Below are 144,179 nucleotides of genomic sequence, written 5' to 3' on the forward strand. Positions count from 1 at the left end.
CTATTTTGTATTTGTGCCCTTTTTTTGTATACCTGATTGGCTAAACAGCCAGCAGCCAGATTACTACTGTTTTTGTTGGTTAAACTGCTAATTAACAATTTTAACAGCCTAGTAGGGGAGTTTCACATGTTTTTATGGTCCAAATGAATACTGGCAGGAGGGTTTGCTATATTAAATTGTGCCTAGGTGTGAATGATTGTGTAAATGTGGTGTGTATTGTGTGTATAATCAATTCTCAGCTCTTAATGTTTCCAGAATACGCTCCACTGCATAGAATAGATCCACTGCAAATATGCACAGTGCCCTCTATTAGACTGGTGCTATGGGTATTTCATGTAGTAGAATGTGTTGGGCTGACCTCCTATCTTTGGTGTATCCCGTAACCTATCTCTGTTGTATCAGAGATACAACAGAGGCATACGATCTGAGGCATAAGATCTGGATCTACAAAAATGTTAAGCTGGATAAAATTGGTAACTGTTTAATGGTTATAATGGGAGTTGTATTGGATTTTTTATAGAAACTGTAATTATCTCTGTGGGACTTTACTAGCAGTTGGTTGCCTTTTGTTAGTGGCATATGTCTAATGGTTACCATTGGAAGACCAATGTGTCACATGTTAGTGTCTTTAGGGCATTAATAGTGCCTATTATTGTGATTTAATTATTATCATTATAATGATTTAATGATGTTTCGCAAGTGCACTATTCAATGAAAAACATTTAGTAATTATTTTAAACATAGTAAGGTTTAATGGCTAATGATTTTTAATTGTAGTGGATCCTGAGATCTACTCATGTGATCACATGGGCTACTTTCCTCCAACTGACCAAATTGATGCTCATAGAATAATTTGATATGTGTCTGAGCGTGCATCTAGAAGGGATTCTCGTGCTTATCGCCCAGTGTTACTTAGTCAATTCTGACCCTGAAAAAATGAAGCCCATTATAACTGTCCACTTCCTCAGCTTGGTTCCTTGACCATCTGCCCAAACCGGACAGCAGACAGACTGAATTGAGCAGCGATTAGAAGCTGCTGTCTGAGGTGCTGAACACCCCCCCCCCACCACCACCGCCACCACCCTCTTAGCTGCCACTGTACACTGTAAAATCCCTAGAAATCTTTAAAACAATAACAAACAGTATGATCACAATGTCGAAATGTCAGACCTGCTATGACAAGCCTATATAGCTACAACAAACACAGTTCATAATTTTTTTCGTAATTAAATAACATGCAATGAATTGCCCCGAGTATTGGTTTAGGAAACATTCCAAGTAGACCCCTACCCCCGAACATCGCGCGTCAATACCTAGCGCCTAGTTATAATGTTCACGGGAATAATGTCGCTGTCATTGCGTATGTGTAAATGTGTGTGTGTGTGTGTGTGTGTGTGTGTGTGTGTGTGTGTGTGTGTGTGTGTGTGTGTGTGTGTGTGTGTGTGTGTGAGAGAGTGTGTGTGTGCGCAGGCGTGTGCGTTAACCCGGTCACAGCGTGCTGAAGTTGTTGAGATTTTTTTTCGGTTGCCATGGATTTCTAAAAAAAAAAAAGCCATTGACTGCAACTGATCTCTCTCAGAACAGAGCAAAGAGCAGAGCAAAGCTGTTGCGTTACTTTCTTTTCTTTAGCAGAGAGAGAGAGAGAGAGAGAGAGAGAGAGAGAGAGAGAGAGAGAGAGAGAGAGAGAGAATGAGAATGAGAGAATGAGAATCTCGCGCGAGAGGCATTTCCACGCCAGATTTCACTCAGCTATCGCTCGCTACACACACACTCCGACTCTCCGAAAGGTAGGCAAAATATTTATACTATTCACAGTTTTATTTGTCATTAATATTTTTTTTAATAAATCACACAAAAAAAGCACCTGTTTTTTTTTTTTATCCATCCACTCAGTATGTCGTCGTGACAGCGTAATGTGGTGATGGATAAGTCACTGATCCCTATGTGTTAAGTAATGATTTACTTTAAAAATAAAACTGTCCATAGTAAATTTCCTTAGCGCATTTCAAGCATCACGTTCGCTTTGCGTTATTTTGCAGCTTTACTACTGAACAGTATGAAGTTGTACGACTAGAAGGAGTTGCATATATTATTCTCCATTTCTTTTTATACAAATAACACACACACACACACACACACACACACACACACACACTTTTTTTTATTAATTGTTTGATTTTTTAATAGTTTGTTTTTACTTTCATTCCCTATGGTAATGTAAACTGTAGAGCCATCTCCAGAAAAATCACAGCATCAGAATACTAAAAAGCACACTTCATTCCATGCTGTGTTTCAGAAATTAAACAAATTTTTTATATACGTTCAGATATTTGTTACATTATATTTGGTGTGAGCTTTGCTTTGGTACTTACTTTGCTGTATTGTAATTGTCTAATGCTGATGCCGAACACAACAACTATTACTTACAGATACTGTTTTAAAAACTGATTGTTTGAAATGTAGGGAGTAGAGTAGGGTTTTGAAATTGAGATTAGAGTAGGTAATTGCTTCTCTCTAACATGCCTGTTGCTATTTCATTATTCTCACCCATTTACAAGCGTCTGAATCCTGAGTGCAATATGTATTACAGGATATCTGTAATGCATTGAAATCTCATTATCTTAAAAAAACAGCAACCCATTGCACACCATTTTCACCAACACTTTATGAGCATTCCCGTTTCCGATCTGTTGCGAAACCTGATCACTGCAGCTCGGCTTTAATGATATAAAATTAAATTATATCTCAGAGAGAAAGCGCCTGCGAGATGAGCTACACTGATTTAATGACAACAATTAAATTCGCATTAGAGACAGACAGTGGGCTGCTTTCAGAAGACTCCAGTGGACTGAGACATTGTAATTGAATTGGGTAGTGGATGATTGGTTACTGGTTCAGGAAGTCAAGAGTTGTGAAACAGACTGAACTGACACAGAGCAATGTAGCGTGCAAAAACGGGCTATATACACAGATCAGCCATAACATTAAAACTACTGATAGGTGAATATCTCATTACAGTGAAGCTAGTCATGTAGTAGGATATATTAATCAGTGAGTGAACTATAAGTTCTCAAAATTCATGTGCTAAAACCTGAAATCTACATTAAATACAGCATGTGAGCATCGGAATTGGACCATTAAAAGGTGGTCTGGTATGATATTGGTCTGTTTCTTCTTTCTTTTTTTTTTTTTTACATAATGTGTATGGCTAAGTGCATGTGCATTGCTTACCTGATGAGGAAATGGCCCCAGGATGCACTTCCGGAAGAAACTAAGCCTAACATTATTACAGATCAAACACAACCCTTAATAGCAGTAGTCTTTTTACCTGACACAATGCAAACAATTGTTAAGGAAAAGTTTTAGGAACATGACAAAGTTCATGGTGTCGACATGGCCTTTAAATTATCTTGATTCTAATTCAGCTGACCGTCTTTTTAAAGTATTGGACAAACAGTTTTGATCCATAGAGGCCCCAGAGTGCAACTTGCAGCACACACACAGAAATCACAGAACACCTCCAGAGGGCTTGTGATGTTCATGTCTAGAGGGATCAGAGCTGCTCCAATGTCACAAGGGGAAGTTACACAGTATATAGCAAGTTGTTTTAATGTTATTGCTGATTGTTGTTCATTACTAAACTGTTGTAAAAAACAAATCAGATGTGTGCCTTTAAATCCTAATTTATTATGCGATGATTAAAGGACTGTGAAGATCTCAATCATAGCTCCTTATGTTAATCAGATGATATCTCGGTTGAAATGCTCAAATACCAACCATATAAATGTAAAAATATATATTGCAAAAATTCCTCCAAATGTTTTTTTCAGCCAGTTTTCAAGCCTATTATAACAGACTCATCCATTCTAATGAACATTTATGTGCCAAGCCTTTCCTATTGAGGCCACTAACTCCTCACACAGAAAATTAGGGCAAATTCTTCTCTGCCTCTCCAAACTAATGAAAGGAATTAACTGATTGGATGAGCTACAACTCCACAAAATGCATAGCAGGTGCCAGGCAGTGGATTCATCACACAACACAGTGGGCAAGACTGGATTTTTTTTCACAATTTATAATCATAATTCCACATCATAATTTGGATTGATTATTAAAAAAATTCCTTTATGGTACCTTTCTTCTGATTAGATTGCAGGAAAAGGCTCTACCTACATCTATGGTGGAGAACAATTCTTTTTTTTTAAATGTGAAAGTAAAAATCCACATTGTCCCTGATGATATTCATTGAACCCTTTACTATTTATATCTAGCTATCACAGCCAGAGATCAAATCCAAAGCGGTGCTTCCATCTCCATATGCAACTCCCAATTCAGCCATATGAACTCACAACAAAAACACCTGCGCCCTTGCCAAAAAATGCGGTACGCCTTTTTGCACTCTTTTTCATGCCAAGTGGCAGTCTTCTGAGGCTATATGACATTTTACTTAGAAAAGAAGAAAAGGGTTGGGTTTAGGAAAAACCGCAGTAGGATGGGGAATATTTAAAAGAAAGAGTGAAGCAAATGTCAGAAAAATAGCATTACTGTGTTTACCATGTAGTTCACTAAAGGCATGATGGACAAAAAAATTGTTTTTTACTCAGCCTGTTTATATGAATTTAAAATTTGCACCTCAAACGTAAGGAGAAATGGGTCTCTTCAGAAATTGAAAATAACAGCAAAATCTATAACTGTTTTTATGGTTAATGAATTTGGTTTACAGTATCTTTATTAAGCAAATGACATAAAGGGTGGTGAAAATAAATATAATAAATAATGCAGTTTTTTAGCACATGCCTTTCTTGGTATTTATGTACAAGGTGCCTCATAGAGCACCAGTTGAGCTGAGGATAAAATATTCACATGCATTGATTATGTTGGCCCACTATCTTAAGACCTGCATACATATTTAATGTAAATTAGTTGTACAAATTGGGGCATTATGCACGCACGCATGCGCACACACACACACACACACACACACACACACACACACACACACACACACACACACACACACACACATATATATATATATATATATATATATATATATATATATATATATATATATATATATATATATATATATATAAGATAGTGGGCCAAAATAATCAATGCATGTGAATATTTTATCCTCAGCTCAACTGGTGTTCAATGAGGCATCTTGTACACGAATACATTTTGTTAAAATACACCTATTAGAAAGGCATGTGATACACAATTTTAAATAACGGTTGAATGTATATGTGCTACTAAATAAACATCTTAGTGACAATAAAATGCATTGTTTTCGGAATGTCTAGAGCATATAATTAAGGGAATTGTGAGCAGGAACTTACTACCATGCAGCTGATTCATTATTTGCTCTTAAATCATAAATGTTGTATATCAGTTTCAGGTTGCAATATGTACTGAAAGTAATATTACAGCTCTATACTTAATAAACTGTTTCTGCACTACATACTAAGTCAGAATGGTTGTAAACATACAGGTGGGCCTTCATCTGGCCAGTGGTTCCCCTGTTTTAGGTAAGGGTAAATACAGGAAGTATAAATGAAAGATATAATTAGAAATTAGACATATAATTTTAAACACCTGTTAGGTAATATGAAATGGACTATATTAAAAAAGTCTTTTCCACTCTGGAATAATGGGACATTTTGTTCACTATATCTGACAAGTTCTTCAATTGCACAGAGCAGAAAACAGTGATTTATTTCAATTTATGATACTCTTAGAGTACATTAACTGATAAAAGTGTATAAGAATATAAAGTTTTGCTTCATTTATAGTTGATTTGTTTTGTCTACAGCTTTTTTTACTTGCACAAACAATACGATCATATGTTAAGAACAATTAATTGAACTAAAAACAAGTACTGTAGTAAATAAACACCTATATATATATATATATATATATATATATATATATATATATATATATATATATATGTGTGTGTGTGTGTGTGTGTGTATGCTTTATTACAGCATTTAAGTTCACACTGTATACTGTACTGTAAATAAAGCATTGTCACTGTATTCATTTTGACTCTGCAAAAGGATAATGGTATTAATAAATAAGAAGCTATCATATTATGCAATAAGATAGATTCAAAGATTGGGAACTGAATGTGAATTTTTAACTAAGTTTCCAAATTAAACAATTGATTAAATTCCATTTATTTATAAATAATAACAAAAACAGTCGTTATCATGATTAATTGTACAGTCTTAGGTTAAACCCTATGTTGTCACTCATGAATTTCCTTGTAATCCAAAATAAGATGACTTTGGGGAGAGGTTGCCTTACAAGCATGAGTGCACATGAATGACACCCTTTGCTGTCCAGTGAGCACTGGGGGGAGGGCAGAAACACTAGGGGCGAGCACAGCAAAGAACATATCTTATTAAACAGGACCCTTGAGCTAGTGGATGGCCACAACCAATTAATCTGCTCAGGCCATTGAAGGACAAACTGGAAAGTGAGGTCAATGTTATCACACATGCTCAGGGACCGCTTTGCTCAGTAGACTTTCGATGGATGAATGGAAGAAAGGAAAGCCGGATGCTCTGGTTGCAAGATGATTTCCACCCAGTAAAAAAATAAATGCAATGGAAATTACCATACTTTATGTCAATTTTAAATAATGGCATATCAAAGAGAACTCTTGTGTGTTGTATATGAAAGGAAAATGTTTGATGGTGTTATTCAGAAAGACATAAGAAATACTGTACTGGATTTTTATTACACAGATTAGATTAGCACATTAATAACAATGAGATGTTGCAGAAACGTAACTGTTTTTAAATAAAGTATAAAAATAATGCTAATGTCCTAATAAACATAAACATAACATTTAAATACATGTTAATAAAATGTGTTATGATATTATAGGTTTACAGATTTTAATCAATACATTGTCCCTTATATACCAGTATTTTTTACAATGTAGCTATATCAGGTCACCATATCATGCATTATTATTTTAATGGTCAATTATAACACTCCTGTAAAATTACCCTATATGGTGTTATTTTACTAAAGATAACTCATTTAGTGTATATTATAGGAGTGTTATAATGGACCATGAAAAAAACAATGCATGATACATTGATATGAAATAGATATATTGTGAACGTTCTGATGTAGAGGAAAAAATAAGTTTTGTGTGGTGGACATGGGTGTGTGCAAAGCACCCACCAGCTGTTGGTGATTCCATTGCTGTTCTGTTGCAGCTCGTTTGCTTGCCTTGGTGTCTGTAGTAACAACACAGAACATTTTTTTAGTATTGAAGAAAGCAAACAAAGGGCAAACAGAAATCTACATTAACTGTGGTATATTGCGAAAGCCATAACAATCAGCATGTAAAGTAATGTTGTATTTTAATATTTAGTTAATAATTGCATTGTTGCAGTGCATTGCAGTTTAATAGAAGTGTTGTTTTTTTACTCATACAGTAGATTTAATATAAAGCAGTTACTGTATCTAAATATGTTATCCGATTCACACTAGGTTATCTGAATTTCTATAAACAAACATTGTCAGAAATGTATTTTGGTGTGAACCTTAAATCTACTCTGTGTGAAGAATATGTGACAAAAACTGGAGCTTAGCCCGTAGGAAGCTGAATATGCGTAAAAGGCAAGAACCATTAAAATGATGAATGTTCTCGTCTAGCAATGGAATAGCAACCTTTGTCCCCTGTACTCACCATTGAAGACAGTTAGGGGTATTCGCAAAGTTGTAGGAACTCCATGATTGCAGAAAGGGCAAATGGATGGGGGAAAGAAAAGATGAAGTAGGATAGATGTGACAGCCATGGGGACCTTAGCAGTGAAAAGGCTCATTGTGTTTATGGGACGTGATATGAAACATGCAGAGGTTTCCCATTCCTTTCAGCCATAGGTCTCTCTCTGTAACAGGAAGACACCATTTTAAATCTTGTATAAACATGGAAATGGGTAGCCTTTGTGTCTCACAGTATCCTTACTCAACATATCCTAACAACTGAGTACTAAATTGTGTAATAAAAAACTACAGTATTGGTAACAAATCTGTTTTAATCATGTTAATCACAGTTACTAGTTGCCTGCTTTGAGAAAGTCAGAATAGTGCACGTGTCCTATTTTCTACTGCATATTGTCTGCAGACTCTGAATGACTTGGTGTAAAACTGCATATCTCTGTTTAACGAGCCTGCAAAAAAATGGATGCCAGATGCTTGCTTACAACTGCCTGTGTGGGTAAACTGTTTGCTTTCATGCTCTGTCTAATGCATTTCTCCCTTTTTTGTATACCATGAGCTATGTTCTTAATAAACGCTCCAATTTGGCTCAGACCACAAAGCCTATCTGTCACACAGACCGGCAGACCCACACAAACTCTACCTCAATAGCATTCAGTCCATTTTCTATTGCTGTAATGGACACTGCATTTCAGGTCAGGATGCTTCAGTAACATTTATGGTGGAGACCAAACTGTATGCAACTTGTGCTCATGTGCTCTGAATTGCAAAATTTTGTTTACAGCCTTGAGCCCAACACTGTTATCCCCTAATTGAGCATCAGTGTGCTCATCATGAGCTTTCACTACAAACAAAATGAACGCACAGAGCATGCTAAGTAGTTGTGCTGTAGAAACAGTTTATGCAATATCTAGCTCTCAGAGTTTACATTTTTCAATGCTGCATTTGGCAGCAAGACTATAAGAAGAAAAGGATCAAGTTCTCTTGCCAAACCTTGAGTGTAATTTGCTTTATTGTGCCAAAGTGCATTGTGTGAATTACAAAAAAAGATATATAGATAAGCTCTTTATATAACATAATATTTACCCTAATTCACCTGTCCTATATATTTTGAAAGACTTTATGCCTCACTGCGAAGACTGTTTGGGAATTATATATTAGATAATGCAATGATAACCTGGTAGCCTTCTCTTTGTGACTGTCCTTGTGGAAAGAGGAAAAGATTTGTAATGAGCAACAAAAAAAGCAGTTATAGTGCAGATTTAAATGTTCTTTAATGGGCAACTGTTAAAGAAGACAATGCCAAACCATTCAAACTATTTATCAGTTGCGAGTTGTGATTAGGGACCACAATCCCCAGATTCATAATTACACATTTGACCTGGTATAACACCTGCAGAGAACCAGTAACTTTTATGATTTTTCTCCATGTGACTTTTTGTGTTTGCCAAATCCTATTTGTTTGACATATGCTTTTTAAAGGGAACTTGCTTTTTCTTTTATATTCTTACCCACATTATTCTCTTTTCCTTCATATACAGTATTACAGAATTTACAAAACTACAAGGGGTTGGGCTTAATGTCTTTTAGGATTTCCAAGTATACAGTGTAGAAAATGTAATCTTATAATATCTCAAAATCATTGCGACCTTTTGCATTTACAGTTCAGACTCAGACTCCAGACGTATGCTCCTTATCAGAAGATTAAAACAAATAAATCGTGTGAGATTTAATTCTTTTTTTTTTCCTTATTTTTTTTTAATGGCAGTTAATGCAATCATAAAGTGTTAATGGGAGTATGCTACATAGTAATTTCTGGAACATGGTTAATATTTAAATGTACCACAATTGAGGAATGCACCTATAGTAGCTAACATAAAGTACACATGAATAACACATTTTTGTGGATGGCAAAAACATAAACATCAAACAAACTCAATTATCATTTAATTTATGAAAACACTTGTAAACAATAACATATTTTGTGCTATTTTGTTTTAAAAATATTGCCTTCTGGAACAATAAGTCCTGCCAGAAATGTCATGCCATTTGCATTGGACTATTTTTAAAATACACTGTTCAACCATAACATTGAGACCAGTGAAAGGTGAAATGAATATTATTGGTTATCTTGTTACAGTGTCGTCTGTCAAGGAGTGGAATATATTATGCCGCATTAAGATATATTAGTTCAAAGTGCTGATTTGGCCTCATAGTTCACCCAGATCTCAATCCATTTGAGCATTTGTTAAATATGCTAGACAAATAAGTCAGTTTAATTGACGGCCAACCTCATAATTTACAGGATGTCTACTAATGTCTTAGTTCCAGCACATCAGTGCACTTTTAGAGGTTTTGTGGAGTTCATGACTTTTAATGTTGTTGTTTATTTTTGATGTTTATAATGGCTGATTGATGCACCAATTTCCTATATTTCCTGCATTTATTCCAACTGCCTGGGAGATTTCATGGTGAATTTAGCTTGTTTTGTGTTGTGTGTTTGTTACTATTCAGGTCTAGCTCAGACTATTGTAATATGTTATTGTAAGCTTCCTGGAACATCACTCACACTAAATTGGTTTCAGTTAAGCATCATTTATTGTACACATTGACATGCAGAGGAGTGATGCAAACAAAACAGGTTTTCAAAGCTTTTATTCCATTCCAGTTTTTTAAAGAACACCAGCAACAGTTCACCAGATAAGTAATTATATTTGTGGATAATAAAATCAAGGGTAAGAAAATGTATTGTTTATTCTTCTAATGAGTGATTGACTTATAGCCAGCTTTTCATGTGCATATATATATATATATATATATATATATATATATATATATATATATATATAAATGGATTCTCCTTAGGTCTGTAAAATATCTGAGATCTTGAATGTCAGCTTAAATGGCACATTGCCTGTGTTTCTGCCCTGTTAAAAGTGACCCTCACAGAGTGGAGCACCGCATGCTGGTAATTGGACTACAGGGCTGTCAGTCATACTAACAGAGTGGACAAATAAGGTCTGTCCACATTCGAAGATCACCAGCTGCGAATGACAGGCAGCTTACACTTGATTCGTCACAGACAGTAAGTGTATGTTCTCACATCTGGCGTGATTGAGGTGGCTGCAGCTCTTCTTTGTTTTAGTGTTGACTTGACCATAGAAAACACACTTACAGTAGGTAACTGGTAACACATGGGGCCCTTGGTGACACCTGGTCTTCTTTTACTTCAGCCCTGATATGTGTTACACAATCTCCAACATATGTACACACAGCTATCTCTGACATATGATTTTTCCTGTGGTCAAGATGTCCTTGTCCTTTTTATGTGTGTGGCTAGCCACAATGCAGAAATGGAGACAATGAGGTTAGAGAGAGAAAGAGAGAGAGAGAGCGAGTGAGAGAGAGAGAGAGAGAGAGAGAGAGAGAGAGAGAGAGAGTTTGCATTTGAGTGTGTTGAACTGAGAAACAGAGTTCATGGCAAACTCTTCTGTTCCTCTTCTTCTGTTCTGCATCTAATTTCATTATAGATGCTCAGACCAAATAATCTGTAGTTAATATTAAAAAAGAATATAAAAAAAACGCAACCCACTCTTCCTTTCCAGAATTTTTTACCCACCTGTTTTTTTCAGGCCCTCACAGTTTGAGCTTCACTGTGCCAATCCATCAATTTGACCCTGCATTCCTGTAGTTCAATTTTCGGCATTTATTGTCTTTCTATAAAACTCCCTGGTGGTCTAGTGGTTAGGCTGCGGCGCTCTCACTGCTGCCGCCCGGGTTCGATCCCCAGTCAGGGAACCAACCCCAGCCATTAGGGTTGCACAAGCCTTAGTGCCGGTCCCAAGCCCGGATAAATGGGGAGGGTTGCGTTAGGAATGGCATCCAGAGTAAAAACATGTGCCAAATCAAACATGCGGATGATCCGCTGTGGCAACCCCTAATGGGGGAAGCTGAAAGAAAGAAAGTTTATTGTCTTTCTATAAAACTACAGACATGATACAGGTCTTCATGGCTGTTCATGGAGAAAATGACTGCAAGAACTAACACCGCATTCCTTTACTTTGACTGTTAGATTCTGTTCTGTACCCTCATGCTTCAAAACCACTTTTACAATGATTACTTTAGTTGTTTTACAAAGTGTTACAGAAAGTACACAAATGTACAGCAGACAAAGTCACTTTATATATAATAGTGTCGTAATCTGGGCCTTCAAACTAACTTATCCACCGAAACTTAATGCAGACATAAGGCTTCATTACTACTGCGCAGAAGCTTTTTGTTGCCATAATGACTTTTTTCATCCTTACTGCTGTGTAAATAATAGAAAATGGATCGGTAGTAGCACTGCTGCCAGACGCTGCTGGGAGCATTAGCATTAGCAGTGGAGTCACGCCAGCCTGCTTTCATGCTCTGATGTGCGGATGGCAAAGCACAGCTAGCAGTGATTGCTAACGCAAGCATTTCATCACTCATGCTTAGAGTGAGACGTGTGCTACTAGTGCTTAAATGTAGCAAAAAAGAAAAAACATTTTTGTTTTCCTGTTAAATACAGAAAGCACATTTTCAACTCCCTATTGTGCAAAAAGAAGTGTGAGGAACCCTTACCTGCTATCGGCAATGACTGAAAGGTGGAGTGAGTAGATATGCCAGGAATTCATAAAGGGTTGTGGCTGGGAATGAATGATTGCACTTCACTCTGCCTGTAATAAACAATATGTCGGTTCCTCCCTCTTATTGGCAAGCATGAAAGGGCAAGCTTGAGTTGGAAATGAAAGTTAAGGGTTTTTGGCATTCATCTTAATGGGAGGTATAAATGGTGTACGTACGTATATGTGTGTGTGTGTGTGTGTGTGTGTGTGTGTGTGTGTGTGTGTGTGTGTGTGTGTGTGTGTGTGTGTGCTGTGCACAGATAGATAGAACTAATTTTGCATTCAGTGGAATCAAAGCTGTATCATCCCTCACAATGAGCCAAAGACTCAATGTCCCAAATGCATTGCACCCCAGCCAAGCAGTCAATATGGAAGCTATCTAACTACAAGCTAAATAAAGGTGTGTGTGTGTGTGTGTGTGTGTGTGTGTGTGTGTGTGTGTGTGTGTGTGTGTGTGTGTGTGTGTGTGTGTATATAATTTATTGCTTAAAGTATGCCAATCACTATAGGGAGTAGCTCAGTGCCAATTCACATGGTATATACAAGGTCAGCAATAACACCGACTAAAACACAAAACCATTCTCAAATCCTTAGAGACAAAAGGAGTGTTATAGACATGGGCCATGTTACATGTGTGCGGCTGGGATATTTTGTGATTTAGCATTTTCCTGCACGCTTGGGGGACGAATGAAGACAGACAGCACAATCAGCAACATTGTAAGCCAATGCGTTGGGGGATGCTACTTCATTAACTGCAGAGAGTAGCAACACCACCCCAACCAGCATTACACCACCATTATGTACCAGAGGCCAGAGACCACAATAACTGCCTCTTTCTGCTATATCTGCACTTTCTACCGGCTCATTTGAGACCGATGAAATATGGGGTGTGGGACATTTGCATGAGCCTTGTAGTGCCTTGTACCAAGGAGCCATTTTGCTTTTTTCCTTCTGCATCTCTGGCAGCAGTCTTTATAATAGAACCCAATTTAAAGGAATCTCATATAGGTTTTGATAAACAATTGCCCCATTAGTTATAAAATAAGGAGGAACAATAATTACTAAAGGGTTGTGATTACTTAAGTGGGTAGGACATATGTTCAGCTTTCTCATAGACCTTTAATTGCACCAAAGCATTCTTACAGCCTCTTACTGGCTCTAAGGATTAAAGATGCACACTGTTGAGAGACGGCCACCGGCAGCATTTACTCAAAGATACACCATGCTGCAGTCTGCATTTATCAATCTGTCACTGCTGGTGCTGAAAATGGCACGAGTCAATACAATAAGACAACAATGGCCATTAATCAACTGTCTACCAAAATGTTTCTGTAATTCTCATCAAAAGGGTTCACAATTGCATGTTTGCCAAGCATAGTCTCTGGTGTCTTGCTGAGGATATGGATTTTTCTGCACCAAACTGAGCAGTCCCCATGCGCACCAGCTTTGCTGTGGCTGATTTTGAATAGACCCAGTTCAATCAATAACTATTGGATTGAACTCACTGAGTTCCAAATATGGCAAGAGAACTTATCTATATCTCCTAGTTAAAAGCATGATCAATCTTGATCCAAAGGGACAATGGGTTTGAGCAGCCATAGCCATGCATAGACAAATATTAATACACCAACAGGAGGTTTTTTCATTGAAATGTGAAAATATGTGATCAGTTGCTACTCTCAGAACAATTACTAAGATGCCAAGGAGATCAACAGGGGTGAACAAGTTGCTTTGAGAATGAGAATAATATTATGCTAAATTAGAGCCATGTCAAATCGAATCAAATCAAATTTTATTTGTCACATACACATACATACAGGGTACGACATGCAGTGAAATGCCATGTGTCCTTATACTGATTGGGATCATTTTTATAGTAGTTACTTTTGCTTTAAAAATTAAGGAACAATCACTTTCTCAGTTTTAAATGATATACAATAGTTGAATCCACTTTCATTCTGGTTCGACTGAATTGTTTTAGTCTGTCTGTTTGAATGCACCAAGAAAAAAAAAGGAAAAAAGGAACTGCATGGGGTTACCTGCATGGGAAACACAAAGAAAGCACAGAGAGTAACATCGGTTGATTAGAAAAAGTGAAATTTCATTGAAGATTCATGACACCATGAAACCATGTTTTAATGGAGTTCGCACCCTTTGATTCCACACCAGTGGTTAGATGTAATCTTATTATCGCTTAATTGTGTTTCTGAGGTTCCTGCCCATCAGGACCTCTGATCTTTACTAACAGAAAAAGCAAGGCTCATCTAACTCATCAAGCCTTTTCTTAGTGTTTGCTTTCATTTCTCATTTAATTCTCTATCAGCATATTATTTCTTCTCATCACATATCCACCCCATAGGCAGTATTTCCAGATATATAGTCAAGTGAATTTGCTCAAATAAATTCTATCCAAATTCTATTATTTTTCCAAAATATCTCATCTGTACTGTCAGGGAACATATTCAAAACTAAAAGGCTTTAAAGAAAAATAAATAAATGCACAAGCCCAACATCATTTGGATCAATTTCCCTTCCCCCAGCAACCTTATTTCAAATGTTGTGTTCTCAGCAGAAGAAACGTCCCTTAACACCCCTTATTACTTCTGGAGGGGAAAAAAAAATGGTTGTGACAGTTTTCACAAAAATACAAATCTATACCCTAAATATACACTCAGCGCATGAAATAAATTGCAAGGTGGACGAGAATGACTGTAAACATATATGTTTTTAATTTAGAAAGCAGATTTGCTGATATGAGCATTTGACACCATAGGGGAGATCGCTAGCTTAGTGTCAGAGTAGGGGGTGGGGATCTGGAAGTGCATAACTGAGCAACTGCCTGGTTGAATCTCCATAGCCTAGGCTAGCAGAAGGGGATTTCCTTTTAAAATCTTAATTTTAAATCCATTAAATCTTACTTTTTCTGGTAAGAATACTGAAAGCTTTCAGGGAACAACACAGTGAAATACTATACGTAATAGAGTCATTTTAAGGCATATATTTGTATGTTTAATCATTTAGTAATGTATGTGCCCAGAAAAGTGTAAAATGGCTCAGATGGCTTTTATTAATATTTGAATGACTTATATTTCACTATTGAATGTTGATGATTTGATGAAAAAATACATCTTTTGAGCAGTGCCAGTGGTTTAAAGGTATGTCCATATTCATTACAATAGAACTAAAATAATTGTATTTGTTTAAAACACTGTCGATCTACACTAGAGTTTTTAAGCATTTAAAAAAATTTGCTGCAAAGACTGAACAGGCTAAAAAAAAACTTACATCCCTATAAATTTCATGCATAAAAACGTTAAAAGACTTGGCCTTCATCATTTCCATCAGCCTTGTATTTACTTCATGTCTCTCTGAATGAATGCGATTGTGAGTAAACATGCAATCCCCTTTTAAAAAAATGCAATTTGAAGGTTGCACAAAGTGACATTAATATTTAAATAAACTATTGAGCTTGATAGCAGGCACAACAGCCACAGTGTTACACTTTGGCTGTTGTGCATCACCCGAATAAAAATACATAGTTTCGGAATATCTCAGTGGTTTCAGTTCACACTACCAAGTGAACAATTGTGTTTTTGCTGGGCAGAGACTCTGTCTCAGTATAAAAGGAAGGCCAAAATGTGTTGCTTTTTTAAATGTATGCAGAATAATATGGACATAGCTTGAATAGCACATAATTACTTGTGTCAGGATCAAACCTGTGACCCTGAATCTGAGTCACAGCACTTTGGGTTATGCATTTTGTTGTGCATCTCATCATTAAAAAAAAAAAAAAGAAAAAAAAAGAAAATAAAGTAAATATCTTTCTCTTTTGCATATCAGCCTTTTATCATAGGTCTTGCTGTTTACAGTATGTTCATTTGTTCGGGGGGAAACAGAGTTGCCCTGTCTTATATTTCATACAATAAGCCCTAATAAGTCATAATAGACATACCAACAACATTGCAATGATAGGAAACTTACAGCAAACTAAAGACCTTTCTGCACTCTGTAGACATGTCTCACATGTCTCACAAAATGTTTTAAAAAGTGTGTTTTAAAAGTGTGATACATGTGGTACTCCTTTGGCAGATGCTGAGAAAAACCATCATTGCATATAAAGGCATTCTTATCTTTAGCACATTCCCTACTTGCTTTCAGTGGTTTGAAGTACAGTATTTCCACTTTGAAATATCATGGCAGCATTGTGTACATTCATTAGTGTTGTGGGATAGCAGCTTGTCCTTCAGTTGTCTTTAACTTTGATCTCCTTTATTCATATATGAATTATGTATAAAATAATAATTTTGCTAACCTAGTTGTGGATGTATGATGTTGCTGACTTGCTTTACATGCTGTAAATTTCCTCAGAAGGAGCTTTACATGTATTGTTAATATATCTTAAACGTTATCATAACTTTAAAGTTCTTTTTATTTATTTATATATATATATATATATATATATATATATATATATATATATATATATATATATATATATATATATATATATATATATATATATATATATATATATATATGATTAATGTCACTGACACTCTTTTCTTCTTGCAGAGACAGAACACAAGCATTCTTGTGAACAGTGTAGTGAAAGAACCTGAGCAATTCCTTTTAAAATAGTTATGTTTGCACAATGTACAAATTCATTGCGAAGGATTTTTTCCTCTTTATGAATTCTCTGTGCTGTAGTGGTCCACATATGGTGGAAATTCATTGATACTGTTGCTGGAGCTGGCTTTAATAAACTTCAGTGCTCTTTATTGGGCTGATTTTAGCCATGGCAGGCTGGAGAAATGTATTGCTAATGCATTTGTTGCTAATATTTAAGGTAGCACTCATGCTGTTAGCTTTAACATGAGTTCCGATTTAATTTTTAGTAACATTCCTAAAAAATGGGCTTGTAGCTACAATTTTCAACAACTGTTAATGAGCTAATTAGCATTTTATACAGCTATGTTTTCAAGACTAACAGCTCAGGGGAGATAAGTTTACAAAAAATATTTTATTTTTAAGTTGCTTTGAAGCATCCCCCAACCTTTTTTTTATTATTCCACCCCTAACCCCTGCATTATATACACCCTTATTCAGCTAAATCAATTTTGGATTAGTGGGAATCAATAAATCTTAGAGTTCCACAGCCATTGAGAGTCTTTATTAGCTGAAAGACCTGACATTTGCAGTGTGATAAACTTCCAGGCAGTGTGTTTGTGCATGAGTCTTGTGATTCTTCCCTCATAATTTCAAGATAAAGCACTTGTTTCCTAGACACCTCCTGAATGCTGCCAAGCAATGCAACTAGCCAATGAACTGAAAGCGCAAAAGTAAAACTCCTGAAATGCATAGCTTTTTCACTTCCAGTGAAACAGCCACACAAAAATGTATTAACTGTCAGACTTCCCATTTTCTGTTCCAAAGTTTAATATGAGCAAAACGGGGGGATTTGAAAACCACTCTCTTAATAGAGCCTTTCACAGAGGCACAGGACGACAAACAAGCGCTTTCATTCAGCGCCATCCAAAATGCAAATGCCCCTGGCCCTTAACACTTTTTTTATTGAGGTTCCCATGTCACAATATGGCATAGAGTGCATCAGTGCCTGATTTTGCATGTGCGCCATCAGAGCAGTGAAACACATTAAAGTTTTCCAGACCGAAAACAAGATGTGGGGTTTTCCTGTATAGGAAATGACATTCTAGGAATATTTGTTAATCAATCTAGACTTTCGTTAATCTTAAATTTCCATTACTGTGAACCTATGATGTGCAGAATTGTGCAAATGCTTCCCGATTAGTGTGATATTAATATCGCTCTAAATAACTTTTAACTGTTTTTTGAAATCTTACAATAAATCAATAAATATCATTAATCAATAATTTGCCTATTCAACAGAAGGCACTAAATGCAATTATTGTTTAGTTGTTGTCACACTGTGTCTTTGGAAACATTCAGGAAAAGAAGCTATGCACAGTACAGGATGCAACAGAGGACACTTTTTCTTTGAACCAGTTAAAGTCAGGCATGTCAACAGTTTTTCTAAGGTCACCAAGTTTCCGCCACAGTCCAAACAGAGGTACTTAAACGGAGGCTTTTGTTTTGACTCAAGCCAATTCCTGAAGACGGAACTGAAACGCAGGTAGTCAAAGAGTCTCCTGCTCTCTGCAGTGGGTAGATGCGCTGCCTTGCACACTAATGAGAGCTTTCCTTTTACAATGTAGAAAGCAAAAGCAATTACTTCCTTATCTGGGCTTCGCAAGACCACTTTGCTCTTCCATGTTGAGGGTAAAAATACATAAACTGATTACTTCACCTTCAGTTGGCCTAAATTTCAGTCTGGCTCTTCGAGCTCTACATAGCAGTGAGCTTTACCTTCAAAGAGAGCAATTTCCCAAATTGAATTTTACACACTTATTGATAGATCAAAGTTCCTGAATGATTGCCAAGTCCTGTTTATACTGTAGAAGCCTGCAAATGCATGATCATCATATTTCTTAAAAACAGTTCTAATGTGATTTTATGTTTCTTAAAAACATAAAGGCAGAAAAACATAAATCAGATGTTGGACGGTGTACAACACAATTCATATAGTTTCAGTTTATCTACTATATTCTCCTACATGATATTGTTTATTTCTGAAATAGGAAAAAATTCCATTGTGACAACTAGCCTTGTATGGTATGTATTGATGGGTTATTAAAATCTTAGAATTTACTACAAGAGTCTCAACAGCTAAATATTAATATGTAAAACAATTTGAATGATATTCTAAAAAAAGAAAATAAGTCAGTTAAGTAGAAAAGTCTTTAGTTCTTTGTGGAAAAGTGCTCAAAGCCGATTCTTTTAACATATATGAATTTTCATGAGCATTATCTAGGGACATAACCTATTTTCGTTCAAATTCTCTGCCTATTTTCGCTTGTTTCCCCACAGTGCCACATTACTCATGAAAGAAATTACTCTTTTTGACATATTTTCTGTTGATGTCGTATTTACAAAGCTCAACTCAAAGGCAGTGAATGTGAGGTGTGGCTTCCAGAACACTCTGGGCAAAAGTTATTCACTGCAGATTTTGGTGACCTCTGAGATAGATAGTGATTCAGCAAGCTATTACAGTATCCTGTTGTCTCTCTCTCTCTCTCTCTCTCTCTCTCTCTCTCTCTCTCTCTCTCTCTCTCTCTCTCTCTCTCTCTTTCTCTCTCTCTCTCTCTCTCTCTCTCTCTCTCTCTCTCTCTCTATTTTTCTCTTTCTCTGTCTCCATCTTTCTCTTTTTGACACATACTGTACATACTGCCTTTTCATCCTGACTGGATGACACTTTCTTTACTTCCTTTGTATGAAAATGGGTTTCTATCAAGTGGAATATTACTTTATTGTTGTGCAACTTATAAGTGATTGTCCACTACACTCTTTAGCTTGTTTATTTCTTCACATCTTTGAAGTTTTTGTCAGGAGTACACAATGCAAGCATGCTGTTCAAACTAGCCTGATTGCTCAGCTGTACACAGTCAATAGATGAGAGCAGAGTCAAACAAAAGGACTGTCAAAATAAGACTCATCTGTTTCTTGGCATGCCAATAACAATGTTCAATCAATGTGGATGAATCATGTAATGTAAAAGTGTAATGATCAAATATTATTTAAACAATAATAACAACTTGTTAAAAGAAAACTATTCATATTTTCAGTTGATATATTTAAAAAAAAAAATAAATAAATAAAAATTCCTTTACCAAACCCTTCTCTTAAAGGAAAATTCAGTTTCCTCAAACAGGAAGCCATTGTTACTGATTACTACTAAAAGGCATGTTGATGCAAATGCAGCAACACTCTATCAGTAAAATTCATCGAGAGGTTTAACAGTCACGCTCAGATCATAGAGCGCAGGATGAATAGAAATGTACAATAAAGGAAAAAGGAACACTGCTCTCTTTCATCTGAGTCATTACAAGTCTTCAGAGAGTGTTGCAAACATCTGTTAAGTATGCACGCTAACAGTAGCCCTGCTGGCCTCTTTGTTAATTCAATTCACATTTACTTTGGCTGACATCATAGTTCAAAAGGGTAGTAGCAAAATTATGCTGCTGCCCTGAGTAATAATTATCATGTTAGCATATGAGTCTATATTCAGAAGTCTGGTTTGATGTGAATATTAAGCAGAGTGGTTCTATTAGATGTGAAGTGTTTAAACAGATTCTGATCAGGAAATGTATTAGCAATTAAACAGAAACAAGATAATTGTGAATGCTAAGTGGCCGAATGCAGAGAGAACTATTATGAGTTGCAGGTATAAGTAGGTTATAAATAATTTTCTTGAATGCTCATATTATTTAGTTGTTTAAATTGAAAAGACTCTGTCAATGTTTGCAAATATCGTAATAAATCTCAGTTTATAAGCCAAAAAAAAAAAATCCGATCCACACTTGTCAATCGCCAGAAAGCAAAACATTCAATAATGAATTGACAACAGAAGCCAAGGAAATAATAAAAAAAAAAAGAATGAAAGAGCTGTCAGTCATTTATATCAAGCATAATAACCCTTTGTCAGATGAATGGCAGCATATGGAATGCATCTTTCAAGAGCAAATCTGACTAACGGAAAACATGCCAGATATAAAATACATGTGATAGACAAACTCAAGTGTGTAAAACATTCCTTTTTTTTTTTTTTTTTACAAATGTAATGACTTGTTTAATGTCACACACTGTATAAGAGAAATTTTGTCGAAAGTGTGAATGATGGAAATGCCCTTATTTTTCAGTGTGAGAGAAGCTTATGGTAAAGCCACTACTTTGGAATCCCTTTTTATTAAGCGATGTAATGTCCTAGCTCCCCTGTGACAAAAAGAATATAGTTTGTTTAAGATGGAAATAATCTGTGATTAATATTTAGTATTTAATATTTAAGTTTCTTCACCAATTCTGGTTCCCTATTTTAATGTAAACATGTGTAATATTGATCCTATGTACAAAAGGTTTTCCTTATTCATAATTTCTTTTATTGAAACATGACACTGAACTGAATTTGATTTAAAATACATCATAAGGATTTGCACATTCACTGTTATTAAAGCAATAAGGGGACATACCAAATTTAAATGAAATCGGAAATGTGTGTAAATATTTCAAACATCCTTCTTTTTACTCGTGTTTTTAAAAAATAAAACTGTTTTTTAAAAGAAGAAAATATATAATCTGAATAATACTATCTAGTGACACTTGAATCACACATCAATGGATGCACAACATTTTTTGTAGACACACTGTTAGTGTGTCCATGATATCCAGCCTATCCACATTCTCAAAACAGATATTTGGAGATAATAATTATTTATTCCCACAATTCTAAACAAAATAGCAGCAAATGTTTTCACATTATTATGAGGAGCAAAGCAGCATGTAGATTATAAAAATGCACAACAGGAAAAAAAAGCAGGACATAAATATATGCCTACATGATCAGATCACCAGCTTCCAGTATGGCTGTAAAGCAGTGTTTCTCGGTGTGCCTCCCCCTGCACAATTTGTGGTTTTCCTTGTTCCTAATTCACCTGATACAACCAAAAGCGAATGAACAACCCTGAAACAGATTGAACTGGGTGTGTTAAAGGAGGCAAAGCATGAAAATGTGCAGGGCAGTGGTTCTCAGAAGACTGTAAGGAAATTGCTCACATTATTGGCCTAGTGGGTTCAAAGCTCCCAGATGTGCACCGCAGGTGTTGCTATACAATAGATTACAAGGCCGTAAGGGTCACTGCAATGTAAAACGAGACCACTTATAGTTAAAAACAGTGTGTAAGAATGAATAGGGTATCCCGGAACTGACTAAACTACAGACTGTAAAGATGATTTGCATCAGAAGTCTTTTGGAATACAGCAAACTATAAATTTCAGAATTTGCCTTCAGTAGGAAAACAATAAAAAATAATAAAATAAAAAAAGAAATGTTTTTAATGACAGAAAAACACAGAATTGTTGACATTGTTGCAGATTTATTAAAAAAGAAAAACTGAAATATCACATGGCCCTAAGTATCCAGACCCTTTGCTGTGACACTCATATATTTAACTCAGGTGCTTTCCATTTCTTCTGATCATCCTTGAGATGGTTCTACACCTTCATTTGAGTTCAGCTGTGTTTGATTATACTGATTGGACTTGATTAGGAAAGCCACACACCTGTCTATATAAGACCTTCCAGATCACAATGCATGTCAGAGCAAATGAGAATCATGAGGTCAAAGGAACTGCCTGAAGAGCTCAGAGACAGAATTGTGGCAAGGCACAGATCTGGCCAAAGTTACAAAAAGATTTCTGCTGCACTTAAGGTTCCTAAAAGCACAGTGGCCTCCATAATCCTCAAATGGAAGACGTTTGGGACGACCAGAACACTTCCTAGAGCTGGCCGTCCGGCCAAACTGAGCTATCGGGGGAAAGAGCCTTGGTGAGAGAGGTAAAGAAGAACCCAAAGATCACTGTGGCTGAGCTCCAGAGATGCAGTCAGGAGATGGGAGAAAGTTGTAGAAAGTCAACCATCACTGCAGCCCTCCACCAGTCGGGGCTTTATGGCAGAGTGGCCCGACGGAAGCCTCTCCCCAGTGTAAGACACATGAGAGCCCGCATGGAGTTTGCTAAAAAACACCTGAAGGACTCCAAGATGGTGAGAAATAAGATTCTCTGGTCTGATGAGACCAAAATAAAACTTTTTGGCCTTAATTCTAAGCGGTATGTGTGGAGAAAACCAGGCACTGCTCATCACCTGTCCAATACAGTCCCAACAGTGAAGCATGTTGGTGGCAGCATCATGCTGTGGGGGTGTTTTTCAGCTGCAGGGACAGGACGACTGGTTGCAATCGAGGGAAAGATGAATGCGGCCAAGTACAGGGATATCCTGGACAAAAACCTTCTCCAAAGTGCTCTGGACCTCAGACTGGGCCGAGGTTTACCTTCCAACAAGACAATGACCCTAAGCACACAGCTAAAATAACGAAGGAGTGGCTTCACAACAACTCTGTGACTGTTCTTGAATGGCCCAGCCAGAGCCCTGACTTAAACCCAATTGAGCATCTCTGGAGAAACCTAAAAATGGCTGTCCACCAACGTTTACCATCCAACCTGACAGAACTGGAGAGGATCTGCAAGGAGGAATGGCAGAGGATCCCCAAATCCAGGTGTGAAAGACTTGTTGCATCTTTCCCAAAAAGACTCCTGGCTGTATTAGATCAAAAGGGGGCTTCTACTAAATACTGAGCAAAGGGTCTGAATACTTAGGACCATGTGATATTTCAGTTTTTTTTTTTTTATAAATCTGCAACAATGTCAACAATTCTGTGTTTTTCTGTCAATATGGGGAGCTATGTGTACATTCATGAGGAAGAAGAATGAACCTAAATGATTTTAGCAAATGGCTGTAATATAACAAAGAGTGAAAAATTTAAGGGGGTCTGAATACTTTCCGTACCCACTGTATATATATATATATATATATATATATATATATATATATATATATATATATATATATATATATATATTTCCAACAGAAAGCAACAATGACTGCCAGTAAAGTAATTAGCCAACTCAATCAAACGTGCAAAGCTAGCAGAGACATTTACATAATAATAGAATTTCAGAGCACACCTTGTACAAATTTGCCTACACGCCCCAGGATCTGGTATCTTCTTATAATTTTTAATGTGTCTGAGAATAACAACATGAAGTGTGCAACCTATTTAACTTTTAATTTTCTTGCTTTATAATTTTTGGGTCAAATTTTACACCCAGCTGTTTTAACCCCTTTTTCATTTGTGTGTTATGTGTGTGTGATCCTTTATAAAAGGCTATTTACTTAACTTCAGGCACACTGTGATAAGAGCTGGGACTGCTTTTTTTCACTTTGGTCTCTTGATGTAAGAAATGAATCATCAGTTATTTAATATTCCTGCATTATCAAAACCATCGAGACAATACTGATTTATTCATGAGCAATCACTCTCATCCAGGAACATCCAACACACCAACACATACACCAACACATATAGTCATCTTCAATTCAATAGACATTTTACAGTATTCTGTAGCCTTGTTTGATCGCAGTCAGCATGGCAAATAAAATTCACTTGATTCCCCCCAACCCACCTTCAATAAATTCCATAGGATTTTGCTTTCAGTAAGTGGAACCCACAAGCAAAGTTAATCCTTGGTGCAATTTTCCGCTGTTGGATTAGTCTTGTATATTAACATTACATTCCGTCTCTCAACCCTGACCTCAGTCCTCCAGCTCATCTCTCCTTAAAAGGCATCAGCTCAATGTTGAGACCTTATCTTGGCAAGCTAACCAGAAGTTAGCTGGAGCTTATCTCATTAAGGCGGCAGGAGGAGAAGAGGCTCGGATATGGATGCTTCCAAGAAACATTAATCTCACTTGTTGGAAATCTGATTTCGCAGCACAGGAGGCGTTTGTTTGGCGGCACGCTTTCCGCCTGCAGCCCTCTGCAATGAACTTCCTCTCCTGGCAGGTGGGAAGATGATGGTGATGATCCACACAGAGCACTATGCCTGCAGCACTGCTGTATTTAATTATTATCGAACCATTGAACTACTTTCATTTTGAGCAGGGACACATTTCTTTTTTTTTTATTCCAGTTCTTTGTAGTGTTAACTCTAAAACCAGTCTAAACACAATTGTTTAAAGGGTTTAGAGGTAGTACGTTGCTATGCATTCAAAATGACTTGGATGGTTGTTTTAGTGAATTTGTCTCCTTGACTCCATGTTTGTCCAACGTTCTTAATTGTCTTGTGTAAACGTTCAAAAAACCCCTGAGCACCAGACCTTTGACTTTGTTAAAGCTGAGTACTCTGGGGGGGGGGTTGAGCAGCTCATAGATTTCTAGGGTAACATGATTAAAATGGGTTGAACAAGACTCATTTAAAACCTGTCAACATCAACAGTCCATAAGTGTGGTGAAGGGAGCAAGAACCACTAGTTAGCCTGTCTCTTACTGTTTATTTATTTATTTTGTATTTTTCTTGACAGCATGTTTATCCATAAAGTTAGATTGCAGTAAGTTTGAATGAACCTAACATTTGGTGCTAGGAGTGTTATTATGATATGTGATGTGTGTTTGCCCGAGACCTCTGGTGAGGCTGCCAATCAGGAAAGCTGATCACATAATGGTTCTAGCCATCATCACAGGGAGTGCCATCTGTGATCAAGTCTGCCAATGGAAAGTCTGGAAAAGACTGAGGAGACAGAATAAATCATTGAATAGTATTTTAGTCCTGCAAACCATCTCACACACACAGCAACTGTAAATGTCTCATGCAATTGTCACCTTGAGATTTACCATGCTTAACATTTCACTCACCTACATACACTGTAGTTTGGGGGGGTTTGGCAAGGGAAAAGGTCGGCTCCAGGCATGCAAATGCTATCTGTGTCCATGCTTGACTACACTGTAAAATGAATACCTGATGTGATTCAGTTGTGGTGTATGTTGCTCTCACCTATAAATTAAGGTCTGGAATCAATTTAGACGCTGTTAATGTGTCAAGGCTAATAGGGAACTGCATATAAACACTGATGGGTACTTCATCTGGAGAGGCATATGGCAATAGAGTTCATAAAGAGCACCCATCAGATATCCAGACATAATGTTAGGCATGTGTGAGTTCAAAAGGAGCTGCTGAAAAATAAACGTTATGGCTTTGAAACTGAATAAAAACACCCGCCAAATTAAACTTTTCCTAAACAAATGAAAACCAACCAAAACAAAAAGAGTAAAGCATCAAACCGTTTTTTTATGGTGACTAGATGCAGGTAATTTTTGTATCTATATTGACCATACATGTTTTTAATGAATAATACTTTAACTTAATTTTGATAGAGACAAAATTACAGTATATATAATGTTTATTGATTTTTATATATTTTTTTTTATCAACTTGCTAGCCTTTTATCCTGCTAACCTATTATCCCAGTGGCGGGCCGTGCATTTGGTACCTGGGCTTTCAGTGGAGACTTACTCGACTTAATCCACCTCTTAATACCACCACTATCACGTCACAATTATAGAAACCATCAATACTATACAAAAACCCAGTAGGACAATGCGTGGCATTACAGAGAGAGAGGCATTTCGCATATGAAGGGTGAATACTATTTTACTAAAGCAAGCACCAAACCTCTACACTACAACTGCAACTGTGCCACCTACATCATCTGGAGCAGTTCAGAATCAATATTTGTCTAATAACATGGCAAAAACATAAAACATTTTAACAAAATACAACCTACTCACCAGAGATGCATACTCATAATTTGCACCGCTCCTCAGAAGCTGTATGCCAGTGGTTCCGCTCATAGGCACTGCTCTGCAAGTGGCAAACAAATGAAGAGAATAGATAGCTGGGAATAAATTAATACAGTTTCATGAAAAAAATATTAGAATTTAGGTTGTAAATGTAGGTCAGTGTTTTTGATAGTGTTTAGGCCATCAGAAAAGGCCTTGCTGGCTCTGACGGCCCACCACTGCAGTAACCTATGAGTAAATTAGAAATTTCATGATGCTTGCTATTGATAAATACTAATAAGAAATTGGGTCATCAGTGTGCCCGATATGGGGTGAGTTAATATTCTTACCAATGCCTGCATTTACCAGTGCCACAGATTATATACTGAGTCATGACATAGGGAGTGAGGGAGCTGATTGAGAGGTGGTATATGTGTTAATTAGATTATCTTAGATACCTTTATAAAAATTGACTTTTGGTCTTCAATGCTAATGTGGTGTGGATGCAGCAAAAAGCATTTTTTGTTGGTCTGATACTGATGAGCTTCTCATGCCACTAATCCTTTTATGTTCCATACCCTACTTTTTATACCTCAGACTATACAGATGCTCTAGGGTTTCCTTTATAAAGCCAAAACATAGAGCACCAAAGACAGAATGGTGGAGTTGATCAGGACCCAGGTGAGCACATGGTGCAGGTTGTCAGTTTTGCCTGAAGGTTACACTGAGGTTATTTCCTGTAGCGAAGAACACCTGTGCTCCCTGTGTGCCGCATTTGGCTTGGCGATTGATGCGATTTGTGGGGTTTTTTTGCAGCTAGTGCAGTTTTTTTTCATGCAAGTGGTCTGATTGGCTGCTTCTGCATTGCCCTGACTCTCTGCAAACTGATGTTTTGAGTAGCCAGTAGATAAGGTTTGTCAAATTATTGTAATTATACATTATCAATGTAAACTATTATTTAAAAGAACTCTGAAAACTCTGAATAAAAAAATTGTTACTATTAATGAGGGATTAAAGCTAAAAACAATGGATGCACAAAATGTTTGTCAGAGTTGTTTTGGTTTGTGAATGCCAGATCAGATGACCCTGGAAGAACCCTGTAGTGCATGGTGGCTTACTGTGAACCATGGAGAAGGGGGGCACAAAGGCACAGAGATGGTGAAAGAGAAGGGGAGGGAGGGGAAGTTGTCCTCTCCGCAGTACCAAGAACAATGTCAGGTTTGTTCAGCCTAGCTGAACTCCGGAGAGCTGGCAGCTTTGTCCATCCTTTCCGCAGCTTTATTCTTCCCCTTCGTCCACTGTCCTTCACTGCTTACCTCTGTAAGTGCTTGTGCAAAGTTCATAAGGCTTCCCTCTGTTTATGCAACTCATAATGGCAGTCCCATCCTGCTGGCACTTGACGGGAGTGCCAAGGGACCTGGATTGACATAGCAATGAGTGTTCTCAGAGTCTGGTTTTGGCAATCCATTCTCTTGATTAAATACACCATGGCATTTGTGTTAAACCCCATTCTTTGTTATTTAAAGCACATTGACATTTTAAAGCGGTGGATGATTTAAGATGAAACTTGTTTGTGTTATTGCTTAAATGAAGATGAATCACAGTGATGACTAATCACATGATTTCATCAATATAAACAACTCAGCCGAGTTATTTTAACTGATGGCAGCACCTTTATTGCCTTTCATTTGCTAGAACATCTGTTGCTCAAGTTCACACAGGACAGATCTTTCCGGTTGATCGGAATAAGGTGTAAGTGATGTATTGCCTTTATTTGAATCTGAACTTGAGGCATTCATTTGAATATTAAACAACACCTGGTGTAACAATATATAGAAAGGATAGTTATGTCTCTCATATAATTAGTTAAGATAATTAGCTTTAGTCAGAGGGGATGAAATTAATAAAACCTTTAAAAAGCAAGCTTACAAATACATTAATTATGTTTGATTTCTAATTTTCTGGTGCCTGTAAATTAAATGCTATTCCAACTAATTGATAGCACCTGTTAGGATCATACTTCTTACAGCAAACCCAATAAAAGCATGGAAAATGCTGTACATGCCTGACATGTCAGCTTGATATAGGCTTATGTAGAATCTCCTCTGCATTTTATTTTATATATTTTTTTTATTTCAAGAATTTATTTTCTGTGCTTTGAAGTCTTTTCTGTCTCTTAACGACCCGTAGCAGTATAATTCAAGCATGACCCCTCTACCTTCCCCCCGTTTCCAATTTTCCTCTTCCGGCTTTCCTGTTAAACTGTAAGTCGTACACCCCATTCCACATCATATATCATCCTGAATCTCCCCCTCACCCCTCTTCTTTCCAACATAATGGGCGAGGACTGGGATTTTTTCTCAGTTTGCTGGTTAGGGTTTGTTACTAGACCACCTATAGCTATAGTCAAATAAAAATCACATGCTCCTTGGGTTTCTGGTCATGTTCTGGATTATATTCCCAGTGCAATTGATGCCAATTAGTTGAACATGAGAAGCCATTTGCAGCTGTTTGTAGGTGTCTTAGAGACCTGGAGCAGAGTGTGCTGAATCCATGCTTGCCTCTATGTGTGTATGTGTGTGTTTTCAAAGCGTGTGTTCAATGATGCTATGATGGAAGAAATGCAGTTTAATGATAGAAAGTCAGTTATTATGAGTTATACAGTAATGTTATTTAAACAAGAACAAATATTAAATGCAGATAATGCATACGAATATGCATTATCAGATCTTAGCTTTAATTGCTTTCTTGGAGGTCACTTTTTTTATTGGAAAAATGTATTTCTTAAAGTAGTCATCCCTTTTCTAACATTCCTTTACTGGTGCCCCTCTCTTTCTCTTTCTCTCTTTCTCTCTTTCTCTCTTTCTCTCTCTTTCTCTCTTTCTCTCTTTCTCTCTCTCTCTCTCTCTCTCTCTCTCTCTCTCTCTCTCTCTCTCTCTCTCTCTCTCTCTCTCCTACCCGCTCAGTTCAGTGAATAGCTCTCAGATCAGGCTTTGTGCAGCATGATTGTCACTCACTTAATGAGCTCTTTTGCCAAGGGAGAGGCTCTGGCAGCATACGGTTTCCCTGTGCCTCCCATCTTGTGACCGCCTACAGAGTACTTTCTCAGCTCCTCGTATCACAAATTCTTGTCTGCATTCTGTTTTCAGTCTGTTGTAATGTGTATCAGAGGAAGGGGTTAGCCAGAGGCAGAAGAAAAGAAAAGAATGGACCGAGGACTTGTGAGTAGTGAGATTCCTGTTTTGTGTGCTTTGGCTGAGCTTGTTACAAGTGCGCCAGGTTTGGGATTACAGTAGCAGAGCAAGTGTTTTGGGTCTCGGCACATGTGTTATGGGTGGAGTCTTAGGAAGAAAGGTGAGAATTAAGATTTGAGGATTTTTTTAATTCTGCTTTTTAGTGTCTAGGAAGAAATTAAAAATGTTTAGGTTTGGCTTTTTACTCATTTATTGTATTGTATTTCATACCATGTACATCTGTTGTTCTGTTTTTTGAAAAGGGCATCAGTTTAAATCGTATGTTTTATTTTCAAAAAAACACCCCAAAACATTTATATCCTGCTGTTTTTATGGTGACAGCTGTTAGAAAGTTTCCTGTGAAGCTGGACTTTCTCATACAGTTAATCGTAAAAGAAGAGTTAAAAGAGATACACGTTTAAGTAAGCACTGAAATGATGAACAAGCACAGAACATTTTTACTATGACTGCCAAAACTTTAAACAGACTGTCATGAAGAGTTTGTCCAGATCATACCAGGAAGTTCTTATTTGTAGCATTTGGCATCACACGTCCAGAACTTGAAACGAAGTGGTCATGTGTTGAATTGTGGAAGCAGAGTAATACGTAAAATCAAATAAGAGCTATTTACTCACTGCACCACCTCAAAATAACAATTCTCCACAGCACTGGGAAATCAAAATCTCCCTTTGGTGCAGAACACAAATTGGCTTCAGGTTCAGATGCCGCAGATCTGGAAGGTAATTTTCATCCATCTTTTCCAACTGTGACCAGTTGCTTTCTGGGAGATTGCCAACATCCGTCAGATGTTGTGAGTGGATGTGGTGAGAGCCTTGGCTATTTCTGTTTCTACGAAATAATCCTGCAGTCTCTCCTGTGAAATTGGTCTCAGCCACACACCCACTTCATGCCACTCAAAACGAATCACAGGCTAACATCATTATTGTCCTGAGAATGGATACTCCATGATTCACAGACTTCAAAGAGACAGAAATAGGAGATAATAATCAGAGAAAGTAAATTCAAGCTCTCATTTACCTGCAGTTTTAATCATGATTTTTTTTCTTTACGTTTTGTACTGTATGTACAAATTTCAATTTCTCTCCCACCTCTTTTTCTTTCCTTCTTTTTCCCCACTTCCCACTTGACAGCACATCTGTGATCACAGAGCCCTTAGAGCCCATTCTTTACTGCCTCGCATGTAATCTCAGCTGTACAGACAATATATTATTTTTCCTTTAGCAGTTTGTAGTTAAACTGTTCTTCCTCAAGTTTACTTGAAGAGAACATCCCTATAGTTTACAGTACCACATGTGGCTCTTAAATAGGTTTCCTGAGTCAAACAAAGGTGAATCACAGTAAACTGTGCTAAATGGAAACAAAGAGGATTTAAGTTTTATGCCAAATGCTTGGAAAAGGTGGATAAGATTAAGTGATTTTTTATGTTTGTGGATAATGAGATTAATCTGTTACTGATTGAACTCAGGTAAAAGTAAGCCACAAAAGCATCTTTGTTTGTCCTCCAGGGCCCTGAATACTCTTTTATGAATTTTATTGTTCAGGTCAGCCACAGTTATTTTTTTCATGGCCATGCTAAAATCATGATTCTGTGTTGTTTATTAAACAACTTTTCAGAATTCTGACATTAGATGAATGATCCTGCTGAATGATCAAACCACAACCCAAATGTAACTCTTCCCATAGGCAGCAAGGTTATGTGAGTGCTATAACAATACTGTATGTGTTTTCCTTTTATTAGAGGTGTTATGCAAGAGGAAAAGCAGGTTTCCAGTTTGTAGTTAGGTAAGATAAGATTTGAATTTATTGTACTATATTGAACTTATGTAACATTAGCAAAATAAAGAGTGAAAATCCCTTGAATATAGTCAAGATAGATAGATAGATAGATAGATAGATAGATAGATAGATAGATAGATAGATAGATAGATAGATAGATACACACATACATACATACATACATACCATTTGGTCATTTTACACTACAGTTACACAAAAACAAAAATAGTACAATAGTGCAAATTAATGCAAGTGGCAACATTTACAGTAAATGTAAAACCGTTTTGTGTCAAAATCTTGATTTATGTGTTGTTCATTGAATTCTGATGTTTTAGATGAACTCTCCTGCTGAATGTTCAAACCACAACCCAGATGTAACTCTTTCCATATGTAGCCAGATTATCACATTAAGAACTCTTGGTATCTTCATGGATTCCAGGATAATCTATCATGTGTAATAGTAATCAGTGTTCCTTTTGTATAGGAGTTATCCAAAAAGCAACTTCTGCAAATATTTAACCATGATCCTTGAAGTAATTTTTGCCTTTCTAATCTTGTCACTTTAAATGAGAAAAACACATAGACCTTTACATGGTTCCAGGCCGATTATATGGTTAGTGGATATGAGCATTTCATTTGTAGATTTTCTAATCTTTTCAGCATCGATGCATGACTTATGGATTTTTTTTTGTCTTTGTCATTTAATGTTTCTCAGTGATACAAGTATTAATAAATGACTAGTTAAGATTCAGGTGAAACAGTAATCTTAAAAAAAAATGTGACAGTTGTATTTTTTATATATTTATATATCATGATATATATTTAGGTTTGTTAACCAAATAAATAATAAAAATATATAATTACAACTTATGGAAGCATTTTTATTTATATTTAAGCATTTTTGGGTTCCAAGAACCCACACTAGGTGAGCTACACATTCACACATGCAGAAGAAATCACTGGAAAACAAGTACATACTTTTAAGCAGAGTATACTTTGACCAGTCAAGTGGTCCCCTGGTGGTCTAGTGGTTAAGATGCTGCGACCCGGGTTCGATTCCCGGTCAGGGAACCATCCCCAGCCACTCTTAGTGCCGGTCCCAAGCCCGGATAAATTGGGGAGGGTTGCGTTAGGAAGGGCATCCAGCGTAAAACGTGCCAAATCAAATGTGCGGAGGATCCGCTGTGGCGACCCCTAATGGGAGAAGCCGAAAGAAAGTTTATACTTTGACCAGTCAGTTGACAGTTAGATATAAGCATGTTTAGCATCCTTAGCAGTTACCAGAAGAGAGTCAGGCCACAAAATCTGTTCCATTGCCCCACTTTGTTGTTTATTGTTTTGAAAATGCCACAATACAATATTGTACGTGTTTGATTTAAAATACTACAAGTTTTAAAATACATTACAGATATTAAGTTCCCAGTAACAGAAACGTTTGTTGTGGCAGGTTTTCAGGAGAACAGTTTTTTTTTATTATTACAAATAAAATGGTAATACATAAAAAATTTTTAGTTAATTTACAGATTCTTATTGATTACATAGATGAAAAGACCCACCGTGCACACTGTGAGATGAGGTCAAATGTCAGTTTAGTTGCATCTTTTGCCAGACATACTGTATAATGATCTGTTTATAAACTAGGAAATTGTTTAGACAATTAGCCACATGAAAAGCAGTATGCTTTTAATTCAACAGGGTGGTATATGGCCAAGGCAATTCATTCAGACTTGGTTTATGCTTGACAAATATCACATGCTGGGGGACTTTTCAGATTCACTCCATTGTGCTGAATAGTATTTATAGTATAAGCTGAGATTTTCTGCAGAAATGCCAGTGCCTTGAGCAGTTTGCATGAGTCACCAATACTTCAAAAGATAAAGAAAATGAATGACTTTTCACAATATGTGTTTCCCTTTTTTTAGTGGCATTATGCAAGAGAAAAGGCAGGTTTTCAGTTTAAATATATAAAAAATATTGATATAAAATATAGATACAATCTGATTGCTATTATTTTATTTATACTGTAGATTGTGTTGGTAACTTGTTTGGTATCAGGAACACATTATATATATATATATATATATATATATATGTTGACTATCAATTTGAGGTAAACATGCATTACCACTGACTTTATTGTGCATGTAAGCTATATAGCTATTTAGGTTAATTAGATAACCCTGGTATTAAACCTAACAGAGGCTAGTGAAGGCTTAAACATTTTCATGGCATTTTACAGGCAGTGCAAACTTGCATCTGCTGACAAACATCTCCTTTCACTCTTAGACTGAGCATTGAATGATCAATAAGAAAAAGAAATCCACACTGGGGTGGTATGATATAGCCAAGAAAATGCATAGGGTTCTTTTTAAAACATGACTTTTGAATGCACACAGAGAAGCAACAGTAACTATTGCTTTTTCATGTGCATTCAAAAGTCATGTAGGAAACAGAACGTTGTGCATTTTCTTGCCCATATTATCCCAGTGTGGATGCATTTTTTTTCTTATAAATCGCTCTGAATAAGGGCATCTGGTAAATGTAAATGTAAATTACTGTCATGAGCTGTGTCTTATATTAAAAACTCCGACCTCTTATATTATATACTAATCAAGTATTTACTAATCTTGAATATTCAGACTGGTATGCAAAACAGATCTTTTAGAGAGAGAGGCTTCTAGAGTAGTACATAAGTATGCAAACTTAATCAGAGTGGTATTTTTTATATGTATAATAATGATTTGTAAAATAAATAAAAGATAAAAAAAATAGGGAATTAGGGGTATCTTTTACAATCTATTTTAAATCAACTAACTCCATTTGGTGTTTTGGGAACCCCTATGTTAATGACAGGTGGAGCTGACTATTGAGCCAAGTTATCTACCAGATGGCAGGTAAATAAGCTTCCTAAATAATAAAGATAAAATCTTGGTCATTGCAGATCATTGATAATTCATAATCCTCTCTGCTCAGCTCACTAACTCAGCAACTGAGCTAATTTAAACCATATTCATTAACGTGTGTGCTAAGGATGGAAATGGGGAACTATGGGTAAATTACTCATGAAAAAAACTACAGAAGAAAACTACAGAAAGCACTGTACAATAATAAAAAATGCAATCAATGAAATAATCTCATGTAATGAAACCAAGCTTGCAATATAAGACAATACAAAAAAAGCACACACTCAGACATCTTGTATGTCTGACTGCAGCTATTGCATCAATTTAGAATTGTGTAAATAAATATTCAGCAAACACTTTGCTATTGTTTTATTTACACAATATAAATTGATGCAATAGCTGCAGTCAGACATACAAGATGTCTGAGTTTTATAATAACTGTAGTAGTATTCCAAATAATATTCTCAGTTATTACTGAATATTTCTGTCTGGTAAAAAATGTCATGTTGATAATGTTTCTTATTTGTATGGAAGTACTTACAAAAACATGTTTCCTTACTTTAGGAATCCATTTGAAACAGCAGAACTACTATTCTTACTGTTTGCTTTTGCCTGGAGTGCATCTTTGTGTAGTGAAGGCTTGACCTAGACCCTTGGAAAGCCTAATCAATAAAATCAAGGAAAGCATGTAGCAGTTTACTGATTTTAGGAATGTACTGGATTTGATGGGGCTTTTAAATTGTGTTTTTGCTAAAGTCAGGGGGCCTGTCCATCTCTGTCGCCCATAGCACGTTTCACTGTGGTCATGGGGTTATTCATCATCCTGTCACAGGGGAGCTTAGGTCAGGAACTCCACTGTTCATTTATTGTGGTTGAGGCTGTATCCATCAACTTCATCATCTTTTTACTCTCTTGGTCACGTCTTAACACCCACTCTATCTTTCTGTGCATCTCTATGAAGCCTGCAAAAATCCATACTTTTACTCTATTTCTTTTTTTACTCTCCTTTTTAATGAACATCTTCTACTGCAGCTCCAGTGTTGTTCTTCTTACCATGCAAGCCTGTTCTAAAACCATTGTAGTTCTTGTTAATCTGGTTTAATAACTAATGCATTTATGTGTTTTCCTGCTGTGACCTGATTTTAAGGTTAGTCATTGAAAATGAAAAATCCTAAAAACTGGTGTTGTGTGTACAATCAGAGATTTCTGTAATAACTACACCTGTGTGTGATGCTAAAGCTAGCTAGCTAGGTATGGTGTCTTTAATTGACAGATGATAGAGACAATGATTATTTTCTACCATTTTTATTCTCTCACTGTTATTAACATTTGCTAACCAATAAAATTAATTAATTAATTTACCATTAGTGTTTAGTGTTAACAAATATAAGATCCTCAAAATGCTTTTCCAAATTCAATGAAGTTAATGCATTCTAAATTAGCAAAGGAAGCACATCATTTTCTAAGAATCTTTGCATATTTAAGCATCCTACAACACTGTAGTGATGTAAGGCTAAGGTGCACACCTACAGTGGTGACACTACAGTCTTATGGTGTATGGCTTGGATAACTGTAACATTAACTAGATTGTGTAGCATGAGAAGGTCACAGCTGATGACATATTGGCACAATTCTTCATTTATATGGATTGAATTTAAGTCAAATAAGTTGATATATAGAGTTTAGTCTTTGGCCTAATAGGAAAGAAGGGATAAAGCAAAAAAAAAAGAAAAAAACCTTAATGAATTGCCTTGCATTCAGAGCAACACTCCAACTCTAATTGGTTATTGTTTCCCAAAAAGGTTTTCTTTTTCATCATTTATTTTCACCCTCTATTGAAAATTAGCTCATTGGACAATGAAAATTAATAAACGTGTTAAAAGTAATAAAAGTGATTAAACACAACTAAATAAAATGCTATAATTAGCTGCAAGGAAACAATTATTTGGTGATGTTAGTCACAGTCATGCCTGAACTATGTGGAAGGAGCCCAAATCAGATCGTCCACTGTTAAATGTGTTCGAATGCACTTTAATTCAGCTAGTATGAGTTAATCCAATTACCGGCCAGCATGAAAAACTCCCGCACAATAAGTAATTTAACACAGAACTAGCAAAGTGTAGCAGATGGATTTTCCTAAAGTAACGAAAACCAGTGCTGGATGACATACTATACAAATTAAGATTTTTCCGAAGCTATTTATTTACTCATGAGAACAGCTCATTTTTACATATATATTAACAATAAAATTCTAAATAAAAATTAAAGTGTCCCAGGTGCATAAATCTAGGCAAAAAAAAGGGTGCAAACACAAGGGTGTGTTGAGTGTGGGTGGCATGGCATGGTTTTTCGACTAAATGATCTTTACAAGGTGCCCCACTCTGTCACTTTAATTTCCCACCTTCCCAGTCCCTTGATTTATGCTTATCCGCAGTGCTAAAGGAATCCTTGCTGTGAGCTAGGGAAGTGAAGGAAAGGGAAAGAGATGCTATCCATCTGAAGAAAGCATGCTCCAGATTTTCCTTGCCCCAGATTCCATCCTCCTCTCCTCCTTTTCTGGCACCTGTCATATACTGATGTGCTTCGGCAGTGCCAGTGCCAGTGCTAGTAAGGGTCAGAGGTCACACTGGGCTTCCCACGCTGGCAGCTTTTAGCCTCCTGCCAACTTCAGCAAGCTTGGGTGTGAGGCTCCGGCACAGAGCGAGGGGATCAGGAAACAGCCTGAGGTCCTTTAACAGATCTTCTATGTACATGAGCAATTGCCTGGCAGATTGGATGTTTCTGAATCAGTTGTACTCTAGCATGCTCTGCATATGCTAATGAAGATATTTAATGACAAAGAGGGTGCTAATATCAAAAGATCTTAGAATAAATGTACTCATCTATGAATTGTGTGTTTGCATAGATGCTTTGCGAATAGTCACTTGCCTATATAGCATATGGATGAAGTAGTGCTAAACTACTAATGTCTTTTATGTCCGGTCCCATGGTTTACAAGCTGTCCCCAACCAGATGGCCATACTGCGTTCTGCTAGACACTCAGCAATAATGAACAGCAGCCAAATTTAATTTGATGGAGGGCCCTCCGTTTCAATTAAAGTAAAGATATAGTGTATCCATTTGAGAGGTCTTTGGTTGTTCAAAGTACAGTACAGTATGCTTATATTAATATTAAGAAGACATTTTTAGAAATGCCTAAAGCACATTGTTTTTAGATAAAAAAATATATGGTTTAGTTAAATGGCTCAGTGGTGCAAAAACCAATTTTCTTAGCTTCTAATGACTTTCCTAGGAAATCACAAAGGTCATAGAGGAGGTCAGAGCAACCAGCATCGACTTGAAAAAATTAGAGAGACAGGGTTAATCCTATTATCACAATACACAGACTTGTAGTGCAGTATTCATGCCCATCTGGAAAACAAACCCCCTAAAGAGAAACAAAGGAAATCGACTCCTTCTTGCTCATATGTCAATTGTTCAATAAAGTCTCCATGCACTGGTGTTTGATCTATGTTTTCCTGTTGGGTTTGTTAAATTGAACGGCAGATTAAATAGTGCAGAGAAAATGAGAGAGGCTGGATCTTGAACACTTCCTGCTTACCTTTTTACTGGTTTAAAGAAACCATTTGCACACATTGTATGAATGTACACTATATGGACAAAAGTATTAGGACACCTCACTTTCTCAGCCATATGTGGCTCTTTCCCAATCTGTTATCACAAAGCTGAAGATACACAATTGTCTTTGGATGCAGTAGCATGAAATTTTCCCTTCATTTGAACTAGGAGCTCCAGACCTGTTTCAGCATGACAATGCCCCTTCGCACAAAGCAAACTCCAGGAAGATATGGTTTGGAGTGGAAGATCTCCTGCTATACAGCTCTGCCATCAACCCTATTGAACACCAACCCTATTTAACACCTTTGGAATGCTAACTGTACCCCAGGCCTTCTCACCTCACCTACGTCAGTACCTGATTTTAATAACACTCTTGTGTATGCATGAGCACAAATCTTCACAAGCACACTCCAAAATCTAGTGGAACATCTTCCCAGAAGGGTGGAGGGAATTATACAAGCAAATTGGGACTAAATATGGAATGCAAGGTTTAAAAAACAAATACCATAGTTATGACCAGGTATCATAGATGCAAACTTTTGGCAATATATTGTGTCATATTGCTAAGCATTATTAAAGAACAACGTTTTGTGGGGTCAGTTATCTGAGCTTGTCTGGGACTCTAAGTCTACTTCTCTCTTTAACTTTCACAAATACTCATTATTTTAATTAGTAGTTCGTTTTGCTGTTGGATATTTGACTAATTAGAGCCAAAAGGAAGCAATCTAATGAGCTGGGTCACAGCCTGAATGAGAATGGCTCAGCAGCAGATAAACAATTGACTTGACTGCAAAGTCAGAGCTTAAACACAAACATGAATGCTAAATGATAAAGTTAATTAGAGGCAGTAACTTAAGAATCAGGCAGGAATTGGCATTACAAATGGGGTTTTTTTCTGATGTAGCTATGTAAATGAATATCACAAAATAATGTAATCCGGTGGTAATTGGTACTATAATATCGCATCTTTATTTATTATTTTTATTTAATGAAAATTCATTGATGTGTAAAAAAGATTTATAGTCATGACATATTGTCATATGACTCATTTCCAGTTAATACACTAAGATTAAGGGTAGGCTGGTCATACAATAATTTGTGATATAAATTGCCAGATTGGAAAGGGATTTTCTCCTTTTCCATTTATGGGGTGAGCTTTACAGTAAATCTGGCTACTTTCCACCAAAAAGAATTACAATTCAGAAAAGCCAAACTATACTATCTAACTACTCTATATAGAGAAATGTATAATAATGTCAAATCATTGAAAATAAAAATATCATTGTTAAGATTTTTTTTTTCAGTACACTGCACATAAAGTATTATGATATCGAATTAATGTTGAGCAAACTGTATATAATACTAAAATTATGTTAAAAACATATGCAATGCATTTTTGATGCAATAAAACTGCTAACAAAAGAATTTGGTCATTTGACATTCTATGGTAAACATAAAAATAAAAAAGGCAATATTTGGTATGACAAACCTTTGAAATATTTGACTTAGATAAACCTTTTGCATCTTTATAGATCTCTTAATGCAGCTTTAGATTCCAAATGTTTCCATCATCCATTTGTACATATCAATGTGGCACTGTGCATTATGGCCGAGCATCTTTGGTCTCATGTGTCCAAAGGACATTGTTTTAGAGGTCTTACTATTCTTGTTCAGTCTTTTGATAACTGTACTCTCATGTATGTTTACATTTAAGATAACTGAGGACTGTTCAGTCTGAGATGTAACACCTGCTTTTTTTTTTTTTTTTATTTCTCTGAGCACTGCATGATCTGACCCAGGGGTTTTGCTGGGACATCCACTTCAAGGATGATTGGCAAGATGTTTTTCACTTTTGAATAATCTTCCTCACTGTATAATAATAGGCCTTAAATTGTTTGGAAATGACCTTATAACCTCTTCCCAGATTGATGGGCAGCAACAGTTGTCACTCTTGCTGTCACACTTGCTGACGATCAATTTGCTCAATCAAATTTGTTTAGCAAACACTTAGCTTCTTCTCAGACTTGTAAATTCCATGGAAACAGTAAAGGTATATTAGTTTTTAGCACAAAAAATTTCCATTCAGCTTAAATTTTTGTGTCATATGTCATGATTTGTTTTATTTCATGAAATTCAGTTTGTATTTCATCATTTTAAGACCTAACCCTAAATCCATAATAATTGAAAGAGGGTATATTTTTCTTTTCACAAGTGTATATACTTTATGGTGAAATCCTTTTTTTTTTTTTGTATGCTGTGTTAACAAAATTTATATGCAATTTTTTTATACAAATTCCCTGTGCAAGTTAAACATAGAGAGAGAGAGAGATAGAGAGAGAGAGAGAGAGAGAGAGAGAGACTCTCAGCACTAAACCGAACCTTTGCTAAATATGTACACATTTCCAGAAACTTCAATATCATGAACTGATAAAAGAATCAAAAAGATAAATTATAAATCTAAAGATTTCATCAGTGCAATTCCATAATATAAGGTTCCATTGCCAAAATAAATTAATGAATCAATTACCAAGCTTGTATTATCTTTTTATTTACAATAGAACAATATCTTCAAAAAAAGCATGACATGCTGTAATGTAAATTCTGTAAGACAATGTAAGCATATTGCATTTAGTTAATAGAATGGGTATGCTTTAAAAGAAAATATTGTGTACGCTGGAATAACACACACACCGCACAGAGCTTTCTGGACTTAAACTTAAACTAAACCTATAACAGAAGTGTTTAATATAATAAATAGGTCATTCATAATGAAATCGCGCCTATGCTGGTTTGTTCTGTCTGTTTAAGAGATGCAATACAATAAAGCAGCATCCAACTAAGTTGTATTTTGCCTCAAGCAAAGAAAGATGTGGGGGTGGGGCTGTTCATTCTCATGTTTGAAGCATTACCGTATCTTGTTTGCTATAGTTGGAGCCTCTTGAACCTGACCCCTCCAACTGAGTCTTCATTATATTGTAGCCCCTGGTGTCTCGTTGGATGTAAAGTGCACTATCATTCTAAAAAAAAACATTGCTGGTTATGCTATTATTACCAAATAACTAAAGAAAAGTGGTCTCACAAACAGAACTATACAACCCTACCTTGTTGTACCTAAATGAATATTCACAGCACTTGCTCTCTGAAAGAGAGGGATATCCATTGTCTAGTATTGCTTACACTCTTAAAACCAGTTAATCCTATTCTGTGTCTGTTATTGTGCCATGAATTTATAATTCAGCATAATTTCTGCAACATCTGTTGTGTATCATCATACCCACAGGAGGCCACCCATTTATTTACATTCATTCTTTTTGTATGTTGCATTATGAAGCTGAGGATGGAGGAAAATGCATCTGCCACTCATTCCAACAAATAATAAACAGGGACACAATGTCTGGTTCCTGGGAGTGTGCCGCAGAAACCTTTAATATGGAGATTCTGCTCATTTTGTATAAAGAGACACGTGGGTTGGAAGCATCGTTGCAGGTGTGCTCTTTCAGTGATGATGTGTGTGTGTGTGTGGGGGGGGTGTTTAAGCATGCATGTTAGTATGAGCATACATGTTTCTGCGCACTTTTTTGTGAGCATATGGTGTTATCGAGTGGGTGTGAACCTTTGGGGAGAAGACTAACAAAACCTTCTAACAAATTCAGTATGCCTGTGTGTATTTGCAAGTGTGTTCACACCTTGACATTTGGAAATGTCTAACAATGGCTAATTGTGAGCAGTGTCTGAACTGTGGGTGATAAGTGTATTGTTTTGCACAGGTCACAACTCTCCTGTACCTACTGGAGTGAGATGTACTGAGATCTGCCCCACACCAGTTTTTGTTTCTTTCTCTGCTCAACTCTGAGTGTGTAGCCAGTGATGCGGTTACCGTGGAGACTGGGTGTCGCCCTGCTGCTGGGGGCATTCCTCAATACCAGCCATTTCAGCAACACTCTGGAAATTCCATTGGAAAGTAAGTTATGATTAATGTCATATAATAATTTTTTCAACACTGATTCTAAATTGTTATATTCCTATTTTTTCTCATTTGGAGGTGATAAATTATGGATGTATTCTTTAATATGCTGCAAAATGTGAACAAGTGAAAATTTTTTACAAATGCTTGAGCACACTAATGAGAGAAATATATTCCAATTATTCTCCTAGTGCCAGTCTAATTTATTGGACAGATTTTAAACAGGTGTCATTTATCCTCCTTTTTTATCTTCCTGTTGCCTTAGCAATAGGTATATACTATTCCTTGCAAAATTATTCAGACCACTTACCAATTGTCTTATATTACTGCATTACAAATGTTGCATTGATATTTTGTTCAGTATATTAACACAGGAACTCAAAATCAGTTATTGTAAGATGACAATGTTTTTTTTTGTGTTTTTGGAGTGTGGTGAAACATTGCTTGCATAAGTTTTTAACTTCTGTGATGTGAAAGTTGCCTTTTTGCATCTGTTAAAGAAATCCCCTCAACAAGAGAACAATTACTTTACCACTGGCATTTACATGTCCTACTGTGGCCTGGTCATAGTACAAATTTCAATCCTATCAAGAACCTGTGGCTCAATTAAAGAAATTGCAGTTCACAACCTGGAGCAAATCTACCAAGAAAAATCAAAATCAAAAGTCTAAATCACTTTGTCAAGTGTAACCCTAGTACCCAAAAGACTTAAAGCTGCAGCAAAAAGTGACTTGACTAACTACTAATATGTGAAGGTTGATAAAAAGCAAGATTTTTTTTATTTTTTCCTAACCAAAAACAATGCCACCTTAAAATAAATGATTTTGAGTCCCAGATCCAGTATGAAATTCCACTGCACATAATTGAATAATAGACTGTGTGTGTGTGTGTGTGTGTGTGTGTGTGTGTGTGTGTGTGTGTGTGTGTGTGTGTGTGTGTGTGTGTGTGTGTGTAGGGGTCCAAATAATAGTTTGTAGTGGACAATACAATTGAATGTATTTTTACCTCTTAACAAACAACTATAATCAGTGTTTGTCTGTGTTTTTCTGTTGTCATTCTCTCTCATTTTACACTTTTAAAGGTTGAAATATAGTCGCCATATAACACTGCATAAATTATCATTAGACTATTCATGTAAATTTCATTAAATTCTACATTTTGATTGACTTATTTTGTTTCTGGTATTTTCCTGGATCTAAAGCAGGGGTGTACAATATTTTAGGGGCTTATCTTAGACCTGATTAGAATGCACTTTATGTATTCAAGTTGCTTCTGAACACCTGTACAAACGCACAATGAATTTCACATTTCGTCTTGTGACACAGTCTGCTGCCATCAACAGGTAAAAGGACATATTGCAGTGTTTTAGCCATTTATTATATATTCATAGACAGAAGCCAATTACCATAGGGCTAATTACCATATGTCCATGGGTCTGATTTGGCTCTGGGGCTGTACTTTGGGCATCACATCCCTAGAGCATGAGTATCAAATCTAGTAACCAATTCCATCAATTTCATGAATTTTTGTAAGTGCTTAAAGGGCCATAAAATAAGGCCTTTTTTGCTTTAAACACATCTATTCTGCAGTTCCTAATACATTTAATCATATATGTGCTTTAAGACAATAAGAAAGACACTTAAAAAAACTTCTTTTTTAAAGCATTAAAATGTAGCCCTCTAGTTATTTATTATATTATACTAAAAGGCCAACAACTGACATGTTTTGAATCCTTTTGTAGAAGTAGGTCAGACAACAAATTTTGTCTCTGCTTTGTTTTTTTTTTTGCAGGTATGTACAAACAGAATGTGTTTGCACTATTGGCCTTGAGCTTGGCAACTATTCTATCTGGACAGAAGTTAGCAGACATCTGGCTATAATTGATTTTTGCTTTTTGAATATCCCATTCCACATTTAGTCCCAATTTGCTATTATAAAACATCCACTCTTCTGGGAAGATGTTCCACTAGATTTTTGGAGTGTGCTTGTTAAGTTTTGTGCTTATTCAGCCTAATTAGTAAAGTCAGGTGCTGATGCAGACTGAGGAGGCCTGGGATCCAGACAGTGCCCTAATTCAGCCCTAAGATATTCAATAGGGTTGAGGTCAGAGCTCTATAACAGGCCAATTAACAGCTTCCACTCCCCCCCTTGTAAACTATATCTTTATGGAGCATGCTTTGTGCACTGAATTGGGTCTTCCAATTTAAGTAAAGGAAAAATGTAATTCGACAAAACACGTGCTGAACTTTGTGGTAACAGTTTGGGGAACATCCACATACACCTGAAAATATCAGGTGTACAAATACTTTTGTCCATATAGTGTATGGTCCTGAGCAATTGATACATCCATCGTGCGTTTTGTGTTATTTAGCTAATGTTGCTTGTGTGTGTTACATTCTTTGAGAATATGTAGAATTGTACATTATGTACATGCCTGCCATGCCTCACACTACCTGCAGGGGCATTTTGGTTGCTGAAATATATGTGAATTAAAATTAAAAACACAATAACAGTGTATTCTTGGTGAGTGGTCTGCCGAGAGAAGCTCTGATTGTAAAGTCTAATGGCAGCAGGGAGAAAATACCTTTTTGCCATGATTAGATGATTAGATTGTCAAAAGAAATCACACAATAAGTTGGTTAATTAGTCTTTAAAAATGTTTGTATGAACAGTTTTATGAGAATAGACAAATTCTGTACATCTTACAGTAGCTGTATTGATTAGCCAGATTTTTAAGTACACTGTTTAGAATGTAATTATGTTCAGTAATGTGCCTTATTTGGCCTGCAGCAAAGAAAGATTTTTCCTTTACTCTACATGTTCCTGGAGGTCTTCTGCAGGAATGTTACTGCAAGGAATGTATTGTATCTTATACAAAAAAATTAAAGAGTGGAACTGATCCTAACATGGCCTTTGGCTATTGTCAACCAGTCGAGACAAATCTGATAAATTCAGTGTTTGGAGATGACATTTTGCACTTTCACTATGTCCTAAGTCAGATGCAACCATTGTGATAATACAATATATGGTCTGTTTGTTTATACCACACACCACATTTACAAGACATGACTTGTACATCGCTTAAGTATATTGTGTGAGTGAGTGCGGAGTGTGTACCTACTGTAATAAACCAGCAATTCAGTGTCCTTTAAAGAAGTTATCAACTTAATGTTTGCTTGGCCTCAGGCTGTGGTTCATTCATGAAATATAATTAGAGTTCAGCTGATTATGTTTACTATTTCGTGCCTCTTGTTTTAGACCTACACATCATTGTTAATCAAGGCCTTAAGGTCACAGTAGGTCCTTACATGAACACATACATCATTGGCCATGATTAATGTGAGCACACCAGTGAGTCGCCCCTTATGCCTGAGCCTCTCGTGGATTTACCGTGTAGTGTAACTGCCTCTCCTGTGCACTCTTTACACAGTTGAGCAGCCGCCAACGATAACAGAGCAGTCACCAGCCACTCTTATCGCTTTGTCCTTTGATGAGAGCTTCGCAATCAAGTGTAAAGCCAAAGGCAACCCTGATCCAGAGTAAGCACACAAACATGCACACACATGCACTCATACACTCACACACGTTGTCATTAGCATTACCAAAAGAGGTGCATCCTAAAATTGGAATGCTGCTTGTTTTTGCAACCCAGGGTAATTATAGTTTACGCTGTGTTGCAAAAGCAGACTGTTATATTGTTACCGGTTGTCAGTTTCCTGAATGTTTGCTTATTTTCTTAGCTATAATTTTCAGATTTCTGCAAGATGTCTTTATTTGTGCACATTATATTATTTGTTGTATCTTAAATATTAACTGTGCCATTATACACACAAAAAGGAACATACAGCATAATAAGTTCATTAATTTTATTCTTTTATAATCTAATATTTCATTTTTTTATTTTTTTTATTATAATCTAATATGTTTATATTTATTTATTGATTGATTAATTTACACAATTACATCTTTTCTACAATCTGTAGAACACAACTTCTACAGTTCCATGCAATGTTAATGAGTAAACTAAGGGAGTGTCTTTCAACATAACAGTGTCTTTCCCAGATCAAGAACGTTTTATTTAAAGATGCCATTATGATTATTATTATTATTATTATTATTATTATTATTATTATTATTATTATTATTATTATTGTTATTATTATTATTATTTACTTATTATTTTTTTTTATTAATATTATTTTTAGGAGCAACATTGCAAAAACAACACACACACACACACACACACACACACACACACACACACACACACACACACACACACACAAACCAAATGAATTAATCTTTTTAAAAAGATTACAATTATTGTTTTTTTTTGTAAACCTGCCTTGTGTGTGCCTTTTGTGGACTATATAGATCAACCTCTCTATAAGTTAAAATATAATCCATTTCTCAAATTTGATGCCAGTTTTTATAGTAATATAAAACATTTATAACAAACCACTAATTATGGACAAATTGTTCGTGTCTGTTTAGAACATATTAAGTATATATACAGTCACTAGCCACTTTAGGCACTTTAGGTGCACATGAACACCTGCGCATTCAAGCAATTGTCCTATTTAAAACAAAATATTTATGTACTATATCTGTTAAAAATGGAGAAGTATAAAAAAGGGAAAATTACATACTGTGCAAATTATCTTATTTGCTAGTTAGTTTATGACTCTGTACACAACATGAAAAACTACCAGTCACACTCTGGGGGTGGGGGTTACTTGGCATATGAGTATTTATGACACTCCTCTCTGTGGTGTAGTTTCCATGGCAATGCTTAAAGCGTCTAGTCAGGCGGACAGTTGTTCAGAGGGCATGTAGGAAATGAGATCACCAGATTCTTGAGTTAGATATGTTTGATCTAGAGGCCCTGGTGCATATTATTATCCGATTAACAGTCATATTTTTTATCACAATAGCATTTACAGAAACATGAGCAAAGCCCATGCTGGTTATTTCCCTTTTAAAATAACAACAAAAGGCAAGTAAGAAATACTTTTTGTTATTAACTCAACATTCAGAAAAGATATATTTTTAATAACAGAAATTCTATAAGTTCAGCCATGCAAACATAAAAAACAAACGAACCCATAGTGATTTACTTTACTTATACACTGTCTAGTAAAATCCACACAAAATTATAAATATAAAAGTTGTATTATAAAGTTTTCTCTCCATCAAAGCGTAATTGTCTTTTATTAAAAAAAATAAAAGTCTGGTAAACATCCAGTGTTGAGCAATGAATAGTTGAATGTAAAATGTTATATAAGTAAAATGTAAAAATATACTGTATAAATTAAATACCTATAAAAAAATATTTGGAGCTTTGGAAGGACTGTTTTTCGCCATCGGCTTTGGTTAGTGTAGTTTTAAATCAGATATTTATGGAGTAAGATTAAAAAAATAATTAGACATACAGGTTTATACTGTTCAGATTTTCATTTCAGTTGAGCTGTCAGTCATGGATTAGGCAATGGTAGATGTTGTTAATGAGCACAATAAAGACATGATAAATTGGATTGGAATTATGAAAACATTACATACTAATTACATAAATACATAGTCAGTATTTACAGTACATCACTGATTTAAGTAGCATTGCCACTGCACATGTACAGGGTTCCCGGTTTGATCCTGAGCTTAGGTTACTCCGCCCTATTTCACATCTATATATATATATATATATATATATATATATATATATATATATATATATATATATATATATATATATATATATATATATATATATATACAGTGGGTACGGAAAGTATTCAGACCCCCTTAAATTTTTCACTTTTTGTTATATTGCAGCCATTTGCTAAAATCATTTAAGTTCATTTCTTTTCCTCATGAATGTACACATAGCACCCCATACTGACAGAAAAACACAGAATTGTTGACCTTTTTGCAGATTTATTAAAAAAGAAAAACTGAAATATCACATGGTCCTAAGTATTCGGACCCTTTGCTGTGACACTCAAATATTTAACTCAGGTGCTCTCCATTTCTTCTGATCATCCTTGAGATGGTTCTACACCTTCATTTGAGTCCAGAAATTTTTGATTATACTGATTGGACTTGATTGGGAAAGCCACACACCTGTTTATATAAGACCTTACAGATCACAATGCATGTCAGAGCAAATGAGAATCATTAAGGTCAAAGGAACTGCCTGAAGAGCTCAGAGACAGAATTGTGGCAAGGCACAGATCTGGCCAAGGTTACAAAAATTTTTTTGCTGCACTTAAGGTTCCTAAGAGCACAGTGGCCTCCATAATCCTCAAATGGAAGATGTTTGGGACGACCAGAACCATTCCTAGAGCTGGCCGTCCGGCCAAACTGAGCTATCGGGGGAGAAGAGCCTTGGTGAGAGAGGTAAAGAAGAACCCAAAGATCACTGTGGCTGAGCTCCAGAGATGCAGTCGGGAGATGGAAGAAAGTTGTAGAAAGTCAACCATCACTGCAGCCCTTCACCAGTGGGGCTTTATAGCAGAGTGGCCCGACGGAAGCCTCTCCTCAGTGCAGGACACATGAAAACCCGCATGGAGTTCTCCAAGATGGTGAGAAATAAGATTCTCTGGTCTGATGAGACCAAGATAGAACTTTTTGGCCTTAATTCTAAGCGGTATGTGTGGAGAAAACCAGGCACTGCTCATCACCTGTCCAGTATAGTCTCAACAATGAAGCATGGTGGTGGCAGCATCATGCTGTGGGGGTGTTTTTCAGCTGCAGGGACAGGACGACTGGTTGCAATCAAGGGAAAGATGAATGCGGCCAAGCACAGGGATATCCTGGACGAAAACCTTCTCCAGAGTGCTCTGGACCTCAGACTGGGCTGAAGGTTTACCTTCCAACAAGACAATGACCCTAAGCACACAGCTAAAATAACGATGGAGTGGCTTCACAACAACTCCGTGACTGTTCTTGAATGGCCCAGCCAGAGCCCTGACTTAAACCCAATTGAGCATCTCTGGAGAGACCTAAAAATAGCTGTCCACCAACGTTTACCGTCCAACCTGACAGAACTGGAGAGGATCTGCAAGGAGGAATGGCAGAGGATCCCTGAATCCAGGTGTGAAAAACTTGTTGCAGCCTTCCCAAAAAGACTCATGGCTGTATTAGATCAAAAGGGGGCTTCTACTAAATACTGAGCAAAGGGTCTGAATACTTAGGACCATGTGATATTTCAGTTTTTCTTTTTTAATAAATCTGCAACAGTGTCAACAATTCTGTGTTTTTCTGTCAATATAGGGTGCTGTGTGTACATTCATGAGGAAAAGAAATGAACTTAAATGATTTTAGCAAATGGCTGCAAAATAAAAAAGAGTGAAAAATTTAAGGGGGTCTGAATACTTTCCGTACCCACTGTATATATATATATATTCCAAAATATATAAACTTCCAAAATTTCCAAAATACAATTTTTATAGTGTGTTAGTATAACACTGTAAAAACTATATGGCTTCACTTCCCTTTTCTTGATGCTTTACATTATTACATGCTGTAAATAATTTCAGTATTCAGTTTATTTATCCAAGATTTTTTCCCATCTAGATTCAAATGGACAAAGAATGGGCAAGATTTTGATCCTTATCAGGACCCCATGTTGATCACTTATGAAGACTCTGGAACGTTTATTATCCCGAACAATGGGAACCTCACCGAATACCAAGGCGTCTATCGCTGTTATGCCTTCAACAAGTTCGGAACTGCAATGTCAGAGGAAATTGAGTTCATCATTCCCAGTGAGTAAAATATGAGCCTACGATTATGGTTCTTTCGACTAGATTTAGAGGCTGGAGTCTGCTGAAATGGCCACTCTTGCTCTCAGTGGGGGTGTCTGCTGTATTTGCCTGCTACAAGCCCCCTGAACTTTGCCCTCTCCTATTGCTGTGTAAGTGTCTGTATGTGAACTTTGGGGATGGAGTGAAAAATAGACCTACTGCTCTCTTCATCATACTGCTAGATACCTTCCTCACAGTGCTCTAAAACCCACCATATAAATCTCTGGACGATGGAAATAGGCCAAAGGGGGCAGCAGTGACAAAGCATGAGCACTTCTTAGTCACTCATTGAAGTTTGACATGAGGCGGTGATGTAGTAATGGTGTGTTATTACTGTGCTTTGGGACCAAGGTTATAGGGTGCTATAAATCTTCTCTGTTTTATGATGGCACTTTGTTAGATCTATAGAGAGCCAGGCCTCCTACTGCCCTCCTGCTGCCACGTTATATCACTGCACCTGCGCATTCAGCATTTGCCTTGTTTTTGCTGTGCTTACCAGATGTTCCAAAGTTCCCAAAGGAGAAAATTGATCCAATCGAGGTAGAAGAGGGACAGCCATTTATTCTGGAATGCAATCCACCTAAAGGAATTCCTCCACTGGAAATCTACTGGATGACGATCAGTGAGTAACCAGGCATGACATGCATGTAAATATTGCATGATGGGTAACCTCATGCTTTTAGAAAAAGTCGGTTTTATTATTGTCTTACTTTTAAGGAACATTATTTTTTCATAAAATGATTTGAGTCATTATTATTGTAATAATAATTTAATAAACAAATAATTAATTTCAAACATTTATAAAATGTTTTTTGAGTGCCCTACTTCTGCGTCACAGCATGCCACTTATATAGAGTGAGTAAAAAGCACTCACACAAATGCATTCTTGTAATAATTATCCACTTAATGTTGCTTTCACTGATTTAATGTAAAATTACCATTAAAAAAGACGGTGTAAATATCTATCTGTACTTGCTATGCATTCGTAGGCACAAGATCACACCGAATTATTTATCTTTACCTTCTCTCATTCACTTATGTAGGCATGAAGCAAATAGAGCAGGACGAAAGAGTGACTGTGGGGCTGAATGGCAACCTCTACTTCTCCAATGCTATTCAGACAGACAGCCGGAGAGACTATTGCTGCTATGCATCCTTCCCAAGAATTCGTACCATCGTCCAGAAAACTGCTATGTCCGTTATTGTCAGAAACTGTATGTATAACCCTTAAACAAACAGTTCACTGATGTACTGTATTCTCCATTTACTCAGGTCATTACTTTTGTAATAGAAACAGTATGGAAACTATTAAACATATGGTTTAAGGTTTTGACGAAGGTGTGTAAAAGCAGGTGTGCACATAAGAGATGGAGGAAATGATACAGTAGGCTTATTATCAAGCACCTGCTTTGCAAAACACCTAAAATTGATTAAGCTAATATGTGATTTGAGTTACGAAGGGAAACCTCGAGTTTACATTTCACATCTGATCCACACTGCTTGCTTTCCTTAAGTGCAATCAGTAATAAAAGGGTGTTTTTAAATTTTTTTAAGAAAACTAATGCATTAAAATATAGCCTGCACACTGTAGATTATGCATTAAAAGGTTCCATATTGGCTATAATATTGCACCCCTGGAGAAACGATTGTAAAGGGCCTGTTTTTTTCCACTGTGTGGCTTAAATCAAAACTTTCTGATCAGCATCCCAGAGCCTTAATCACCTTAATCACTTAATCAAAAAAACTGACCATGAAATTTTCATTAGTAATGTTCTGTTTATGTTCATATTCTTTAGCAGGCCCCCCAGTTTGAGATTTACTATGTAAACTGTGTCCAATTGGGTTTGCTTTGTGTACCCTGGTTTTCCCTTATCTTCCAAAAAACATGCCAGCAGTTGACTGCCGATGCTAAATTGCCCCAGGTATGAATGTGTTTGCAGTGTGCCCTGCAATAGACTGACATACCATCCAGTATGCATTCCTGCCCCATAGCCTTGTGTTCCCAGGATGGGCTCCAGATCCAACTCATCTCAGGCCAGGAAAGCCACCACAGAAGATGGATAAATGGTCCTTGTAGCTATATAGCTTTTCATGTTATCATTACTGCGGCTACTGAATAATTCATAGTAGTTGCTGAAAATGCTTTAATATAAGAAAAGGCAGTGTTCAGCTGAGAGTCAAAAAGGGTTTTTATCTTGTTCCACCTTTAAACATCAAATGTGTCATTTTGACCTGAGCAGAACATAAGACTTCACATTGTATGTGTCAGCGAGAGTATGGCGTTTGATCAGTGACATAGCACCAATCCAGCCATAGCAAGCACTGGGTTTCGTATGAGGTCTAGGTCGCAGTGATGGATCAAACAGGTTTGAATAATGGTCATTTTTGTTTCAGACATCTGGCACATGTCATCCTTTCGGTGAAAGAGAGCTGTTTAGTCCTCTATGTTCATAAAGCTCATGCTTTTTTTTTTTTTTTTTTTTTGCACTAGCCTACATTAAAGTCATGGTCAGGGATTTAAGAGCAGCTAAAGGCATGACTCAGTCTCTTCTAAAAGAAAGACATTTAAAGCATGCACAGCAAACACTGGACCGGGACATTGAGGAAATTATTTAAAAGACAATGTGCAATTTGCTAATAACCTTGAAACAGAAACTTTTGCTGGGAAGACATGCATCCATTTACATTGATGGTTGCTAGATAGATTTTACACCCCTCAGTAATGATCATTTCTATTTATTATTTCTCTTTATCAGTATCATTATTGATGTTTTAATGCATACAGTATCAGAATGGTTTGTATTCCTGTCCCTAAAGTGACACGCTACGAAAAATAACACTAAATTATGAATAATTATACATTTTTATAAATAAAAATACAAAAACTATTTATATATATATATATATCAATCAGGCTTACCATACAATATAACATTATGAATGGTGAAGTAAATAACACTGATTATCTCTTTATACTGGCACCTGTTAGTGGGTGGGATATATTAGGCAGCAAGTCAACATTTTGTATTCAAAGCAGGAAAAATGGCCAAGTGTAAGGATTTGAGTGAGTTGTGATGACAAACTGTGATGGCTAGATGTCTGGGTCAGAGCATCGCTTAAAACTGCAGCTCTTGTGGGCTGTTCCTGGTCTGTAGTGATCAGTATCTTTCAAATGTGGTCCAAGGAAGGAACAGTGGTGAACCGGCGACAGGGTCTGATCCAATTAATGAGCTACTGTATCGACACCCATATGCAGGCATCCCCAAGCAATTGCCACTAAGTTAAAGGCACACAATTATATATGATGTCTTCACTGGAACCAAGAGTAACAATGTTGCAGCAGCATGACATACTTCTGTGTAAAAACTAAGGCCCAGAAAACAATGAAGAAATGAAGATTGTTTGCCATGGGAAATATGGAAGAACGTCTCTAGCTTACGACCGTAACCATAGTTCCCCGAGGGAACGAGACGCTGCGTCGAAACGCTATGGGAACGCCCCTGCGTGACCACGCTCTGAACCACGTGTGAAATCTAGCCAATAGGCAAGCCGTGACGTCATAGACAGGCGACGTCGCGTAAACCAGAAAGCTACAAGATGGCTGTGCGGTGGTAGCGACATTAGCTTCTGCAAAGAGAGAAGGTAAGCGCCGCAGGGATGCAGGGAGTGTGGCACGGAGACGCAGCGTCTCGTTCCCTCGGGGAACTATGGTTACGGTCGTAACCTAGAGACATTCCCCTTCGGGAACTCGATTGGAGTGTCCAATCACGCCACACTGACCAGACCCTGCCGAAAGAGTGAGGGCCTCGGCACCAGCACGCAGAACAGAGGAGCCCGGGGTGGCTCTGAGATCAAGGCCATAAAACCAGACAAAGGACAGCGGGGTGGACCAACCCGCAGCGTCACAGACGTGACACTCCAGTGGATCCGGCAGCAGAGGACCAGGACTCGCAGCCAAACAACTGCACCCACCACCTCCAAGGACTCGTCTTGTGGAGATAAGCACCCAGTGCTCGCACTGGACACAGCCGGGTCTTGTAACCCCTGGTCGGGGGCTATAAACAGAGGAGGGCAGAATGCCTGCAACACGACACATCGTGTGGGAGCACCCAGCGTGTAAGGAACACCCTGGCCATGCCAGGGGGAAACTCCAGGCGGGACGAGGCAACTGCCAAGACCCAGACAGGCACCCTGAGACGCGTCCCGGGCCACAGCCTCCAGGCGCCGCGGAGGAAACGTGTCACCAATGGGACCTACCCAGTGAACACGGAAACCCTCAGGGTCGAAGGGGTTAACCCTGCGGCAAACTGTACCTGCAAAAACACCAGAACTGAACCGACCAGGCAGTTAACTGGGTCCAAGTCATGGTGCTCACACCGTGACGCGAACAGACGCCATCGTGCGGCGTATGACCTCCTCGTGGAGGGAGCTCTGGAGTGGAGAAGGGCCTCTACTACCTTGGTAGAGAGAACAGCCGCAATGAACTGTGCCCCCTTAGGGGCCACAGCCTCCACAACCCCGGGCTAAACCAGGGTTCCGCCCGCCATTGAGGTGCCACCAGGAGGAGAAGACTTCCTCCCGGCGAACTCATACCAGAACTCCCGAGAGCAGCACGACTGGGGGGAAAGGTGTACAGGCGTAGCCTCGGCCAAGACCGTCCCATGGCAGCCACTGTCTCGACAGGGCGTCTGCTCAGACATCCAACCGTCCCGGGACGTAAACGGCTCTAAATGAGATGAGTTTGTCCCGGGACCACAAGAGGACCCCCCTGCGCCAGCTGTTTGCAGGGGCGAGACCAGAGGCCCCCCTGGTGGTAGATGTACGAGACCACCGCAGTATTGTCCGTGCGGACCAACACATAGTGATCTCTAAGGACTGGGAGGAAGTGTTGTAACCCCAACAACACTGCCAGCATCTCCCGGCAACCTACGTGCCACAAGAGACGTGGGCCGCTCCACAGACCCCAGGCGGAGTGGCCACTCATGACCACCCACCCCGTGAGGGAAGCGTCCGTCGTTAGCATTACGCGACGACAAGGAGTCCCTAAAACGGGGCCTCGGGACAGAACGTAGGGTCCTACAATGCAACCAAGGCTCAAAGGGCACACCGTGAGACCTTGATGGTACGATACAGACTCCCTCAGGGGGAGAACCCTCCTGCCCCGGAGCCACCACTGGAGGGGCCACATGCGGAGAAGGCCGAGTGGAAAAACACTGGACGCTGCCGACATGAGACCCAGCAGCCTCTGGAACTGCCTCACAGTGACTGGCTGGCCTGCTCCTACCCTCCTGACTGCAGTGAGGATGACTACAAACCGGGCGGGAGACCGTGCCCGTAACCCGCCGTCCCACACCACGCCGAAAAAGCGGTTCTCCGCGCTGGGGAAAGTACACTTTACCCGGCGTTTCAGTCTGAACCCCAGTACCTTCATGCAGGCGAGAACAGCATCTCAATGCCGAACCGCCTGGCGCTCTAACGAGCCAACATCAACCAATCGTCGATATAATACAAAATGCGGATGCCCTAAAGCCGCAGCGGGGTCAGTGCCGCGTTCACGCACTCTGTGAAGGCACGGGGTGAGAGCGCTAGGCCGAACGGAAGGACCGATATTGGTAAGCTTCGCCCCGAAAGCAACCTCAGGAACCTCCCGTGTGCGGTGAAGGACGGCTGCATGGGAGCATGCAACCTCCAGATCTAACGTATGACAAATCAGTCCTCGGACTCGACCTGAGACACGACCTCTCTAAACGAGAAACCTGAACCCGAGCCTCAAAAGTGAGTGGTTCAAGGAGTGGAGATCCAGAATGGGATGCAACCCACCGTCCTTCTTCGGAACAACGAAGCACGGGCTGTAGCAGCCTGACTCTCTGAACAAGGAGGAGGGAACCACCTTGATGGCCCGTTTCCTCAGGAGAGCACGCACCACCTGTCCCAGGACCAGAGCCTGCACGGGTCCCACCAGGGTGGGACACACCCCGTTGAACCGGGGAGGAAAAGACGCGAACCGAATGTACGCAGCCGAATGGCCCTTCTCCACAGTACGCAGGACCCCCGAGAGACTCCAGGCAGCCCTCCAGACTGACAGAAAGTCTCCACAGGGAGAACCAACCCCTCGGGGCCGGCCCCTGACCCACTCAGAGCGGCTGGAGCGGTGCACTGCAGCCGACTACACCTCCTGAGAGGCGGCGGATCCCCCCCATCGGCAGCGACCAGACTGGCGGAATACGGGGAGCAAACCGCTGGAGAATGCTGCACCCTGAACACGACCCGTGGCAGGGCTAGCAGACAGTCCTCCTGAACCCGAACGGCAGGAGCAGCGCACTGCGGCCGTTGAAGCCCCCTGAGAGGCAGCGGATGACCCCCATCCGCAACGAACCTCCGGGCGGAAATAAGGGAGTTAACCGCAAAAGGGAGGCAGCGTTCTGAACACCCTGTGGCAGGGCCGACAGACCCTGCCACAGACGCAGCTCGAGCAGACGAGCAGACGTTTCGACGCAGCTCGAGTTCCTGAAGGGAAACTCAGGCGACATGAACAGAGACCTGAAGTCAAAACCAGTAAACAACTTAGGGCTGAACTGGAACTCTTACTGCACCCTAGGCCTCCTTGCCCAACACACAGCCTGATCACACTAATGCTTGTGTGGCTGAATGAGCAATAATTCCCACAGCAATGCTCTGAATTCTAGCGAAAAGACTTCCCAGAAGAGTGGAGAACTATAATAGCAAAGAGAGACTAAATGTGGAATATTATTAAAAAAAAATTAAAAATAAAACATATATAGAGATATATGTCACTTAGTGGAACCGATTCTCCTCAAAAAAGTGCCTTTACTGTATTTGGATCCAATGTCACCTATAATGGCAACAAGCTTTTTTTATTCCTTCTGTTAAAAATCAACCATTGAATTTGATGCCAGCATCAACCTGCTTGATCCCCGGAATGATGTTACCTAGATGTTGAGCTGAATTTGGTTTCTGCACAATTTGACATTACAATAAAAAGAAACAATCCCTGTGGGGTAAATACTTTCTGGAGGTGCTGTACATGTAAATGCAATTTTTAAAGCATTTAATCCTATTATTATATTCTGATCATTATTGAACACAAAATATTTTCATGATAAAATAGTAATGCAAATCCCTGGTTGTCACTTTAATCAACACTGCCAGATGTCAATATTTCATTTTATGGTTTGCTGCATTTATTATTTGGATTTATTATTTGTACCTCCATGTATTTTTTCCATCTTTTTTTCCATTTCTCCATTTCAGCAAAGTCAATGAGTCAATCTGGTAGTGGAAGGGAAAAAGGTGAGGGTTGTTCACAGCCTGCTTCTCAAGTCTAGCAAAAATATTTAACAGCATAAAGCAGAGATATCAATTTTTTTTAAATGTTTAAGTTGAAACCTAGAAATCATACTTTAAAATTATTAACCATTATATTTTCTGTGGCATCTGTTGGATGTTACCAGAAGTTATATATAGTAGTAGTAGTAGTAGTATTTTTGTATTATTATTATTGTTATTATTATTATTATTATTATTATTATTATTATTATTATTATTATTATTTAATGTCTTCAGAGGCATGCATATAGAATTAATTATTAGACCAATAAATGATACCATCATGCATATGTGCAAAAAAAATGGCTTTTTTATGTAATTATATGTATCATATGGCCTCACATATGGATCATATGGTTCCTCATCATAGCCAACGCGATTCTGAAGAGGAAGCCCAGTGTTCTGTCGCCCTCTGGTGGTCAAACATACACTCATATTGTGAAAGGCGAGGAACTGCTATTAGAATGCATTGCTGAAGGCTTGTAAGTAACATCCTCTCATTCAACTAAATACAGCATACTTAATAAATATGAGATTTCTTGCATTGTATGCCATTTACAGACATTAGTGTAATGATAACCAAGACGAGAGCACTTTGACTATCAGTAAAACATGTTAGACCATTAATATAACATTAAATAATATTCTCATTTAATGTGTTTACGTTCGAGTACCAGTCCAAACTAATCCCATATAATAACTTTCCTATCTATAAATATACCTTATTTAATAACTCAATTTGTCATTTGTTTTGTTTATGTAATTTTTTTTTGGCACCTTTGCTTCATCCAGCCCAACTCCGATGGTCGAGTGGTTCAAGATAGGAGCGAATCTTCCTGACCGAGCCGTAGTGAAGAATTTTGGGAAGCACCTCAGCATAGAGGAAGTGATAGATGATGATATGGGCAAATACATGTGCAAAGCCCATAATGTTTATGGGCAAGTTTTGCATTACTTCCATGTAGCAGTGGAGGGTGAGATATTTTTTTTCTTTTTCTTTTAATATGGAATAATTTTTTTTTGTTTGTTGTGTTTTTATCTGTTAACTAAATAATAATTAGTTTCATATAATAATAATAAACTAATAATACACTTGATTTTACAATAATGGCATTAAAAGTAGGTTTTCAAGGCATGTTGCATAAGAAAACCCAATCATATAAATGCAGTTCATAAAAAGTAAGTACACATAATAACAATAACATTCAAATAATCTTTAGTCAAGTAAAAGCTAACCTAAAAAGTATGTTTAAAGGTGAGAATATGTGTCTGAGTCTGATGAACAGTTGCATTCCATAGTTTAGGAGCAATTAAAGAGACCTTTAACATGATCTCTTACATAAAGCACAAGATCACAGTGCATTCTTAGTATTTTAGTATCCATTGGCAAGTGGTAACAAGGAATCACACTGCAATCCACGTTTACAAAAAAATAATTGGATATACTCAAACAAATCACTTGCTTTTATGCGTTAAAAAATGGTTCCGCATGGTAACATTCCAACAATTAAATGCTGATATACTCTATCTGTCTCACAGATACTGCCTCTATGATAGTGTTTTATGGCAGATAATTCCTCATCTCAAAAAACAAAACAAAATAAACGTTTTGCAAGTCTGATATGAAATTAATCTCATTACATTTCTTTCTTCATTCTATTACTTATAAGACGTCCCTCTGTGTAATGACACATCAACTGTCTAATTTACATTTTGTGACTGAATTCTTATCTGTTGAACACAAAATTGCTCAGCCTGTTCTTTTAAGATAGCAGTAAATGGTGTACATCCAGAAAAAAATTATATTTGGTGTCTGGAGATGGAGTTAACAGATTCACATAACAGTTTTAAATTTAAAAGAACTCCACTCTCCCTACGTCAGTGCACAATGTGTGTCATGTGTGGCCACAAAATAGCGTAAAGTGAAAAGATAAAAAATGAGCTTGAATAGCTTGCAATCCAATTGCAGCTGCAAATTAAAGTTTTTTATTCAATTATGTTTGTCTGTATGCATATTTTTCTTTTTCCAACAGAGGCTCCTAAGTGGGAGATTGAACCCAAAGGCCAGCTGAATGTGATTGGAGCTGATGTTGTCATTAAATGTGCTGCATATGGCAACCCACCACCCTCTGTGTCATGGTTGGTGAATGGACACTCTCTGAGTGGTATGACTCAATTTTTCCTTTGTTTGTTAAAATATGTCAAAAGTGGTACATGTAAAGCTCCCTGATTTAGGAAATGCCTGTTGAAAGCTTTTGTGAAATTGTCCACTATAACACAAGCTCCCAAATTAGTAAAAGATGTAGTATAATGCAAATTTTAGATATATACCAATTCCCATGTTCTAAAAAAAAAATTATGCTTTCTGAAGTAGTCAACAAACTTCAACAAAGGAAAATGTCTAATTTAACATTCATCCTGTAGCAAGGTTTATAACAGCCTGAGGTAATATCATTCCCTTAGTTCTTCAGAAGTGAACACTGTTAAATTTTTAGTAACAACCTACATTGACTCTGTTTTATTTACTAAAGAGAATGTAAAGAATCAACTGGTTTACCTGCTAAATAATAACAGAGTAGATGGGTAGCTCAGTGGTTAAGCCATTGTACTTTGGATCTGAAGGTTACAAGTTCAAATCCCATTACCACCACTGCTGGGCCTTTGAGCAAGGCTCTTAACCTGCTCAGTTGTAAGTCGCTCTGGATATGGGCGTCTGCCAAATGCCGTAAATGTAGATGTTCCACATAAATGTAGCTACTGAAGAACTGGACGTTAAAGAACACATTGGAAATTTGGGGAAGTGTGAATTGGATTTACTGTTACCAGCTTGATGTTGATTATTTACAATATAAAAACAAACGTTTGTTTCTAAGATGTACATAATATACCTTATTTGCTACAATGCATTTAATTTCCAAGCAAAATTAAGAATTAAACTATTAACGAATGTAAAGGGAATTGTAAATGTATATAAAACATTTCTGAGATAGTAAAAGCAATAAATAAATAATAGGATTGCTGTAAGTGACTAATTTAGCATCTGTTTCAGAGGTCCCAGCAACAAAAAGAGAAGTGTATGATGACATCATCATGATCCACAATGCCAGCCCCAATGACAGCGCAGTTTATCAGTGTGAAGCCTCCAACAGACACGGAACGCTACTGGCCAATGCTAACATCATGATAATGAGTGAGTAGCGCCTCAGTAATATTGCTGAGGATCAAACCCTTTACGTTGCTCTGTTTGTTTTTGAAATGAATATCGATTTTAAAATTCCGTGCACAACACACAATGGAGATATGAGACTATATAAAATGTTAAATAAATAAAATAAAATACAAATATCTCACAGTATATTCGAGATGGAATGATCAACTACTCAGATTTTTCTCTTCAAAATATAAAAAATATATTGTATTGCTATGGCAACCATTTTGTTGTCCTGATCATGATGATTAAATATATATTGCAATAATTAAAAATGTGCCTTGCCACCACAGGTTTAAATTTGTTTTTATGTTGGCACAGATGACATATGATGTTAGAAAAAGAGGCATAGAACAGTGCAATTGAAACACACACACACAAAAAAATACATAGTGACAGTGCAGTGGCCTTATTAATTAAATATTCTTAAATATTTTTTTTCAATTCATATGTATAAAAACACACAATAGGAAAACACCAATGCTGGACAAATAAACATCTGCTTCTTTGTTGGAGTAGATCAGTGCATAAGTAGATCTCTAAGGCCAACAATGTTGTATTGTGTGTGAGGAGACGTGTGTGACACACAGATGCACACAAATGCACACACACACACACACACACACACACACACACACACACACACACACACACACATATAGAGAGACTCATATCCTTAAGGGTGGGCAACAGAGAGACTCATTTTCCTTTGCTTCCTCCTGTGAATATGAGCTCCTTTTATATGCTAACAGGTCCCTCTTCCCACTCACATTCACAAGTGATAAGCAAAGCATCTTTCATCTGGAGAAATAATAATAAAAAAAGAAAGAAATCTCATTTTTTTGAAAAGGAAAGCAAGAAATATATTTGCAATGGGCAAAACATCTATTGTGCATGAGAGATACAGCAGATCACCCCTTAGAAAGAGCAGCATAGGATTTCTGGGTCAATGGGTCAGACATTGGTGTTTGATTGCAACAGAAAGTAAATATAAGTGCAAGAAAACAGAAGCCCGGTGTTTTTCTTTTTTTTCCTGTGTGTGTGAGAGACATTAAATATAGGATAAAACCATGTCACAAAACCACCAAATAACTTCTGACAAGTCCACCTATTAAACAGATTATATATATATATATATATATATATATATATATATATATATATATATATATATATTTATATTTATATTTATATACGTTTGGTCTGTACGGTATATATATATATATATATATATATATATATATATATATATATATATATATATATATATATATATATATATATATATATATACAGTACAGACCAAAAGTTTGGACACACCTTGTGTGTCCAAACTTTTGGTCTGTACTGTATATAAACTATAAACTTGGTGTCCTTAGTATGGTTTACCTACTAATAAACATACATTTGCATAAAGAATTGATTAAAGTATAAAAAAACTTCTGATTTTGATTAAAATAGTTAACCGTGATTAATCACATGATTGGCATGAGTTAACTTTTCAAGTTTTTTATACTTTAATCAACATGGGCATGAACATATATGGATTCTTTATGCAAATGTATGTTTATTAGTAGGTAAACCATACTAAGGACACCAAACATAACTTTGGACAGTTATAATTGCCGGATGTGTGCTTTAGGCAGATTTTTTTGGCTTGATATGAGACTCACCGCTTCAGTAAAAGAAATTTTCTGTGATTAAAAGATTTTTTCGATTAAGTTTATATTTTTTTTATATATAAGTAAAGAAAGGACGTTGTAAATAAATGTGTGTCCATTCAATTTGTTGATAATTTCTCCTATTTTTTATTTATTTATTTATATTTGTCATAAAAATGTTTAAACATTAATCACACGTTCATAAAGTTAGTGTCATCAAAAAGAATTTGCATTAACGTGTTAATGCAATAATATATATATATATATATATATATATATATATATATATATATATATATATATATATATATATATATATATATATATACAACAATAGATAGATAGACCAGAAGTACCAGAAGTGCAAATAGTAGCTTATGTATACATAGTATTTACAGTAAATAAATATAAAGTCTACAGCAGTGCATAGATGTGCAGACACTGTTGAAAATTACAAGTAAATAGTTATAGGGCTATGGCAGTGAAAAATGTGCCGACACTGTTGTAGAGGTACAACAAGAAAAAGGTTATAAGGCTATTGCATGTGTGTGTGTGTGTGTGTGTGTGTGTGTGTGTGTGTGTGTGTGTGTGTGTGTGTGTGTGTGTGTGTGTGTGTTTGTGCGCATGTGTGTGTGTGTGTGTGTGTGTGTGTGTGTGTGTGTGTGTGTGTGTGTGTGTGTGTGTGTGTGTGTGTGTGTATATACACACTATGCACAGACAGACAAAATAATGGAAACCAATTGCTAATGGTGTTAATGGTTAATAGGTGATGCTTTTTAATCGTGCTTAAATTACAATACAAACCTTTAGTGTTTTTATGATGGTTCTATTGTTATTTTTCCAATTAATGATAAAAAACAAACTGCGGAATATTCCGTTTGATAGCATTTTAATCCATTTATTGATATACATAAATTATAATACAATACAATACAATACAATACAAAACAATAGATAGATCATGCATTAAACAAAATTTACTGACCTACCTGGAAGGTGGTAGCATAGTGTTTAAGATTGGAAGGTCATGTGTTTATGAGTTGGACTGTTGATTGGAAGGTTATGAGTACTTTCAAACTGCCACTGCTGGGCCCTTGAATGAGGCCCTTGACCCTAATCTTCTCTGTTGTAAGTTGCTCTGGAGGGCATAATTGTAAGTGTTTGTTATTAGCAAGAGCAGAATAAGGCTTTCATACATATAAAGGTATATGAGAGATGAAGGTCATATCACAGCGATACTAATATTATTGTAAATTTACATTCACAAGGACGTAATTTTACACTATTTGTCAGCTTGTCACTTTTACATTTTTATGTCCATTAGCAAAATTAATCATGATGAATTAATAATTATAAAAATGGTATTATTTCAATAATAGAAAAAAAAAACAAGTTGGATAAGTACCCACTTTTGGCCCAAGTACAATGCAAGGTTTAAAAAAGCAAATGTTTGTTCTTTCACTTGCAGACCTGCGCCCACTGATCCTGACAGAAGACAATCGTGAGTATTCAGCAGTGGAGGGGAAGCAAGTGATCATGCACTGCTGGGTGTTTAGCTCACCACCATCAGTTATTGTCTGGTGAGCAAATTTCATGATCTAAAAACACATTCAAGCAGTTAAAAAAACAAGCTACAGAAGGCTTTATAAGCCAGGTTAATTTGTGCCTCATGATTGGTGACAGCAGTGGTGTAAATAAGCTTATCTTTTGTACTGTGCATGTATGTACAGTATGTTGGCAGTTGGGAATACAGCAATGTTTTGGAAAATGTATAAAAATAGAGTATGCATTTACAGGTAATTATTTTACAATTTCTGGTATGCATAGTAATGAGTTTTTAGGCACTAATTATGTTGGTGGTGGCAATCTGTCAAGAATAGTATCTGTATGGTGTGTGTGTGTGTGTGTGTGTGTGTGTGTGTGTGTGTGTGTGTGTGTGTGTGTGTGTGTGTGTGTAGTTAGTCAGCAGTCACATGTAGGAGTAGATTGGAGGCACAATCTAATACAGTTGTTTTGTGTTAACGTAAATGTACCTTATGATATTATCTAATTAAATGGAGCATGAGCCAAATAATTCAGTAATTGTTATTAAACCTTTAATTAAATGTAATGAATGACATACCTTCTGCTCTGTAAGAAGTTGAAGTTGCTTTTTGGAGTTCTTAGTTGCTTATGACAATAAGGATACAAGTGACTAATTAAAAATGGAAGAATAATACAAAAAATCCCCAAGCATCGTGTGCTTGGGAGTTCGGCACACTCAAACCGTGCTCGCTAACCCCGAGTGTTGCCCGCACTGCGCTCTTTTCCCGTCAAGGGTTCGGGAGCGCCGCCTGTGAGTCGCGGCCGCGAATAAAGGGGATCCATGTCTCTCTCTGCTGCCCGCAGAGAGGGACGAAGCTGCTTCGCAAGCACAGTGCAGCTGGGGAGAGTTGATGGAGGAGGTTTCTCCTGTCCTTCCTTCACTCTTTGAATCTAACTCTCTACTGGATAACAAGGGTGAGGGAGAGGAAGATGATGAGGTCACTCATTTTTTGGAGGAAGATTTGGAGGACGACGAGGAGGATGCTATCCTTCCTCCTGATCTTCTCTCCAGACCTGGAAGTGCTACGGGCCCTTCCCCCATGCCAGGTGAGCTGGACCTTGTGGAGGTGTGTAGGAGAGCAGCCAAGAAACTTTCCATCGAATGGCCATCTCAGCAGGTGCATCAGGACGCTGAGAGGGATTTATATGATGGGAATATGGCGCACTTCCCCAGTTAAGCAGCTGATTCCTGCTGTACCGGCGTGTGTCACAGAAATGCGTCATTTTTGGGACAAGCCCTTCTCGCATAGAGTGCTCGTTAAGGGTTTCTCTAGACTGAAGGTGCACGATATGGAGGCTTTGGGGATGTACAACAACCCCCCCCCCCCCCCCCCCCCCCCGGCCCCCCCTGGAACTGTCGGTGGCTAGTCACCTACACCCAAATCAACGAGCTGCTATATCCTCCTCCTCCCCTTCTCTGCCAGGACATAAGGAAAGGCTGTCCGCCTCCCTTTTCCAGAAGATCTACTGCTCCTCGGCCCTGGCAGTTAGAGCTCTGAATGCCACCTCAATGCTCACGGCTTACCAGGCAGAGCTCATGGAGGAAATGGGGAGGCAGATTGATGCTGGGTCACCAGATTCAGCCTTGTGGGAAGAAATCTGCGTCATTGCGGTCCAGAGCTGCGGCCGCAGCATGGGCCTCGCTGTGGTAGGCGAAAGAGCGCTGTGGTTGGGGTTGACAGGCTTATCGGAGAGGGAGAAGGTGGAGTTCCTTTATGCCCCGATAGAGCCGAAAGCCCTTTTCGGGGCTGCGGTGGCGAATATGCACCAGCAATGCGACCTTCGCAAGAAGGACGGTGAAGCGTTTGAAGCATGCCTCCCAAGGAAGCCTCCTGCTCGCCCTCCCCAACCCGCACGTTCATATTTCGCCCCTACGCCCAGGGAGAGACAGCCTGGTTTCGGGGCCCCTACGCAACCCCCACCCCAGCAGTCAATGCGCGGGGAGGCTCGCCAGAAACAGCCACAGCCCAGGAACAAGACCTCTTTTGCAGCGGCGGCTGCTAGGCATCGTCCAGCGGACCCTCAGGGAGGGAAGAAAAGGCGGGCGACCTAACCTGTGGTCTGATTTTGGGTCAAAAGACAGGTTGCAGCACTCTCTGAGTTTCTGTAGCACCCCTCGACTTATCTCAGGAGTCTTGTCCTCCCCCTCCAGCGAAAATGCGTTGGGGAGCGTTTCAAAGACTGTGTTTGACGAACGAGTTTTCTTCGGTTGGAGTGTTGGCACCAGTTCCCCCAGTGCCCGGAAAGTTGCTTCTCCCCTCTCCACCTGCGGGGTTATGCAAGAGAGAGAGCAGAATGTTCCATGTTCGTTCGAAAATATTAAAGATTTGTTCTGTGCATCCAGGCAGTGGGCCGAGGGCACAGGTGTGTGTAAAAAAGGGAAAAGTGAAAAAATCCACACACACAATAAAAGAACTCGAATCAGAGTTGCAACCCCCGGCTCTGCCGCCAGATGGTGCCACCGCGGCGTCTGTATGCGAGAGCCACAGAGGTCCGCTCTCTGCTCGCGCGGAGAGTTGGCGCGCATGCGCAGTTCATCATTGGGTGTATTCCACAATATAGCGGGGATATCGCCTGCAGTTTGCCGTGAGATCACCGCTTTTCAGCGGCATGATTTGGTCGACAGCAGTGGGCGAATCTGCTCAGGTTTTGGAGGACGAAATAACCTCCTTACTGAGCAAAGGGGTAATTCGATCGGTGCCGTGAGAAGACAGCCAGCTCGGCTTTTATTCCCGGTACTTTGTCGTTCCCAAGAAAGGGGGGGGTCTCCGTCCCATTCTGGATTTACGGAACCTCAACGAACACCTCAGAAAGTACAAGTTCAAGATGCTCACATTGAAAGCTTTGTACAGTGTTATTCCTCCCAGAGACTGGTTTACGTCAGTGGATCTGAAGGACGCGTATTACCACATAAGCATTTATCCGGCACACAGGAGATTCCTACGCTTTGCCTATCAGGGCACAGCCTACGAATATTTGGCGGTTCCGTTCGGGCTAGCTCTAGCTCCGCGGATCTTTACCAAATGTGTCGAAGCTGCACTGTCTCCGTTAAGATTTGGACGATCTACTCCTCTGCTTGGTGCCCGCACAGGAAATAATATACTTGGGTCTCAGATTTAACTCGGACCTGTATCAGGCTTTTCTATCAGAAGAGCGCATCAGGCCGATTCGCAGTTGTCTCTCTCTTTTTCAGAGAGGAAGGACAGTTCCATTCAGACTCTGTTTACGCCTGCTGGGGCTGATGGCTTCGTCAGTGTCTGTCATACCGCTGGGACTGTTGCGAATGAGAGAGTTTCAGTGCTGGGTTACGGCGAAGCGCTTATGTCCGAAGCGCCACCTCAATCGCAAGGTGATGGTGACGTCACTGTGCTTACGCGCTCACCATCACTAGAGAAATCGCGATTTTCTCGAGTCTGGAACCCCGCTGGGGGCTGTTTCCCTGAGAAAAGTAGTGACGACGGAATGCGTCACTCGCAGGTTGGGGTGCGGTGTGCGAAGGCAGGATGGCGAAAGGGAAATGGTTCTCTTCGGTGCGCGCACATAAACTTTCTGGAGCTGTTAACGGTGTTTCTAGCTTTGAAACATTTCGTGCAGTTTCTTCGGAGTCACCACGTATTGGTCAGATCAGACAACACAACGGCGGTGGCGTACATAAATCGCCAGGGCGGAACGCGCTCTCCTCGACTTCACCATCTGCCGCGAGATCTCATGGTGTGGGGCATGGAGCATTTCCTGTCGCTGCGACCGACTCATGTGCCGGGAGTGCTGAATGCGGGGGCGGATCTCTTGTCTAGGGGAAATCCCCTGTACGGGGAGTGGTCTCTCCATCCTCAGGTGGTGAACCTGTTATGGGAGAGATTCGGCCGGGCCGCCGTAGATCTCTTCGCCTCGCACGAAAACACTCATTGCCCTCTGTTCTTTTCTCTGGCGAGAAACGGTGCACCTATGGGTGTGGATGCGTTAGCCCACCCGTGGCCAAACGTTCTGCTTTACGCATTTCCTCCACTGAGTCTGATCGTGCCGTCTTTACAAAGAGTAAGAGAAGGCGGTCACTCTGTCATACTAATCGCTCCGAACTGGCCAGGGAAAGTGTGGCTGACGGAGATATTCCAAAACCTGCACGATCGACCCTGGCCTCTCCCATTGCGCAGGGATCTCCTCTCACAAGCGCGCGGGAAGATTTTTCACCCGACACCGGACAGAGTGGCTCTCTGGGCCTGGCCCGTGAGAGGATGAATCTTAGTGTTGCGGGTTTGCCTCCGAGGGTGATTGAGACGATTCAGAATGCGAGAGCGGCTTCGACACGCTCTGCATATGATAGGAAATGGAATGTGTTTGAGTTATGGTGTGCTCAGAGACGTATCGTCCCTTTTCACTGTTCTGTGGCAGATGTGTTGTGCTTTTTGCAGGAACTTTTGGATAAGGGCAGGGCTTTTTTAACCGTTAAGGTTTATCTCGCCGCCGTTTCTGCATGCCACGTAGGGATTGACGGTAATACTATCGGTCATCACCCGCTCGTGTGCAGGTTTATGATGGGGGCGCGGCGCCTGGGCACGTTCTCAAAGCCGCTGGTTCTGCCATGGGACCTGTCCGTGGTCCTGAGCGCGCTCTCTCAGTCTCCCTTCGAGCCGATAGGGAGTATTGATTTAAAGCTCCTGTCGCTTAAGGTTGCTTTGTTATTGGCTCTTTCTACCGCGAAGCGGGTTAGTGAACTTCATGCTTTGTCTGTTCCTAACTCCTGTATGCGTTTTGCTTTGGGTTTCTCGCGAGTGGCTCTCAAGACTAATCCGGCTTTTGTCCCTAAGGTGAGCGAGTCAGCTTTTGCCTGCAGACAGGTGGATTTAATGGCCTTTCACCCGCCTCCTTTTTCCTCAGGGGAGGAGGAGCGGCTTCACTGTCTGTGTCCTGTCCGTGCGTTACGTCACTATGTTGATAGGACGAAGGGTTTGAGACGGAGTACTCAGCTGTTTGTTTCATGGGCTGGTTCCTGTGAGGGAAGTCCCGTTTCCCGGCAGTGCCTGTCCCATTGGCTTGTGGAGGCTATTATAATGAGTTATAATAGCGTGGGTCTTAACCCTCCGGAAGGACTGAGGGCTCATAGTACCCGAGGCTTGGCCGCTTCGTGGGCGCTTTTTAAGGGTGTTTCGATTTTTAAGGGTGTTTCGATTCAGTTCACATCTGTGCGGCAGCATGCTGGGCTTCGCCGCACACTTTTGTCCGTTTTTATAGGCTGGATGTCACGGAGCCTTCGCTGGCTCATTCCGTCCTGAGTGTGTAATACATATATGTATACATTTGTATGTGCGTATATGTATGTATGTATATATTATATGGTTTTATATATATATATATATATATATATATATATATATATATATATATATATATATATATATATATATATATATATATATTTCATGACAACGGATGATGGTAACATCGTGTATCGGTTGTTTGTCAGTTCTCTCACTTCCACTCTCTTCAGTGAGAGGGGTTATCTCTTTTTATCACATCACTGAGTTGGTTGACACCTGCTTCGGACAGCATACCTGCAATACGGGAGTTGTCTATATCCCATAGTGAGATACCGAACGAATGTTTGAAAGAGAACTTTAGGTTACTTACGTAACCCCGGTTCTCTGATAACAGGAGTGAGGTATCTTACCCCACTTCCCTCCTTGCAGTGCACGGAGAAGAGATATGTGAGAATGAGGCAGGGACCGCCGGCAGCGGTGTATATAAGGAGGCGGGACTCCCGCATCACTGTCGTGATTGGTCTGTCAGCCGACAGACGTGGTGTGATTGATGCTTCCAGGATTGGTCACGCCCGAGGCGATTCCCATAGCGAGATAACTCACTCCTGTTATCAGAGAACCGGGGTTACGTAAGTAACCTAAAGTTCTCCCACTTAAAAATCATGGAGGGGTCTGAAATTGTCATCGTAGGTGCATTCCCACTGTGAGAAACATAATCTCAAAAGAAATCCAGAAATCACAATATATGATTTTTAAATGATAAAGATGATACAGCTGCAAATAAGTATTTGAACACCTGTCTATCAGCTCGAATTCTGACCCTCAAAGACCTGTTAGTCTGCCTGTAATATGTCCACCTCCACTACATTTATTATCCTCAATTAGATGCACCTGTTTGAGGTCGTTAGATCAATCAGATCAGATCAAATTTTATTCATCACATACACATACATACAGGGTACGACATGTAGTGAAATGTTTTGTACGATGGTCCGGCTTGAGGGAATAGGATGGGGGAAAGAAAAGGAGGCAGATAAATAACTATAAGGTATAAGAAAAGCTATTAAAATAAAATAAAATAAAATATAATAAAATAAAATAAAATAAATAAATAAAAGAAAAGAAAAGAATATAAGGTATAAGGATATATAGATATATAGATATAAAAAGGATAATGTATGAGCAAATATACATATAAACAGTAAACAGTGTGTAGTGTAAGATGTAAACAAAATAAAACATCTAGCTAGTTAGCTGCATGAAGAAACCTGTCCACCCCATACAATCAGTAAGAATCCAACTACTAACATGGCCAAGACCAAAGAGCTGTCCAAAGACACTAGAGACAAAATTGTACAACTCCACAAGGCTGGAAAGGGCTACGGGGAAATTGCCAAACAGCTTGGTGAAAAAAGGTCCACTGTTGGAGCAATCATTAGAAAATGGAAGAAGCTAAACATGACTGTCAATCTTCCTCGGACTGAGGCTCCATGCAAGATCTCACCTCGTGGGGTCTCAATGATCCTAAGGAAGGTGAGAAATCAGCCCAAAACTACACGAGAGGAGCTGGTCAATGACCTGAAAAGAGCTGGGACCACCGTTTCCAAGGTTACTGTTGGTAATACACTAAGACGTCATGGTTTGAAATCATGCATGGCACGGAAGGTTCCCTGCTTAAACCAGCACATGTCCAGGCACGTCTTAAGTTTGCCAATGACCATTTGGATGATCCAGAGGAGTCATGGGAGAAAGTCATGTGGTCAGATGAGACCAAAATAGAACTTTTGGGTCATAATTCCACTAAACGTTTTTGGAGGAAGAAGAATGATGAGTACCATCCCAAGAACACCATCACTACTGTGAAGCATAGGGGTGGTAGCATCATGCTTTGGGGGTGTTTTTCTGCACATGGGACAGGGCGACTGCACTGTATTGAGAGGATGACCGGGGCCATGTATTGCGAGATTTTGGGGAACAACCTTCTTCCCTCAGTTAGAGCATTGAAGATGGGTCGAGGCTGGGTCTTCCAACATGACAATGACCCGAAGCACACAGCCAGGATAACCAAGGAGTGGCATATCAAGGTTCTGGCATGGCCTAGCCAGTCTCCAGACCTAAACCCAATAGAGAATCTTTGGAGGGAGCTCAAACTCAGTGTTTCTTAGCGACAGGCCAGAAACCTGACTGATCTAGAGAAGATCTGTGTGGGGGAGTGGGCCAAAATCCCTCCTGCAGTGTGTGTGCAATCCTGTTGAAAAACTACAGGAAACGTTTGACCTCTGTAATTGCAAACAAAAGCTACTGTACCAAATATTAACATTGACTTTTTCAGGTGTTCAAATACTTATTTGCAGCTGTATCATACAAATAAATAGTTAAAAAATCATACATTGTGTTTTCTGGATTTTTTTTTTTTAGATTATGTCTCTCACAGTGGACATGCACCTACGACAATTTCAGACCCCTCCATGATTTCTAAGTGGGAGAACTTGCAAAATAGCAGGGTGTTCAAATACTTATTTTCTTCACTGTATATTATTTTTATCATTTACACAGAAATTGATCTTATTTATTTGTTTATGTGTTTTTCAGGAGTAAGGATGACAGTGCTAATGCCATAGAGGGAGAGAGGTTTACCACACATGCAAATGGTTCCCTAGAGATCCACAATGTGACGGGGGAGGATGACGGCGAGTACACATGTGTCACTGAAAACTCTGAGGGCAAATTGGCCATAACTGCAATATTGGAGGTTAAAGGTGAGAGTGAAGTTATGTTTTTATATATATATATATATATATATATATATATATATATATATATATATATATATATATATATATATATATATATATATATATATATTTTTTTTTTTTTTTTTTTTTTTTATTGCAAACGGATAATTAGTTAAATCAAGTCTCTTTCATTATGGAGAGGGCTATTATCTAGCACAGGAAATTAAACTTAGATTGGGACTTCTGATTATAGAGTATAGAGTATAGAGTAAGAAAGGAATGGTTAATTTTATTGCTAAACGCAGTTTATAAGGCATTGTTCAGTAGACAGGGTTTTTCTCCCCCACCATGTTAGTGTTGTATAAAATTACTTTTTACTGTAGATACATTTCTGAGCCGTGTAGTTCTGGTCGGTTGCACCATAGCATGTCAGACAGTCTTGTTCAAAAAACCTCAGGTGATTTAAATTATTTTTTTTTTTCATTATTATTCTGGTAGAAAAAAAGTAAATTGAAGTTTTGCCTGACTGGCAGGAAATCATATAGTCTAATAATATTGTGTGATAATGTAGTCTGTCTGCAACTGACAAAAGAATCAATGCCATAATGGCTGTTTTAAAGGGTTTGATTTAAATTAATTCAACTACATCTACTAATTAAATTGAATGACATTATATGGACGAGCAAAGAGAAAGTAATCATACAGTGGTCAAAGTTTAGTCAATAAATAAACTGAATTTAAATTATCCAAAACTGCAAAACAAAATAAAAAATGCTTTTTTTTTTCACTTTTTCAGTTCCCACTATGATAGTGAATGCTCCTCAGGATCAGCGTGTTCTGATAGGCACCACAGTTCAGTTCACATGTCAGGCTGAAGTAGACCCATCCTTCAATGAGGATTTTGAAATGATATGGGAAAAAGACGGCGTCCCTCTCAACAACAGTGAAAGCACTGGGTAAAAAGCTTGAGAGCTGCACTTCTTGATCAGTGTGGTGATTGATTGCCCTGGCAGTCGTCCTGTTGAATGCTTTGGTCTTCTTTTTTTTTTTGACAGCTATTTTGTTGATGAAAAGATGCTGCAAATTGCTGATGTAAGCTTCGGTGATCAGGGTGTGTACGTGTGTGTAGCCAGAAGTCCAGTGGATCAGGACAGGGCCATGGCATTGCTTACAGTACTGGGTAAGTGAGAAGAGTCAAAAGAGAGCCGCTCTGCATGTGCATCTTCCAGTAACAGGCTTAAGATACATGCAATGTGTTTTGTGTATGTGTGTGTGTGTGTGTGTGTGTGTGTGTGTGTGTGTGTGTGTGTGTGCGTGCGCGTGCGCGTGCCAATATAGTTTCATAATCAATTAACAATTCAGTTCAATGCTAACTAAAAAACAGACCAACAAAATTAGTCAAATCAGTCAAATCAAAGTTTTTTTACTTTTCTGTCAGATGTACCAGATGCCCCACAAGGTGTTGTGCTTGCTGAGCACAAAAACAGAACAGTAAAACTTAAATGGATCCCGGGAGATGACCATAACAGCACTACTACAGGTAAAAGTAGCCTGCAATTAACCTGCAATTGTGTATAACTATGCAGACACAGTACACACAACATGGATCTATATCCGGTTCAACCACACGTGTTGACTACTTTAGAATTTAGATTTTTAGGACATGTTCATGTACATATTTTTAATCAGTTTAAGACGGTTACAAAAGCTATATTCTGAGCTCTGGATTTCCCTCAACCCTAACAGGAGATCAGTAAAAAAAAAAAAAAACATATATTTTATTTTTAAACTTACTAAAACTACAATAGATTTCTATTCTACATAGGAATATACACTATATGGACAAAAGTATTGTGACACCTGACTTTTCTAGTTCAAGTCACAAAGATTTTTTTTTACCTGTTCCAACACTTCAGTGTCCCAGTGCACAAAGCCAGCTCCATGAAGATATGGTTTACATTAGATATTGAGTGGCCGCCATAGAGCTCTGACCTCAACGCTATTGAAAATATATTTCAGCCTTTTTGTGGCTGAATTAGAACACAGATCTCCACAACAACACTTAAAAATGTTTCCAGGAAACTGGAGATTATTATAACAGCAAATGTGAACTAAATGTGACAAACAAATTGCAAGTTCAGGTGTCAACAACCTTTGCCTTATAGTATATGAACAGGTTTTTTTTGGACTTTATTAAAAACAAATTACATTACATTACATTACATTACATTTATTGAAAAGAAATTTCCCCACTGTGGGATGAATAAAGGTTTATCTTATATTATTTAATTTTAAAACTCAAATAAGGCAGTCTATGCAGGATATTTAAATGCCCCCTAAAGCAATGTGCAATGTGTACAGAGCTTCATCATTCTTGTGCAAAATTCTACAGATTTCTGCAGAACTTCTATTTTTACTTTCCAATCCAGAGTTTATTATCGAATATGAAGAAAGCCAGTGGGAGCCAGGCCGGTGGAAAGAGCTGATTCGAGTGCCTGGAAATCACCACTCAGCTCTGCTGAAGCTCCACGGCCACATAGACTACAGCTTCCGCGTCTCAGCAGTGAACGAGGTGGGGAAAGGACGACCCAGTAGAGCCAGTGACAGATACAAAACCCTAGCCTCAGGTTTGCATTATCTCCCTTTTTTTTCTCCCGTTATCAATAATGAATTATTAAAAAAAATACAAAGCCCATTGCATTCCTCTCACATACAATTTAAACACATTGCTCTCAAATTCATGGAACTTTCAAATATTCAGATCACTGAGATAATTGATTTCCCCTATTTGTTAAACCTCTGCTCCTTTTGGACACATTTCATGGGCCATCGTTCTTTTTCTGTTCCCCTATCTCACTGTATTTTTCTCTCTCTCTCTCTCTCTCTTTCTTTCTTCCGCACCACAAATTTCGCTGCCAATAAAATCCATATTTCTGCTCTTTCAAAAGCACCTGACAAGAACCCTGAAAACATCAAGATAGAAGCTCATTTGCCACACGAAATGAATATCAACTGGAAGGTAGGAGGCCAGGTGTTTTGCTATGAAATTCTTTTAAGGGTTACTACATTTCAAAGTGCTGAAGCACTGTTCTATTCCCTGGGAATAGAAAGATATAACAAGCAAATGTTATCAGTGGCTCCTATTATCCATTTCATTCAGTTTCCCCCAATGAAAAAAGGGTTTACATAGATTTCTTTTTTTACTTTTTTATCATTTTTACAGTAGCAAACAAAGGCCTTTGTGATATAAATCCATCTGTATAGAATTCTCATCCAAGTAAGCAGGGAAGTAAGTCTTTCATTAAAAAGTATAAGGAGCTGGCAGGATTGTGTAGTATATTCTTCTTAAAAAAAAAAAAAGGTGATTATCTCCTATTCAATGGGTTATTACTTGGCTTCCTGGCTATAGCAAAGCTGGAATTATGTGCTTCTCTTATTATTAATGGCATGCTTTTATAGATAATTCTGTCTCATTCAGTCTTCTGCTGCCAACCCATTGTTAGAAGTGTCAAAGATTCTCGTCACATTTTAACAAAGAGCCAACAGTGAAGTTATTTGATGTCTATAATACAAGAAACCTAGACTACAAAAAAAACCTTGAAACCTAGACTACAGTCTATAAAGGTGAACTTGCTACAGAGAGTTCTTACTGTTATAGCCAAATGTTATCTAGATAATATCAATAATATCACTGCTTTGATGTGCCCTTTCGACCCTTTCTTCCTATATAAATGAGTGAGCTTACTGACCTTCATGACAATTATGTGTGTCTGGTCTATGTAGGTTTTTTTCTTACATAAACGCACAGCGCGGGTTTTTCTAGATGCTCTCTTAGATAAACATGTCTTCAAGGGTTTCTAACCTATTGATTCTTGCTGTTTGTGTACATTTTCTGCTAGATGAGGCTTTCACAAGAGCAAGTAGAAAAATGATTAGACTGAACAATCCATCATCCCTCAGTGTATTGGCTAGACAGTTTTTTGCACCTATCTAACTAATACTTTAATACTATGATAATCAAAACTTTAAATTTCTCAGAATTTTTTTTAAATGATTTATATTTTCATTTTTATATTCTTTGTATTGTTGCATAAATATATTGAATTCAAACAGTCCAAATGACCACTATGACCATTATAGAATTATGACAATATACTGAATTACAGTTAATCAATTTAAGTGAATTTATAATCATTAGATTTTGTCATCTGTTTCAAATGCAATTTCCGAAATAGCATATATAATAATATAAGATATAAGAATTATAAGCTAATATTCAATATATTAATCTTATTGATAGGTTATGGGGTGTTTCATATTATGTATTATTATCAAAATATGTGTCAAAACAAATAGACAATAAAGAGACAAAAAAATAAATTACCAACATAATTACTTGAATATCAATTAATAAAAAATATGTTTAGATTGTATTATTTTTTTTTACTTAGTTGTATGACAAACTGTATTTTTTTTTTTCTATAATAGGTTTATTCAAATACTTTTAGTATTACTTATACACACCGATCAGGCATAACATTGTGACCACCTGCCTAATATTGTGTTGGTTCCGCTTTTACCAAAACAGCCCTGATCTGTTAGGTTTAGACATTAGTATTAACTTCTTCAGCAGTTTGAGCTACAGGAACTCGTCTGTTGGTTCGGACCACATGGGCCAGCCTTTGCTCTCAACATACATCAACGAGCCACATACATCAACAAGCCTTGGCTGACCATGACCCTGTCGCTGATTCACCACTGTTCTTTCTCAAACCACTTTTGGTAGATACTGACCACTGCAGCCTGGGAACACCCTGCTGCAGTTTTGGAGATGCTCTGACCCAGTCATCTATCCATCACAATTAGGCTCTTGTCAAACTCAAAGGCCGAATTGGGCAAGCTCAAATCCTTGCCCCTTTTTCCTGATTCTAACACATCAACTTAAAGGACAAAATGTTAATTTGCTGCCTATATCACACCCACTAGCAGGTGCTATGATGAACAGATAATCATTGTTATTCACTTCACCAGTCATACTGTTATAATGTCATTTCATAATGTTATGCCTCTCTCTCTCTCTCTCTCTCTCTCTCTCTCTCTCTCTCTCTCTCTCTCTCTCTCTATATATATATATATATATATATATATATATATATATATATATATATATATATATATATATACATACTAGCTGAAAGTACCCGTGCTTCGCTACGGAAGGCAGAACGCTAAGCAATATGGCAATAAGCAGTAAGCACTGAGCAGGACTGGATGATCAGAGATCAGAACGTAACGTCAACAAATAACGTACTACCCCTTTGTAGTACCGATACAGGGCGAACTACTTTGAAAATAATTTTTATCGTGCATCTAACATCTAATAAGAAACAATGTACTAAGTTTCATTAGGATCCGTAATGTTATTTCGAAGAATTTACAATGCGTGAGAAATCGCGTTTTTCGCGAGTTAGCCGCGAGACAGGCCGAATTTTCCAAAACCCTTTCTAAGTGAGCACCTAAGACCCAAGAGAAAGGTATGTTCCAAATGTCATTGCAATCCGTTCAGTGATTTTTGAGATTTCATGATGAGTGAGTGAGTCAGTCAGTGGTATTTGAGCTTTATATATATATATATATATATACAGTGAGGAAAATAAGTATTTGAACACCCTGCTATTTTGCAAGTTCTCCCACTTAGAAATCATGGAGGGGTCTGAAATTGTCATCGTAGGTGCATGTCCACTGTGAGAGACATAATCTAAAAATAAAAATCCAGAAATCACAATGTATGATTTATTAACTATTTATTTGTATGATACAACTGCAAATAAGTATTTGAACACCTGTTTATCAGCTAGAATTCTTACCCTCAAAGACCTGTTAGTCTGCCTTTAAAATGTCCACCTCCACTACATTTATTATCCAAAATTAGATGCACCTGTTTGAGGTCGTTCGCTGCATAAAGACACCTGTCCACCCCATACAATCAGTAAGAATCCAACTACTAACATGGCCAAGACCAAAGAGCTGTCCAAAAACACTAGAGACAAAATTGTACACTTCCACAAGGCTGGAAAGGGCTACGGGGAAATTGCCAAGCAGCTTGGTGAAAAAAGGTCCACTGTTGGAGCAATCATGGAAAATGGAAGAAGCTAAACATGACTGTCAATCTCTCTCGGACTGGGGCTCCATGCAAGATCTCACCTCGTGGGGTCTCAATGATCCTAAGGAAGGTGAGAAATCAGCCCAGAACTACACGGGAGGAGCTGGTCAATGACCTGAAAAGAGCTGGGACCACCGTTTCCAAGGTTACTGTTGGTAATACACTAAGACGTCATGGTTTGAAATCATGCATGGCACGGAAGGTTCCCCTGCTTAAACCAGCACATGTCCAGGCACATCTTAAGTTTGCCAATGACCATTTGGATGATCCAGAGAAGTCATGGGAGAAAGTCATGTGGTCAGATGAGACCAAAATAGAACTTTTGGGTCATAATTCCACTAAACGTGTTTGGAGGAAGAAGAATGATGAGTACCATCCCAAGAACACCATCCCTACTGTGAAGCATGGGGGTGGTAGCATCATGCTTTGGGGGTGTTTTTCTGCACATGGGACAGGGCGACTGCACTGTATTAAGGAGAGGATGACCGGGGCCATGTATTGCGAGATTTTGGGGAACAACCTCCTTCCCTTAGTTAGAGCATTGAAGATGGGTTGAGGCTGTGTCTTCCAACATGACAATGACCCGAAGCACACAGCCAGGATAACCAAGGAGTGGCTCTGTAAGAAGCATATCAAGGTTCTGGCATGGCCTAGCCAATCTCCAGACCTAAACCCAATAGAGAATCTTTGGAGGGAGCTCAAACTCCGTGTTTCTCAGCGACAGGTCAGAAACCTGACTGATCTAGAGAAGATCTGTGTGGAGGAGTGGGCCAAAATCCCTCCTGCAGTGTGTGCAAACCTGCTGAAAAACTACAGGAAACGTTTGACCTCTGTAATTGCAAACAAAGGCTACTGTACCAAATATTAACATTGACTTTCTCAGGTGTTCAAATACTTTTTTTGCAGCTGTATCATACAAATAAATAGCTAAAAAATCATACATTGTGATTTCTGGATTTTTTTTTTTAGATTATGTCTCTCACAGTGGACATGCACCTACGATGACAATTTCAGACCCCTCCATGATTTCTAAGTGGGAGAACTTGCAAAATAGCAGGGTGTTCAAATACTTATTTTCCTCACTGTATATATATATATATATATATATATATATATATATATATATATATATATATATATATATATATATATATATATATATACACACAGTACAGAGTGATAAGCCACAGTGACACTGCACTAACTTTAGTTCCTTTTTTATTCCCTTGAATTGTTGTGTATATTTTTAAGTTTGATAATAAAAATAAAAAAAATTAACTAAACGAACTTATGGTCCACCACTTAACACGTTCCTGAGGGAGCCATGTTCCACCCGTAAACAGGATTGCATTATACATATATAAATTGTGGACCTGTCTATGTTTTAGATTCTGCTTTGAGAACCATAAACCAAAAAATCTGAATCATACTTTTATAGATTTATTTGCCAGGTTTATCACTTTCTATGGAATTTGATTTGTCATTTGCTCACACTGACAGACATAAAAAGATTGCTTTATCTTGCAAAAGATTAAACTCACTTCGCATAATGGAAAAAATAATAATACGCAGCTTTCTCTATCGTTTTCTAGCCCTTGTCCCCTATGGAACACAACGGGCCTGGTTTGGAGTACAAAGTGAGCTACCGGCGACAGGATGTGGAAGAGGAGTGGCAAGAGCACATGGTGAAGAGGCACTCATTCGTGGTGAAGAACACGCCAACATTTGTTCCGTACGAAGTCAAGATCCAAGCCAAGAACCATGTTGGCTGGGCTCCTGAACCTGGAACCATAGTTGCCTATTCAGGAGAAGACTGTAATTACAAAGCACTTATTATTATACACATCGGCAAAAACTCAAACAAGCTGTTAGCATTTAGCCTGCAAAAACATTTTGTATGCTTTACAAAATAGAAACAGTTTATAAACGAGTGTCGAACTCTATCTTTCTTGTTCTAATAGAAAGCACTTTGTCAACAGTATCCTCACACTGACCAAAGAATGTGTCAGGAATATCAACAAGTAGAGTAATCTGCTGATAAAATACAGTCTCCGGTTTACATAATCGCCTGCTCTGCCTTATTTTCGATATTAAATACTACACAGGGTATGATTGCCCATGTCAAGGTTTTGTAGTCTTTAGAGGACTGACAAATGAAATGCTCTCATGGCTTTGAGCTATCTGTGTTTTCAGCTCAGATTATTCATCTTGTTTTCAGATTTTTTTTTAATGTTTACCTCCTAATGATAGCTCGCAAGTTTATTTTTTCTTCTCTATCTGGCATTCTATCACCCTGCCCCTTAGTGTGTGTTTGCTAAATTTGTTTTGTTGTTGCATTGCAACTCAAAAGGCTGTGTTAAAGTAGTGAAATAGACTCCTTAGGCTTTAAATAGTAAATAGCATTTTACTGTATAGAGAAAGCTATTTTCAATCTTTAGAAAATGGAGTGTAGTTATGCCTGTTGGGAAAAAAATATGATTCATGACTCCATACAAATATCTATTAATGGCACTGCCACCTATCCCATTTTGAAAATTATGCCATGCTTTTATGACCGTCTATATGGTATATCTGCAGCTGGAGCATTTTCAGTCATTATCATGACACTGAATGGGCTAATGTAGGGTTGAAATACTTATATAGGGCTTTTATTGTTATTGTGTGTGTGTGTGTGTGTGTGTGTGTGTGTGTCTCTACAGTCCCATCAGCAGCACCAGAGAATGTAGCGGTGGAGGCGATGAACAACACAGTGGTGAAGGTCAGCTGGAACCGCCTTCACAAGGACAAATTGCATGGACATCTGGGAGGCTACACGGTAATCGCTCACCCATGGCCTTTCTGATTTTTAGTCCTCACTTAAAGGCCCACTATACTTTGTGCGACCCTGGGTTGCATCTTCTATCATGACAACTGGCTCTTCCAAAACCTTATTTAGTGTACATTCACAGCTACAGTCTCACACCTAAAACTCAATGGAATAGTTTGTCTTTTTTATCTTGTATTCATCATTAGTTTATCCTTCATACTGTTCTATCCTTTAAGGGCAGTGTGAGGAGATAGTTCTTGTCAGACAGTTGAATGGCAATAAATATAGATTAATATAACATAAAAAACATAAATGTTGCATTTTAATTCTATTATATACAATAACTAACCTCTTTAGTAGAAACAGCATGAAACCTGGTCATATGGTTTGAGCACTGCAGCTTTTTGCACTCTTTACAGTCTCTAGAATGGTGCAGAAACCCACTGATCAGTTTTTTTAAGCAGGACACCTTTTTAGTGAGAGATGCCAGAGACTGGTTTAAGGTGACTGGAAGTCTAAAGCAACTCAAACAATTGCTTTTTACAATCGTGGTGAGCAGAAAACGACATTAGAATGCAAAACATGTTTAAGGTGGTTTGATTAGAACAGCAGAAGTGCACATCAGGTTCCATTGCTGTCAACCAAAACTGAAATTTGCAGTGGGTGTAAAACTGTCACTTTATTTTATTGCGAACAGCTGCAAACTAACCCTTGTTTCAGAGAATTGGAGAGGTCATGTTTTATTAGAGTCTGTGCAATTCACTTAATGGCACATCTTCCTGTTATGATGACATACAGGAGCACCTAATCAAGCAGCATTGTGGCAGCCTTACATTGTGGCTGACATTTGTATATACATATTGTATACACTTTTGTCAACATATAAACTTACAAAAATAAAAACACATGGCAATGCAACTTATTACCACATAGGAGATAAATTAAGTTTAAGCCAGATCGTCTAAAACATTTTGCACAAATAACCATAAACATTCTCTGACCCCAAGCTTAGATCATCCTTCTGTTTTTTTAATTATTATTTTTTATATTATAGAACTACTGTAACATTTTAACATTTTATTATATCAATAATTTTAATTTATGCCTGACTAAAACAAGAAGTTTTGCTTGCATCAGACATACCATAGGCATCTCGTGGGAGGTGTTGTGTTGTTATAGAAGAATTCATGCCAGTGTGGTGTGACACAGCCTGACATAAGGCAGAGGAGCCTGGTTTATAATTAATGCATGATTTTGTGTGCTCATGCAGAAGCTGCAGCAGCGCTAGCAGCGTTGTTCACACACTTGCTGCGTACCTGATATACAGTCTGATTCAATATTTTAAATGCAAAATTTACTAAATGGCATGACAGAGCAAAAACACCCTCTAGACAATAGGTTTCTGAGTTTCCATCTGTAAAATGTTTAACTATTCTATGCACCACGTTCTTAAAAGCTCATTTTTTCTTAAAATTGTCAGCTGTTGTCATGATTCTTGTCATGTGCTGCATCTAAAATAAAAAAAACGCTTCCTGAGGTTTCACATGTTTATAGACTACAAAATAGGTTTTTAAAATCCAAACACCAATAAAACTAAAAGCACGGGTAGTGCTAGGAATCAGTAAGAGTTTAGAATAGTGCATATGGATTGTCTAATTAACAGAGTAAGAGAGATAAAGTGATATTTAGGAGCAGCAACACCAACTGTTTTGGCAGTAAAGTTATTAACACAGTGTGTAGTGCGAGAACGAAAAGAGCCAAGGTTTGTTAACATTGCAGTTTTGTGTTTCAGGTTCAGTGGTGGCGTTTGCGCAGTCTCTTGAACTCAAAGAAAATGCATGGTGATAAACACACCCTCATGTTTCCTGGTGACAGAAAACATGCCCTAATCCTTGGGCTCCAACCTTTCTCCGAATACAGTCTCATAGTCACAGCCTACAGTGGACGAGGCAATGGACCAGGAAGCCACCCGGTCACTTTTAAGACTCCAGAGGGAGGTAGGAAAAATTAAATTGCTAGACACTAAAAAGAAATGACACTAAAAAATGTCATTTCTTTGTTTTTTATGTATTTACTTAAAACTAAAGGTGGAAATGGACATGGACAATTAACTATTTATATGATAAACCATTTTTATCCAAATATCTCCTATAGCTGGCATATTTATAAGAAATGTTATCACTAAATAATAGTGCAAGAGGAACAATTCAATTCTATTTTTAGTATTTTTATTTTTTTTGTCCTTGTTATAAAGACTGTGTTAGCCTTCAATCATTTATCAGATCCATTGTAGTAGTAGTTTAAAAAGAGCTAGATTTAATGGTGTGTTTTCTTTCTTTATTAGAAAATATTCCTAAATGGAACGATGTATTATTCTTTAAATAATCTCTTTTTTTTTTCTCCTTCCAATAGTTCCGGGTCAAGCTGCACTTTTCAGGGCTACAGATGTTCAGAAGCATGCTCTGACACTTAGCTGGTCTCCTCCGGTAGAGGCTAATGGAATTCTAACCAGCTGTGTCCTGCAATACCAGCTAAGTATGTCAATATAAATGCAACCTGTCTTGAATATCCAGCCAAGCTCTACATCGTTCTTATAAAACTTTACCACTAGGAGGCACTGTTGGGTCACCCACCTAAGACCCTTCATCGGACCTGGTTTGGGTTATTATATGAACCTGTGACTTAACATATGTATGTATATATATATATACACACAGGTACATATAATGCAAATTTGAATTTTTATGCATATTTTCCTGAATTGCTTTCATTTATTTATAAGCATAGATTTTTTGGAGGGTTCAAGCAAATGTTTTTTTCTCATCTCAAGACCTGCACATCAGTTTGGACCCATAGTACTCAATAAAACTCTAGGCTCCAAGAAGGCAATAAAACACACACAGCCTGGAAGGGTGTGTTGGTTCATGTATTTGACAGTGCAGCTGATCACGGTGGCTAAGTGCCATGCTCCATATTAAAAGGAGGGACATTTTAATCAGAAGAGTGTGCAAGAGCTTCAGTGCCCTTTGAAGTCTCTGCGCAGGAAGCCGTGTGTGAAATGTTTGGGATAATGCATCCAGCTGTCCATGTGGCACACGGCAGACTGGAATTTAAAATGCTAGCACACACATCCCATGGCTAATTCTGGCTTTTACACAGTCGGTATTTCACGCACATTGTTTCATGAAAATATTTGAGATAGTCTTTTAGACAGTCAGAGAATAGACGTGGATGGTCTCATTGTGCAACAAATTAACCAGTCTCACTGAAAGAAATTGTCTGATGCCTTTCATGACATGCTCTGACAGTCTGATGATGCATTTAATGAGTAAATGCTGCACAAGTCTACTCTGGTGTAGCTTTCATAAGGGTGGGACACATCCATGAAATCCTGGCTTTTAATCCAGAGATCTTGAGACCTAAATTTATCAATGGTGTTCTGAAAAGGATTTAAAAATCGGTTCTTTGTAAGAGAATTTTGAATCTTTTAGCCTTATTTATCATTTCTTTTACTAGAGCTGTGTGCAAATGTTACTGTAAGCCAAAGTCTACTTAAGATTTCTGCCAAAAATCTGATTTTTTTTTCTTTCCTCGACTGCGTATGTAAGTTAATCACTGTAAATAATTAGACATGTGCACAGCACAGCTAATTTGCATTCAGTGATGCCTACAAAACTCCATGAAAGGCAAAGCTCACACAGCTGACACAAAATAAATGGCAAAAAAAGCAGACGTTCTCAGAGGTTATTTTGATTCACGTCTATGCCAGTAAAGATGTATATTATTTAATGTTTATAATATCACAAAAATCTAAATATGTGATCTCACTGAGATGAAAACACAATGATTCGACATCACAGCAGAAGAGAAGAATCTATATCTCCTGTATCCAAGTGATCATTATTATCCATCACTGCTATTTATAGATGTATTTTTATATTAAAAGTGAAGTGTCTCTGTCTCACCCCTCAAATCCTCCTTAATGCTATCTTAGAAGAGAAAAAGGGCATGTGTCTGCAGGAAGTAACTGGAACTTAGCACACTTTGGAGAATAGAACACATATAGACAAGATCTGTCGCTTATCTGCAAAGCATTGCACATCAATAAAAAAATATTATATGAGAAACAGACCCAACTCATTGTAAACGCGCCCTGAGCCTGTAGTCCTTGTATTCATTAATATTCTTAATTTCAAGTCTTATTTGCCTTAATTTATGGATGTATGTAGCTGTACGACCTGGTGTGTGAGGCAGCAGAGAAATTATAGCAGAAGTCTGGGTTCACATTTATTTACCCTAAACTTTTCAGTGCATTTTCTGAAACTCAATAAAAATAAAAAATAAAAATAAAAAAAAAACAACTGAAAAGGGTCCATCACATGCTTCGCCTTCGTTCAAGTTCATGTTCACGTTCAAGTATGTGTGTGTGTGTGTGTGTGTGTGTGTGTGTGTGTGTGTCTGTACGTGTTGCACACTGTCAGTTTGAGCACTCACTGTCTCTCTAGTTACAGCTGTCACTGAAAGCACAAAAAGACACAAATAAGTAGGCTGGTGGTAATAAGACAGGTAAGAATCATCACCCGTTACCTGCCAATTTAACCCGCCTCCGTCTGCGATTCACCAGCTTCGCTCCCAAATGACGGCAGGAGTTTATTTGTATGGGTTTCAGTAGTGGGTCAGACAATCGGGCGATAACCTCCGTTAAGAGCTTAAAGCAAAGAAATAGGTACGGTTGCTCAAATATGAATTGTTTACATCTTCCAAATAAGGGAAAATGATCATATTCTTTAATAATTCTGTTATTCTGGTAATTCTGTTATATGATTTCAGCCTAACCATACAGCTGCATGCATTAAATGTTTAACCAAAAAACAATAATAGACTTCAGTGTTAGTTTGGTTTATTAGTGTTCCAGACTCACAGATAAATAAACCCTTATATCAGGATATTTTTAGCCAATGTATTCCACACAACACACACACACACACACACACACACACACGCACATACACACAAGCACTAATATGTATGTTTGTATGTATGATGACCACATGCTCATTAATTTGAGGAAGGAGAAAGGATTTAAAAAAAAAAAAAAAAATAGTCACCTTCAGAAAGGGAAATAATATGTTATCAAATATTATTTAGCTGATTGCATAGTGTAATAACGATCATGTCACACATTATTTAAATGAATTTAATTTATTATGTTCTTTATCATTTTTTAAATATTCCGCACATTACTAGGAGATAGGAGCTTTGGTTTCCTCCCACAACACACTATATTCCTCTCAAGTATTCATCATACCCTTCAAGAGCTTAATCAATCAGCCCAGGATCTGAGAGGTCACTACATGGGTCTACAGGGAATGGGGATGGTATTGGAATGAGATGCATTATTTGAGCCTGTCTAGCAGTCAGAGGTCCTTGTCTTGTGACATGAACGGCTGAGTTATTTGTTGTTTGTGGTAATCAATTGCAGTGAATGCAGTGAGATCATTTTTCAACCGCCCATGCCACAGAGTTTTTAGATTTGACCATCTTAGTATGAGGGTAAAAAAATGTAAATTGTGGTTCAGTGGTTAAAGCTTCAGATCAGGATCAGGAAGTTATGTGTTAAATGTACCTAGCAGTGTATAGCTGTAAAAGTCTCTTCAGATGGGATTATAATAATAATAATAATAATAATAATAATAATAATAATAATAATAATAATAATAATAATTAGTTCAGTGGCCTTCAAGGACTAGGAGTAAAAACACAACACAGTTTATTGTATATTGCATTAAATCTGAATTTTATTTCATTTCTGTATAGTTAACAACACAGAGGAAGTGGGACCCCTCCAGACTGTGAACATCACCAACCCTGATACAAATAAATGGCACCTTAGGGACCTGGAGCCTGTTAGTCGCTACAGGTTCTACCTGTATTACTGCACACAAACTGGCTGTGGTCCTGCAACCAGTGAGGAGTACATCACCATTCCAGAAGCACGTGAGTACCAGGGCGTAGCCATTATGAGAATGAAACTCCTGCATGGATCCCGGCTCACACGGGAGAGATTTTGGTTCTCTGATATGGATGGCCAAGTCACTCGTTTCTGGTCATCCATCCATGCCAGAGGATGTTCATTTTTACCCTCTCGTTCCATCATGCTTTTCATATGCTCAGCTATGCGTTTCTTTATTGCTAAACAATATCATAGCAGTGTGGGAGCAGGGACATTCATCACTGTCAAGGAAGACCAAGTGCTTATTGATTTGGGGGAAGGGTGAACGCTTTAGAAAAGGAAAATAAATAATGTGTCACATCTAGCGTTAGGAAGGGAAATAATATGTAGTTATCATTTCATATATGGTAATGATCTACACTGATCAAGTAAATGTACCAGAACATGTGCGGTGTAGAATACACCATTTTTACATTCTTAACAATGAATTGTGATCAATAAAAAACTATTTATAATTTGTACTTGGCTGAGAATTCGCACAGTTGCAGCAAGGATATCATAAAAGCCTTAATCTTGTAGCTTCGCGTTAATATATGGCATAGTCTTTGAAAAAGGCAGGGAATTTGAATCGCCTGTTTCATGTACAGTTTGATATCTTATTTCCTTTATCAACAACAGGCCATTAGACGTACTGTGGGGCTCAGTCTTGTCAGGAGGAGAGAAACGGAGCAGGGATATAAGTCTTACATGCAGTATCTCATGTAAACTCAGTGTTCAGCAGTATTACAGGGAACAATTTGAACATCCCAATTTGTAAGAGCTCAGCATTTCTCCATGCCTGCTGCTAGGGTGCATTTTCTTTACAAGGCCCTGGTAATTTGCATTGCTTTCAAAATAAAATAGATGCGATTTACTTTCAATGTATGCTGTATTTAACAAGCTGTCTCATTCCTGCTTTTCTGTTGCTTTTATCATTTTCTTTGTTTGTTTGTTTTACTTGCCAGCTTCAACAGATGTGCCCACTTTCACCATCAGTATGAAGTCTTCTTTGTTTTATAGATGTAGCTTTAGTCATAGTACTAATAACATTAGTGGTACCGTAGTTTACGAAAATAGAAATGTTACATAGAGTGGCATGCATTTGGTACCTGGGCCTTCAGTGAGGACGTACCCGACTTATTCCACCTCTTAATACCAACACTATCACGTCGCAATTATAGAAACCATCAATACTATACAAAAACGCAAAATAACAACACGTGGCATTACAGAGAGAGAGAGGCATTTCAGATATTGAGGGTGAATATCATTTTACTAAAGCAAGAAACCCAGTTAAGACAACTCCAAACCTCCACACTACCACTGCACCTGTGCCACCTACATCATCTGGAGCAGTTCAGAATCAATATTTGTCTAATAACATGACAAAAACATACAAATTGTAAAAATAAATACAACCTACTCACCAGGGATGCATACTCATAATTTGCACCGCTCCTCAGAGGCTGTAAGTCAGTGGTACCGCTCGTATTCACTGGTCTGGAAGTGGAGAACAAACCCTTTCCCAGTCTGAGACAACTAGCTAGCTTCATGGTTGGCCGACCTCTCCTCACAATGTCTAGCGTTTCTGGAAAATTAATTTTTAAGTATTTCTGAAACCAAATAAATTTTTTCTTCTCCGTAGGCATAACAAAGTCTAACTCATATATATTAACGCATGCAGAGCGATACACACGTGTTTGCCAGTCGAACTTGGCTGTAACAGTTTCCCTCTGACCAATCAATTTTATTGATTTAGAAGCTTATGAAATCTGATTTGTTAAAGAAACAGAGCTATTTCTAAAGGAGACAATGGTAAAAAGGACCAGCATAACAGACTTTGCAGGCCCTGGGCAGATTAGATTGACATGGCAGCATATAGAAGCTGAAATCTGATTGGACAAAAAATCTAACATCCGCATACACATACTAGAAGCAGTGCAGCCAAGAGAAACACTACAAAATTAAGAGAATAAACTGTTGGAAATAAATTTATACAATTTCATGTAACAAATATTAGAATTTAGGTTGTAAATGTAGGTCAGTGCTTCTGATTCAGAGAGGGCTTTGCCACTGGTTAAATAAAATGAAAGCATTGCTGTTTAGTAACACAAAGCAGGTTTAATAAAGGTTTTTTGTGTGTTTGCTTATGCCTGTCTCAAAAATGAAATATAAACGTGGACATCACAATTGTTTAAAAAAGGAGCAACCAACCTTATCAGATTCAACCTTTTTATAGATGAGATAAAAAACACAATATCACAAAATTAACTAACACTGAATTAAATTTTATATTGCACTTAGTCCTTAGATTTCATCCAATAACTCTTTGGTTCAAAAGAGTCCATTAGTGCAGCATGCATAGATTAATTAGAATAAAGCCTAGTAGAAACTACTACAAATATTTAGTGGACAAACTCAAGATCTTATTTTTCTTTTCAGGACAGCCCAGAAATCGTATGACTCCAAGAGAACCTTCTGTCTTCCCTGTGGCTAAAGCCACACTTTCTTCTATAGGTATTAAACATAAGCCCATGTTTAAAAATTGGATGTGCTGTCCAAAAAAGTATGGCCTATACATGAAAAATTAGGTTATAAAAAAAGAGAAAATTGAAAAGAAAAGGAGATTTTCTGTCATTTTGATGTGTGAGTGAAAATATACTATTTTGTGGGCAGTAGACAGTATTTTTTCTCCATGTCTACTCTTTAATGGTAAACCCTTTTGAGACAACAGATTGTTACATTACTGTTGTCCGTAACTGATCAAATGTGAAGCACAGATAGGGTATGCTTTGTTAAGCTGGTGGAAAAGCTTTAGTGGCACAATCCCAAGTAAATAGCCAGCATCTGAACGAGTAAGAACTTCTCATGTGTGACAGTTGGGGATAGCAGCCAGAGAGGTGAAAGACAGAGCTACATAGAGAGTCAGCTGCCACTACTTAAGTGGATAAATGGAAGCAGTTGAAAGCTGTGGATCAGAACGTTTTCTTTACTCCCGTGGCTTTGGTGTTTTTTGGCCCGGCGTGAGGGCTTCTCCTATACTGCTGTGCTAGCAGATGCTTCCTGTTCTATTTAATCCCACTTTCCAGCAGCAAATGACAAAGACCCAGCCTGCAGCACTCGATATTTATAGCCCCCCACTCCATTTTTTTTAACTTGTGACATGAAAGCATCAGAGTGAACTGCGATTTACGCGAATCGCTGCTGTGACAGGAAGAAAAGAAACACGTCTGAAATTAGCGGGTGACATTTTCGAATAGTGCGATAGGAGAGAATGTGTGCCAGAAGCTATGTAACGCAGAAACACTTGGCCTGAGGGGAAGAGTGTGATGTATGTGATTATCACGTCTGGTCATGAGGGAAGACGTTTCCATGAGTGAGATGTAGATTAAACAAAGCTGACAGCTCAAGACACTTTGCCTAATTGGGATACACAAAAGTGGTGAAAACAATTAGCTGGGATACAGGTGTAAAGACCATGTGTATTTTGTGTCATAGTAACCATTAAAATATCTTTTGGGGCTTACCTATGAGGTTTGGTTTATATTTTCTGTTTAATATAACTTCATTACTATTTAATATTTATGGTTGGTGTAGATTCCTAAAACTTAGCTCAAGCTTATTGTTAATTAAAATAAAGCCACATCTCTAAACCAAATAAGCAATTATTCATTTAGTAAAAGGAGGCTGAAACTTTCCGCATATTCAGTGCATAAAAGAGAAAATAAAAAAAAAACATGTCTTAGGAACATGGTTTATAATTTTGATTTAGTTCTATAAAAGCCATTTTTCTTTTAGTGGTGTTACTTTAAATGTGCATCCTGTCCGCTCTTCTTATTTTGCTGTCTTAATGCACTCAGCAATCTTCCTTTGCATAAATAGCTCAAATGCTGCTTTTACATTAATAAGAAACATTCTATTCATGTCATTCATGTCATCTTTAAGAGGGCCACGTACAGAAAACAAGTCTGCTCTCCCTCCTCAAAGCAAGCTAGCAAAACTTTGTCTTCTTAAACTCAGATCTCTTTCTTGACATACACTAACCACTTCTTTGTCTTGCCATTTTGTTTTTTCTTTTCCTCTTGTTCCTGTCAGCACCCTCTGTCTTGAACATTAGCACCTCAGTTAGCGACAACTTTGCAAATATCAGCTGGATTCTGGGGAAGGAGCAAACGGATTCAGAGTTATATGTTGCATATATGAAAAACCGTAAGCTCATCTTACCATTCTTCATAGCTAACAAGGCTGATCCTATTAATTTATAAGCTTATACAAGTCATACTGAGTGAAACAAGTTCAATATTAATGAATTATTCATATTTGTTTGATTTAAAATTTCTTAGTGCTAACATACACTTTGTTAATCCTAAATGATTGTTTCTTGTTTAGTGGCACCTTATTAACACCTCTATTTAATTAATACTAACTTCATATTTCTGGCTTACTAACCCCTGTCCTAACTCTTCCATGGTTATTCACCTTCTACAGGTGAAGGTAACTGGAAGATATCTGAGGCCGTTAACTCCTCTAAGACTTTCCTGGTCATTAAGGAGCTGGAGCCAGGGACAGAATATACAGTACGCATTATGGCTAAAAGCTGGCATGATAGTTCTAGCATTTTTGAAGATGTTATCAGGACCAGGGCCAAAGGTGAGGGGAGGGGTTCTCTGCCAACAAGCTTCCCATTGCCATGTCATTGTCCTTGAATGAAACTTCTCATCTTTAGTTTACTACACATTAATCTCTAAATCTTATCAGATTAGTGAAAAGCTGTTTTTTCATTGAAACTTCTCATCTTCAGTTTACTACACATTAATCTCTAAATCTTATCAGATTAGCAAATGCAGAAAAAAGTTGGCTGTTAATTATTAATGAGCTGTTCAATTTGTATTATCCTAGTGTGCACATTGATAAGCCTGGCTTTGTCAATGTAAACAGTCAATAAACAAGAAGGTCCAGCAAAATTTTGTGAACAAATGGTTGTGTTCCTCAGGTTTGGCCAGCATTCACAGTGGAATTTCAAATCAGGGCTGGTTTATTGGACTGATGTGTGCTGTGGCCTTGCTCACGCTCATCGTGCTCATCGCCTGCTTTGTAAACAGGAACAAAGGAGGGAAGTACTCGGGTAAGGACCTGCATCAAATGCACCTCCATCAACCTCTTTGTGTTTATTTACCACCGAGGGCCAATTACCCATGGGCATAGCAGGTTGGGAGAGAGACAGATAGCTGGACAGATGATGGATAGATAGCAAAGAAAGAACCTTTAAACAGAGCTACTACACAAAAATGAAAGATGTTTGAAAGAGAGAACCTCAGAGAGAAAGCAAGAGAGAAAGTAAAATATAGAAAGTAACCAGTGGAACAAGATTGTGTAAAATGCTAAAAATGATTTTGCTACTAAACAAATCACTGCAGTTGTATTATTTATTAAAATGAAAAATAGAGAAAGAGAGAGAGAGAGAGAGAGAGAGAGAGAGAGAGAGAGAGAGAGAGAAAGAGAGAGATGTGGGATAGTTTGAGACAAAACAAAAATAGGATATTTAAACATGCAGAATATGTATACTGAAATTAATACGAATATTAAGATTAAAGCTTCAACGTCGATAAACCATGAGGTATGCAAAAGTCTCACATAGGGAAAAATGAACAATTCGGGGGTTTTTTTATTCAACAATTTACATCAATACAATACAAAATTGTAATTAGCCAAAAATTGCTTTTAAATTGGAAAAAAAAAACAATCCTTACTAGTAAAGAACTACTCTGCATTGTCCACACTCTGAATCACGTGTATAACCAGTCCAATGAAAAGTGTGGCGACACTGGCAGGGTGATGTCATGGCCAGGAAGCTTATAAGCACATGGAGTGAAACCAGCGGCAGCTTCCGAAAAGAGAAACAAGTGTTGCATGGATGCATGCAATGTGGCATAGAGACGCAGTGTTTCATTCCCTCAGGGAGCCATGGTTACATACGTTGCCTGGAGACATTTCCCTTCAGGAACTCGAGCTGCGTCTGAAACGCTTTGGGAACGAGAGTCGAATCAAGCCAGACTGACCAATCCCTGACTAGTGTGGACAGGCACAGCTAGGGCAAAGGACAGAGGGGCCAGGAGTGGCACTGAGGTTGAGGCTATAGAACCTGATAGTTCAGCGGGGTGAACTAGCCCACAGTGTTGCAAATGTCCTAAAGGGAAATTTCAGAGGACAAGGCCTTAGAAGCCGCCACACTTCTAGTGGAGTGTGCTCTGACCTCGAAGGGAGAGGGGAGACCAGAGGACTCATTAAAGAAAGAAATAGCATCTACTATTATATTATAAATAGCATCTACTATGGCTACTATCTGCTGAGCGTCTGCTTATTTTTTCTCCACAGTTCTGATCTGTGGACATATATGTCCAGTGCTTGCACTGGACACGGTCGGTTAAGCTTCTCCTGGTCTGGGATCTGAAAGGGAGGAGGAGAAAATGCCTGGAGCCTGATAAGTTGTGGGATGACTGAGGGTACTTTAGGATTATACCCTGATCTAAGGTAGAGGAAGGCACCGGCCAGAGTGTGTCAGAGAAAGGGCCTGAAGAGCCCCTACTTTTTAGAGAGAGATGGCCTAGAGGAACACAGCCTTCCTTTAAAGAGTGTCTACTTTGTGTTCCATGACAGAGCATGCTCAGGCCCCACCAGGGTGGGGGACACTCGTTGAACAGGGCAGATGAGACCTGAACTAAATCATGTAGCCTCTGTCTACAGTGCACAGGACTCACCGAGCCAGATAGTCTCTTAAGGAAATTAGTCTCTTGAGACTGACCCCTGGCATACCTAAAACCAGAGCAACGCACTGGAGCAGCGTTGCAATGCTCTCTCTTTGCACCTTGCAATGCCAGGAGGTCTGGGTTGTGGTGGTGGGGGCTGTGCCTGGCGAACAGCCCCAAGGGGGCACGACATGGAAGGAAAGCACTGGAATGCTGCCATTAACAGCATTGCCGAACAGCGGGGCGTCCAGGAGGACAGCCCTAGCCAAATATGCCTTTCTATGGAGACGAGGGTGACCATAAACTGGAGGATTTAGCGGAGATCACTTAGCGGTCTCCTTAGTAACCTTGCGATCGGGCGCTGGACCAAACAGGTGAGGGTGGCAAAAGGGACGAGTTCGTCTCCAACCCCTCTGCGAGGTCCACTTGGGAGCCCCAGGTCCTAGCACGCCGCTTTGTCTCGGCTAAAGCGGGACCGGACCCACGAGGTGCAAGAGCACCCTCCTCAAAGAGTGCTCTCCAATATCGGAGCGTTCGCATTGTCATGTGAGCGCAATCTGTGCAATCGGTTCCCTCAAGAACCGACTTAGCATGCAGTTTATGCTAAGCCGTTGACACTTTCCATTGGACTGATTATATACGTGATTCAGAGCGCAAAGGCGTTCCCAAAGCGGTTCTGACGCAGCTCGAGTTCCTGAAGGGTAACTCTAATGATGCATGTCTTAATCATATTGTTATAAATGTTTCCTTTAAGGAAACCAGCCTCAGCAAGCTCAGCCACTGCTCATGTTTGTTACATTCCAAACTGGACAATTGTACTAGGTATTAGACAGACCTTTTTGTTACCAATTTTAGCATTTACATCATAGCGACAGTAATTGACTACCCAGAATGGATCTATCCCCATGAAAGCATTTCCACTTTAATTTATTGGTTCATTTACCTTAATTGTTGTGTTAATGAAATTAAAAAAAACTAAATTTATCCTCCTGTCTGTAGTGAAAGAGAAAGAAGATCTCCATCCAGACTTGGAGTCTCAGGGCATAAATGACGACACGTTCTGTGAATACAGGTAGGCCAAAGTCCAAAATCGCTCCAGAGAAACACTAATAATTTTTCTTGTGCATGTTATCCATATTTTACAGTGTGCATGTGTGTGTGAGTGAACAAACCCTGTCCACTGTGCGCTAACAAAATATGTGGAGAAAACAAACAAACAAAAATGTCAAATCAATTCTTTTATTTCCGAGTGCTTGGTATGTGGCACAAGTGTCCTGATAGAAATTAGTCATAATGGCATCACTGTTAAATTGAAACATGTTTGTTTTTTTGGAACAAATTGAAATGGAGTATGCCTGGTCCTCAGCAGGAGATAATGTGGGGGACAATCTGGTATAATTGAAAGGCACTTATCTCCAGGGCAGCGATATCTGTGTTCATTTCATTAATCTTTCAGTGATCCATTTCATAACAGTCTCTCTAAGGGCTCAGTGTGTGTAGCCACAACATCCAAAAATATAGTACTAAAAATACAATACCACTTTTCCTTATTTCATTTATTGGAATTGATTTAGAGGTACTCTTCTTTTTCCTAGGAAAGAGTAGAAAAAGTAATAGTAGTAGTAGCAGTAGTAGCAGTGTTGTAAAAAAAAAAAAAAATTTTGAATCTACTAAATAGCATTTTTAAAATTAGTTGTATATCAAATCATTAATTCACAGTCTTTCTTTTCCTTCCCCAGCTTTACTTTATGTATTATATTAGAAAATTATGCATTCCATTTCACTTAGATCTTCATTTTCCCTAAGTTGAAAAAAGAATGGATAAGTAATACATAAAGCAAACTGATGATGAGCTATAAATCATGATTCTGGCTGCTCCAGCTTAAAAAAAATGCAGGAAAATCCCATTTAAGGTATTCTTGCTTTTATAATTGAAAATTCAAGCCGAACATAATAATGTGATTAACATTGCAAACTATTGCCAGTGGGCATTGTCTGATTGCACTATTCCAAATGTTCCCTAGCTAATTGCATTCCTTCTTGTTAACCTTATTGTAAGTCTCTCACATCCATCAGTATATCTGGACTTCAATCCTTACTCTTATAGCTTTATAATTGCGGGTAACTATACACAGAATTTAAACTGAATATTTGTATTTATTTATTTTTGAGACAGCATTGCTTGCTTGAAAATGTGTCTTCGGATTCTGTCTGCAATTGATTCAAAATTCAACATTATAATAGAACAACAATTAAATCTTAATAACGACACAGTGCTTGTGATCCAGATTATTAGCAGCATATAATTAAATAAAAGCTGTGCATTAGAATGTAACTAAATTAAGCATGGCTAATTAAACACTGACTCTCTGGCCAGGCTTCCAATAATGTGCAGGGCAAGATCTCAGCAAAATTTCCACCCCAACTACTGCTGTAAAACTGTGTGCCTAAAATGTAGCACAAACAAATCCAGGGATTCAAAAAGAAATATTTTCTTTCCCTCTTTTTTCTACATTCGTGTGCCTTAACCAATACAATTTGCAGACAAACTATCTGTTTGTGTCTTTAAAAAAAAAAATAAACATTTTATTTTCCAATCCTGTTTTCTTCACCACAATAAAATAATTTATAGTTTACTTGGATTTATGAATAGTATCAGCACATACAGTAGTATGTTATTGTATTATGTTACAAAAATGTGCTTAAAAGACACTTACATTTTAGTTTTTCTGTCTCTTTGTAGCTTCGACTAAGCTGAGAAGTTTTGTATTTTATCTTTCAGATTGGGCTTGGTTTATTACTTATTATTTAATATAAGTGATGGATATGGTTTATGATGGATATCCTACTTTATTGTGCAGTTTGTTGAATGTATTGTTCATTATGCAGACATATAGAACAGAGAAATGTACAGTATATAAAATGATGCCATACATTATTTTACCATACAACAAGTTTACTAATAGTTTAACTGTATTTCAGTAACTAGTTTAATAATTAAAAATTAGGCATTCTAAAGTATTAAACTTGACCCAGAATAGCAGTCCTATTTGCTCATCTTTCTGTGTGTGTGTTTTTTTTTTAATCCAGTGATAATGATGAGAAGCCCCTGAAAGGCAGCCAACACTCACTGTCTGGAGACTTGAAGAGAGGGGACAGTGGGGACAGCATAGTGGACTATGGCGATGAGGATGTTCAGTTTAACGAGGATGGATCCTTTATTGGAGAATATGCTGGGCAAAAGGAAAGGGCATCCATGGAAATCAAAGGAACCTCTCAGAGCAAAGCATGAAAGGACTAATCCTATTTCATTTTGCTTACAGATATTTGGCACAGGGACATAAAGGGAAAACAAATGACATAATTCCCTAGATTATGTCATGTAGTTAAAAAAACAATAATCAATGTGTTTATTGTCAATCATGCGCTCATGCTTATGTTCTTTTATAAGGATTAGTTTCACACAAATTGTAACAAACCATTCAGTCGTTTTCAGCTGTATATAGATGTCAGGTATTCTTTTTATATTTTTTAAATAATGTCAAAGCTGCCAGGAGTATGTTTGTTTTTGTTTTGTTTTTTCTTTTCTTTTCATTTTTTTTCTTTTTCTTTTATTTTTTTGTATAGACAGTCTTGGTATTCCTAATGTCAAATAAGAAGAAAAAAAGGGAACTTCCAGTCTTAATTTGTTATGCACTGTGAAGTCTCTGGAGTCTTTTCCATTGCCTTCTTGTAGTCGAGCAAATTGTCTGAGTATGGAATTATTTTATTTTTCCTTTTTTTTTTTTTATCTAAGCAAATATTATTGAAGTTTTCTATTCCAATCTGCATTCATTCAGTGTAATTAAATATGTGTACAAAAAGCTGTCCCTTAAATTATTTCCGCAATTTTAAGAGTATGCAGAATGGAAGAAAAATGACAAAATAAGAATTATAAAAGCAACTACGCATTCCTTTTTACTAAATCTGTAAGCATATACTGTATCCAACCATAAGCCATATACAGTGCATTGTTATGTTGTGTTTGCTTCTATTAACTCGTTGTAGTTTGAGAAATATGCAGTACCATCATGATATGTGAAATATATATATATTATAAAAAAGACTTGTGCTATCACCATTATAATGTTTTCATCTTGCATTTACAATAGAATCATCATATCACAAGGGATTTACATAGGCAAAAATGCACACATGTGCACTCTTTTAGTAAATACTGTTGCAACTGTGGCTCACTTACACCACCTCTTACTCGTGGATAAAATATGAATTTCAGAGGAGGATTTTTGACCCAGCTGGGTCTCAAGATTTGATGGTTGCAATTTGGAACTCTATAAAGGTAACACACTAATGGTGTTGAGCTGTTTATTTCTATCGTGAACTTTCCAGTTCTAAAAATAATTTATTTTTAACTAGGCAATTGGATACAGACCTAGCTGTTTCGACCTATCATAACAGATTGTTGAATGGCTTTTGAAATGCAAAGTTACATTTAAATGGCATCAGGCAGCTACTCTTTACGAACATTTTTATGTTTGCATGTCTATGGATGTTGACGATGTTTCGCACAGATTTGACTTAAATTTTATTATTTCTCTTTTTTTCATATTTGGTGACTCGTAGCCATCGCCTTTGTTTTTTTTTTCTCATAACACTATTGTTCCAAAACTAGCAAAGTCAGATCATTGTGGTCTCCTGTGTTAAATAAATTTGCCTTATTGTGATGTTTCATTTATCCGGATATTATGTAATGAATGCACTGAATGCTTGATAGCAGAAATGGATGCCAGCGCAAATAAGGGATAGCTCAGTGGTTAAGATGTTAGCATTCTGATCAGAAGGTTGTGAGTTCAAATCCCAGCACCAGCTTAAGCAAGACCATTAACCCTCACCAGCTCAGGTGTATGAATGAGATAAGTCACCTTGATAAGGTGCCAAATGCTGTAAATGTAAATTCAGGGTAAGGAAGTTTTTTAAACAGGCAAACAAATCAAAATAGGCAATCAAAAAGCCGAAATGTGAAACGAATGGTCAGGCGATTAGCAAATTTATACCAGGGCATAAACAAGAATGTAAAATGAGAAGCAGAAACAGGATCCAGAAAGCATGAAATAAAAGACAAAACAGCAAGGTAATTGCAGTGCAATTAGACAAGTTACTTCATGAAACTACACTAAAATTGGGGGAGACATGACATGAATGAAACATATACACATGCACTACAGCATACTTTGAGTGCCGTGAATGGAGTAAGCCCCACTGACACTGGTACAAAATCATTAAAAATTTTGACTTAAATTATTCAAGAAACATTATTACTAATTAGGAAAAAATAAAATATATTTTATTTACCCCCTTATTTTGAGTGCATTTAGTCATAGAACTCTATGTATATTTCTCTGTAAACTGTAACCATAAAAAAAAAAAAAAAAAAAAAGGAAAAAAAAAGAGATCTTTTTAAAAGATCCTTTTAAAAAGGACAGATCATTGCAGACTTGCACAAGTCAGCGAACAGAGTTAGTCATTAGAAAAAGGCTCAGAGCTTTTATTCTCTCTGGGGCAGCCATATATTAAAAAATACAATGTTAAAATAAAATGTCATAAAGTGTCCACATATGTTTTATTTTATCACATTTATTGCATGAGTTATTCCTCTTAGAAAAACCCAGACTGTGTAATAATATGAAAGCTAGAGCCAAAATACAATGATATAAGTAATGAATTAAATCAATTAAATTACATGTTTTTTTTCTGCAGAGATTTTTACCAAATTATTCCAGTTAAATACCTGATGTACTGTTCATATTTGAATCATAAAACTGGATACTCAGTTCTTTGTTTAATCTTTATTTAAATGCATGTTACACGTAATCCATTTAAATATTAAATTTCATAACATTAACCACATTTCATTTTTTTAATCCTTTGAAGGTGAGGGCAAGCAGCATTTCTAACCTAAACTTATTCATTTATCAGATCTGGAGGGATCATAGATATAAGGTATTCGGTTAACTGGGATATTTGTTTGCTGTCGTCCCCTCACTCTCACATGTTCACCCAGGTTACCTTCTGGCTATCCCTTTTAGTCAGTGGAGGACAAGGTACACAAACCATGTACTTGAGTAAAAGTAAAGATACACTCAGTAAAATGATACTCGAGGAAAAGTGCACCCTTTAAACTTCCACTTGAGTAAAAGTACAAAAGTCTTTGCCTTTAAATGTATTTAAGTATCCAAAGTACTATGATTTATTATGGCTGTAATGTTCCTATTATAATTTTTTTCCACAAAGCTTTTGCTTAATCAACTCAGCTTATGTGAAAATATGCTAATGTTACTCTTAGCACAGCAATGATATTAATGACATTGATTGATATTCATTAAATGAACCCAAACCCGTCTTTTTAACCACTTAAAAAAAATGCACAAATAAAGCCACGGGTGTTGTGGCCAACCATTTATTACTCAAAAATGTCATGCTTGCTGTTGAACTGACGCTGAACATCTCAATGTTATGTATACAACCTTGGTTACGTGAAGGAACAGGACACTGCGTCAACAACACTTTTGGAACACTTCCTCGTATTCAGGCTCTGAACCATGTGTGTAATTGGTCCAACGGAAAAAACACATGCCGTGGAGCAGTGGTGGGCCGTGCATTTGATACCTGGGCCTTCATTGAGGACCACCACTATCACGTCGCAATTATAGAAAACCATCAATACTATACAAAAATGCAACATAACAACGCATGGCATTACAGAGAGAGAGGCATTTCGCATATGAAGGGTGAATACCATTTTTACTAAAGCAAGCTCCAAACCTCCACACTACAACCGCAACTGTGCCACCTACATCATCTGGAGCAGTTCAGAATCAATATTTGTCTAATAACATGACAAAAACATAATTTTAGTAAAATACAACCTACTCAACAGAGATGCATAATCATAATTTGCACTGCTCCTGCACTGCAGCTGTAAGCCAGTGGTACTGCTTGTAGGCTCATGTGCAGGAGTTTCAAGTGACTGGCCTTCTCTCACTCTGCCGTGAGGATAGACTCAATTCAAGCGGTAGACAGTCGTGCCCGCATGATGGTCAAATCCCACACTACACCTAAGAGGGTGGTTCTCTGTACTGGAGAAAGCACAATCCTCTTGGCATTTAGTCTTAACCCCAGCTCATTCATACAGGTGAGAACAACATCTCGATGTTGGACTGCCAGAAGCTCTGATCAAACTAAAATCAACCAATCGTCGATATAGTTTAGAATGCAGATGCCCTAGAGTCTAAGCAGGGTCAGAGCCGCAAAGCCGAATGGAAGGACCCGATATTGGTAAGCTTCGGCCCCAAAAGTGGACATCAGGAACTTCCTATAATAAAGAGAGATGGATACAAGGAAACATGCATCCTTTAGATCTATTGTGACAAACCAGTCCTCAGATCTGATTTGAAACACGATCTAAAATAGGATGCAACCCCTCACTATGACGTACCAGCTGTAGAACCCGAATTTTCAGTCTGATAAAGGGACCACCTTGATGCTCTTCTGCCTTAGTAGAGTGTTTTGTTCCATTACCAGAGCCTGCAGGGGTCCCACTATGCACTAGAGTGGGACATACCCCGACAAACCAGGGTGGACGAGACCTGAACTGAATCGTATAACCTCTATCTAACATATGCAGGACCCATCAAATCTGGCAGAACTTACCAAGCTGCTTAGCAGCCTTTTAAGGGTATTAGTCTCTTGAGACTGACCTCTGGTAAGCCTCGAGCCAGAGCTATGCCCTGGTCTAGCTCTAGGGGCCTCCTGGGAGGCGGCGGATGCCTCGAGGCCCGCTACAGTCCGTGCCCTCTAGCACTACACATGGCAGGGTTAACGGACAAGCTCTCTGGGGGGGCAGGGCAGCACCATATACTGAAGTGCACCACGCCACTTCCCGGCTGAATCCTTTGTCAGAATCTTTTGTCCGAAGCCCTCTTTTGAGTCATCTCACGAGGCTTTGACACTTGTAGGGGTGTGAGTGTTGCGACGCTCTTCTTCTGAACCTCCCGATGTCAGGAGGTCCTGGGTTGTTCTTGGGCCTGGGCCCACTGAGCAGCCTCATGAGAGTGACGTGGGAGGAACCGCTGAAATTCTGCTGACTGCTTTCTCTTTAGGAGCAATGAGTAGCACAGCCCTATTCCTGTCTAAGATCCAACAGGGTGAGCCATAGGTGCCTCTCAGTCTAGCACCTGCAGCAGATTAGCCTGATAGCACCGATGTTGTCCGCCATTGCACGGAAGTCTTAAGACTGAAGAGGCGAGCTGAAAAGGGCACCGACGTGGAGACTGGCAGAAAGTGCTCATCAAGCTTACTAGACTTTCTGCTCATCAGCCAGCCAATCTACTGTATCTCTAGCTTGGCTAAAGAGGTCACAACCTCCAGTAGATCCTCATAAGCCAGTTTACAGAGAATAGCCCCTCCAAACCAATTAGCCCCCCACCCCCTAATAGGAAGAGAGGCGGAGCCGAATGCTCTCATCGCAAGGGGAAGAAACCGCCGAAAGGCGTGCTTCCGAAGCTTGCGAATGAGAGCTGGACCAGGAAGGTGAGGAAGGAGAAAGGGATAAGCCCTTGTCCAGACCCTCTGCCAGGTCCATCTGTAAACCCCAAGAACTACTCTGCCTCAGGTAAAGCGGGGCCAGAACCACGAGGAGTGAGAGCACCCCCTCGAGAAGTGCTCACCGAGAAAACCCCTACAATCTCACCATGTGTAGACCCCCAGGGCCCTACGTTGATTCTCTTCCAGAGTTTGCTCATTTTCTTTCAGATCTCTTGGTCAATTTTGATGAAGTGCTGCTTGTATCATTTTTTAATATTCACGTAGATAATGCAAATGATGCCTTACTAAACTCTTTTGTGGTTAAACAAAAAATCACTAGAACAACTCATTGTTTTAATTACACACTAGACTTAATAATATCCCATGGAGCAGACATTACTGTTATAGATAATTTACCTCAGAGTGATGACCGTTATATTGTACACACTACCGGTAGAGCAGATCAGCCGTGTCTCACCACGTCATCGACTTGGTAGGATTATTTTTCCGATCACTAAGGAAAGATTCATAAGTATCATGCCTGATCTGTCTCAACTCCTCACTAAACCCCTGTTAGATTTTTATCATGCCTAAATGAAACTTAATTCTTGGAGAGGTTTTCCATATGACCTGCGATGCCTTTCTGAATTCAGGGAAGAATCACACCACACACAGCAAATGCTTCCTCTTCAGTTTATTGCAGGCAGCAGAACGTATATATACACACACACACAGAGAAAGGAAACCTGACCTAAAGTTGTTTCCTGTTTAGACAAAAGAATGTGTGAGCCCAGATAAGACTCCCTGTTTACCTTACAGACTAACATCGTAAATATTCTATAGACACTGAACAGAAAAATAAATGTGTGTGAAACAGTGAGAAAACGCTCTTAACACTAACAACCCCTAAATGCAAATCATCTTGATGAAATAGCTAACAACATGGACACTATCCTTACTAGCACATTAGACACTGTTGCTTCATCCGATTAAAAAAGTTTAGAGAAAAAACAACTGCACCATGCTACAATAGTCATACTTATGCCCTCAAGAGAGCTATCTGTAATCTGGAAAGTAAATGGAGAAAAATTAAATTAGCAGCTTTTAGAATTGTGCGTAAAGACTGTGTACTCAGCTACAGACAGGCGCTAAACCCTGCAAGGGCTGTGCACTTTAGGAAAGTCATAGAAAACAATCCCAGGTTCCTTTTTTAGTACAGTTGCTTAATTAACTACAAATCGGATATTTGAAAAGAATATTCCATTACAGTTTAGTAGTGAAGACTTTATGAATTTGTTCACTGAAATAATGTTAAGAATTAAAAAACACAATTGTGGAGGTCCTTCCCGTGGGCTCACCACCTGCAGGAGGGACCGTAAGGGACGGTGGATGAGGATTGGGCAGCAGTTGGAGGCGGAAGCCTGCTTAGACTGCTGCCCCCGCGACCCGAATTACGGATAAGCGGGAGAAAATGAATGAATGAATGAATGAATTGTGGAGGTCTAACCCCTGACAGCATCTCATGATCCAGTCTCACCTAAAGTGACACAATTACAATTACACTGCTTTGCATGTATAGGACAGGAAGAGCCGTATAATGTTATTACTTAAGCCAAATCAACAACATGTCTGTTAAATCCTATTCCAAGTAAACTATTGAAAGAAGTGTTACATACAGCTGGTGAGCCTTTTCTGTATATTATTAACGCCTCGCTATAGGTCCCCTGGTGGTCTAGTGGTTAAGATGCAGCGCTCCCACCGCTGCGACCCGGGTTCGATTCCCGGTCAGGGAACCATCCCCAGCCACTCTTAGTGCCGGTCCCAAGCCCGGATAAATTGGGGAGGGTTGCGTTAGGAAGGGCATCCAGCGTAAAACATGTGCCAAATCAAACGTGCGGAGGATCTGCTGTGGCGACCCCTAACGGGAGAAGCCGAAAATAAACTTATTAACGCCTCGCTATCTTTAGTTTGGCAGTTATTAAGACCCTTATTAAAAAACCTGATTTGGATCCAAACAAACTTAATTTACAGATCAAATTAAAGACCTATTTTAAACCTTCCATTTATGTCAAAGATTTTAGAAAATATTGTCTGCCAAGTTATGTTTCTTCTTACAAGAAAATATTTAAAAACACAAATGACCTGTTTTAGCTTCAGACCAAGGCTACAGCTCTCTGTTGGTTTTACTAGATCTTAATGCTGCATTTGACAATATAGATCATGACTTTCTCCTAGATCGCTTACAGAATTACATCGGCATTCAGGGACAGGCATTGAGCTAGTTTAAATCTTACCTGATCGTTACAATTTTGTAGATTTAAATGGAGAACTATTCAGGTTAATCCAAGTTAAATATGGGGTTCCACAAGGTTCAGTTCTAGGACTCCTGCTTTGTATATGCTTCCCTTGGGAAATATTATTAAAAGGTATGGGATTAGCTTTCACTGTTATGCCAATGATACCCAACTATATATCTCATCAAAATCAGATGAAGCATCCCAATTGACCAGGTTAACTGAGTGTGTTAAAGAATTTAAATATTTATATTGTTACAAGAGAGAGATATTGCTCATTGGCCCAAAAACCTGTACACAGAATCTCCAGCAATTCAACTTGCATTTAGAAGGATGTACTGTACCTACTATTTCAACAAAAAAAAATCCTAGAAGGTATTTTAGACAGCAATTTTTATTTTCAAAAACATATCAGCTGCATTACAAAAACAGCCTTCTTCCACATTAGATATATTGCTAAGCTAAGAAACATGTTGTCTATATCTGATTCAGAGAAGCTCATACATGCATACATGATCTCCAGACTGGACTATTGTAATGCAATACTAGGTGGATGTCCTGCATCATCAATAAACAGTGTACAGTTAGTCCAGAATGCAGCAGCCAGAGTTCTCAAAAGGTTGAGAAAATATGACCATATAACCCCAATCTTATCATCCCTACATTGGCTACCTGTTTGAATCGACTACAAACTATTGCTAGTTACCTACAGAGCCCTAAATGGTTTGGTTTCCCTGTATCTATCCAGTCTTCCAACACACTACAATCTGTCAGTCCAGGACACTTGTGCTCCAGGACATCTGATCAAATGCACATTTTCAACTTGTGCTTGTTAATATTATGAACAGCAGCTACGCTAATTCCACTCCACCGCTTTTCTTTCTCTACCCATCGTAAGGCATCCAGAGCTTGCATCAGCTCCAGTTGTATCTTACCTCATGAAGATTATAGACCTTCAAAGAAGTGGATGCCAACAATTTTAAAGGCTCTGGCATGGTGGAGTTGGTGTTGGATCTATGATGATCTCAAATGTTGAGCTATTTAATGACTTGCTCAGAAGCTACTGGTTTCACAACGTCAACTGACTGTAGAGGACTGTAGAAAGGACATTACTCAATCACACACACTCTGGTACTCATGTGTGTGTGTGTGTGTGTGTGTGTGTGTGTGTGTGTGTGTGTGTGTGCTTGTGTGTGTGCATGTGTGTGTATACACTATACCTTTAAATATATATATATATATATATATATATATATATATATATATATATATATATATATATATATATATATATATATATATATATATATATATAAATAAAGGTATAGTGTATACTCACACACACACATGCACACACATCTGTATGTATATGTATTTGTGTATGCTTATTCAGTCATCAGGTACAACCCACATGCTTTAAAGCACAGTATCCTTTTTTGCAGAGGGAAATATTTTTTGTTTAGTAAAAAAAAATTTTTTTCTAAACAATTAAAAAATGTTCTGTTCAGGAACACAAGCATGTCAAAGTATGTTATCCTTTAGCATACTAACAGCAGGTGTTAATTATTGTAAGAAAAAATACAGTGTTGCATAAATACCCTTAATTACTGAAAACTGCAAACTAAAATTCTACTATTATCCAGGTTGCTACAGTATATGCTTTAAATGTTTTTTTTTGGCTGCACAAAAGCTTTATTTTTCTTTATGGATGCAGAGCATGTGCAATTCTTTCTGAGACAATATGATATGCAAAGACAGCTCAACCATGGCAAGTTGTATGAGCATGCTGACATGCCATAACACAAAACACTCAAGCTGCAGTTCCTGTCTGTATCACCCAGAACTAGATTAATAATGCAAGGCTTCTTTGTCCATTGGTCAGGCATAACCATAAACAAATGATTTTAAATCAACAAACAGAGTAGCTACTATAGCTACTAAAGCACTTTCACAATAAGTGTCACAAGATTTGCTTTACATACCACACATAAAGATCTAAAATTGTAGCTAATTATAACTGAGATTATAAGAGGTTTTCATAGCTTTGATACAAATAATTATATATACATTATTTTCCATTGGCTTCCATATAGAGACACACACACACACACACACACACACACACACACACACACACACACACACACACAGAGAGAGAGAGAGAGAGAGAGAGAGAGAGAGAGAGAGAGAGAGAGAGAGAGAGAGAGATGGAAAAGAGATGCTTGTTAGGCATGTGGACAAAATTTCTGCCTCCTCCACAGTACTTTGGGATATCTGAGAGAATGATCTCAGCATATCGCAGCTCTGCAGCAAATGAATTGGTCCCCAAGTCTCAGGAGCTGTCAGCTATTCACTTTGTATGAAGGCTTCATTCATCACTACATTTTTTTTCTCCCATTTTCCATCTGAACAGGAGAGCAAGAGTGAAAGAGAAACTTTTTTTGTTGACAGTTAAGAATTTGGGTGAACATTGTGTGAACCAGGGACTATTCCACAAAAGCAAATACAGTATATTACAAATACTAAGCAAGGTATATTTCATAAAGGAAATTAGCTTAAGTTTAAATAATTCAACATTATGTTGAACATTTAAGTCTTATTTAAAAATTTGAGAATGTATTATATTGAATAAATCAAACAACCATGTTCACCACCATAACATGATAAACACCACGCTTTTTTGTATATTTCACAATTAATAAAAGACTCTGCACTTTCATCTGTGAGAGAACACTAGGCCAGACCATAGATGGATTTGGAATTTCCATCCAAATCATGTGAGATCAGGCAAATCCAGCAGTCCTATTGGCAGCTCTACCGAATCAAGATAATTATATGCTAGCTTCAGGCAGGGTTTCAAAAGGGGAAAGGCTACAGCCTGTGCACCAGTCAAGCCAAGTCAGCTAAACACAGTCAGTACGGTATGATACCAGCAGGGATCATACCAGAGGTCAACAAACTGGCCTTCCCAGGGAAGCTTAAGATAGAGGCTGAGTGGGTAGCCATAGTGAACCAGCAAACGGTTGATTCAGCCAAGACAGTATTTCCTGCTCCCTCTCCATCTCAAGTCAAGTCAAGAAGCATTAATTGTTATTTCAACCATATATAGCTGACGCATTACACAGTGAAATTAAACAACGTTCCTCCCGAACCCTGGTGCTACATACAACAGCAATCACAGAAAACACAGGGCTAAGGACTAGTGTCCTCGCCACATAAAGTGCACCAAGAAATTTGCACCTCCTCTCTGTATGCTGACTCATCGTTCTAGCAGACTTGATGATATGATTCGAGCTGTGCATTGCTACACAGTCGTAAGCAGAGTGAACAGCAGTGGACTGAGTACACAGCCCTGAGGTGCCCCAGTGCTCAGTGTGGTGGTGCTGGAGATGCTGTTTCCGATCCAGACTGACTGAGCTCTCCCAGTCAGAATGTCCAGGATCCAGTTACGAAGGGAGGTGTTCAGGTCCAGTAGGCTCAACTTCTCAATCAGGTGCTGAGGGATAATTGTAATGATTGCTGAGATGAAATCTATGAACAGCATTCGTACATACAAGTCCTTGTTGTTGAGGTGGGTGAGGGCCAGATGAAGGGTCGTGGACATGGCATAGTCCATGGAGCAGTTTGGAACTGCATGGGGTCCAGTGAGGGTGGTAGCTGGGTCTTAATGTGTCTCATGATGTGCCTCTTAAAGCACTTCATCACGATAGGTGTGAGTGTGACGGGACGATAGTCATTGAGGCAGGAGACAGTAGACTTTTTCGGCACAGGAACGATGGTCATCGTCGATGGTCGTAGGAACAATGGCGCTGCTCAGGGAAATGTTGAAGATGTCAGTGAAGACATCCGCTAGCTGTTGTGCACATTCCCTGAGCACTCTGCCAGGAATGTTGTCTGCTTCAGCAGACTTTCGTGGTTTAACTCTGCATAGAGTTTTCCTCACTTTAGCTGTGGTTAGACAGAGCACCTGGTCACTGAGAGGAGGGGTTGGTCTTCCTCGCCGCCATGTTTTGCACCTCGAACTGGACATCGTTCAGCGCATCTGGGAGAGAGGCGTCACGGTCGCAAGCAGGTGATGTTGTCTAGTAGTTCGTGATCGCCTGGATGACCTGCCACATGTGCCACGGTGGCCGTGGATTCTCTTGGCGTGTGCACGCTTTACCTCTCTGATGGCACGGGACAGTTTGGCCCTCGCTTTCTTTAAGGCCGTCTTGTCCTCTGCTCTGAAGGTGGATTTTAGCAGCGCACGCACCTTGGCGGTCATCCACGGTTTCTGGTTGGAGCGTGTAGTGATGGTCTTGGAGATGGTCACATCATTAATGCACTTGCCTATGTAACTGGTCACTGCTGACATGTACTCCACTACTCCTGAGTGGTCTGTATGCTGGAATCAGCATAACAGAGATGTGGTCTGAGTACCCGAAGTGGGGGTGGGGCTTTTATACGGTAAAACAATCATTGGAAGAAAAACCTAAAATGGGTGACAGAAAACAAATGAAGCAAGGCTCTTTTGAGGTTTAAAAAAATCCACATGAGATCAGTCTGGTAGGATTGTAGGAATTATTGGATTTTATCCCTAAAAGGATTTTTGTTGATCAAGCAAGAATGGAAGCTGTCAAGACATGTCTAAGAGCTCCAAGGAAGTTCTACTGACTACCCCTATTTTTGTGGAAAGTCCATAATTGGCCTGTACTAAATATTCCCTCTAAGTACCATTGGTGAACAATAAAATATACTAAAACAAATCAAAGTAATTGAAATACTGTATACAATATTTTGTATCAAGTAATAACAAATAATTAAAATAAATAATAATAATAATAATAATAATAATAATAATAATAATAATAATAATAGTAATAATAATAATAATAATAATAATAATAATAATAATAATAATAAAAACATTCGTTTGCCCTAGTCTAGTGCACATCATGTAGACTTGTTACAGTCGACGACGAGCTAGTGGCGGCTTTCCTCTGTTTAGATTTTTTTTGGACTTCGAAAAAATGTCACTTTGAGGACATGTTTGTTCATATTAGCGTATGTTCGTAAAGTGGGAAGCGTCTGTGTGCAGCAAAGCCAAAGCCAGTGGCCTGCTTTTCTATATGACTGAGCAATGCCCTAGATATTCAACATATTTTTTTACTAGCCAGAGAGTGAATCAAGCAAGGCAGAAGCATATCTCAGAAGTGATGGACAAGGAGAGAACATGTCATCTACTTCACCTGCCTTGGCCAGCTTTTTATTGAAAGAAACAAGGAGGTATGAGACTATGTATAGATTATCTAGCGCTCAATCAAATCTCTGTCAAGTATCCACTGCCCTTAGTCCCAGCCCAAGGAGACTTGGTAAGTAAAAAGAAGCTTAAGGCAATGAATTGAAATAGAAAAGCTGAATGCAATGAATTGTACATAAGGTTCACTGAGACCTACATTTGATTATAAATACTATATATATATATATATATATATATATATACATGGAAGGAGGCTTTCCTTGTCTTCTGTCTCTGAAAGAGCCGATATATCCTTTTCACAAATCGTGAGCGCAAATTAATTGCTGGGAGGAGTTTTAAGAGAGGATTCCAGAGGTGTGATAGGGTCCATCTCTTCACTGTTTTGACTACAGGCTTAACAGATTTTAGTTTCTGCCTGTATGTTGGAATAAGATTAACCAAGCAGTGATCAGAGTTCCCTAAAGCTGCCCGGGGTACAGAGCGATACGAGTCCTTAAGAACAGTGTAGCAATGATCCAGTGTGTTGCCTGTATTTTGGAAGTTCAAGTGTTAGTTTTGCTCTGTTAAAGTCTCCAAGGATAATAAAAAGAGAATCCAGATGTTTTTGCTCCAAGCCGGATATTTGGTTTGCCAGGTTTTGCAGTGCATCATTCACGTTGGCCTGAGGTGGGATGTAAACTCCGGTCAGAATGAATGAGGAAAATTTCCGCAGTGAGTTAAACGGTTTACAGTTTATTACCAGTGATTCCAAGTTTGGGCTGCAGTTTTTATCTAGCACTGTGACATCTGTACACCAACGTTCGTTAATGTAGAAGCAGATTCCGCCCGTCGCCTTTCCGTTACATGATCCACTCGGTGTAAGTGGAAGCCCGAGAGAAGTAATCCGGGATTGAGTGACTGAGCCAAGTTTCAGTAAAACAGAGAGCAGCGGAGCATGCAAAATCTTTGTTTGTTCTGTTAAGAAGAGTTAGTTCGTCCATTTTGTTCGGCAGTGAGCGGAGGTTCGCCAGGTGAATCGACGGGAGCGCAGTTCTAAATCCCCTCTGTCGTAGCTTCACTAGCGCGCCGGTGCGCTTCCCCCACCGGCGTTTCATCCATGCGTTTCCTCCTCATGTATAAATACATGAAATCAGTCCTGGATCAATCGAGAAAGGTACTGGGTTAAAAGCCACATGTCTCATGAGTTTATACAGTAATCCCTGTTTATCACTGTGGTTAGGTTCCAATAGAGGGGCTTGGACAAAACATCTGAGGGGGGGCAGTGTACGCGTCAGTTCACAGTGCTAGCCTCTCCTCAGGGCCCTACAGAGATCTTCTCGTTAACCCTGTTTCAGGGCACAGAGGTCTACAGCAAGTGCCTCCCTCAGCTTCCGCCCGGGAACTAGTGGATTTGGGGGGCTCGCTGCCTTACAAGGGGCCTCTAGAACAGCTTCAGGGCATCGCACTAGCTCCTCTGGGCACACTTGAGGTAAGTCTCAAGGGACTGATCCCCTTAGCAGACCAGGTTCTGGTTATAGAATAAGAAGAAAACACTTAAAAGAAGGAGGCCATCATGTTGGTTCCTTCCCCTGACAGAGAGTCCAGGTTCAACAGCCAGTACTTCATAGTTTCCAAGATGGATAAGGGGCTGCGTCCCATTTTAGATCTGCGTCAGCTCACTCATGAAGCTCAGGTTTAAGATGATCATGCTGAAACAAGTCATGTTTCGACCAGGTCCAAAGACTGGTTCATCACGATAGATTTGAGGGACGCCCACTTCCAAATACATATCCTTCCTTTACACAGGAAGTTCCTAAAGGTTTGCTTTTGGGGGGTGAAGCTTACCAATACTGGGTTCTTTTACCCTACACATTTACGTGTTTGCTATTGCGGCATATCATGCTCCGCTTGCTGAGCAGTCGCTGGTGAAAAACTCGTTAGTGACATGTTTCCTTTGTGATACCTGGAGGCTAAGGCCTTAGGTGCAGCCTAGAGTGCCTTTGTGGGATCTGGCCAAAGTTCTGAAAGTCCTGTCCAAGCCCCCCTCCATCCTGAGGTACCCAATTTCTTGCAATGAAGACATCTCGTCTCTAAAGAGATTTGGGAGAACCTCAGGCCCTTTCCATGGCCCCCTCTTGCCTAGAGTTTACCCTGGCATGGCCAGTGACTTTCTCTACACCAGGCTGGGGTTTATTCAAAGGAACCAAAATCTGTGTTCTAGTTGCAAATGCCTGTAACAGCCTTATTTTACACCTTACATTTGCACCCTACACTGTCAGTAACTGAAGCTCAGAATTCATGCCTAAAGCCTGGAAAGGTTTTTGGGAGTAGCTATAAACCTTACAAGCGGTATTTTCCTCAAGCAAATGGGATGTTAGAAGACCCATTCACAAATGGGTCAGGGCACGACCAGCTCCAGCTCTCTCTCTTCTCGGTTTCCACCCGGAACCACTGTAGACCGAGGTTACTTGATTTAGTTCAGGTCTCCTCCACCCCATTTTTACAGGATCCTTCTCACCCTGGTGGGAAACCAGCAGGCTCTGGTCATTTGAAATGTGCTTTAGGGCACCGCCAGCTCCAGCAAACATCCTCCTTGGTCTCCACCCAGTCTTGTTGTGGTCCAGGAGAACTCACCGCCTCTTTTGAGGCTCCTAGAGTTGCTTCAGGGCAATGCCCGAGCTCAAGGCACACCAAAGGTCAGTCTTGAGAGACCGATACCCCTAAAAGACTTCCTGGCAGACTGGAAAACTCTGCCAGATGTGTCTCAGTAGGTCCTGCCCACTGTAGAGTGCGGCTATATGATTCATTTCGAGTCTCGTCCGCCCCATTCCAAAGGGGTTCTTTCCACTCTGGTGGAAACCGAGCAGGCTCTGGTCATGGAATTAAAAGAGAGTCCAGGTTCTACATCCGGTACTTTCATAGTTTTTAAAAAGGACGGTGGGTTGCGTCCTATTTTGGATCTACATCAGCTGAACCGCTCACTCGTGAGACAGTTCACGATGCTGACCCCCAAGCAGGCATGTTTTAAATCAGATCGGAGGACCGGATTGTCACTGTAGATCTAAAGGATGTGTATTTTTATGTATCCATCCTTCCTTTTCACAAGAAGTTCCTAAGGTTTGCTTTCAAAACTTACCAGTATCAGGTTCTTCCGTTGGCCTTGCCCTCTCAACCCACACCTTCACAAAATGTGTCGATGCGGCTCTGGTCTCCCTGAGACCTCAGGGCATCCGCATCCTCAACTATATTGGCCATTAGTTGATATTGGCTCGATCACCGCAGTTAGCGGTCCAGCATGGTAATGACGTTCTCACTCACATGAAAGTTTTGGGGTTTCGGCTGAACGCCAGGAATAGTGTGCTTTCTCCATAACAGAGATCCACCTATCTCATCGTCAATGGGATTTGACTACTTTGCGCGTGCAGCCTTCCCCTGCCCACATTGTGGCCTTATGGCCACCAGAAAGGTCAGAGTAAGACTCTCACTGTCAAGCAGTTCCAGTAACTGCTAGGGCTCATGGCAGCTGCGCCCAGTGTAATCCCACTTGGCCTGTACATGAGACCTCTTCAGTGGTGGCTCAGGACCCCTGGGTTCTCATGGAAGGGCAATGCCCTCCATACCATCAAGGTCACGCAATGATGCCTACATGCCTTAAATATTTGAAGAGATCCCGGGTTCCTGTCTCAGGGCGCTGTGTTGAGAGTTCCCGGTTGTAACACCTTTACGGGGTGGGGAGCCGCTCCCGCCTCTATGGGAGAGTCCTCATCTACTATGGCACATTAATTGCCTAGAGATGCTGGCTGTGCTTCTGGCTCTGAAGCGTTTCCTCCTGGACCTCAGAGGCCATCATGTGTTGTTTCGATTAGACAACACCTTGGTGGTCCTGTATATCAACCACCAGAGGGGTCTGTGCTTGCACCCCCTGTACAGGTTGGCGGACCAGATCCTCCTGTGGATCCTCTCCCTAAAAGCAGCTTACATCCCAGGCTGGTTGAACAAAGCAGCCTGGGATGTAAGCTGCTTTGTTCAACCAGCCTGGTTGAACAAAGCAGGGGTCCAGACACGGGGAATGGCGCCTTCACTTATGTGGTGGAGCAGATCTGTAAGAGAATTGGCAAAGCCCAAGTAGACCTGTTTCACTTCTCAAGAGACATTGCACTGCCCCCGATGGTTCTCCCTATATTCCACGCCTTCCCCCCTTCGCACTGCCTGTTCCCTGTACACCTTCCCCTTCGATGCGCTGCCTCCAGGAGTTCTGGAAAGAGTTCGCTGGGACAGAGTCCGCCTCCTCCTGGTAGCTTCAAGGCAAACCAATCCTGGTCAAACTAAGCAACGGGGGAGATGGGCCTTAGTCAGGACGGTGACCAATAACCCAATGGTCACTCTGAAAGCGCTCCAGCGTTGCCACTCCTCAGTACAAAGCACAAGACAGCTCATCTGGAGTTTGCCAAAAGACACCTGAAAGACTCTCAGATCGTTAACGAAATAATCGCTTTAATCCATTTGGGAATTAAGCTGTAACATAACAAAATGTGGATAAAGTGAAGCGCTGTGAATACTTTCCAGATGCAATGTATCTAAAACTAACAATTCATGGTCCTCTCCCAGAAAAACCTTAACTCCTAGACATTAAAGTACTGTACAGCAAGTCTATAGACTCAAAGCCATTCAAGATTTCCTGCACTGGGAACAAAATCTTCTGTGGTTGATCACAATGACAACCAGAGGCCATTCAAGCAAGATATCAGAGGTATACTCCTGAATTGAGCTCTTCATGGAAGATGGTGGTGATGGTGGCTTCTCTCATATAAACATTGCATATCCAACTTCTAACACCTTGGTCTAAAATGCTCACATGCAACATTCAGTATAATGTCCATAGTCACTAGATTATTGCATATAACTGAACTCAATCACCACCACACCCTACTTAATCATTAATTCACACAAATTTGTTCAGTTTGCCTTTTCATCTGAAATAGATAAAATAATCTTGTCTTGTTCCTCCATATCTAGTTTGTACCTTACCAGATCTTGTACCTGTTTAGCACTTATAGGATTTGGATTTAAATGATGTTGCCAGTGATTTTTGTAGGGTGCCCATGCCGGCCCAATGGACCAATGACTGAATCTACTGGTGTGGGTGAAGGAATGCTGGAATTCAAGCTACTTCACTTGCATATTGTAATAATTACATTTTACGAATGTATACATTTTACCTCTACATGTTTGGTATCATTTTAAAGGTATCAGTGTGATTGGAAATATAATCTTAGTCCCATATCAGTAGAACAAATCTCAGGTTTTGGGAAATGATGTCCTACTGACATAAGGGTTGCCCGAGAAGATCCTTCCCAGGTGTTGGTTTTAATCTACGTGACATTTGGGTTTTAGGTCACCTCCTGTCCCAAGAAAGGGTTTGCAAAGCTTTTATCACTTTAAATTTCCAAGTGTCTAGGATGGTTTGGTATTTAACGAAATTTGGCGAAACACTCAGGAAAGCATTCTGTAGTCAGAACTTCCCACACAGTCTCTGTATGTCTCTATTGCCAAGTATAGTGATTCATTAACCATTCTTTAGTAAACTGCATTGCTAAAATATTTGGTTTTTAATGCTGATCATGTTATGTAAATTTCTTTGTTATTATTTGTATTAGATGTGACATATGTTTATTGGTTATTGCCTGGCAAATAAATGTAAAATTCTTGATTAACTCTGAAACTTCCTGAAATCATTTATATCTAGTTGATTATGTAGCATAGTGTTACTGCAAATCTATGACCAGGATAGTACAAACTGAAGGCTCATAAACGGATGGAGCATAGAGCACAACGTCTGGGACCTTCTGAATTCTGACTATCACTGACTTAGCAAGTTATAACTAAGTGGCTAAATACATTTATTCTTTATGCATGAGCAAGCATTGAGCGGCCTACTTAAATAATATTAGTTTACTGTTATATCCTCTGACTAAGGTACAGTCTGGTGAGTTTGTGTACGTGAGCATGTGTAGTGGCTATCACTGACTTAACAAGTTAGGACCAAGTAACTAAATCAATAGTTCTTACTGATATATTTAAGATTTTCTGCCAAATGGTGGTCTGTTTTGCTAATGCTGGGGCTCATAAATTAATATTGTAGTATAGTTCTGTGTAAATGCGTAAGTAAGAAAAAATTACTTAAACATTAAACAGACCCACTTACCATGTAGTGAACTTGCATAGGGATACATTTTGTGATAGACATGCCAAAGCACTTATTATATAAGTTGCTCTGGATCAGGGAATCTCCTCTAAATTTCATATATGAAAGAGCAGTAATCTTTTATGTTGAATATAATGTACTGAATATTTCTGGGATGTTTATGTTTTTAAGATTATCTAAGTTATTGTGTAAATGGTCTTACAAACAACTGATGGATGAATCTTTTTGCATATGGATTGATAAATGAGGCCCATCATCATTTGTTTGCCAGGTAAATTGTGTTTGCTATTATCTGCAATGTGACAATGAACCATAACCATTCATCTCACTGATGGTTACTAAGTGCTGTTATGTTTTATTCTTCACCTTGTCAACAATCTGCCAGCCTAGATCTGGATCATTAGCTTGGTGCTGTTATTTCCAATCAGATCAGTCAGTGCCTCAAGTGAGTAAGAACAACTCACCACATACTTTTCTGGAGGGAACACAGTAGTTGTAATTTAAGTAGTTAATTTAATGCATATGTAATGTTTTTAAGATTGTGAATGTCATTGCAAATTAACCTTATGTCTTGTCTTGTGTTGTTCATCAGACATGACTGTGGTTCTGACATAGAGATTCCACTTCAAAAGGTCAGGTAAGTCTGCAAAGTGGGTCACAGATTGGAACATGTGGGCAGGCAGAGGTAGCACAAGTCTCCAGAGATGACTGACAGATGGAGTGTGTGTGAGCATTGGTGTGAGGTTCGTTTTAAATTAACATCCAAGATCCCGAAAAGCACACTAAGTGGGATGAATAAAATAATGCTCACAGTGCAACGGTACATCCATTCAGCTGGCCAATTATCAAATATTCACCTGTAAAATCCAATTCATTTAACTTATATGCAAATGTGGAGATGCATTTGTAGAAACCTGGTAAAGCCCTTAGCATTAACAAATTTATATTTTCTGCAAACCTAAAGGTTTTCCTAAACTGAGATGTGTCTCTTTGGCATACATTTCAATCACAAATTCTGGTTACAAGAAAATAAATGAAAGAAAAAACATTGTTTTTAAAGTTCCTATTTCAATTAAATTAGTGATAATAAGTTTTTAAATGTTTTCAAGGAAACTAAGCAATAAACTAAAGCTCTGTTAAAATAAAGCTGAAATTGTTGATGCATCTATAAAAGTAATGCTGCCATTAGACCCCACACTCTACAACTTGCCAACCATGACTCCATCTGGGTATCCTGTCCAGGAAAACCAAAAAAATTAAGTGGGGACAAGACTCACCCTTGACTGACATTGACATCCACCATAAACTGCTGATTATTATGACACTACATTAAGTTTCTAGGTTACGTATAACCCCAGTTCCCTGAGGGAACGAGATGCTAAAATAATGTGTGTAATCAGTCAAAATTGGACATGGGCCATCGGGGTGACGTCATGACTAGGAAGTATAAAACGCACATGAAGTGAAAGTCGGCACCAGATTCTGTAAAAGAAAAGAAAGCGCTGCAGGGACACCAGCAGTGTGGCCTAGATACGCAGCGTCTTGTTCCCCCAGGAAACTAGGTTTACATACGTAGCCTAGAGACGTTCCCTTTCAGGAACTTAAGCTGTGTTGGAACACTTTGGGAACGAGTGTCCAATAACGCCAGACTGACCAGTCCCTGACTAGTGTGTATGAGCACAGCTAGGTCGAAGGACAGAGGGGCCAGGAGTGGCACTGAGGTCCATGTTGTAAAACCATACAAGGTCAGTGGGGTGAACCAACCTGCAGTGTTGCAGATGTCTTAGAAGTGTATTTCAGAGGACCAAGCCTTAGAGGCTTCCACACTACGGGTTGAGTGAGCTATGATCCCGAATGAAGTGGGGAGACCAGAGGACTCATAAGAGGATGTGATGGCATCAATGATCCATCTTCCATCATCTGTCTATTAGCAGGGAGGCCTCTTCTCGGAGGGCCATAGCAGATGAGCAGTTGGTCGGACTTCCTCCATGGTCTGGGGCGTGAAATGGAGGAGGGTAGAATGCCCGTAACCTCACGGGTCGTGGGACAACCGAGGGCAACTTGGGGATGTAACCTGTTCTTGGGTAGAAAAAGGCACTGGCTATACCTGGAGAGACTCCAGAAGGAAGGGGCCACAAAAAGGGCCGGCAGAGTTCCAACTTTATTGAGAGAGCAAATCGCCAACAAGAATGTGGTCTTGATTCAGGGGTGCTTCCAAGATGCCTTGGCCCCCCTTCTAGCCTCTGGCCAAGGCATCTTGGAAGCAACCCTCAAATCCCAGCCATGGCAAGCTGAGCCTGAGGTTCAGTTGTACAATATAAACTAGCTAGTTCTAGTTTGCTCTGGATAAGGGTGTCTGCTAAATGCTGTAAATCTCAATAGTACACTCACAAATATCATTGTTGTTTTAATGTAAAATCTTTGCAAGGCCTACTGTTAATTAACATAGTTTTAAGCAGATCATACAAGATTTACACTTGTACAAAAAACTCACTCTTCTGAAATACTTAGTAGACTTAGTAAACCATATAGTAAACATGCTATACTATCCAGGATATGCAATTTGTGGATCCATAAGCTTAAATATTTTATGGTAGTTTTTTAAAACAATGCATTACATGCAACTATATATTACATAGCACATCATTTGTTTACTGTTCATACCATATATTCATAATGCACAGCATGGCAATTGTTTTACAAAAAGAAAATCTTGCAAATATAAAATAGGTCCAAATCTTTGTTTTTTGTACATTTTACTGTTGCCTTTTCTGCAGAACAATTCAACCTTGTTTTGCCATTAACCAGTTATGTGTTCCATGGTTCTGTGGTCCGTGATGCATCCTTCATAACTCCCTCTATCCACTGTTCTGGTCGATGAAATCTAACCTAAATCTAATCTAACTAGGAATAATGTCTCAACATAGACAAATGCAATGATAATAATTTAATTCAAGTCAAGTTTATTTTTTTATTATTTTCACAACAGACATTGTCTCAAAGCAGCTTTACAGATTTTTAAGAGTTAAAGTGAATGGTGTGCATTTATCCCTGATGAGCAGTAATGGCGACTGTGGCAAGCAAAAACTCCCTTAGGTGTTATAAGGAAGAAACCTTGAGAGGAACCAGACTCAAAAGGGAAACCCATCCTCATTTGGGTAACATCAAGAGTGTGATTATAAATCTTTAAACTATATAGAACACTGGAGAGTGAGAACTAACATGAGCACTGGAATGTAAGATTATGAGTCAAGTTCTTTCTACAGTATTTTACAGTCATTTGTGGTTATAGAACTAAGAGCTACTGAGCAACTCATAAAATAGCTCAACATTTGCGAGCCTTTTAACACTCAAGGAGGTCTAGTGTCCAAACTCCACATGAAGTGGGATCCAATTGGCACTGGTACATCTCTAGATGGTTCAGGATGTTTGCGGGTCGGCATCTACCGAGCACAATGCGAGGACCATGGTCTCTCCAGATTTTGCGATTGAGTAGTAATTTCTCTACTAACTGCAAGCTTATTCACTCAGAACAGGCTTGCACACATCTCATACAGCCAACAAGCATTATTAGACATCGGCCACAACTACAGAGAGGGGCTTTCAACAAACTTTGAACTCCCTTCAGGAAATCGCTTGAACACCGCGGATCGCTGATCCAGCTCGGCCAACAGCGAGACCACAGCGCCGTCGCTGAGACAATAAACAAAGGGGGGGAAGCGAGGCGGCATCGGGGCTAGGCTAAGGCTAAACCTGCATCAACCATTTATTCCAAGCATCCTCCTTGTCAACGTCAAACAAAATGGATGAACTGCTGCTCCAGATAACATCACACAAGCGGGTAAAAAAATGTAATGTTATGATTTTTACAGAAACATGGGTCAACGACAACATTCCCAACAGCGCCATTAAGCTCGGGGGTCGCAGTGTTTTCCTGGTGGACAGGACGGCAGAGGACTCTGGGGGAGTCTGTGTATTTTTGTTAACAAATCATTCGCCATGGACTCTACTGTTACTGAAAGTCATTGCTCTGTTAATTTAGAGTATTTGATGATTAAGTGCAGACCCTTTTATTTAAAGAGAGAATTCTCAGCCATTGTTGTGACTGCGGTGTACATTCTGCTGGATGCTAACGCTAAACTAACTATGGAGGAACTTCACTCAACTATCAGCAAACAACAGTCTGCATATCCCAAAGGAGCTATCATTGTTGCTGGAGATTTCATCCACTCCAACCTGATATCTGTTCTACCAAAATTTTATTATAATGTCTCCTGCTCTACCAGAGGGGACAAAACACTGGACCAGGTATACACAATGTAAGATGAAATTTTTACATTAATAGTATTATTCTGTTTAAGTATATGTATTTTGTTATAATCATGCATTTAAAGAAGTTCTTTCCTAGCTGAGCGGCAATAATCCATGTATTAACCCAAGGCAATGTAGAGCGTGATCAAGGCAGCATGTCTGAACACAATGCTCTTGACCGGGCACTGTGCTCTCAGCTAAGCAAAACAGAGAAAGATAAAAGATTATCTTTGTACAGAATGGGAAAACATCTGTGTGCAAAATGCGTCACTAGGGCGAAGTGAACTAAAACAGCGCGAGAAACAAATGATTAGTTTTATTATGGAGCAAACCAATCAGTATTATATTGCAATGTCGTAATAAGAGAATTAATAATATTGTCTTAAACAGCGAAAGAAAACAATTGATTATATTGCAATGTCGTAATAATAATGTGGTCTCGAAGGTTGAATAACAGCATAAAAGCATGGTGAGAAGCGTTTATCGATGCGCTTCTCGGTGCAGCATTGTCTGACTGATGAACGCCTGTTTGCTCTCTGCAGAGGGCAAATAAAGTTGTCTTATTTTATTCTCATGTCGACTGTCTGTCCTCTCTTTGTTCATGCTACCCAAATACACACCACTGATCAAACGGGTGAAACCAGCTGTGAGGACAGTAAAGGTATGTCCAGAGAGAGCCATTTCTTCTCTATAGCAACAGTTTCAGGATACTGACTGGAACATGTTTGCCTCACAGGCCACACTAAACTCTCACACAGACATGGACATTTACACATCATCTGTTTTGGACCATATCAACACATGCATTGACAATGTCACTACCATCAAACACGTAAAATGCTTTCCTAATCAGAAGCTGTGGATGAACTCTAAAGTCCATCTCCTGTTGAAAGCAAGAGATGTTAATTTTAAATCTGGCAGCATAGAGGACTACAACAGAGCCAGGGCCAACCTGAAAAGAGGCATCAGGAGAGCCAAGCTTACATTCAAACTCCACATAGAAGAGCACTTCCACAACTCTGACCCCAGACTTATGTGGAAAGGCATCCAGACCATCACGGACTACAAACCTACAGCTCGATCTTAACCAACCAGCAGTGCCTTCCAACCGGACAAACTCAATCACTTTTTTGCTTGTTTCGATCAAGGCATTGGACATTTCACCTTAACCATGGACTCTTCTACTGCTTACAGCCATTTCACTCTCAACAACAGACGTCCATGTAGCATTGCCATGGTTCCTACATGCCTGAAGACCACAACCATCATACCTGTGCCTAAGCACTCAGCTGCCAAATGCCTGAATGACTTCCTTTCAGTTGCACTTAAACCCCTATCACTATGAAGTGCTTTGAGAAACTGGTCCTGAATCACCTCACTGCGGGCCTACCACCTACACTGGACCCACACCAGTATACCTATCGCCCGCCCAGGTCAACAGATTTCCACAGTTTTCCACAGAAAATTTCCAGTTACCACAGCTCTTCATTCAGCCTTCACCCACCTGGATAAAAGGAACACCTACATCAGAATGCTGTTTATTGACTTTAGCTCTGCATTTAATACAGTCCTTCCCACTGTGCTAATTACTAAGCCTGGGTATCTGCACTCCACTTGCAAATGGATTCTGGACTTTCTCACTAACAGACCTCAATCTGTTAGGCTGGGCAACCAGGTAGCCTTAACCCTCATTCTAAACACTGGCATCTTGCAGGGCTGTGTTCTGAGCCCACTACTCTACTCCCTGTTCACCCTCGACTGTGCTCCTCTGCATAACTCCATCTTCATCAAGTATGCAGATGACACCACTGTGGTCGGCCAGATCGGCAACAACGACAAATCTGCCTACAGGAAAGAGATCGAAAGCCTGACAGCATGACAGCATGGTGTGCCACCATCCACCTGACCCTCAACGCCTCGAAGACTTAAGAGATCATCGTGGACTTTCGGAAATCCAACAGCAGGAGATATTTGTGTATATCTGTGTATATAATGTGTGTTTGTGTGTGTGTGTGTGTATATATATATATATATATATATATATATATATATATATATATATATATATATATATATATATATATATAGTAGACTTGTTTATTCAGCTTGCACATTTCTTAGAAGCCATAATCTTATAACCTTCATTTAACTGTAATTTTCAACAAAGTCCACACATCTCTGCACTGCTACAGCCTTTATATTTATTTACTGTACATATGCTTACTTATATATCACATGCTGTAAATATGCCACATATTTATCTGCACTATGCACAATTGCTACTTTTTTGCACTTCTGGTAGATGCCAAACTGCATTTCGTTGCTGTGTACCTGTACAATGCAACGACAATTAAGGTCTGTCTGTCTGTCTGTCTGTCTGTCTGTCTGTCTGTCTGTCTGTCTGTCTGTCTGTCTGTCTATCTATCTATCTATCTATCTATCTATCTATCTATCTATCTATCTATCTATCTATCTATCTGTCTATCTATCTATCTATCTATCTATGAGGTGGGAGATGACTGGGGCTGGAGCAACCTCACGATGCCTCGGGATGGGTAGAGAAAAAGAAGAAGTGGAAAGGAATTAGCGTAGCTGCTGTTCATGATAATAACAGCACAAGTTGTTATTACTTCTACCTGTTTTAGTGTCACGTTGGTAACTGGACCTCACATCATATAAATATTAGGGCTGTTAATCAAATGTAATATTTAATCGAAACTTAATCACACATTTCTCTCTGTTCTAAATGTACCATATATCAATACTTCCTGTTTTTAAAACTTTAAGTAACATAGACATGGAGAAATATGGATGCAACATAGAGCATGAATACAAAAAATTATTGTAAATGTTTTAAAGTAATAATGGTGGTTTAAATTACGTAAATCATCAGGACACCAAACTAAACCTTTGCTATGTTTCCACATGGACAGTTAATGAGTTAATACCGGAGAAACTGCACCTCTTCAAGTCAAGTCAAGAAGCTTTTGTCATAATCATACCGATTTATGGTATGGTATGGTTTTATGGGATTTATGGTATAATAATACTGATGTTTATAATCATACCATACATAATCAGAGAATATTTCTATTCGATGTGAATGTGGTTTATGTAAAAGACATTTCGTGCTTTTTATACATATATTTATTATGTCTGTGAGGCAAATATTAACTGATATTCAGGTTGTTTTATTTATGTTTGTGAAGGGAGATGACATGGCAGAGAGCGCCCCCTGTCTGTTTACTTTATTTTACAAAAGCACAGCATTTTGTTGTTATTATAAGTGTATACAAATAAAATTAGACATTTTACAGATTTGAATGATGTATTGTTCTTATCTGTACTATCCGTAAAGACAGTAATTTAAGTTCGTTTCGCCATTATGAGGGAAAAACCCACAAAACGCCACTGTGTCATTGTGTGAATCATGGGGTATTTGGCGTTTGAGTTGAGACTTGGGGCATAAATAAAACAAATGTTTACTGATTCAAAATATTTTTTGGTGAAGTTTATTTATTTTTTTAATATCTAAGTAAAGAAAGGACGTTGTGAATAAATGTATGTTTTACTGAAGGTTTAATTTCTCCTCTTTTATATTTAGTTATTTATTTATGTATTTATATTTTTTATAAAAAATGGTAAAAACAGAAATGCGTGCTGAATTAGCCCTAACCCAAACCTGTTTAATAGAATTTGCGTTTGAATTTTGACAGCCTAATATATATATATATATATTAATACAAAACAAATAAAAAATGTTGTTACCTAATGAATGTGTCCAGGCTGAACATATAGAACACAAGCATAGAAAAGATGATGATGATGATGATGATGATGATGATGATGATGATGATGATGATAAGGTGATCAGGTGATCAGGAATGTCTCTGTTCTCAGTCATGTTTACATTACTGACTCCCTTTGTCTCATCCACGTTAGCTTTACTTCTTGCTGCTCGTTCTTAGCTTCGTAAACTAGTCTATATCTGTGGTGAGTCAGAGCCAGTACATTATACACCAGTGAATTGAAAAAGACGCACAATCACAGGAAATCGGTTGGTGGGCTGAAATCAGCACGCAGTGAAAAAAAAAAACATTTCACCAAATCAATGGATTAAAACTAAAGTAACAAGCTGGTTTAAAAAATATAAAAAGTAGAAAGTACAGATATTTGTGTAAAAATGTAATGAGTAAAAGTATAAAAAAATTGAAGTAAAGTACCGATACCAAAAAAATCTACTTAAGTACAGTAACGAAGTATTTGTACTTCGTTACTTCCTACCTCTGGTTATGTGTAGGATTTGCTTAAAACATAAGTTTTTAATCTGCACTTGAACTGGGAGCGTGTGTCTGAGCCCTGAGCACTGTCAGGAAGACTATTCCAAAATCTACAGATTCACATGTTATACTTTAATCTCAGAATGATACAGGTGATTATTTAATGTATCCCATGATACCTACCCAGGTACCAATGCTATTTGAGAATTGTTTTAATAAGGCTTCAACAATGAATATTAAGCTTTGCTTAAGTAGTCCAATGCCAGCCTACAACACACTTGATGCTACTACTGTGCTCCTGCTTTACACACGCGATCATTAATCTGCTTTGATAAGGGATTAAAGTAAAAAAAAAAAAGAAACACATACACTGATATTTGATTTTACCTCTATTTAAGGCAACCTTATATGTAGGCACCATCTCATTCTGCAGCATTTCTATATATCTCCTATAATTTACAATATATTTTTAATTTGCTGTCCTTTATTTTTCTCCTTGTGGCCAAGCAGAATAAAAAATGTTTTTAAAAGATATTAGGAGATTTAAGACAAGGGCATTTTTCTATAACTGCAGATCCCATTGTGTTTCATTCCACAGCGCTGTTGAATAAAAACTGAATTGAAACAGAAGGCAGCTGCTTTGATGCCTCAGTGGGCTCAGTGAAACAGTGGTTCAATCTACAAAGGAATCAGTAAGAAAATGGTTCAAAACACCAAAGGCAGAAACATCACACTGTTCCAAAGACACAGATATATACTAACCCCAATATTTGTACCAAGAGAAAATTTTTGGCTGACATTTTATTTGAACATGACTCTATACCTCCCTCTGAAGACGCCTAAATACGCAGCATTGATTATTTGTGCATTTCATACGTCATGATTACATTATTCCTGTGATTATTGTAGAAACGTTATAAAAATGTTTTTGTTATAACCTACATTCAGGGAAATTTGGGTTTAACATCCAAAATGTCTATAAGCATTTCAGCTTTAATTTTAAGATAGAACAGATGATAAAAGATGCATTTATTTCTTGAACTAATAAACCAAATCTGTGTATGTGACAAAAAGAAGGAAACATCTCACAACAAAAAACAAACAAACAAACAAACCTCGAAGACACTGTATTACAAGCTTGGAAAAGCTTTAAAAAAAAAGATTTAGTGATAGATTGGTGTTATTTCAAGCAAGGGATTTGCAGCCCAATATTAAATATAAAAATAAATATGTTCCAAAATGCTTACACTCAACTTACAGCTGGTTGGTCTTTTTTTTTTTTTTAGATCTATATTTTAAGATAAATTAAAGCTAGACCTTATGTCTCAGGGCAAATGCAATTTGGGACATTAACCTTTGTAGCATTTAGCAGATGGCCATGTCCAGAGCGACATACAAGCGGGACTAACGTAATTACTGATTAGTTATATTGATGAAGTATTTATTTCCAAAATCGCACCTCAAAATCCCAAGTTGTACAACAACAATTTTGACCCCTAATTGCTGTATGAACATAGGAACAAGGAATCATTGGCATGCAATAATAACTCTCCCCAAAGCACGTGTGTCCCTCTGGATCATATAAAGAATCTCTGCCCTAACCCATGTTGCAGTAGCTACAAATAACATTGTCAACATGCACTTATATGAAGCTTTGACAAATAACTTGGCAACAAAGCTATCCGCTTATTTCATTACTTCCCTCTCACAAATAATCCTGATAATATATGATCTTTATATTTCAGTTTCCATATTTTCATTTATTTCCTTACTGGCTGCTGATTTACAAAAAAGTGTATGAAATTGAATACACTGAGAAGTCAAGCTTCAACACAAAATGCATACATCATTGACTCTAGAGAGGAAAGGCAAAGCCAAATGAAATACTATTACTTAGATAAATAGATCTAATTGAGCAAAACAGGTCTGGGCTTTATTGAACAATAAATCAAAAGACTCACCCATCGTGGGCACAGTAGGGAGTTTAAGACATTACTAATACGTTCTGCCTCAGATGTACTGGTGCATGTCCAACACAGGCACTAAGGATTCACTGACTTATTCTGATCCTCAATAATTTTTCATTACTTATTCATCTGCATTCTATTTTATATATATATATATATATATATATATATATATATATATATATATATATATATATATATATATATATATATATATATATATGTATATATATATATATATATATATATATATATATAAAGAGAGAGAGAGAGAGAGAGAGAGAGAGAGAGAGAGAGAGAAAGAAAGAAATAATTATATATATATATATATATATATATATATATATATATATATATATATATATATATATATATATATATATATATGTAATATATAATTATCTGACAAGCAAAATCCCATAGCTTGTTACAACTGGTCCATTTTTTAGTAAGGTAAGAGATTGTCAGCTATCAAGACTTATGCAGACAAGCAAAATCCCATGGCTTGTTACAACTGATCCACTTTAGTAAGGTGAGAGATTGTCAGCTATCAAGACTTATGCAGTAGATGTACTTATTCCATGTTGCAATATGCTGTCTGGTTTTCAAACTCCCAGAGGAATTCTTATGGAAATGTCAGAGTTGCCTTCAGTGTCAATATGATAACTAAGAGACAGCCTAAAGACGAAAACATTATTAAACACATTATGTTTCATTTAACCTGTGTAAAAAGTCATAATGCAATAAATGACACCTGTAATATCCACCTCACTTTCAATATATAAAATATTTACTTATTTTTCTAAATGGTTTTTCATACTCTCCAAGTAATCCCTGATTAAATAATTTAAAACATGAATATTACTTCCTGGGAGCTGCATGGGAGGAAAAATGTTTATACTGGCATTATTAAAGCTCCTAAAATACTGAGTAAACTGAGCCAATAAGATCACAGATCAAGTAAGCTTTTAAAGATCTCTGTATTGTGCTAGGATTGCTAAAACTAAAAGGGTGCTAATAGCACTTGGTATCATTGCAATTGCAATATGATAATCTGTCTTTAGTCTTTATTAACTAATAGAAATCCAGTGAAATCGTGATACTCGCAACCTTGACACTCTTCACTTTTTTTTTTATTTGGAACCAAAGTAAGAGAAACTCGCGAAAAATCTGATAGTTCGCGAGAAGCCGTGAGTAGCTCGAAAGTACGGAGTAACATTTAAAAACAGAGTTTGTACTAATAAATTACATAAAAATGTTTGAAAAACTATTTTATTATTGTATTATTAATTTATAGTAGTAAATAAAACATTTATTCCATTATATAATATAATATAATATATAATATGTAATATAATATAATGTTTATTACATACATTCCCCCTTGAAAAAGGAACCGTCAAAAGGAGAGTCAAAACCTCGCGATTTTTTGTTACTCGCGAGGGGTCATAGAATGTAACCCCAACGAGTATCAAGGTTGCACCATATTAAGATTTCTTGGGTCAAAAAGGTCCACAAAAGAAGCACATTAATGGTCCCTTTTTCCTTTTAGGTCAGTTCTCTTTAAACTGACCCTTTCAACTGGATTCCTTGTGTGTCATAATAAAGTTTTTTTGTTGATCCCTTTCAGGTTTGTGGGGTCCTTGAATCTTCTGCTAAATGGATTCAAAGGTAAGGGTCAAAAGTTAACTGCTACTGAGTTTTTCTCAGGGTGTGGGCAGATTATTTCTATGTCGAAAGTGACAGTTCTCATTTTTCAAAGTCAGCTCTTTGGGAGAAATGTGGTCCTTGTCTTGTTTTAGTATCGAAGTGGCACAATAAATAAATCTTGTCTTCATTGTAACTAGAAGATTCACCTCTCTGTCTTTCTCTTTCTCTTTTCTCTCTTCCTCTCAAAACAGTGTGTTTAATGCAATATTAACATGGAACAGAAGGAAAACTGTTTTAAATTCACCAAGAATTATAAAGTATAGTTATTTCTATTCCTATGTGACTGGTAAAGGGAAAGAATTAGCTGATATGATGGAGAGGAAAAAGGTAGATATGTTGTCTGTTCAGGAGAGCAAGTGGAAGTAAGACCAGGAACATTGGATGTTGGTTTAAACTGTTCTATCATGGTGTGGATGGAAAGAGAAATAGTGTAGGGGTGATTCTGAAGGAAGAGTACAGTAAGAGTGTAGTGGAGGTGAAGAGAGTTTCTGATAGGGTGATAAACGTGAGGCTGGAAGTGGAAGGGGTGATGATAAATGTCAGCAGTGCTTTTGCTTTACAAGTGGGTTGTGAGATGGAGGAGAAAGAAAAATTATGCAGTGAGTTAGATGAAGTGGTAGAAGGTGAACCTAAGAATAAATGATTGGTGATCAGGGCAGACTTTAATGGGCATGTAGGTGAAGGAGGTGATGAGAAGGTAATGGCCTTAAGGAGAGGAATGTGGAAGGACAGATGTTGGTAGATTTTGCTGAAAGGATGGAAATGGCAGTGGTGAACACTTATTTTAAGAAGAGGGAGGATCATAGGGTGACGTATAAGAGTGGATAAAGTTGCATACAGGTGGACTATGTTCTATATAGGAGATGCAACCTTAAGGAGATTGGAGACTGTAAGGTGTTGGCAGGGGACAGTGTAGCTATCAGACAGCATTAGATGGTGGTCTTTTTAAATTTTTTGGAAGTGAAGTAGAAGAGGAGAGTGAGGCTTGAAAGAAGAATGAGATGGTGGAAACTAAAGGACGAAGACACTAGTATGAAATTCATGGAACAGGTCAGACAGGGGCTCGGTGGTGAATAAGAGGTGCGGGATGATTGGGCAACTACTGCAGAAGTGATAAGGGAGACAGCAAGAAAGGTTCTTGGTATGACATCTGGTAATAGAAAGGAAGACAAAGAAATGTGGTGGTGAAATGAGCAAGTGCAGGAAAGCTTAAAGAGAAAGAGGTTGACAAAACAGAATTGGGATTGATAGAGTGATGAGAAAAGTAGTCAGGAGTGCAGCAGCAGGTGAAGATGGATGTGGCGAAAGCCAAGGAAAAGGCATATGAGAAGCTGTATGAGAAGTTGGACACTAAGGAAGGAGAAAAGGTTTTATACTGATTGGCCAAGCAGAGGGACCAATCTGGAAGGATGTGCTGCAAGTTAAAGCATAAAGAAAACCAATAAAGGATAGAGATGGAAATATGTTGACTAGTGAGGAGAGTGTGTTGAGTTGATGAAGGAAGTATTTTGAGCAGCTGATGAACGAGGAAAATAAGAGAGAGCAAAGGTTGGATGGTGTGGAGATGGTGAAGCAGGAAGTGTATAGGATTAATAAGGAGGAAGTGAGAGCAGCGATTAAAAGGATGAAGAGTAAAAAGTCGGTTGGACCAGATAACATACCAGAGATGTTTAGGAGAGATGGCAGTAGAGTTTTAATCCAGGTTGTTTAACAAGATTTAGGAAGGTGAGAGGATTACTGATGAATGAAGAAGGAGTGCGCTGGTACTGATATTTAAGAATAAGGGAGATGTGCAGACCTGCATTAGCTACAGGGGAATTAAGTTGATCAGTCACACAATGAAGTCATGGAAAAGCGGGGTGGAAGCCAGGATAAGAGTAGAGGTGACCATCTGTGAGCAACAGTATGATTTTATGCCGAGGAAGAGCACCACAGATGCATTAATTGCTTTTAGAATGTTGATGGAGAAGTATAAAGAAAGTTAGCAGGAGTTGCATTGTGTGTTTTTGCATTTAGAGAAAGCTTACAACAGGGTGCGGAGAAAAGAGTTGTGGTATTGTATGAGGAAGTCAGGTGTGTCAGAGAAGGATGTGAGGGTGGTGCAGGACATGTATGAGGACAGTGTGACAGCAGTGAAGTGTGCAGTAGGAACAACAGAATGGTTCAAGGTGGAAGTTGGACTGCATCGAGGATCGGCTCTGAGCCTTTTCCTGTTTGCAGTGATAATGGACAGGTTGACTGACGAAGTCAGACAGGAGTCTCCCTGGACTATGATGTTTGTGGATTATATTGTGATTTGTGAGAGTAGGGAGCAGGTTGAGAAGAGCTTGGAGAGATGGAGGTACGCGCTGGAGAGAAGGGGAATGAAAGTCAGTAGGAGTAAGACAGAGTACATGTGGGAAAAAGAGGGAGGGCAGTGGAGTAGTGCGGTTGTAAGGAGAAGAGGTGAAGAAGGTGGAGGAGTTCAGGTACCTGGGGTCAACAGTACAAAGAAATGGAGAGTGTGTTAGAGAAGTGAAGAAAAGAGGGCAGGCAGGGTGTGGTGGGCAGAGAAGAGTGGCAGGAGTGATTTGTAATAGAAGGGTATCTGCAAGAGTAAAAGGGAAAGTTTATAGGACTGTGGTGAGACCGGCAGTGCTCTATGGTGTAGAGACAGTGGCATTGAGTAAAAGACAGGAGGTGGAGCTGAAGGTATCAGAGCTGAAGATGTTAAGGTTTTTGTTGGGAGTGACAGGATTAGAAATTAATTTATTAAACAGTGCCTGTAGGACATTTTGGAGACATGGTAAGGGAGGCAAGATTGAGATATTTTGGACATGTGCATGGGAGGTACATGGGTTCTTTTGGTAGGAGAATGCTGAGGATGGAGCCACTAGGATGGAGGAAAAAAGGAAGGTCAAGAAAGAGGTTTATGCATGTGGTGAGGAAAGACAAGCAGGTAATTGGTTTGAAAGAGGCAGATGTAGAGGACAGGGTGGCATGGAGAAGGATGGTTCGCTGTGGCGACCCCTAATGGGAGAACCCGAAAGAAGAAGAAGTTATTTTTATTCCTGATCCAATTTCTATTTTTAAGCAAATTAAATCACATTAAAGGAAGAAAGTGGGTATTAAATGGCATGCTAATTTTTATTGCCTACATGCCCTACAATGAAGGCTTACTCCAAATCAATACAAAGCTTTTAGTGACTATCTGTATTCTATAAAAACATTTTTCCTTTTGATTAACAAGACACCCCTGGCAGGATGACTATGCCCCATCCAAAGTGAATGAGGGCTCACTGGGTGTTTAAAAATTATGCAAATGGCATATAATTTTTTTTTCCACCCAATCTTAAGCCAATCTAACTGTCAGGGATCCACTTGCCACGCCCCCTTTTGTGGCCTCTCATGTGTAAAATCGAAAGAGTTGTGGACACATAAATTTTCTATATACACACCGAGATGGAGTGGTCTCCATCTCAGTTTTAGATGGAGAGGATCTAGGCCCTCCTAAAAGGTTCTTTCTGAGGGAAGCTCCTTTCCACAATGTGGGGGCACTCTCCTCAGTAGACTAGTAAATGCCACCATTGTCTCCATGCCAGGGTGTACAAGGGTGAGCAACTGGCAAACTTAACCATTAAGCCATAAACAATAAAAAAAAATACTATAAATACTATTCCATATGATTCACAATATACTATAAATACAGCTTGCACTTCAACAGGAATCTGTTTGGAAGAAATTCAATTCAATCATATGCCACCAGAACAAGAAGTAGGCTACTCAACAAGAAGCTGATGGAATCATACTGTGGCATAGACTGATGATGTGTTGAATCTCAGAATTTTTTGCTTTTTGCATTTTTCATAGTCACAGTTCAAAGCATAAGTCAAATTGACCAGCAGAGAGGGTCACTACAGGAAAATACATAATTATTAATCAAACAGACAAAGATTATAAAACTAGGAAATCAAATGAGGAGCAAAGCACACATGGAACTTGGAAATTACATGAAAATATAGAATCATAAAAATAAGGCTAAGACTTAACAGACATGAAAGAACAATTAGACACAATGAGGAAAATTGTATTACTGTATGCTGTGCTGCTATTGTTAACTGTGGTGTTGTTTCAGTTCATCTATTCATAAATTACTAATTAGTTATTGAATCTGTTTAAGATGTGAACTTTGGGTAGGTCTTATGCTGTAATGCGTGTCCACTAGTGAGCCATGCAAAACTTAAGTTACCTCTTATATTTTAACCCTACCTACTCTGGAATTGCTTTAGTTCAGACTGGATTTCTATTCTTAACTCACAATTAAATGTAAAATCTTTACATATATATATATATATATATATATATATATATATATATATATATATATATATATATATATATATATATATATATATATATATATATATATTTTTTTTTTTTTTTTTTTTTTTTTTTTTTAACTTATTAGAGATAATTATTTTTACACAAGGTGTTCATTACCAAAGGGTAGAGCATTAAAAAAGCAGTAATAATATTGGGATGTATGATTTACAGTGTATTTTTACAATATTCCTTGGTGGCATGTGTTTTTTTTTTTTTATGGTTTTGTAATTCATTAAACTGAATTAATATGTTATAGAACTGATAAGAAAATATTACACTAAGGGATTTTAAAACATGTGTACCTCATTTTAAAGAGATTTTTATATTATATTCGATTTATTACTTTAAAATCATAGTTCATACCATAAACTAGCATTGAACAATTATAAACTGAATATTACCGCTTTTTCATAATTTAAATATATTTTATGTTCGAAAAATATGTTAATCAATAATAACTTAATATGTTAATACTTAGCTAATTATTAACTTACCTATTTATCTCCAGACTTCCAGTAGACTGGCATCCAATCTAAGGTGAAATCCAACCCTACACTCATCTCCAGTGCAAGCCTGATTAGAATAAATGGTGATGAAACATGAAAGAATTAATTTACTCCCAGTTACTGTTATTTTTTTCCCAACATGTGCCTCATTTACAAGTCCTGATATTCCCTACAATGCAGGGGCTGTACTACAGGAAACCTCTACTAGCCTCCATTCATGTCTTATCCAAATCAGTAGTGGTAGGTGAGCACTGAATCTGCCAGTCTGCCTGTCCCGAATTCTAACTTTATCTGGGCTTTGACTTCCCTTCGTTCTCTTTCCACATTCTGTCACTCACTGAGACCTGGATCATGGAAAAAGAATTCTGCCACACAGACTGTTTTGTTTTCTGTCTGCTTTCCTCTCACTTTTCAGAAGAAATTGGCAGGGGCAGTTACACATACCTGTTTTTATTTCAGATATTGCCTCTTGCATCATCTCATCTTAACAGCTCATACTTTGAATCCATAGCCGTTAGAGTTATCTCTGCCATTAATCTTCAATATATATCAATCATCTGGAATTGCAATCTGATTAAAATATTTGATAATTAATTTTGGAATGTATTTGGGCTATTATACTTATGGTTACACACTATTCGCTTTAACTCAGTTTGCAGATCTGGGTGTGTTAAACAGGTTACTGAGCCAAAGGCTGTGGTGACACTTTATTGGAAAGCTTGAAGGAAACTGTAATTAGAGAATTAGAGTTCTGTAATTAGTTTTTAAGTATAGTAAATCGTTAAACATATTCTTAACATATACGTAAATGTTAAGAAAACATATTAAAGTATAAAAACTTACTCATGAAGAACATAATAATTGAATGTGAGCAATGAAGTAGACCTGAGTATTTAGCAAATACAAACCCGATTCCAAGAAAGTTGGGACACTGTACAAATTGTAAATAAAAACAGAATGCAATGATGTGGAAGTTTCAAATTAAAAAATTTTATTCAGAATACAACATAGATGACATATCAAATGTTTAAACTGAGAAAATGTATCATTTTAAGGGAAAAATAAGTTGATTTTAAATTTCATGGCATCAACACATCTTAAAAGTTGAGACAAGGCCATGTTTACCATTGTGTGGCATCCCCTCTTCTTTTTATAACAGTCTGCAAACGTCTGGGGACTTAGGAGACAAGTTGCTCAAGTTTAGGAATAGGAATGTTGTCCCATTCTTGTCTAATACAGGCTTCTAGTTGCTCAACTGTCTTAGGTCTTCTTTGTCACATCTTCCTCTTTATAATGCGCCGGACTGCAGATCTGGACTGCAGGCTGGCCATTTCAGTACCCTGATCCTTCTTCTATGCAGTCATGATGTTGTAATTGATGCAGTATGTGGTCTGGCATTGTCATGTAGGAAAATGCAAGGTCTTCTCTGAAATAGATGACATCTGGATGGGAGCATATGTTGTTCTAGAACTTGGATATACCTTTCAGCATTGATGGTGCCTTTCCAGATGTGTAAGCTGCCTATGCCACACGCACTCATGCAACCCCATGCCATCAGAGATGCAGGCTTCTGAACTGAGCGCTGATAACAACCTGGGTTGTTCTTATCCTCTTTAGTCCGGATGACATGGCATCCCAGTTTTTTAAAAAGAACTTAAAATTTTGATTAGTGTGACCACAGAACAGTTTTCCACTTTGCCACAGTCCATTTTAAATGTGCCTTGGTTCAGAGAAAATGCCTGTGCTTCTGGATCATGTTAAGATATGGCTTCTTTTTTGACCTGTAGAGTTTTAGCCGGCTACGGCGAATGGCACAGTGTTTACCGACAATGTTTTCTGGAAGTATCCCTGAGCCCATGTTGTGATTTCAATTACATTAGCATTCCTGTGTGTGATGCAGTGCCGTCTAAGGGCCCAAAGATCACAGGCATCCAGTATGGTTTTCCGGCCTTGACCCTTACCCACAGAGATTGTTCCAGATTCTTTGAATCTTTGGATGATATTATGCACTGTAGATGATGATAACTTCAAACTTTTTGCAATTTTTCTCTGAGAAACTCCTTTCTGATATTGCTCCACTATTTTTCATGGCCGCATTGGGGGAATTGGTGATCCTCTGCCCATCTTGACTTCTGAGAGACACTGCCACTCTGAGAGGCTCTTTTTATATCCAATCATGTTGCTAATTGACCTAATAAGTTGCAAATTGGTCCTCCTTATATGTACCTTTAACTTAACCGGCCTCTTATTGCTACCTGTTCTAACTTTTTTGGAATGTGTAGCTCTCATGAAATCCAAAATGAGCCAATATTTGGCATGACATTTCAAAATGTCTCACTTTCAACATTTGTTATTTTATCTATATTCTATTGTGAATAAAATATTAGTTTATGAGATTTGTAAATTATTGCATTCCTTTTTTATTCACAATTTGTTCAGTGTCCCAACTTTTTTGGAATCGGGTTTGTATTTTTTTGTGCCTGCATTACTAGATCTGCAGTTAACCCAGCCATTTGGGTTGCACAAGCCAGTGCACCCTTAGTGCCGGTCCCAAGCCCGGGTAAATGGGAAGGGTTGCATTAGGAAGGGCATCCAGCGTAAAACATGCGCGAAATCAAATGTGTGGATCACAAAAGAGAAATTCGTTCGGTCGAGGCCCGGATTACCAACAACTGCCACAGCTATCGTTAGTCAACAGGGTACTGGTGGAAATTGGGCTACTGTTGGCCGAAGGAGGAGAAGGAGAGGAGGAAGACGTCTACAGAGACGGCAAGGATAGAAGAAGTGTAGGAGAGTGGAGGTTAGGGTGGGCACTTTGAATGTTGGTACTATGACTGGTAAAGGGAGAGAGGTTGCTGATACGATGGAGAGAAGAAAGGTAGATATGTTGTGTGTTCAGGAGACCAAGTGAAAAGGGAGTAAGGACAGGAACATTGGAGGTGGGTTTAAACTGTTCTTTTATGGTGTGGATGGAAAGAGAAAAGGTGTAGGGGTGATTCTGAAGGAAGAGTACAGTAAGTGTGTAGTGGAGGTGAAGAGAGTTTCTGATAGGGTGAAGAACGTGAAGCTGGGAGTTGAAGAGGTGATAATAAATGTCATCAGTGCTTATGCTCCACAAGTAGGTTGTGAGATGGAGAAGAAGGAAAAATTCTGGAGTGAGTTGGATGAAGTGGTAGAAGGAATGAAAGATTGGTGATTGGGCGGATTTCAATGGGCATGTAGGTGAAGGGAACAGAGGTGATGAGAAGGTGATGGGTAGGATGACTTTAAGGAGAGGAATGTGGAAGGAAAGATGGTGGTAGATTTTGCTAAAAGGATGGAAATGGCAGTGGTGAACACTTATTTTAAGAAGAAGGAGGATCATAGGGTGACGTATAAGAGTGGGGGAAGGTGCACACAGGTGGATTATGTTCTATGTAGGAGATGCAACCTGAAGGAGATTGGAGACTGTAAGGTGTTGGCAGGGGACAGTGTAGCTAGACAGCATTAGATGGTGGTCTGTAGGATGGTTTTGGAGGTGAAGAAGAAGAGGAGGAAAGCGAGGAAAGATGCGTCACCAGGTGAAGAGGGATGTGGCAAAAGCCAAGGAAAGGGCATATTGGGAGCTGTATGAGAAGTTAGACACTAAGGAAGGAGAAAAGGATTTGTACCGATTGGCCAGGCAGAGGGACCGAGCTGGGACGGATGTGCTGCAAGTTAGAGCAATAAAGGATGGAGATGGAAATGTGTTGATTAGTGAGGACAGTGTGTTGAGAAGATGGAGGGAGTATTTTAAGCAGCTGATGAACAAGGAAAATGAGAGAGAGAGAGAGAGAGAGAGAGAGAGAGAGAGAGAGAGAGAGAGAGAGAGAGAGAGAGAGAGAGAGAGAGAGAGAGAGAGAGAAGGCTGGGTGGTGTGGAGTTGGTGAAGCAGGGAGTGGATAGGATTAGTAAAGAGGAAGTGAGAGCGGCAATTAAGAGGATGAAGAATGGAAAGTCGGTTGGACCAGATGACATGCCGGTATAAGCATGGAGATGTTTAGGTGAGATGGCAGTGGAGTTTTTAACAAGATTGTTTAACGGGATTTTGGAAAATGAGAGGATGCCTGAGGAATGGAGAAGGAGTTTGCTGGTACCGATCTTTAAGAACAAGGGAGATGTGCAGACCTGCAGTAACTACATGGGAATTAAGTTGATCAGTCACACCATAAAGTTATGGGAAAGAGTAGTGGAAGCCAGGCTGAGAGAAGAGGTGAGCAACAGTATGGTTTTATGGCGAGGAAGAGCACCACAGACACATTATTTACTTTGAGAATGTTATGGGAGAAGTATAGAGACGGTCAGAAGGAGTTGCATTGTATGTTTGTGGATTTAGAGCAGGGGTGGCCAACCAGTCAGAGACCGAGAGCCACATTTTTTACTGTGTTACCGCAAAGAGCCACATCATACACATGGGCACACATGAACATCACCCATCCCTTCCCTTCCACACACACACACACACACACCTCTGCTCAGCCAGATTTATTGTAAATGTCACACACCAACATAATGACAGAAATTGACTCCTAAAGTTCTAAGACCACAGGACAGTCATTTTTTAACAATGAACACTGCACTGCCTCACACACACAAACTCTTAGTTTAACCAAGTCTACAAGCAAAAATATAATAATTTACAATAGCGTTTTTCTTTTACTATGCATGTTACTTAGTGGGACTTTTGGCATTCCTTGCCTTGAACAATCCTCTTCAAATCTGCCTCGTATTCCGTTGTTGCCACTCAAAGCAATTCTTTCACATGGGTGTCAGTCAGAACAGATCGATGCTTTGATTTCACGTGTTTCAGGGAAGAAAACAAGGACTTTGTTTGTGTTTTTTTATGTGCGTGTTCACTTCGCTTGGGTTCAATGCGGTATTTTTGTCAAATGTGCATGTGCGTGAGATGAATATACCGCAGGGGTGGGCAATTAATTTTTACAAGGGGCCACATGAGAAACCTGAATTGTGTCAGAGGGCCACACCAACGATAATATTTTAGGGATGCACCGAAATGAAAATTCAGTTCAAAAGTCAATGAAATCCATAATTTTTTTGTGTTATGCCTTTTGCCTTGGCACCATCACTAGAAAACCTTTCTTCCTTTTCAAAAACGTCCTCTACAGAAGGAGTGCGCATGCTCGGATTGACTTTACTTTTCTGCACCGCGTTCTTCTCATATTTAGAATGGCAATCGGGATGTTTGGATTTCAGGTGATAAATTAAACGCGACTTGGAGAAACTCTTTGCAGATACACCCCCTCTTAAAATTTCAGCATTGCATGTTTAGCAAATCGCTATCCGCACAGCGGAGACATGTTGGCTCTTATCCAGATAACCGTGTGCTGGCTGCGCTTTTTTTAATTGCGTCATTACAATTGTGTTTCGTCTGATATACCGCAAAGTTTCCCAGTAGGGGCAAGCTCATTTAAGTCTTAAAATACCGTATTGAACTGAAGCGAAGCGAACACACTCATTAAAAATCCAAACAAACACAAACTTCGATATGAACGTAAGAGCCGCATGAAACCAGCCAAAGAGCCGCATGCGGCTCGCGAGCCGTGGGTTAGCCACCCCTGATTTAGAGAAAGCGTATGACAGGGTGCCAAGAGAGGAGTTGTATTGTATGAGAAAGTCAGGTGTGTCAGAGCAGTATGTGAGGGTGGTGCAGGACAGGTATGAGGACAGTGTGACAGCAGTGAAGTGCGTGGTAGGAACGCCGGACTGGTTCAAGGTGGAGGTTGGACTGCATCAAGGATCGGCTCTGAGCCCTTTCCTGTTTGCAATGGTGATGGACAGGTTGACGGACGAGGTCAGACAGGTGTCTCCATGGACTATGATGTTTGCGGATGATATTGTTATTTGTGGTAAGAGCAGGGAGCAGGTTGAGAAGAGCCTGGAGAGGTGGAGGTACATGCTGGAGAGTAGAGGAATGAAAGTCAGTGGGAGTAAGACACAAGAGTACATGTGTGTGAATGATAGGGAGTGCAGTGGAGTAGTGCGGTTGCAGGGAGAAGTGTTGGAGAAGGTGGACGAGTTCAGGTACCTGGGGTCAACAGTGCAAAGTGATGGAGAGTGTGTTAGGGAAGTGATTAAAAGAGTGTAGGCAGGGTGGAGTGGGTGGAGAAGAGTGGCAGGGGTGATTTGTGATAGAAGGGTGTCTGTGAGAGTGAAAGGGAAAGTTTATAGGACTGTGGTGAGACCTGCGATGTTGTATGGTTTAGAGACAGTGGCATTGGGTAAAAGACAGGAGGTGGAGATGGAGGTAGCGGAGCTGAAGATGTTAAAGTTTTTGTTGGGAGTGACGAGGATGGACAAGATTAGAAACGAGTTTATCAGAGGGACAGTGCATGTAGGACATTTTGAAGACAAGGTGAGGGAGGCGAGATTGAGATAGTTTAAACATGTTCAGTCAAGTAAAGTCAAGAGGCTTTTATTGTCATTTCTACTATACACAGTGGTACACAGTACACAGAACCCTGGTGCTACACTAAACAACAACATAAAGCTACAACACAACACAAGCTACATAAAGTGCATCAAGTGCAAACAGTGCAGACAAAAAACAGTACAGACAGACAACACAAGACAAGACACAAAACCAAGATAGGGCCGACCAGTAAACCTACTGTATACTTGGTTATACAGTACTGTGAACTGTAGAAACTATACCCAGGAAGGTGCAAAAGACGGCATGTAAACAGTAATACAGTGAAAGGTGCAAAAAACAGCAGTTAAAGAGTGTAGTACAGTCAAGTATAAATAATAATAATAAATAGATGATGGTGGAATGGATTGAGATGAATGATGAGTGTGTGTTAACTGTTAAGTCCAGGTTGTACAGTTTGATAACACACATTTGAGTGTGTGTGTGCGTGTGTGTGTGTGAGAGTTCCCTTTCAGTTCTGTGTATTAGGTAGCCTGATGGCTTGCGGGAAAAAGCTGTTGCACAGTCTGTATGTGACGGCCCGAATGCTTCGGAACCGTTTTCCTGATGGCAGGAGGGTGAAAAGTGTGTGTGACGGGTGTGTGTGGTCATCCACAATGCTGTTTGCTTTGCGGATGCAGCGTGTGGTGTAAATGTGCATAATAGAGGGGAAAGAGACTCCAATGATCTTCTCAGCTGTCCTCACTATCCTCTGTAGGGTCTTGCAGTCCGTGCAGTTCCCAATCCAGGCAGTGATGCAGCTGCTCAAGATGCTCTCAATGGTCCCTCTGTAGAACATTGTCAGGATGGGGGGAGGGAGATGGGCTTTGCCCATCCTTTTCAGGAAGTAGAGACGCTGCTGTCCTTTCTTGGTGATTAAGCTGGTGTTGAGTGACCAGGTGAGGTTGTCCACTAGATGAACACCAAGGAATTTGGTGCTCTTGACGATCTCCACTGAGGATCCATCAATAATCAGTGGAGATTGGTCGCTCTGTGCTCTCTTGAATTACACAACCATCTCTTTCGTTTTGTCGATGTTCAGAGAAGTCCATCAGACTTCCGTGGGTTAAATCTGCATAGAGTTTTCCTCACTTAAGCTGTGTTTAGACAGAGCACCTAGTCAGTGGGAGGAGGGGTGGTCTTACTCGCCTTCAAGTTGTTCTGTACCTCAAACCGGGCGTAGAAGTTGTTCAGCGCATCTGGGAGGGAGGCATCACGGTCACAAGCAGGTGATGTTGTCTTGTAGTTTGTGATCGCCTGGATGCCCTGCCACATGCGCCGGGTGTCTCCGCTGTCCTGGAAGTGGTCGTGGATTTTCTTTGCTTGTGTGCGCTTTGCCTCTCTGATGGCACGGGACAGTTTGGCCCTTGCTGTTCTTAAGGCTGCCTTGTCCCCAGTTCTGAAAGCAGAGTCTCTTTGTTTCAGCAGCACACGTAGTTGTTCACTGTTGATGTGTACTCCTCCAAGTTGATGGAGTCGCCATTGGTTCCATTAACTTGGAGGAGTACACATCAACAGTGACCAGCTACATCAGCAAGTGCGTTGATGATGTGACCATCTCCAAGACAATCACTACACGCTCCAACCAGAAGCTGTGGATGATTGCAAGTAGGGACATGACTGCAGAGGAGGGACATGAGGTATATCGGTAATAAAATGCTAAGGATGGAGCCCCCAGAGAGAAGGAAAAGAGGAAGACCAAGGAGGAGGTTTATGAATGTGGTAAGGGAAGACATGCAGGTAGTTGGGTTAAAAGAGGCTGATGTAGAGGACAAGGGGGTATGGAGACGGATGATCCGCTGTGGCGACCCCTAATGGGAGAAGCCGAAAGAAGAAGAAGAAGAAGAAGAAAAGGATTACTTGATCTGCAACTAAAATACTAGCCGAAATATAGCTTATTATCCTCTTTAAGTATATTCGCAAATGCTAACAGGTGAAATTACTGTAGTATGCTTCTCCTTAAGTACAACCCCCCATATATACATTAGAAAGCTTCTAGTCAACTTGAATGATTTTGAATGAATTATTAACTTGGCAGATCTGAGGAGAGTGTACAGTATGAATGTTGAAATTTTTACTAAAGAGAGACTTTCGCTGTGGGGTCCTTTGTCTCAGATGAAAATACAGAGATACAGCAGACATCTCCCTTTTATTTCCATCTGATCTCAGTGCAATCTAGGAGAAAGTATAAAATAATACGAATAAATCTTTGCAATGTTTTTATTATTTATTCTACTGATTATGTTTTTATAAAGAATATTATTTTTCTATGCTTTTTAATAATATGCATGTGAGTAGGTAACATAGGCAGATTTCTAGGCAAGTTGAGAGGTGAGTTGGAGATAATTAAGCCATTTTGAATAAGACAATTTTCTTTTTAAGAACTATAAAATAGTAATCACAATCATATCTAGTAAGTTCAAATCTTCCTCAGTGCTTAGCAGCCTAATAGTATAATGAGAATTTTGTATGTACTGTAAAGGAGTATTCAGGGGTTTCATTAGAATGAAAGTGAGAGAAAACAACAAAATAGAAAATGTACAAATAAAAACATTTAAATGTTTCTCCTCATTCAAGATAATGGAATATCAATTATATTCTTTCCTGCATATAAAATAATAAGATTGATTTATACATTTTATAATTATATATGTACATTGTTCCTTAAGGCTCACAAAATGTTCCTACATGGCACTCAGGAGATTTTTTTTTTTGCTGTATGCTTAGCAAATTAGGGTTCTTCTGCTTCCCACCAAAAGTGGGGAGCTAATTACTTTTTTCCTGGTTTGCAATTAGATATTCACTTAAAGCAAAGACACAGAAAGTGACCTGTCCAACCAAATTAATTAAATCGGTTTTGTGAAAATGAAACGGAAAAAAATATTCTTCGAAAGGAGTTTGAGTTACATCTCATTGGTAAGGTAATGATGTATGGCTTGGGTCAAGTGGATACGGACTGTAATGTTGACAGTCATTTACTGCTTCTGCTGAAGTAGACTGGGCCACCATCTGCAATTTTACGCTTGATTTAGAATCCTTTTATCCTTTCTTTATTGCTGTGCACATCACTATCAAATGCGCATCAAACCCAGCTTGATCACAGCTTTTGCAGCAGTGGAAAGGCTGATTTAATTGCCAAGGTGCTTAGTATTCAGAAGCAGCCAAGCCAGATTGTATCGAAATTTGGTAATAGGTATTTGGTTTACTATAAGATAACCACATGACCCATTACCACATTTTGTTGCCTCAGAAGATCAGTGTATTTTTTATATGGATGACTGTAAAAGTCATATAAAACAGCAGAAGCATTGCAAGTTTGATTGTTTTATTATAGCAGCTAATAAGCACTAATCAGCAATGTTCACTCAAACTTCAGTAGTTTACTTATAATTCACTTTACATTTACATTGTCTAGCAAGAGACCTGTAACACCTGAAAATATGTATCTGGTACATCAGTTTTAGATTTTTTTTTATTTGTAGTTTTTGCTAGGAGATTTTATACAAAATCTGGTCATTTATTAAACATTATTAGCTTATTGCAATACAAATGTAAAAAAAAAAAAAAAAAAAGTAAAAATTATATATATATATATATATATATATATATATATATATATATATATATATATATATATATATATATATATATATATAAAATCCTCAGATATGATTAACAAGATTAAAAGAAAATGAACATGAATTCCTGTTTATGTAAACTCCCTTGTAAACGTGAAGACAGGATGTGTGTGCTGCACATGGTGAGTGCAAATTAAAGAAGATCATTAGCTTCATTGCATTTAATTATATTAATTAAATAGATATTATTGCCTTTTCAATATTTTTAATCAGTTTTTGTTTGACAGTAGAAACTAAAGTTATACTCCAAATGTCTGCATTTGGGCAGCTATTTAATGGCGGTTCTGACAGTGTTCATATGCTATATTTATGTATCTTTATATATCATATTTTTAATGCAATATATGAAATCTTTCGGCACTTCGCTTTTCTAATTATAGACAAGCACAAGGGCAATTTAAAACAAGGTGTTTGCTGTGAAATATGCATTTTAAATGAAAAATCCAAATCTATTGTGAAGGCAACCCTTTTTTAAAATGACAATATTATCAGGAAAGATTAGAGTGGTCAAAGCAATGCCGAGAGAGAGAGAGAGAGAGAGAGAGAGAGAGAGAGAGAGAGAGAGAGAGAGAGACTAACTGACGGAAAGCCCATAAAACGAAAAAAAAAAAGATGTATGTAAAAGATTGTAAAAGAAATTTAAACTAAATTAATGCAGGTAAATGTGACATGGCTCTAGTCTTTCTAAAGACACTAATTATTTTCCTGAATGAATAGGCCACACTCTATACCATTTTTACATTTTGAATCTGAAAAGAGTAGACGGCCTTGCCCTGAAATGTTCTAATTGGTACAGACAGTAGCAATCTTCTTGTGTAGAGCTGGCTGAGAAGGAAAGGAGAAGCACACATTGATATGGCATGTTCAGTTGCCCTGGCTATAAAATATGACATTTGGAGAAAATTGGATCCTGCAGTTGCCTGTAAAGATGCTGAAAGGCATAGGAAGAGATCAAGGGGAAGTCTCCCAATGATGTCAATCTTCTTACAATTGTTCTGTGATCTTTTGTACATCAGAAACACAATGCACCATATTTCTGCTTTTACTGAGTCATTAATGTGCTAAATAATACTTTATCAAGACAGTTGCATCACAAATTGAGGCCGAAAATATCCAGAATCTGCAATCTACACCAGTGTGGCATTGCAG

At 38.6% G+C, this 144,179-nt stretch overlaps 1 protein-coding gene and 1 long non-coding RNA gene across 31 annotated transcripts; one reads left to right on the forward strand and one right to left on the reverse strand.

Annotated features, from left to right (window-relative positions):
* Nucleotides 1-1,400: 1,400 nt before the first annotated feature.
* chl1b (cell adhesion molecule L1-like b) lies at nt 1,401-98,235 on the forward strand. 30 transcript variants are annotated; one of them, XM_083531533.1, is made up of 31 exons: nt 1,513-1,787; nt 10,415-10,481; nt 10,684-10,831; nt 42,016-42,209; nt 45,643-45,751; nt 49,785-49,975; nt 50,514-50,636; nt 51,058-51,228; nt 57,287-57,325; nt 57,732-57,843; nt 58,154-58,335; nt 59,395-59,526; nt 60,411-60,551; nt 63,699-63,810; nt 71,662-71,828; nt 72,601-72,760; nt 72,860-72,984; nt 73,243-73,344; nt 74,234-74,431; nt 74,753-74,823; nt 79,560-79,782; nt 80,667-80,782; nt 82,566-82,770; nt 83,186-83,308; nt 86,591-86,770; nt 87,731-87,760; nt 89,208-89,282; nt 90,861-90,974; nt 91,759-91,890; nt 94,511-94,583; nt 96,602-98,235. In XM_083531533.1, the coding sequence occupies exons 4-31, from the start codon at nt 42,116-42,118 to the stop codon at nt 96,801-96,803; spliced, it is 3,702 nt and encodes a 1,233-aa protein (XP_083387659.1). In that variant the 5' UTR covers nt 1,513-1,787; nt 10,415-10,481; nt 10,684-10,831; nt 42,016-42,115; the 3' UTR covers nt 96,804-98,235. The 30 variants fall into 30 exon arrangements, with proteins under 30 accessions (XP_083387683.1, XP_083387681.1, XP_083387668.1 ...); XM_083531551.1 differs by lacking the exons at nt 87,731-87,760; nt 89,208-89,282 and adding an exon at nt 91,254-91,415 and having other exon boundaries at nt 1,512-1,787; XM_083531531.1 differs by lacking the exon at nt 10,415-10,481.
* LOC310722408 lies at nt 97,142-98,816 on the reverse strand. Its single transcript, XR_014532365.1, has 2 exons — nt 97,757-98,816; nt 97,142-97,714 (listed from the first exon to the last, which is right to left on the reverse strand). It is a non-coding gene; the product is annotated as an uncharacterized lncRNA (long non-coding RNA).
* Between the last annotated feature and the right edge of the window lie 45,363 nt (nt 98,817-144,179).

This window comes from Silurus aristotelis (genome assembly GCF_946808225.1).
Source record: "Silurus aristotelis genome assembly, chromosome: 2".
Classification (NCBI taxonomy): Eukaryota; Metazoa; Chordata; class Actinopteri; order Siluriformes; family Siluridae; genus Silurus; species Silurus aristotelis.

Excerpts from the sequence above, each read along its gene's own strand:
- chl1b (XM_083531551.1), top strand. The coding sequence starts at position 42,116 with ATGCGGTTACCGTGGAGACTGGGTGTCGCCCTGCTGCTGGGGGCATTC. Across the intron at positions 74,432-74,752 it reads ATACAAAACCCTAGCCTCAG|CACCTGACAAGAACCCTGAA; the intron begins GTTTGCATTATC and ends CTCTTTCAAAAG. Across the intron at positions 91,416-91,758 it reads TATCAGGACCAGGGCCAAAG|GTTTGGCCAGCATTCACAGT; the intron begins GTGAGGGGAGGG and ends TGTGTTCCTCAG.